General features: G+C 40.9%; 6 protein-coding genes across 6 annotated transcripts in view; 4 read left to right on the plus strand and 2 right to left on the minus strand.

Moving 5' to 3' along the window:
- Nucleotides 1–8,827: 8,827 nt before the first annotated feature.
- LOC149286559 (tensin-2-like) lies at nucleotides 8,828–55,082 on the plus strand. The gene is made up of 29 exons (XM_089493963.1): nucleotides 8,828–8,950; nucleotides 22,152–22,257; nucleotides 29,660–29,697; nucleotides 30,560–30,598; nucleotides 31,238–31,276; nucleotides 33,226–33,272; nucleotides 33,821–33,992; nucleotides 34,239–34,289; nucleotides 34,443–34,565; nucleotides 34,650–34,714; nucleotides 34,839–34,922; nucleotides 36,602–36,714; nucleotides 39,699–39,759; nucleotides 39,837–39,921; nucleotides 40,592–40,721; nucleotides 41,651–41,716; nucleotides 41,928–42,044; nucleotides 42,753–44,177; nucleotides 46,954–48,781; nucleotides 49,411–49,973; nucleotides 50,337–50,423; nucleotides 51,152–51,292; nucleotides 51,369–51,458; nucleotides 52,436–52,513; nucleotides 52,683–52,760; nucleotides 54,039–54,204; nucleotides 54,290–54,358; nucleotides 54,470–54,499; nucleotides 54,941–55,082. The coding sequence occupies exons 1-29, from the start codon at nucleotides 8,828–8,830 to the stop codon at nucleotides 55,080–55,082; spliced, it is 6,156 nt and encodes a 2,051-aa protein (XP_089350089.1).
- A 6,487-nt stretch (nucleotides 55,083–61,569) lies between these two features.
- Nucleotides 61,570–78,556, minus strand: LOC149286560 (SPRY domain-containing protein 3-like). Its single transcript, XM_089494002.1, has 10 exons — nucleotides 78,429–78,556; nucleotides 72,475–72,550; nucleotides 71,893–72,017; nucleotides 71,114–71,249; nucleotides 70,821–71,009; nucleotides 70,303–70,452; nucleotides 62,670–62,727; nucleotides 62,138–62,257; nucleotides 61,843–62,015; nucleotides 61,570–61,704 (listed from the first exon to the last, which is right to left on the minus strand). Exons 1-10 carry the CDS (start codon nucleotides 78,554–78,556, stop codon nucleotides 61,570–61,572), a joined length of 1,290 nt encoding a protein of 429 aa, XP_089350128.1.
- A 4,433-nt stretch (nucleotides 78,557–82,989) lies between these two features.
- SOAT2 (sterol O-acyltransferase 2) lies at nucleotides 82,990–93,183 on the plus strand. Its single transcript, XM_089493964.1, has 15 exons — nucleotides 82,990–83,044; nucleotides 83,806–83,858; nucleotides 84,295–84,416; nucleotides 85,303–85,362; nucleotides 86,572–86,679; nucleotides 87,127–87,409; nucleotides 87,684–87,750; nucleotides 89,851–89,935; nucleotides 90,607–90,652; nucleotides 90,908–91,037; nucleotides 91,710–91,807; nucleotides 91,930–92,028; nucleotides 92,312–92,447; nucleotides 92,607–92,752; nucleotides 93,133–93,183. Exons 1-15 carry the CDS (start codon nucleotides 82,990–82,992, stop codon nucleotides 93,181–93,183), a joined length of 1,539 nt encoding a protein of 512 aa, XP_089350090.1.
- Nucleotides 93,184–100,715: 7,532 nt separating this feature from the next.
- Nucleotides 100,716–113,617, plus strand: LOC149286562 (cysteine sulfinic acid decarboxylase-like). Its single transcript, XM_089493965.1, has 14 exons — nucleotides 100,716–100,832; nucleotides 101,669–101,795; nucleotides 101,904–101,994; nucleotides 102,625–102,731; nucleotides 102,841–102,956; nucleotides 105,215–105,294; nucleotides 105,983–106,037; nucleotides 108,539–108,655; nucleotides 108,835–108,899; nucleotides 109,180–109,261; nucleotides 109,554–109,753; nucleotides 112,196–112,247; nucleotides 113,075–113,164; nucleotides 113,444–113,617. The coding sequence occupies exons 1-14, from the start codon at nucleotides 100,716–100,718 to the stop codon at nucleotides 113,615–113,617; spliced, it is 1,473 nt and encodes a 490-aa protein (XP_089350091.1).
- Nucleotides 113,618–114,564: 947 nt separating this feature from the next.
- Nucleotides 114,565–121,102, plus strand: LOC149286563 (uncharacterized). Its single transcript, XM_089493966.1, has 7 exons — nucleotides 114,565–114,647; nucleotides 116,019–116,115; nucleotides 118,181–118,420; nucleotides 119,500–119,589; nucleotides 119,658–119,781; nucleotides 120,061–120,179; nucleotides 121,013–121,102. The coding sequence occupies exons 1-7, from the start codon at nucleotides 114,565–114,567 to the stop codon at nucleotides 121,100–121,102; spliced, it is 843 nt and encodes a 280-aa protein (XP_089350092.1).
- Nucleotides 121,103–124,173: 3,071 nt separating this feature from the next.
- LOC149286564 (integrin beta-7-like) overlaps nucleotides 124,174–144,179 on the minus strand; it is a 34,141-nt gene continuing 14,135 nt past the window's right edge. The window contains exons 8-14 of the mRNA XM_089493967.1: nucleotides 131,797–131,934; nucleotides 130,376–130,575; nucleotides 127,411–127,619; nucleotides 126,189–126,411; nucleotides 125,579–125,793; nucleotides 125,281–125,438; nucleotides 124,174–124,239 (exon numbers count right to left, since the gene is read on the minus strand). Of these exons, the coding sequence (XP_089350093.1) occupies nucleotides 124,174–124,239; nucleotides 125,281–125,438; nucleotides 125,579–125,793; nucleotides 126,189–126,411; nucleotides 127,411–127,619; nucleotides 130,376–130,575; nucleotides 131,797–131,934 (1,209 nt within the window). The remainder of the gene's footprint in view (nucleotides 124,240–125,280; nucleotides 125,439–125,578; nucleotides 125,794–126,188; nucleotides 126,412–127,410; nucleotides 127,620–130,375; nucleotides 130,576–131,796; nucleotides 131,935–144,179) is intronic.

Genomic DNA, 144,179 nt, shown 5'->3' on the forward strand with positions numbered 1-144,179 from the left:
TGAGCATAAGAACTGGACCACGGAGAAATAGAAGAAGGTGGCCTGGTCTGATGAATAGACTGGCCTACCAGGATACCAGGAGATTTCCCAGCAGGGCGCATTCTCTGGTGCCAGAACCTGACATGTGCAGTGTGCATATAATAAAACATGGGGCGGGTATTTAATTATTTCTAGGGCTGGTTTTAATTCCCAGTCTGGCCCTGCTCCCCTTGTTTGAGCCACCATATCTGTAACTGACATGAGATGATATGATTAATGATATAAATCATTCACAAACATGGATACTTCAAAGAGCTTAAACAAATGGTAGCAATTTCTAGTCCTAGAAGAATGGTGCCAGAGTAGCCAAATCAGTACCGAGCACAGAATCTTGAATGAAGATCTGAAATTCTCCAGGCACTGCTGAGGCCACCAGAATGATTTATGGCATAGGTGCAGAATAACTGGCAGATCCAAAGGCAAACGCCAACAGAAGGGCTCATAATCCTATGTCGAGAATACCTAGTAATCTAGTAATAAGCTATCCTTCCTATAGCAAATCTATGAAATTTGTCCAACCTCCAAGGGGAAAAATGTTAAACATGAAGGATTTGGAAATACTTGTAGGCAATAGACTTGGCAACAGTGTGCAATGTCAGTCAGCTCCTGCAAGGCCAGCAGATTATTATCATGTATAGAAGGGGTATTGGCACATGGGAGGAAAATATACTTTACATGGTTAGCCGCAACCTTGAAGATACGTTGCTGTTAATGGAACAGTCTCCAACTTGGCAAAAAAATTTCCTCTTCTGGACAGGACTTTGGAATTCATTTTTTCCGGCATGGACATATTCTTCATGGGGCAGAGTTCAGACTAGAGTAGCTTCATGCCCAGAAGACTGCAAAGGAGATGCCTGTGAGGATTTATGTTGCAAAAGGGCAGGGGTGACAAAGTTGGGTGGAAAGTCATGGCGACTGGGGGTAGGAAAAAGAAAAAGGAGACAGCTGAGAGGGGAAAGCAGGTTTATGGTGAAAGAGGAAAAGGATTAGTAGAGAGGAGTGAAAAATAGAAATGTGCTACAGAATCTGATAGCGCTATATAAAACAAATAATAATAATAAATGAACTTTTGGACAAGGTGAGAAAGAGAAAATAATACCAGAGTGGAAAAAAGGTAAGTGATTTCTGGGTGATGGGAGGAAAAGGTCAGGAAAAATAAAGAATACAGAGATGGATGGAGAGTGAAAAGGGTCATTAATATGGAGGATATGGAAGAAAGAGGGCAAAGAGTCTAGGAGGTTAGAGACAGGTGTGAAGGCTGGGTACCAGGGTGAAGGGTCGGTCATAGACCCCCCTTAAGATGGCATTATGTTTTACCCAGTAATTGTGTTTCTGCTTTGCCTTGTTGTTTTATGTTTAGGGATGTATCTCATTGAATAGAAGGCACTCACACCCAACACACATGTTGAGCTCTTAGAAAGAAGAGCCATCATGTGAAGTAAGAGGGGCACAGGGATTTGGGTCCCAATGGGGCGATCTGCCCCTAGTAAAGCAGCCATTCATGATGCCCCCCTATTCAAATGTTTGTAACGGTTCTGTTTGTACACACGTAACAGTATATCTATTTTACCATGCAAGTAAATATGTGCCTGTATCAGTGTATCATTGTACAGGAGTTGTATGTTCCTGTATCCATGTATCACTATGTGTGAGATTTGTATGTATCTGTATCCATGTATCGGTTATGTATGTGAGTTGTATCTTGAGTTATGTTTGTGAGTTGTATGTTGAGTTATGTGTGAGTTGTATGTTGAGTTATGTGTGTGAGTTGTATGTTGAGTTATGTGTGTGCATTGTATGTTGAGTTATGTGTGTAAGTTGTATGTTGAGTTGTGTGTGTAAGTTGAGTTATGTATGTAACTTGTATGTGTGTAAATTGTATGTTGAGTTATGTGTGTAAGCTGTATGTTGAGTTATGTGTGTGAGTTGTTTGTTGAGTTATGTGTGAGTTGTATGTTGAGTTATGTGTGTAAGTTGTATGTTGAGTTGTGTGTGTAAGTTGAGTTGTGTGTTTGAGTTGTATGTTGAGTTATGTATGTAACTTGTATGTGTGTAAGTTGTATGTTGAGTTATGTGTGTAAGTTGTATGTTGAGTTATGTGTGTAAGTTGTATGTTCCTGTGTCCGTGTTTCAGCGTGTGCCCCTGGCTCCGCCCCGTGGGCGGGGTTTGCTGTGGCTGCCGCACAGTTGCACACAGTGGTGCGGTGTAGCTGCGTGGTGCGGTGTTGTGCTGTGCGTGTCATGATATTTGTCCTGTATGGGCTGTGCAGGGAGTTGTGCGGTGGGAGGACAGACAGCCGGACACAGCAAGAGGACAATGCATCTGACCGAGGTACCGGCTGCGGCTCGCGTTTACTATTCTCCTTACAGCCAGAGGCACTCGGTTCCCCCAGTACCGAGCCGGCGTGAATGTAGCGGTTATTTGGTGTTACGGGCATCCTAGAGGTTCTGCGTGTTTCTGCCTTATTGTTGGCTTCCCGTTACGTATGATCTGTCATAGAGGAATCTAGAAACTTTCTAGAGAAACTTCTGTGCTGAACAATCGCTGCTGACGGGATGGGGGTGGAAATCCCCTAAACACTCAGTGGGTCCCCAGTGTTTCCTGCAGATCATCTCTTAAGTCTCAGTGGGTCCCCAGTGTTTCCTGCAGATCATCTCTTAAGTCTCAGTGGATCCCCAGTGTTTCCTGCAGATCATCTCTTAAGTCTAAGTGGGTCCCCAGTGTTTCCTGCAGATCATCTCTTAAATCTCAGTGGATCCCCCGTGTTTCCTGCAGATCATCTCTTAAATCTCAGTGGATCCCCAGTGTTTCCTGCAGATCATCTCTTAAATCTCAGTGGATCCCCAGTGTTTCCTGCAGATCATCTCTTAAGTCTCAGTGGATCCCCAGTGTTTCCTGCAGATCATCTCTTAAATCTAAGTGGGTCCCCAGTGTTTCCTGCAGATCATCTCTTAAATCTCAGTGGATCCCCAGTGTTTCCTGCAGATCATATGTTAAGTCTCAGTGGGTCCCCAGTGTTTCCTGCAGATCATCTCTTAAATCTCAGTGGATCCCCCGTGTTTCCTGCAGATCATCTCTTAAATCTCAGTGGATCCCCAGTGTTTCCTGCAGATCATCTCTTAAATCTCAGTGGGTCCCCAGTGTTTCCTGCAGATCATCTCTTAAATCTCAGTGGATCCCCAGTGTTTCCTGCAGATCATATGTTAAGTCTCAGTGGGTCCCCAGTGTTTCCTGCAGATCATCTCTTAAATCTCAGTGGATCCCCCGTGTTTCCTGCAGATCATCTCTTAAATCTCAGTGGATCCCCAGTGTTTCCTGCAGATCATCTCTTAAATCTCAGTGGATCCCCAGTGTTTCCTGCAGATCATCTCTTAAATCTCAGTGGATCCCCCGTGTTTCCTGCAGATCATCTCTTAAATCTCAGTGGGTCCCCAGTGTTTCCTGCAGATCATCTCTTAAATCTCAGTGGGTCCCCAGTGTTTCCTGCAGATCATCTCTTAAATCTCAGTGGGTCCCCAGTATTTCCTGCAGATCATCTCTTAAGTCTCAGTGGGTCCCCAGTGTTTCCCTTCTCAGATCTGTTAGTCGCAGTTAATTAGGGCAGCTGTGGTATTGCTGGCATTCTTTCTATAGATCTAGATTTTCGTGACACAGTTACCGGAGCCAGCGCTGCCCTTCCTAAGGAAAAATCATTATTAGACCATTAGCCTGGGTGCAGAATGTTGGCGTTTCTGTGCCGTTGGTTCTATGATCCCTGGCTTTGCGGTATTCCAATAATGTGAAACGAGCCCAGGAGATTCCGCTATTACAATAGAGAGCGTGAGAATGAACTGTAACATTAGAATTGTTCATATATAATGCGCTTTATTAACATTACTGCATATATATGCTGGTTCCAGTGTAATTGGTTTGGTTCAAGCAATGGGCTGAATGGAGCCAGGGTGGGTGCAGATGTGTGTTAACACCTTCAGTGACAGAGAGGTGTACAATGATTTCTGTAAAAGTACAGTACTGAGTACATCCCGTGCATGTAAAAGGGTTGTTGCATATTCACTGGACCAGAAAGTTGGTGTCTGGAGAAAGTCAGGAACCTATAGGATGCATGCGTAGGATTGAGTTTTAAAGTGGAGCCGTAAAGAACACTGGATTGATTCATCACTTGGAGTGAGGCGTTCAAATTGCCCGTCTGAATCCCGGAGGATCCGCAGGAGGCAGATCTCTTTCTCAATTCCTCCAAGCTTCAATCCTTGTTTAGACCCAGTGATCAAAGCCTCGATGAATGTGCCTCCAGGGGCACTTTTGAATTACAAAAAAAATCTACCCCCAACCTTCTTATAGTGCACTTATGTTGTTCCTGTGTTAAACAATCCAGCCACGCTGTGCAGATCAACTCCTATGATGTTTAGCCAGCCCTGGGCTCTGTGATCGGATTTGGAGTGGCGGAGGTTGGTTGCCCCTTCCCCTCCGTTGTGTATTTTCTTGTGTCTGGGAAATCTGCAACCCCTGTGGCATCCAGAGGAGGATTAAACTTTAAAAAAAAGAACTAAAAGTTAAGGAAAGAGGCGATCATTGTGTTAAAGAAGTGCGAAAAAGTCCATAACGAATTATGGGAGGCTGTTCATTAGACGCCGAGTTATCGGTAAAATGAAGAATTTCTTTTCCGCATTATCTATACATACTACAGGGCTACCTGGGCTCTTCTCGTAGGAGAAACTTGCTGCCTTGTCGTTATGTGCAGTTAATGCAGAGATAAGGAATTCTTCATCTTATTGCGGTTTACTGTTTAATGAGTAATTGCTCCATCAGAGTTTTTTAATGCATTTTATTCTGCTACTGTTACGCAATAGATCTGCTACTTTAACACAAACTTTTCATCAGTTGCAGATTTAATGTTGTCATTCAGGCTCACAAATAACTAATGTTGATTAGTAAAGAAAATATTTGGTAGCCGCGGTTTTGTTGAATGAATATTCCCAGTCGGTGGGGGTTAGTGACATGATGTAATAGGGCAGTGGGACCGATGTGTATACAAGGTCGCCTATCAGCCTACATAAAACATACTGCTATGTAAGCTTCCCGTCTCCTTTCTGTAAACATTCACAAGGGAAGGGTCTGGGGGATGTAGGGTGACTAAGAGGAGACAGGAGGAAAATACTTCTGAGTGAGCAAAGGGTGCAATGGAGGTCCCAACCATGTATGGACTTTGGAGGAAAGGTTGGGTGTTCGTCTATGAACTATGAACCGTTACCATAGAGTAGGACAGCATTTACTCCAACGCACTGCAGACTCCCAGCCATTGATGGGCTATGGCTGAGATCATCTTCAGGAATCTCTTGGCTGGGGTGATAGGTGTTAGCGCTTCTAGCAATAGCCATGGGACTGAATGATGCCCAACCTTTGCACACACCGTTTAGCAGGAAGCCGCTTAGACAATCATAATCTATTGATCTGCGTGTTATCAAGAAAAGTTACATCACCAGTTATCAGCAGCCCCGTTTAGATGTGCTGATTTTATCAGCTCGGTCCATACGTGACATTTTAGAGATAAATGTTCATTTCTGGCCATTGGACAGAAAAATACAACTTCCTGCCTTTCTAATGAAGTAAACAGAGTGACGTAAAATGGTAAATTTAAGACAATGCAGCTTTTGGATTACTGGGTCCGCGTTACATTTATTTATACGGCACCCGCAGATTCCGTAGCGCTGTCCCAATTCAGTCAATTTGAAAGTGTCTACAACATTAACACACATTTTGAGACATACCGGTACAGAAGAAGAGAGCCCTGCTCTTGTGAGTTTACAATCTATTTGGTGATTGAGGACAAAGGAAGACGGTAAGAGAAGAGGTGAGAATGGGTGAGGTTGAGTTGATTGAAACGAGGGCAATGTGGAGAACTCTATGTCTATCTTGCAGGTGGCCATCGCTGGTGGCTTCTTTAGGAATTGGACAGTGTGATTGGATATGATGGATGAACGAGAGATCAGAGTAGAGAGTGACATAGAGGCAGCAAACTGTTGGCTGGATTGTGCTCACTAGATTATAATCTACTTTGGCTTTCAAGAGTAGACTACTTTGGTCTCCTCTTTAGTCATATTATTTTACCCCATAAAAAAAACATGGAGCAGACTTGCAGTAGTGTTTGTACCCAAATACCATCAGAATATTATTTCAAATAATAATTCCTGTTAATTAAATAAAAATAAATTCTGCACAAGGGACCTTGAAGGGCACAGGGAGTGTGTGGCATTTAAAATACATTATACAAATCTTACAAGGAATGTATTGAAGGTAAACTTGTCTTCAGATCTCCGTAAATTGAGTTATAATAGTGAGAGTAACCAGAGGGTGTAAACAACAGCTGTAGATCATCCATCCAGCACTAGAAGGGTTAAGAAAGTCTATAATCAAAAAGGATGCATCTTCCGTTCATTAGGATGAGGAGGGTACACTATCATTTGTTTATAGCATCCTTAAATAGGGATTAAAGAGCAGCGTGTGAAATACCATGCAGCTTTTTAATTCTAACAAAAAGGAGGACGTAAAGTATCCTATGTCCCATAAAAGTCAGGGAGTCTTGTATGAGAAATGTTAGACATCTCAGACCCTTTATGTCTGGAGAGCTGCTAGCTGGGTGCTCTCATACATTGCCTAGGTCCGGGGTGGGCACCAAAATTACTTATGGTGGACATTTACTTTGGTCTGTGGTGGACAATTTTATGATGTTCTATAGACCTTCATAAACCTTGCCACATGACACGGGTGTCTTTGTAGCTTTCGTAGCTTTTGCCTCATTATATAGTTCCATATTCTGAGATTTGTTTGTACTGTATTGCAAACACAAGGAGGTGAACTTCTTAAGCCCTGAGACAGAAGGTTAGTATTGTTGCGAGTCGGTACTTGGTACATTCAGGAGAAGGTGGAGGGTTTCCGCTGCTGTCTGTATACATCAGCTGTAATCAGAACACTTTATTTATACGACCACGATGGATGATATACAGTAGTTAATCATGTATGAAAAACCGTAAGCAAGTGGCGACCCAAAAATTGTGGGACCCGTCATGTCCTTTAACAAAAAATCAGCAATGAAGGATTGTCCTGCAATGGGGTAAAATCTTGCCGTTTTTTGAATGTTGCCAATCATCTATTTGTCACTATTTATCGCTTATAAAGCATCGATGTTTCCTGCAGAGCTATATAATGTGATTCTTTGCTGTCACCTATTCCACTTTGGACTGCAGTCATTTTTGAGCCTCGCTAAACGCATCACTATTCTTATCCCCACAACTAAAACCCAAAACAGACAGAAAAGGTCACAGCTTTAAAAACACAGATGAGGTTTGAGTAGATTGTGGGGAAATAGTCTTGTGTTTCTTTCCATAATAATGTACAAAACTTTGCCCCTAGATGGGCCAGAAAGTTCCCGTTTCCAACTGGGAGAAAAAACATCCTTTAAAAAAAGTGTTGTTTTTGTTGCCGTAATGGTAAAAATAAAAGAAATAGACAGTCATTAGGTTCTTGTGCTTTTATAGCTGATGGGAATGGTTGAATGTGACAGTTCAGCTCCCCAAGCCTCAAAAATAGATGTCGTTTATAAAACACAATGCAAAAGTACGCATGCCAAGCAGGGGTGCGCCAAGGAGCACCAACACGACTCTACCTTCTGACATCGGAGCTTGTGGTTATGGTTTAAAAATGCCGTGTCAGATGAGGAAACCCAAGTTGTAATGTTTAGCTCTGCATTGGATTCTGGTGATCTGCGCACGTTCTCCCTGGGTCTGTGGATTGTTATACACTGCATCCTGTGACTGCTTATTCCATTACTCTACGGCCTGTCACAAAACCTTCTCCGTCGCTGCTCTGTATTAACTCAAAACATGGGCAGTGTGCTGCATACTGTCACAAACCCAACATCACCAAAACCTCTGCATGCTATCAGTGGCTTTACACGGACAGCGGTATTCGGGACCGATATCCTGTGATCCTGATTTCATCCTGAGAGCTCTTACACCGGAGAATGCACACGGCACATGCGCAGAATTGTGTGCATGCACAGTAGTGCTGTCAGTTGAGTGGCACTCTACCTCCTAAGCTCTGCCCTTCAGTGTCTCGATTTGCTAGGGTAGAATTTGGGAGGTATGTAATAACCATGTTCTGTGTACATCTTACTCCTATATATTACCACCACTGCCTACCTTTGTATGTACATCTTAACCTGTGGCTCTTTACTACTCTGCCATTGCCCATCTTCCATTCAAAAGGTGAGTTTACTTTCTCTTCAGGTGCTCCCCTTGTGATCATAAAGCATTTGTAGTATGTAGGAACTCTGGATACTATGTAGTATGTCCATACTAAACGAACCATTGCCCCAATAGACCGAGCTACCTGGGACAGCGGCAGAGCGCAGATTATTATGTATCTTCTCCTTCCTAGAGCCGTCTTCTTTTCCAGATAGCAAACGTTGCCCTGTAGTGTTCTAAATTCCACCAATTTGCTCCCCACCCATCTTGTAAACCTACCAAACATCCTGATGCTTCAAATAAGTACAGAGTGACACTTGCTTTAGTGAGGGACACTTATGCTTTAGGGAGTAAATGCGAGTCATGGTCAGGGGAAGGCTTTTCTGAGACCTTTTATGTGGATTTGTGATCCATTGACAGCCATGTATGTAACTAAGCTTTGGATTTGGAGAAAAGACGTTTGTAATTTATTCACAAAGTTTTCTGCTGTTTATGTACACAGTATTGTGACTTTTAGGGCTGTAGAACAATGTGATGCTTTGACGAGATGGATATTAGGAGAGAGGGGATTGAGTCACAAAGAGGGACTGTGCCACCTGAAAAGGGTCACTTAGAAGGTATGCAGAACTGCTTGCATATAGATCACAGGGGAAGTCAGAACTTCATACAAGTATTTCTTAAATGCAACAACCTGCTTATTCAGTCTCATGTTACAACTTTGCCTTTTGCCAATCTTGGTCTGCCGGGATCACTCCCTTAATAATGAGATGGATGAATTGTTTGAAAGCTGTGTTATCGTCTTCCTCAGCTGTGTTCATACAACACCATCTGCAAAAGCTCCTGTAGTTTGGATATTACAATACCGCATTTCACAGCTGCGCTGTCAACTTTATATCCCACAGCAGAAAAAAAAATACCTAGCACATTAATGTCCTATTTACTGGTCCTCCCAGAAATCCAAGTTTTACATTTTTGATAAATTTCAAAAATCCTCATTTGATCGCATTGCCTAATTTTTCATTTAGAGTAACACACGCAGCGTGTATGTTTAATTACAAACATCTTCTCACATCCTAAACCTAATTTCCTCCTTCCTTTTCTTTTTTTATTATGTTTATATTTTACTCCCATCTTATCTCATTTGCTTATACATAACTCATTTTAGTTATTAATACATATAAAACCCTCCCTGCCCTTTTCACCATCACACATGGTTTTTCTCGATCATCTGCATCAAATTTTTATGGTGATTGGGGGTATTTTCTGCTTTTTTATCATTTGTTTAATATTTTACTCTTATAGAAACATACAATTTGACGGCAGATAAGAACCAATCTGCCCAACTAATCTCTCTGTAATCTCCATTCCGCTTTCAAAAAACTCTCTCTCTATATACACTGCTTTCCTTTTTTTATTGTACCCTCTGTCTTCATCTTTCTCCTGTTCCTGCTCTCCTTAACCCAATTATCCCCTTTTTATCAGTATCTTATCTGACTTTCTCCATAGTATGTCTCTTACCTTAGCTTCCTGTTACCCTAACATTTGTTATCCGTTTCCTTTCTCCTCTCTCCCATTCTTTCCTCTTCTACCACTATATCCTTTTCTTTATCTCCCGGCACTTTTAGTCCCAGCTGCTGTGGCGTGATGGGGTATCCAGCATGTGACTCCTGGAAAAGAACCATTCTTAGCAGGGGGGTGTTTTCACTGTGTGAAAGGTTAATATGAAAATGCATAGTGGGAGCTGTAGAACGTCAGGGCAATGACCTTCTCCAAAACCTTTCATTTAGTCCTCTACTGTGATCCAGGCGTGGGGACACAGCACAGAAACTCTATTATCTAATGTTCATATAGAAGAATTACATCAGAGATGTGGGAAGGAAAATGCCAGGAACCAAGTAGAGAGAAGTGGGGTGAAATAATTGGTAATAATTTAAATAATTGGTATATCATCACAAATATGTGTTGTGGGATTCCTTGGTTTAATCATTATGTGAAATCCATACTCCTGTTGATAAGGATAACGGTGATAACACTGACCGGATTCTTGGGGGAGATTTGCTATTGTGGGAAGTAGGAGAGTTCTCTATCTTTTATCACATACTACCTGTAATCGAGCTAGGAAATGATGCAACAAAACAACAACAAGGAAAATCTCTACAGTCGACTGGTTAGTAAATGCCTCTTTGTTTAAAAAACACTCATCTGCTTAATGCAGACTGTCTGAAATTCATTCATGAGCATTCTTACCTGACCTGGCTTCTTGCCTCTGCCGTATATTTTCCCTACATCAGGTATAAAATTGAAAATGAATTAAAACATTGACCTGACTTCATGCATTAGGCCATGGTAACCTGGAAGCTTCTATGGGGACCTCAACTGGGACCTCCATGTCTCTAGGATGAAAAGCTGGAGGTCACTGTGCAGCACAGGGGTCTCTAACCACCAGCCTGGTACTGTGGACGGCCACCAGCATGGTATTGAGAACAGCCCTACTTCCCCTTCTAACTCCAATACGCGCTAATAAATCCAAGGGCTGAGGAAAACCATTGATAGCTTTGTGTCATCACAATTTACCCCACTGTTTTCATTACAAAATATTGTACCACGTTTTCTCATTCCAGAAACAGAATGGGTGAAAATATGAGATTCACCTTATCACTATGTGTGTGTCTTTAAATTGTTCTCTTCATTCCTGCACGTTCGGTCCTAGCTTCAGCATCATATCCTCCTGGATCCGTGCCAGATAACAGATGTCGTATTTGTGAGCCGTTTCGCTTAAATGCTTATGGTCTAATGGAAGGACAGACATGCCACTCTAAACCACCAGCAGATGACTACAATAATATAGAGTCACGCCTAAATTCCAATAATTAGACTGTATGAAGGATGCCAGCATTGCAATATATTCCATCACTTAAAGCTAGATTTGTTTTGCATGACCTCTATTTCTTTATGCCCCTTGCTTGCATTCCTTCTGCGCTCCCTTTCTGTATGTCCCACTTTCCCCCCCTCCGTCTGTCCAGCTGCTGGGATCTCGTAGCACATTCTTGTAATATCAGGGGAAAAGTCTTTCTCTGCTCCTCTTATCACAAGAGGGACATCCGGGGAAAAGGGAGGAGACGTTTCTGTCCTGGATTGATGGGACAGTCCTCAATCCCTCTTCAACTTGGACTTCTCGTCATTCCAACCCTCACAGGGTGACTTTCAGGAGGAGAAATCTTGTATTCTAAGTAAAGCGGAAAATCCCTTTCTCGTTTGGTCAGTCAGCTGCCAAAAATATCTTCTAGTTAATCAACAGTACAGCTAGATATTTTGGGAGTCAAAAACAAGCACGTGAATATATTTAGTGATTAACAGCGTCGGCTTGTTTATAACAGACCATTTTAACAAAACAGTTCACTCAACGAACATTCACCAACTTTCTTATAGCAAAACTCACTAATCAGTATCAAACAGATTAACTGGCTCAGAGACTTTGTTTTTTGTTATTTTTATGTTGTTTTGATTTTCAGACGGGGGAGGTTTGATAAGTTTTCTCCAAAGCCATTTGTTCTTCTTGTATCCTAACTTTAAATAACTTTTTTAGAATGTCTGCAGTATCCCCTAGCATCTGTACAATGAAAGCCAATATTGGGTAACTGCGGAGTGAGTAATCTTTCGATTTTTGTGGTTATTGTTCCACATCTAGAGCAGGGTTAAGTTGGATGCCACAGATAGCAGCTCAGTTGAATTCCCAGTTTAGTCTCTACTGCCACGACACTTTCCCTTCACCCACCACTGTCATTGTAGAGCAATATATGGTGTCACCACCGTACCCCTTAACTCCGATTCTACCTTCAGTTGTTTTTTTAGAACCCCTTTTCTTTGGCACTTACTTTCATTGCAAATCCTTATATTACTAAGACCACTCATGCCATCCCTAAACTTTTTAAATTTTCTCCCTTTTACCTATGTTTTAAACCATATTAAGGTGCTCCTAAGAGGTGCTTTCCTGCCATGATCCTCCCGCTGCTTGCATGAAGAACAGTCATCACCCACCTTAAATGTTAACCTGTTTGTTTTTTTTTGTTTGGAGCCCAGCCTGTACTCTTGTTTATAAGCCATTGTGATCGAACCTTCAAATTCTATCTCCTACTACCCCCGTCCGTCTCAAGTTTACCTTCAGCTTGAAGGATGTAAGGCGTTTGTCACTGGGACCTCCTGCCTAGTTCAGATTTAGGATTGAAGTGTAATTCCGAATGTATTGCTCCTTTGTAAACAAAACAGGCAGATAAGAACCATTGGCCCATCTAGGCTGCCCGTTTTTCCTGCTGTAAAGAATTATCAACAATTCCATGTATATAAACTTGATATAGAGGCAAAAGGTGATCATTGTTGACCTTATTTGCGTGTGCCTACCCAGAATCCCTTGTGGTTGTGGCAGCACCATGAGATTTCTGAGGGAAAAACAAGCCTACTGGCCTGTCTGGTGTCTGTAGATGAGTGTTTAATAATGCTTCTACTACCCCCTTACTTTTAAGTGGAACGGTTTTCCATCACCTTTACCCACCATAACTTATGTAATGGATACCTGCGCCACTTTCTGGATAATCCTCTAGTTATGTTCCTACATGTTATATGCAGGGCTATAATATGCTGATGGTCTTGTATATGCCTAACGACATATATTAACATGAAATTTGATGGCTGATAACAACGTGTACCATCTAGTCTTTACTCTTTTTGTTTGGTTTATTAACAAGGACAATTTGTAATTGAGAGAGCGGTGTACAGTTGGATGCGTAAGGAGATCGCGCACGCGCAGTAGAGTGCTTGCATGTGCATTGGCCCTGCTTGACAAACTTCAATATACACCCCCTGGGGAATAAAACGCCGGTCATTTTAATAAAATGTTTACTTACTCCTGCCCCTCAACCGCCACCATGTGACCCACTCTTACTTAACTCTTTCCTGCTGCAGGCCATTAACAACTTCCTATCAGAAGCTGATGCTGTGTCAATGAATAACTTCCTGTTTGGGATACTGCAGAGTATCACTCCATTTATCTCTTCCTGCTAGAATCCTGCTGAGCATCTCTCTGTCGTTACCGCTGCATTGAACTCTCAGTTGCTGCATGTATGTTCTGGACGAGCTGGATGGATGTTCTGGATATTTTCTTCTAGCTGTCATGATTCCTACAGAAATAAACATACATGGGCTTTGGTTTTGTTCACACTTAGCAAGACTGACCTTGGAAGCTTAAGGCCTTACATATTCTTGGTTCTTTGCATATCTGGAAATGTAGTTATATCTTCCGTAAACGTATTGCTGGGGTGAGAAATATCCTACCTGGTATGCAGACAAGAAGACATTCAAAAACGTTAATAGACTTAAAACACGTTAATGCAGGGTGAGCTCATCCCGGCTTTAGTGGAAATCCTGAAACAAAGTAGGCAAGTGTAAGCAGTCATGTTAGCTTCGGTTATTGTAGCCCACTCGGGAGAATCAATGGCCGCTTGGAATTAATGGACTCAGTGAAAGTCAGGGTATAAAGAAGCAAAGGGCTAGGAACTCTTGTGAATTGGGCAATATGTAATGTCAGATATTGTCATGTTTGTTCACTACCAGTTAATGGGCCACGCCATTTAAAGTTTGCCCCTAAAAAGTAGGGCGCATGTACCCCTGGACTGCTCTTCCATATGTAGCCACCGGGCTGACTAGCAGATCAATAACTTCTGATTTCAGGAACGGATTGGGGATGACAATCGCCCCTCTCACTTTAAGGCTAGCAGCTGATAAATGACATGCTTGCAGCTGTCTGCTGGCTACATGTGGCTGCACGCTACACCCTTACACCAGCCATCTAGACTCTCACAGCTTGGATCCATCGGACAGCCACACACTCGGTGAGGGTGCAGGACACCAGGTAATTGCCTTCTGTCTGGGTCTACCTGACTCAATCCTTTACTTATGGGGTTCTTTTGTAGTCCCTAAGCGTGTTGTCTACACTTCCTTTATTAATGGGCTGCTTGGTTTGACTTGCCCAATTGTCTGAATGTTGCAGACCTCCCCTAACTAGCCAGCACTGAAAAAATGGGGGGAAAAGTAGGCAGTTCTTGACCCTACCATTAAGTACTTCCCATCTGTCTCTCTAGGCCGCCCCAAAATAATGGCATTTTCAGCCAAAACCCCTGTCAGGGTGATCAGAATATCTCCCCTGACCAGACGACATGCGGGGAAATTGATTGAGATCACAGCTCCCACATGGCCCCCTCGTGACACACTGAAGCTTTGTTTACCGACATTCATTCTGCCTCCGAACATGGCACCCACGGCACATGATTAGTAGGAATATCAGGCCCTGTTTACAATTCTAATCGCTACGATAATTCTTTACTGTGCAAATCAGCCTGAGACTAGCTTGGCCTAAAACGGGCAGCCTGCATTAGCTTGCCTCGTAAGGCAGGTTATTACGCCAGTCTAGTCTCAGACTTTAAGACAAAAGAAACAGTGTGATAAACGTGAACACTTCGTGTGTTACGTAGTAATATATCGTATTCAAAATCTGGTAATATTAAAGTGGTGCAATTTCATTATATCAGTGTAACTTTGTATTTAATAAAGTAAATAAAATAATAATGAATAAATCTCTTAGATGATTTGCTTTTTTGATGACAATAAGGGCAGATTTCTGCATCTGATATAATGTACAATGTTAATGTATATTGTGTTTTAGGATAAATAGTCTTTTGGCACTTCTTTAATTCTACGTTAATATAAAATTTTTAAAATACCAGATCCTTGTTACTTGCGAGTAAAAGTAATCAAAGGATCATACTTTGTATGTTATTATTTCAAAATTATTTTCATAGTCTATTAAACAAACCTATATTACTACTTGAATCTGGCAGTGCTAAGGTTAAGCTCCATGCTTAACATTAGGTGGGGAGGAAATGTGAGCTTTGTCTTTCAGGAAAGGCTAGTTCCCCCCATGATGTCCTCCACCCCCCCCCCCAACATCCTCTGTCCGCCCTGAACAACCACCACTCCCTGCACACCCCCTACACTGACTACGCACAGCTCTCCTACTGAGTGCAGCCCGGGGAGCTGCCGGACAGGGCTGCCTCATATAAGACATGAAGCCCAGAAGGTCGTTACAGGATGTGTTGAGAGGACTTAGCAGGAGTTTCAACTGCGCCACGGTATGGCAAGGTGATACGACGAGTGTGTTTGCACCCGTGTATGTGCTAGTAGGTGATGCATCTGCGTAGCTGGAGGACAGCTCACATCTAGAGTAGGGTACTATGCCTCTAGCAGGGTCGTGGAGTGTATCGGCATTAGATAAGTGAGTGACTGGTTGTGCAAGTCAGGAGATGATGCCCTTTGGCCTGCATGCTAGTGATATACATGCTTATATATATATATATATATATATGTGCCAATCAATTTCTACGCACGTGTCGGAAGGGTACTGTGTGCATGCGATATGGTGCATGTCACTATGGATATCCAAAGATCATCCAGACTTTTGATGTTTACATCCCGTAAGCCATATAGGTGCCACAAAACCACTGCATTCATATATGTACGAATGAATCCCTGTGTATGTGCCAGGGTGGCACTGATAGATATTGCCTAGGCAATAACATACGTCTCCTAGATTGTGAGCTCGTTTGACCAGGGCCCTCCTCGCTTCTTGTTTCTGTAAGTCCATATTGTGATGCGCTGTTGATCCTGTTCACCCTTTGTACAGATGTGTGGAATATGATGGCGCTATATAAATCAAGACCTTGATGTTGGCTTTGAACACCAGACCATTTTGTGTGTTTGAAAACATTGTGTAACAGGAAACAGATAGTGACAGTACACCACGCTAGGGACATAGAATCACTGTGAGTATGTCACAATCTACCATCCTTAGGGTTATAGTGTTTGACTATTATTACTTTTGCAATTGGGTGTATGATTTGAAGTACTATCATTTTCTTTTATTACATAAATAACCATGCTATTTTATATACATTTGGGTACATTTACCTTTTCTGTTAGTATTTGAATTTACTTACCAGATAAAATCTCTTCTAAGATGACTTTTTACATTACCTGTTTGCGTGTGGAAGTACGGTACTCCTCCATGTTATTTTCCAAATTAGCTCAGCTCACCAAGGACAGCTAGGTTCCAGTTTTCCAGACAGGACGTAGAAGCTTGGAAATAAGTTCTCTATAAGCTGACTTGAGAAGCATCTATGTGCCAGCTCACCAGTCTCATGGAAACTATGGTTTGTCAGGAATCCGGAACATATTCAGATTTTTCTAAAGGCTCTTTGATGGGATGAACTTGCAGGACACAGAAGAGAGTGTTTAGAGCATCTCCTGAAAAGGTGTGCTTCAGGCACATGTTCTGTGTTATGGAAAATCCAGATCTGCAAATATGAAAGAATCCGCTACAATTTGTGTGACACAAACTCATTGTTAATTATGACAACTTGCTAAAAAGTAGCACTTGGATGTTCTTTTACTACTCTGTGTGCAAGTCCAGTCCAATGTCTTGTGTATTTGGGCCCATGAGTCAAAGACCATGCTTGATTGTATTATCCTGTGTGTTGTTTTGATATGTTGTGATGTGCTCGGCTGTCACTAGCAGAGCTGGGTGGAAAGTGATAAATACTTCCAGCACGATGTTACCCCGTTTCATGGGACCTCTCGCTGGAAAAAAGAACTAAGGACAACTCACATGCAATGTTTCCTGAAAAACTGCATGTAAGTTTTGAAGACACGTACTCCTCACTACATATATGACACAAATAGCTGCAGAAATTCAGCCACCTGATTATTTCCACGGTTGTTTCCACTGGATGAAAAGTGCTAGTGTTCTTTGGGTATGGGCGAAAGTGTTCACGCTCGCTTTGATCACCAGTATGTTGTGAAGTAAGTATATCAAAACACATCCAGGGAATTCTGCCCCAAAGATCAACCTCTCCTAATCCTAGGTGGGGTGGCTTCATTGGTTATGGGTGGTGTTTAACACTACACGCCATTTAGAAAACAAACCCTAATATTTATCCATCAGATGGCTCCTGCTAGGTGAGTGTCAGGTACTTTGGGTGCTCTTGCAGCATCCATTGAGCATTTGCAGGGACCAGTATCCCTAGTTTCATTCTTCCTGGTGAAATAGGGTCACACTCTGATACAACTACACATCAACATACACACCGGATAAGCTTTTTCGCAGAGAGAGAGGAGATTGCAAAAATAAAGTATAAATCTTAACTGCTATTGTAGCGGTACAAAATAAAACGGCACCATGTAAAGGTTTGCAAGCCAGCTTACAACCTGATGCTTTGTCAGAGAGAGGACTTCATAGTCACGCTTTGGTACAACCCTGTACTCCCGCTTGAAAGGGCTTTTACCGATACATGTTTATGGAGAGGTACTTGTCCCAGCCTAAACTTTATAGAGGCCTTTTCAATGTCTTGTTGCGTCACTGCTGGAGATCTCGGAGTAGGTTAAGGTACTGTATGCTTAAGGGGTTTGTGGATTAACACAAACCTCCTCTGTATGAGCATGAACACTGCTGTTCTGTGTGAGTTTCATAAAGTACGCTGGATTTACAGTCTGTGTGGTTCTTTGCTGATTTAATACACATGGAAGGCAAGAATCAAAGAAATATCAAAGATACCCTTGATTTAGAGCATGCAATAAAAAGAGTTTGGTCGTACTAGATATTGAAATGTCCAGCATTCGCTAGGCAACTGGGTTAGAGAAGGTTATAGACCACAGAAATATTAATTTAGATCCGTCTTCTTAGAATGTAAACTCTAGCCATCATTAGGACTAAATCAACAACTAATAGCAACTATACACTCTCTACCGTTCCTTACAACCCTGAACCCGGCCGTTACAGGAATATTGGGGTTTATTGGGAGCTCTTTGAAAGCAGATAAGAACTAGTCAGTCCATCTAGCCTGTCTGTTTCTCCTGATGTACTGACACGGACCTTAATCGGTCCTTGGTCTACTACTTCTGCTGGGAGGCCGTTCCACTGGAAAGACAGTAAAGCACATTAGAAATGTGTGTCATTTTTTAACCCCTTAAGGACAATGGGTGGTCCCTAAACCCATTGAAAACAATGCATTTTGAGCTCGTACATGTACGGGATTTGTCATTAAGGGGTTAAAAAATAAGTGTTTGTGTTGATCTACTTATTTAAAGCACTGTATATGTATTTGCCATTAGTTCAATAAACCGTAAGTACCATACCCAGATACTCGTGTAAATCCAGTGGGTCACTGCATAGTAGGTCCCAGCCATCCAGCTACTATAGGAAAAGTTATTCTTTTTCATAGGAAAAGGAGTTAAAATCAGTATTTTCTGTGGTTGGGGAGTTCTGTCCAAAAATAAAATATGCCTGGCAATTTTGTAGCTTTCCTGTGCCTGCGTTCCCCCACCCAAATTTTATAAAGTATGTTCACAGGGTTTATTAGTAACCAGATCTTAAAAAGCAAAGAACTGGAAACATTTCATGTTTTCTTACACAGAAAAAAAGGGGTATTTAAAAAATGCTGCAAGCTCTGCTCGTGTAAAAGATTAGGATGAAAGACACTTTATACTGTAAATTTCCGCTATTTATCTTGGCGCCGTTTTACAAGATATTTCCATTTGTCATGCGCACAAGATGTTTACACAATGATCTGTTTCAATATGAAATCTTTTTATTATTTATTTTACTGCATGGATTAGATGCCATTAATAAAGTCAACTGTGTTGTGGGTGGCGTGGTAACAGCAAAGCCATGCATCCGCCATTTATATGGCAATGCACATAAATAACCATTTTTGGTTTTCATCATTTGGCAGCTTTTTACATACATTTACCTTGTTAAAGGAGAAGCCACATGGAAAAAAAACCTGCCCTGTCTACATTAGTGTGGTTTAGCACCTACATACTGAGAACCAGAACCAGAATTTTGTCCCCATAAACTCCCTTTATCTGCAGACCTGGAGGCCGCCATTGTTGTCAGTCATGTGACTTTCCTGGCTCAACAACCACATTGAGCTGATTCTTTATGGCAGTCTGTTCCTCCATAGACTTTCATTAGTCAGAATAGTCAGAGAAACCTGAAAACCATATATTATGTAAAAAATTCAACATATTTTTAATCTGATAATAGTAAGAACGAAATATGGTGGGAATTCTCCTTTAAGTGCATATCAAAGTACACTTAAGTACACGTGCACTCCAGAACGTCAGCACCGCTTTCCATTCAGTTCACTAAATTGTAGTCCATGCAAAAATGGACGGCAATATGCATTTTACATGAAACTGGAGCTTGTATGTTCCTTTAACTTATGTGGCTTGTTATTTGAGTTTGCAAGCCATTGGCATGTATGATTACTCCAATCAGGATAGAATGGGTCCAACAATGGGAGTGCATGTATATGTGAATAGATAGGCGTTCTACTAAACTTCACTTTCCATGCAAAATACCAATATTCTTTTGTGTTTTCTACCAGTATTCGTTAACAATATATCCAAGCATTTCAGTGTTACAGCATTGGATCACACTGTGCAAATGTTTGTCATACCCTTATCTTCAGTTTGTACTTTATGATAAAGGATGTTTTCTCTTCAAGCAACTTATTCCTCTGTCCGGCACAGATCGGTTGCCATGACTTGTTATATTTAGCTGTGTGATGTCATCGCTTAGCTGATAAGTTGAATGTTTTCTTTAATTAAAGCCCAGACTTCTGATGATTTTTTTTTGCCTTCCTTGATTTCATTGCGTGTTTACATAGCTTTTGAAAATGTATCGAGAAATATATATTCCATGACCTAATTAAACTATATGAGATGTGCGTGTAGTGTGTATAGCAAAAGGTACTTCAAATGTTTCATGGACCAAACAGAGGTCTACGTCTTACTTTTGTGTTAAAGACTTTACAAAAAGAAACCGGATCAGTGTTAGTTTTTGTTTTTTTGTAAAGTCAGAACCAAGTTCTGACATGACCACCAGGCCATGGACTGGCCATAGGGCAAGTTGTTCATATGGTGCTTTTGCCCAATATGGCCCCCTACGTACTTTTATTGCTGCTCATGTGATCGATTTTAACCTTTTAATGTGTGGGTACCTGCTGGATACACACCCTGTATAGGCTGCTGGTCTTAAAGTGCCCTGACCGATTTTAATCACCAGTCCATTTCTAATTGCCATGGATCAAAATCCAAGTCAATCCTGTTAGCAGCTTGTTTTTGCAGTTGTAGTTTGGCAATAGAACTATTACGTGGCTCCCCCTGATCTAGGTACGGAGGAAATATTAGGATGTGTATTTTGTACAAAATGTGCAGGTTTTTTTTAATAATAGCCACAATGTTACATTGCTAGTGAGTCAGTGAAGTTACATGATTCATTAGTGGGGTAGTCAATCATATGGCTATTTAGAAGGTGGTATTTCTAATTACCGTATGTATTTGCATTATTGGAAATATATAGTTATGAAATATGATTTGGTTTGCATAGTTTCTCATGTTACTTTACAATCAAAATTATAACCTGTCATTCATTTTAAAATGTAAAACCTACTTCTTGTACAAGAAAAGTATTCTTTGTGTGAGTGACCCATCCGTATTTGGACACACACAGATCTCATACGGTGTCCCCACCTCCACCTTTTTTTTTTTATATTGAGATGATTATCACCTTAGGCCTTCCTGAAAAACGAGCTAAAAACAGAAATGTTTATTAACTTTGGTTGACTTTTAGAAACTCTGTTTCCTGATCTTACTGTGCATTTTGCTTGACCAACGCAAACCATCCTAAAGAAGACACTTCTACAGCTTGCCTTCCATAATGCACTTTGAAGTCCATAAGTTTGAAACCACGACTATTCTGCAAACTCCCAGTTTTAGTGAATAGACCCCAAAGTGTTCTCTCAAAGTGAATATAATCATAAACTCCATCCTATCTAGCAAAGCATAACTTTTGTACTACATAATCTTTGAGCTGAATCCTTCAGGAATTCCACCAGGCGCAGAAGCAGCTGAGGCTGAACTTCCATATAAAGTGGAAACGCTTACAAAGCCACATTCTTCTTCTCGTGTCTGATGGGAATTGGTCTCCAAAACAAAAACCAATGGATCATAACAAGACATTTAACAGTTCTTCCCCCTTATAGAAACATACCATGCTCTCATAATCTTAAAGATATGTCCCCCCCCGTCCTGTTTTTTTTGTGTAAAAAAAAAAAAAAAGCTCCCTGTATTAAAACTATCATTATTTATTGGTTTATATAGCTCCATCATATGGTAGAGCATGTACAGTGGGTAGCAGTACATATTATTATGGACTTTTTAAAGCTAAGGAGGGGCCTGTGCAATAGAGCTTCCGATCGAAAACCTTTAAAAACGTAAAGCAGGGTTATTATGAGTTGTAGTTCAGTTGGCTCATCCTAAAACAAGAAGTCCTGACTTGGATGTCTATTGATGACCCTGCTCCTGAGAACCTCTACATATTGTCCACCTTTTTATTTAAAACAATGAGTATACTTGCCCAAATGATTAAATCTGGGATTTCACCCTGAGAGAGTCCACTAGAGCTTTCTGTCCAATATCTCCAGACCTGGAAGCTTTCATTGTTGTCAGTTATCCTTTTTTATTATTTTTTTTGCCAAAAGAGGGCATGAAAAAGGGAGTATTATATTCTCTAATATCTAGAAGCATTTTTAAACACATTTTTGAAAACGTATTTTTAATATGATACTTGTTGGGAGTTCATTGAGACTTGTAAAACCAGTCCATTAGACTATATGTAGCCCTTATTTTATGGTTACTGTCCTGCACCATTTTCATTACATTTTTCGGCTAACTGGAAACTCTTTGGTGTTTTCTCTTTGCAGCCTGCATCAGCGGAGCGTCATGTATTCCAAGAGAAGGCACTGAAGAAAAAGAAGGCTTGTGCAGCTTGTAATGAGCCCGTTGTGTCTCAGGGAAGTGTCTGCAGAGGTAAGTGCTAAAACCACCTACAGTATATTTTAAAACAAAGTGCTTCCTGATTTAATTGTCAGAATTACTTTGTACCTCTTAATACGGATGTCTGCCATGGATGGGACACTTTCAATCCTCTCCAGCTGAGCAGGATCTAATGTCCCTTCAAGAAAGGGTCATATGACATGGTTAAACCGTCCAGAGATAATAGCTTATCTACACCATTATCTGACCCACAAAAGACTACATTTTATGCACATGGTTATATCAAAAGCACAATTGGTAGTGTACTTGTAACAATTGCTGTATATTGAACAGTCCCACGCCTAGTCTTGAGCAATTTGTGCAATTTCAGCAATGTGTTTTTCTGTGTCTTTGGTGCGATTAGCCAATGATGACCTACTGCATTGTGGCACTTTGCCAGGTTGGGTTGGATCTACACTTTACATACCTTGACATAGGTTAAAAGGTAGGCTGCAGAAGAGATCACAGCGCAGCCACAATGTACACACTCCAGCATTATACTCCTGGTTATTCATTGACTTTTTTTCTTGCACCATTTAGCCAGTAAGGTCATGGCCCCATGCTGAGAATACATTAAGAGCTGCCCAATGTTGCTGAATTTAAGGGGAAAACCCCTTTCCTTCCCATCTGTTCTGGAACTGAGAATTACGTGGCTCAGCTGAGGGTGTGTGTGGCACCAAGAAGTGCGTTCAGCACGTTTGACATGACATTATAGGTTTATTATAAAAAATAAATAATAATAATTAGTTTGGTGCGCTCAAAGCAGTTGTGACAAAATTCAACCCGGGGGCAATTCCAGCCAATTAAAAAATCCGACCCAGAATACATTTGGCAGAAAACATGGTCACTTATCTATACCTGTCCAAGTCAAAAGAATACCCAGAAATTGGGCACAAAAGTGACCCAGTAGTATAAATACCACTTAAATCCCTTATTCCTATAGATACCCTTGTGGCCATTGCCAGCCCTCTCCTGGTCCCTGTCTCATTGAAAATAAGTAACCTACAAGAAATCTACACTGAACCAATATTCATACGTGTGAACAAGATATAGTGAGAAAATCACGCTGTCGATGAGGTTTCTTTGCTGTATCGCTGTGGGTTGCGTATTTTACATACCCCAAAACTGCTCTTCGTGTTTTAAGGACATCTGCAGAGTTTATTGCACATCGCATTTCATCATATTGTGTTATCTTTTATGGCAGCCCGTGAAAATGAGCTGTAAACATTGGCAGAGAGAGTTTAGAGGGAAAGGGTCCCTGAAGGGGAGGCTTGGTGTGTTAGAAAATGGGATCACGTTCCATATTTTCTCGATGTGTTCTGTATTCATTCTTCATTAGATAACCGCCCATATGGAAATGTTCTCACATTCTGCTCCAGGTATGAGAACCTGATGGCATTTTATAGCTTTGGAATACATTGATGTGAAACGTCTCACACGGGACAGTATGTGAAATGGTTAACTGCGGGCCTAGATGAAGTAAGCGAGGGGCCACCACATATATTAAGTAACTCACTCGGATAGTGCAGCATTTATATTGTGTCAATTACTCTCTTGTGTTATCCAACACGCATCCCAGAAATGGGCAGTTAGTCCGCGAAACAAAAGATTCTGACATCTGATATGAAATGACCGCTTGTGGTCAGAATATATATTTCTAAGGACATTTTTTATGCCATCTGTTTTTATTTATCTTTATGTTCTTTTGGAGCTCAGTTTAATGAGTATTGAACACGAAACATACTATTTTGGCATCTCTGGAGTTTTACATCATTGACAATGAAGGAGGTTCTTTTAAATCGGCACCTTTACAAGAGGGCAGAGGTAGCTTAATGGGGAGGGATAATCATGTCGATCATGAGAAGAGGACATAAGATGGCTGCTCCCATGTTATACATATAATGTGGATTTTCTTTATTATACATACACTACCGTTTAGGGTCTCATAGCTGCTTTCATGAAAAACATAGTTGCAAAAGGGTTTTAAACTCAAATTTCAATTAGCAAACACAATGTGCCATCGGAACACAGGAGTGATGGCTGCTGATAAAAGGCCTCTGTACGCCTATGAAGATATTCCATTAAAAATCAGCCCTTTCCAGCAACCGTAGTCATTTACAACGTCTACATTGGATTTCTGATCCAGAAATGTACAAAATGTGCTTTTCTTTCAAAAACAAGGAAATGTCTAAGTGACCCCAAACATTTGAACCTTTGTGTGTGTATATAAATATAATCAACATTAAAAATGTTTATCTAAGGTGAGTTGCATATATTATCTTTGCCAGACCTGCTTTATTTCAGCAAAACAGGGTCTGAAACCTTGTTCTTGATAAATGACCCTGAATTTGTTGTAGTTGAGTCACAATTATGTGGCGTTTCTGTAAAGGTGAAGTGGTGTGGGCTCTGTGCCTTCCTGTGTAATGGACGGTTCTCGGGTAAAGTGGCAATTATCTAATAGTTTCAAGATGAAATTATACTTTTTCACATATTTACACTTCTATTCACAACGTCAAATGCACTCCCTTCGGCATTTTTCCAGTCTAATATACGGCGTATAAACACAGACATTTACTTTTGAGATCAATGTAACATGATACAAATACCCAGCATATATATTTCTCATCTGCAGGTTAACGTAATTTTGCAGAGCTAACGGAAACGAGCAAGAACAGGAAAAATGTAGGAAAAGAGAGAAGCGTAGTATGAGGTGTTGGATTTTAGCACACTAGGTACTGTGAAAATGCAGAATGCTCTGGCACATATAGCTTGACATTATGGATCTGTACATATCTAGGTACCCTACACTTACAACAGGAGGTAGCGAGGGAATGCCCTTTAAGGCTGCCCTGGACGTCCCCTGGTTTTTTTCATGTATGATTTTTGTATGCATTTCTTGCTAATCTCAATGCATACAGTCTATAACATTTTCCCAAAGCTACTTTATTTTTTGCCCCTACAGAAATATTTTTGCAGAATGGGGAAACAAAAAAAATCTCATGTAACAATATATTATTATTAATAATAATAATAATAATATATAATATTTTATTTATATAGAGAGAGTCCTGCTCGCAAGCTTACAATCTTATATATATATACACAATATATATATATATACACACATACATAGAGCAGAAATATACTAGGCCTAACATTCACCTTTTGGAACCATAGCGCTTGTGACTGGTTATGTTAATAAATTGTGTGCGTCTTAACTCTGGGTTTGACTGAGTGAAGAGCTGGCAACATTTCGACCAGCGGTCAAGCCAGACAAATAATCCCGCTGCCAGTTGTATAAATTCTTTAAAATCTGATCAGCCCTCTCCCTTGACAGCCATGACCCGGCCAATGTTACGCTGCTTTGATCCGTCTCTTTTTTTCAGTATGTGGTGAGAGTTGGCATTGCCAATAACCTTTGAGTCTGGTGTTCATTAGAACTGAGAGATATCAAGAACATTTACCACTAAAACAGTTTTGACCTAAATCAGCAGTTTTTTTTATTCGGGTCATGTGCTATCTGTCAGCAACTCTATTCTTAGTTTTGTTCGTGGATGGCAGGTGTAGCTACTTTGGGGGCCATTTAACATGTCCTCTGTTACTATAAATGCCCACCCTTTGACCCTCTTTGCCCTAAAAAATGCACTTGCCTTGTCTGACAAGGGGTTGGTCCACAGAAATGATATTGTACTTTTTGTATTTGTTGTATAAATGTCCTTTCGCTTCCAACTGACCACCAAGGTAGTCAACATCTTTCACTTAAATCTCTGAGCCTAGTGCATTGTCTGATTGCTGATATCCGCAATATTTTAAGACATGTTGGTACAGAAGGAAAAAGAGAGCCCTGCTCTTGCAAGCTTACTATGTAATTGCTTAATACACATCATTTTGAGAGAGAAAATTGGACATTTGACGTATGTTATTTTTGGCTTTGCAGTAGGCTTGTCTTTGTCTTAAATAGCCTGTAACATGAGTGATGAGCTCTGGTTACAGGACATTGTCCCATGGAAATATCATATAGCTGCCTCTTCCTGTAAACCATAAACGAGAGACCTTCGGGTTGACCCTGCCTGTGATTTCCTAAGCTATGTATGTAGGTAGTGTGTATCGTGCATTGTAAACCCAATACCAGTTTAACCCACCAAATAACGACACGGAGACCGAAATTGGATAAAGCAGGCCACAGCACAATTTTATTATAAAACCATAAAACACTGTGTTGGCCCAAAACACCATAAACCAATAAGAATAATATACAATACCGATAAATAATAAATACAAATATACAAATATACATAACACATTACCGTAACATATTCAAAACATAACCAACACAGGAACCGAATTAACCCCGTCCTTGCCGGCCTCTCACACTGCACAATCCAGACCACAGGTACTCACCTCCCCCCTCGTCCAAACAAAATTGACAGCTACCTTTCGCTGTCCCACCACCAATGCTAACCACCAGCCGTCCAACAAGCTCGGTGGGCACGTCCAATAAAACACCAGAGGTTAGGGGAGGATTGAGCCTTCCATTACACCAGCATCCAAACTCCATCACTTACCAAAACCAGACCGGCAAGGACACGCAAACCGCCAGCTGTGACAAAAGAAAGAAAGTTAGTACACAAGAAATAGGGAGGGAGGGTGGGAAGCAGGTAAGACTGTTGGCCGTGTCTGTAAAAAAGGACAGTGACCGGGGTCACCCAGAGGGCACCTTATATCACCTAGGGTCTCCCACCCCTCAATTAACATCCCCCAATCAAAACACGGACATGCCCTGAGCATGCACTAACCCACACACATACATGCTCCCTGTCCATTTAGCTACGCTGATTCCCAGGGGCCTTGAATGACATTTTTAGACGTGTGACTCAAAACAAAAAACCTTTAATTTGTTGGGAAAAAGGCAAGACCAGTAATTGTAAGAAGGTGTGAGTCAACATTGCTCTCAGACAGACATAACAGTCTACAACTTACTCATGAATGGTTCCCTGGGTGCTGCTCTACACAAAACATATTTTCACAAATACAGAAATGCCCACGGTGGAAATTTTTGTAACCCCCCCCCCATTCTTATATTGCTTCTACAGCTCCTTTCCTCCATATCATATCATGCCAGATGAAAACTGTGTAAGTCATTAAAGGATGCTTGGCTACACAATCTCACAAAGTGTTGCTTAATGCGTGACTGTATCTATTTTTTTGTTGTGAGCCAAACTTTTACGCAATGACAAACTTTGTCTGTGGCATAGATTCGGCGGTGTGTAACCGCACTCCATCTTTATGGTGTCAGTAAAGCAGGTGGTTACTGGAGGTCCAGTAGAAAGCAAAATAACGAGTAAGGAACTGAAGAAGTATGTAAGTAACATCCATCTCCATATAATGGCAAAGGATGCCATAAGGCTACAACCCAAACATTGGTCTCAGGTAATAAATGTTTATCATCAAAGATTTGAGGATAACAGAATTTATATGACATTAATTTTACCTGATTCCTTGATATTAACCTGTAGAAGGGCGTGAAGACTTCCCCCATAATCTTATTATGAGGTTTTGCCACCCAGAATTTCCGGGATGAGCGCCGTCACGCATGTCATGATGCGTTTTGGTAATAGTGAGCAGATGTTTCTGCATTACTTCCACAGGTGTTTGTGTTCCCATGGAAGTTATTGCAAGAACAGTTACCCTATAGGGACAGTTTAGTGTCACTGGCAGCCCCAATAAAAAAGAATGCATATAAAAGTATTCTTGAAGTACTACAGAATCCCCCCATGAATTTGCAAAAGGGACACCGCAAATATTTAAAGGGACCATGCAGATATCATACATGTTATGATGCATTTGATGGCTGGAGTGTTCCTTTAGGAGGTGTTTGTGAATATTCCCCAGAGCAGAAAATCTCACTTTTCATCCAAGTCTGTTCCGCAATCGTGTTAAAAGCAAAGTATGCACCAAATACGGGACTGTCCACTTGTCAACTAAACATCTGGAAGTACTAATATCGCCTTAGATTTAAAGCTCCCCTGTTACAGAAAGATCTACAAATATGAAGATAGAAGGCATTTGTCTCATGGGTCTATAGACCTGCCATTTCTAGAATAAGTGGAAACGTTGTCAGGGACTGCAGGCGTATTGTGGCTTCTGGGATCGGCACAGACCTGGCTCTCTGGGATTAAAAATATTTAAGAACTATGAAAGTCTATCTCCCTGCCCATGAATGCTCACATTGAAGACCATGTTGAAGCTGCTCATTGAGAGCTATGTTTAGGGAAAGTCAAAAATGTGTCCAAATTAACAAGGAAAAACTGAAACATAAGTAAACACTTTGGGGGAGATTTTCTAAACCAAATACGGTTGGAACAGACACGGCGCTTGCAAATTATCTTCAATTAGCTCTCCTGCGCTGAGACTCCCACACCGGAAATTTTAGCCTGTTCTGTTGAGGCACTTGGTGGATGACTCTAGTGAGGAGGCCTTTTGTTCATTACAGTTACGGCCTTGATGTCCCCATTTTCACATCTCCTGAACACCTCTGAAGTATGATGAAACATGACACAAACTTGATCAGACTAGTTTAATCCAAGTCAGTGAAATTCTAAGAACCCCAAGCAGCCTACCTATATAATGGAAACTACCTTAAATGATGTATCAGTGATAATCATATATAATAATTGCATATTTAAAGCGGTGCTCTATTTCTCAAATGCAGCCCCACCAATTAAGCCAGAGCTTGCATTTGCGGTGGCAAACAGGATGGAGAAAGGGGCAAATGTGTGTGTTTGGGGAGGTTAGGGGGTTTCTGCTGAATCCATACGTTTATTTACAAAAGGGATGAAGTGTTCATTTAAGGGGGACACCCAGCTAACATATGCAGTTAAGTGCATATGATGAATAGAGTGTCTCTTAAAGCTATATATCAAGCTCCGTCCGGACAAGTTTAGCTCTGTTCATTCACACTTTCCATTGGATTGATAATTGTTTCTCCATTTTTCTTAATACCTTTTAATTTCTGTTACTCTTGATAAGTTTTTTGTTTTTTTTTTAATTTTTAAAAATCTGGTACCACCCCTCACTTGGTGAGATATAATTTAGGCCGATCTGGGACTTTTCCCTTTGAATATAGAGCATTGACAGTTACATAATATTTGACTTAAAAAATAGTTTGGTTTTTGGGTCTAGGTTTTTTGTTCAAGATAGAAACATGGAATATGACCGCCATTAAGAACCATTTTGTCCTTCTAGTTTGTCCATTTTGTTCCTGCTGTAAAACCCCAAGGTTTATTAGGTTGCTGTCCTTGTCTTGGATTTCTCACTAAAATTAGAAAAGATGACCTGTCGAGTAAATGAAGTGTACAAGATAAATATTATATATGTACCAATCATTGTTTTCCAGTGTGCAAGATCGCCAGTCACAAGAAATGTGAAGGGAAGGTGAGAATCTCTTCTTTCCTTTATCCCACCCCTTTTTTTCACCTCCACTTCCATTCCAGTGAAGAATTGTCTCACACACACACACACACACACTCACACTCACACTCACACACACACAGACACACACACACACACACTAATCTTTCTTTCGCTGTCACTGCACTGTAGGCTGTTGATCTGGCCACGTCCATGTACAGACAGGTCAGTGTTCATACGAGAAGTTTTCCATACATGCAGAGCATCGCTGAGGCCGGGGCGGGGGTGCTTGGGGTTCCGTGTGTGAATGGGCCCTCTGTCCCAGCCGTGGGTGTGGAGCTCCACATTTAAATATAGAACTGCAACCTCTGCTAGATGAGCACGCCTAGGAATTAAGCCTGCTGTTAATTTCTGATTCACTCCAAAACAGGAGTACGTCATCTACAGCTTTCCAGCGGTTTACGAAAACTACCACTGCTGGGATCCTTAGTGGACTTTAAACTGGGAATCATGGGAGTCGTACTTTCGCTGCATCTAGATACCTGTGGGTTGCCCCCCTCTGCTCCCAAGCTCTGTTTCATTAAAATGATTTGGTCCGTTAGCCACAGACACCCCCCCCCCCCATCATTATCTCCATTCAGCAGTAACACCTTGCAGACGTCATCACCTCTTCTCTACTAGCTTTGAAATAGATTGTATGCTCCCAAGATCCAGGCCATTAATCCCATTTTTTAGCAGTTTTCAGTGCTTTCTCGTCCCCACTAATGTGCTACAAAATATGCTACTGTTTCATAAATAAAACAGTCATTTCAGAAGTTTTATGTTCCATATGTTGTAGGTTTTTATTCTTTTTTTTATTCTTCTTATGTCCTTTTGTTGTTTTCAGGTTCCAATTGGTTGTTCCTCCCCTCCTCCAGCTGATATGGTAAGTGAAAATATATCGGCCATCTTTACATTCATACTATTCTAGATACGGTCATTCTGAAACCATCATCTTGTTTACCTAAAGCCATATTTTTTTCCCCATACATATTGGCGGAGACCCGCATACTCTTTTACTGTTTTATTTAAGGCAAATAAAATACCATAGCTTTATTATTGAAAGAGATTTCCTTGGATTCTCGTAAGAATACTGTTGACTCTGTAGCAACGTGTATACCGGTCTGCAATTCATTTAATTTAATAATACGCGTAAAGGAGAGGTACCGGAGATCACGTGTTTGAGGCACAAGTGAGGTGAATCCAGAACTCAACAAGCTTCGTCAATCTAAACACTTTTCAAGCGTACCACGAAATGGTTTTAATTTGGCAGTGCGAGTTACATGAGAATACTTTTATTTTTTTCCAGTCTCTGAATGTGAGATTTGAGATTTTATACACTGATTGAGATAATTCTATTGGATGATTTGTAATCAAATCCCCTTTTTGAAAACGACAAGGAACAAAAATCCAACTATTTCCATGAGTTGGTGGAGCAGTTTTGGGCTTCACAGAATAACGTGGTCTTAACAGGGCGACGTTTGACAATAAACAGTCACCAAGGCCTTTTTTTTTTCTTATTCAGAGGCGAAGAACAGCCCCAGGACCTACAATCCAGCACATGGTAAGGAAGCCGTGACGTTCTTATGAACTTCATACAAGGAATAGGTTAATGGCTCTGGCTGGAGAGGGAGGGGGCAGAAGGGACGGCTATGGTGGAAATTAGGTTTTTCTTGGCTGTTAGCGAGGAGAGAGTGACAAAGCCTGTTTCAGAAGAAGGAGGGAAATAGAAGCAATAGGAATGGGGAAAAACATCAAGGGGGGGAGAGCCATGGAAATTTTGGGTGCTTTCGCAGAGTGTGATCAAACAGCCGCATCGGTCGTAATTTGCTTTCACGCCTTCGCTAAAGTGGCGTATACTGGAGCCACAAAGACTTAAATCACAAAGTTACTGCTATCTATAACTTCTATTACTTCTGGTGCTGAGTGTTCCGTGTTTTATAAGGAAAATGTGTTTAAATGCTTTGCCAGCTGTACCCATGTCTACTAAATGGCACTCATTTTAACATTGGAGATCCCACTTTTAAGAACAACATATGCCTTTGTCTTCACACAAGAAAATGCTGGCTTTCCTCTTTCTTTTACATCTTGCTAAAGTGTTACACTCTGTAACGTCATGCTGGCATTCTACTTAAATTTGGTGGAATATTTTTGACACCTAGGAAGGAATTCAAGAAATTGCCAAAATATTTGCAATGCGAAATCCGTGCAAACATCCCTCTTAACTCAGTGAATGCCAAAGGTGTGTTAAATGCAAATATGCGGAGCAGGGCTTGTTAGTGTAGAATAGAGAACTTTACATAAAAATAACTCGTTAAAGAGGCATCGGGACAAAGAATTTAACGTTGGCCCTTGAACATTCTATACTATGTAGACTTCTCAGGATCTCCTCATATGAGTAGGGGGTCAATATGTGTCTGAATTTGCCCGTGGTAAAGCCTGTATCCTTTGTTCAGATTATTGGATATGAGATTATATCATATTTTTGGATCCCTGTTAGTGAAAGCCAAGTAGGACATTTCATAAATACACTGAATATGGCCTAAAAAGTGTAGATCGTAACATCTAAAAGAGCAATATTTATTTTGGATCTGCAGAGTGTGATTATTAAGTCATTGAAATTTCTTTCCTGCTCATGGATGAGCAAACTTGGCTTCTGACCGTTAGAGTATTGGATTAGAAAGAAGGGGAACTAAAACAACCCAATGCTGTAATATATTATTTTTTAGACAATTTGATATGGTCATAGATCAAATGGTTGCAGAGACCGGTGCTGGAGCTGCTTGTGGCAGGAGATGTTTGGTCGAACACATCTCCTGCATAGCAGATAGAAGGGGCTTCGGCAAATCTATGGTATATTCCGCAGAATCCCCCCATGTGTTTCCAAAGGGGACATCGCAGAAAAATAACTCTGTTATCATATGCATTAAAGTGTATATGATGGGTGGAGTGTCCCTTTTTAATGTTTCGTTTATCTGCATGACTAATTGGTTGGATGTGTACATTTTCTTAGGGGGTTATTCACTGTTGGCTCTTCATATAACTGTTCAAAACAAGTCCCAGAATTATTTGTTTAGTTAAAGGCACAGACTTTCGCGCTTAATAAGGCCACTGTTATCCTGGTGCCCTTCTTCCTTGTAGCTTCTGGGAATCATATACATTTCAAATGGACTTTAGTTTGACCATAGCAGGGTCCTATAACACTGATCTCAGCAGGGTGTGTGCCAAGGGATCCTCAGAAGGTTAGAACCCAAGATGAACCCAAACTGATACTCCTTTGCATTAACCCAAGAATTTACAGGCTTGGCACATAAACAAAAGTATTCTCTGGAGAAGAACAATAGTTTAATGCAGGCTGTTCTCAAAATCGGAATTCCTATCAAACACATGCTCATAAACTCCTCTGAAGTAAATGTGTTTCTCTCTTACTGCTACTGATCAGCTGGAGACAATCTAATGGACTTTCTCAACTGTACATACCAAGAAGATGACTTTATTCACCCTTTCTTTCAGGGCTCCACCAAATCTCTTAAAATCAAACAGCGGAGTTCCCTGCCAAGGTGAGAAGTTCTGTTTAGTGACTGGCTGGCCTCTGAATGAAGGGTTTCATCAGTAGGTGTACTGCTTAGTTTAATGGGTATCGTGTTAATACAAGCTTAAGCAATGTGTAGACCAAGACTGAACTGGGGATGACTAAGCGGTCCTGGCACTTTAAAGGCCAGCGGCTACCAAATGCCACAAGCGTGGTTACACTTTTCCTGATCTCCTGCTGGAGTCGAGTATCGATAAGTTTGGAGCCCTATCATCCAGTCGGGGCATGGCGTAAACAGTTTAGAACTTTTTAAGATTTTAGTTCTGCTTTTCATTAATGTTGTTACGTTTGTATTTGGTCATTGCTGTAGTATGACGGAATCTATAGAATGTAGTTTAAATAAAATATAATAATAATAGTATATTCATGTGCCGGGTTATGAGAAGCAGGTGAAATGAAACAATCGTATTTGTGAATATGAAAAGGTAATTGCTTTCTCATTGAGAAAGTGTATTGTTGGCTGTGGGAGGATAAGACTACAAGCACAGTTATGAATGTGTTTTGTTTTTAATCTAGGAACTTCAGCTTGGATCAAGTGATCCAGCGGAGCTATGACTTGGACCTGACATACATAACCGAGCGGATCATAAGCGTATTCTTCCCCACTAACCTGGAGGAGCAGCGCTACCGCAGCAACCTGAGAGAGGTGGCAAGCATGCTGAGATCCAAACATGATGATAAATATCTGGTAAGACAGCAATATATCCACATAGAGCACGAGTTAGTGAAGTGCAAATGGTTCAAGGTCATATGGGGCCGTCAACCCATGTTGCTGACCACGTTGATTTTTTTATTAGAGCAAGGAAAACATCCCTAATTATAGAAATGTATGTAGCGCTTTGTATATTATAAGTAATTACTATAGTGTTGGCCTGAAGGTCTTTCTTACTGGCAGTTATCTGCAAAATGGCCTGATGTGTCCTCTCTTTTACAGCTTTTTAACTTATCTAGGAAGAGACATGATATCACCAGACTCAACCCCAAGGTATGTATGACTTGGAGAGCAGATGTCCATGATGGCTTTAAGTAAAGAACCTGGTATAATGGGCATTGGTTTCAGTTTTGTCTCCCATCAAGTAGTATCTCCTTAATAGTCTTGATAGAGTTGTACTAGAGTTGGTCTCCGTTTCCCTCGTAGGTCCAGGACTTTTACTGGCCAGATTGTCACGCTCCTCCACTGGACATAATCTGTTCTATCTGTAAGGCAATGGAGGCCTGGCTGAATTCCGACCCACAACATGTGGTTGTCCTACACTGCAAGGTACGGAGTGCAATGGGAGCGCACCGCATGGCTATAGTAATAACTGGGCTTTGTATGAATAATGTGCATTTCTTGTTGTGGCAGGGAAATCAAGGGAAGACTGGAGTGGTCATTGCTTCCTACATGCACTACAGCAAGGTGTCAGCTAGGTATGCAGCTTTTCCCTTTGGGTAAATTTCACTTGGCCTTAGAGAGGGTACTATATGCATCTCATGCCCTTGGCTTCCTTCTATTAATTCTGGATGTCATTATCTTGTTGTTCTCGTGTTGCAGTGTGGATCAGGCTCTCAGCACTCTTGCCATGAGAAAGTTTTGTGAAGATAAAGTATCGATGTCCCTGCATCCATCCCAACGCAGGTCAGTGAGAATGCTAAATAAGAAAGGTATACCTTGTGCATCATACAGGGCCAAACACGTCCGTCGCCCTGCAGACTTTAGAATCTGGACCTCTTCCTGCTGTAGGAAAGAAACTTCCCATCAGTCTTTAACCCTCTTATCTAGAACGGCAGACGGTTTTTTTAGGTGAAGCCACTTCCCTTTGTGCAGAACTTTTTACCGGAGTGACGACGATTACTAGACTAACTCAAAGGATGTGCTCCTCCGGCTTCAGAGAGGTCAAACAGCTAATGAATTCCCAGCAAACATCACAGAGGCAGTGTTTTTATATATTTCAGCAACGCAATCATTTCCTGTTCCATTACGTGAATTGGCCATGGTGGGTTTTTTTTCCCCAAGAATGTGGAAGGCGAACTATCACTTTTTAGTTTCATGCTTGATAACTCTTTCATTTGCTTCGTGAACATAATTAGGTTTTTTTATTTTATTTATTTTTGGCATATATTTTCTTCTGTCCCCACAAGCCCTTATCTTTTACCCTGCTTTCAGCGGATACTGTCTCTCTTATCCCTTCCTCAGTCTCGAGCCCTGAGGCTGACCCTGTTTACTGAAAGACTTGGGTAACATGTGACCAACATGGCACGGTCATGCCATGTTCAGCACAATAAGCGAGGCACGTGGAAGGACATGAGCACTTTGGCCTTTTTCTTTGTAAATTTCTAACTTATGCCCTGCCCAACTGGAATTGTATCTTTTAAGATCTTTTTTTGCCTGTATGCTTTCACAAACCTTGCTTTCACTTTATAAAGCTACTGGGCCTTGGGCTCAAAATACTAAACCGAGAAACCTTCTAATAAGTGCAGAAACCAGTCTTGTCCAGATGCTATTAAAGCAAAATTACTTAGAAATATGATCAGGGAACATAACCCATGAGAACGGCAGGGAAATTGATTTTCAAGTTTGTCTAAACTTGTTCCAGTTTTTTTTTTTTTTTTTTTTTTTTTTTATTGTCTGAAAACAATTAAACAATATTGAAACTTCCTGGACAAATCATTGAATTCTGAAAAGAGGGTATTACTCTCTGGTTAGCTGAGGTTTTTGATAGCAGAGGATATACGTGAAGTCTGGCTCCTTTTAATGGTTATGGAAAACATCACAAATAATATGATGTCTCACTCCAAATAATTCATGAAAATAGTATTAGTCAGACTGTAAGGTACTGGTCCAGTGAGCCCACATTCTACGTTAATGCTAAATATTCGATTTGTTTATGCATTTATGAAGTGCCAGTGGCAAAAAATGAATATGTATTGGAATAAAATATTGCATGAGAGGAAAGGTCTTACACTCCATGATCATCCATAATAATATTTGGGGTAATATCATTTGGATTTGATATCATGCTTTTTATGATTTATTATGTGTTTATTTTTTGGCTGGAAGTATTTTTTTATGATTTATTGTCTATTTTAATTTATGGCTGGAAGTATTTTTTATGATTTATTATCTGTTAATTTATTGCTGAAAGATATACGTTCCATATGTGTTAAAATCATTATTTTGTAGAGTTATAGAAATATTATTTTCATAATAAAAACAAAAAAAAAATATGTTAATGTTCTAATACATAATAACATAATTTTAGTTTTTTCCCCCATTGCCGTAAAATACATTGTCCTAAGTGTAATCTCCCTGCGCAGGTATATAAATTATTTTGGAGGTTTGCTGTCCGGGAATATAAAGATTAGCAGCGACATGTTGTCCCTGCAGTGCATTCTTCTGCCCGTCATTCCTGCCCTGCAGACTGAAGAAGGTAAGTACATCTGGGCATTAATAAAGTACACTGATATTTCTTGTGATTTTCAAACTAATAGAATTCAGGGCACAGGATGAATATTCTAAAAATTCCAAGGTTTTCCATTCCCCAATGTTTCAACTAGTAGAGTCTTTTTTTCGTGGGGCTGCCCCTTGTTTTCGTAAGTATTTTTATAATAAAGTACCGTATTTGCTCGATTATAAGACAAGGTTTTTTTTCAGAGCAAATGCTCTGAAAAATACCCCTCGTCTTGTAATCGAGGTCGTCTTCTAATCAGACCTCAAATGAGGTCTGACTATTAGACTAAGATCCAGATCCCCCGCAACGCTGCAGGGGACCTGGATCCTCCTGTATGGTAATCTCAGATGCTGCCGGCGTTTATCACCGAGCGCCGGCGAAAGTGCCGGCAGCAGCCGAGGTTACATACGCGCGTGCCTTCCTGCTCCCGGGATAGCCCCGCCCACTGCGGGGAAGCAGAGCCGGTTGGGGAGATTGCTCCAGAAGCAGGACCGGGACCCCGGCGGCACTGTGCCGTCCCAAAGCGGATCCGGTAGACCTCTTCAATTTTCTGGAGGAGGCGGGGCCTCGCGGGGTCACACAGAGTTTTGCCGTAATCCCGTGGGAGCTGGAGCAAGTGCCTGCTGAGGCATCGTGGTGAGTGAAGTGCCTGAGTGGGTATATTAGTGTCTGGGTAGGTAAGTGCCTGAGTTCGTATATTAGTGTCTGGGTATCTAAGTGTCTGGGTGGGTAGGTAAGTGTCTGGGTGGGTAGGTAAGTGTCTGGGTGGGTAGGAAAGTGTCTCGGTGGGTAGGTAAGTGTCTCAGTGGGTAGGTAAGTGTCTGGGTGGGTAGATAAGTGTCTGTGTATGTAAGTGTCCCCCTATATGCCACTCTGTCCCATGATATGCCTTTTAACCCCTTATATGCCAGAGTGGCATATAGGGGTATAAGGCATTTCTGGAGGCAGAGTGGCATAAAGGGGGCTAAAAGGCATAACATGGGGCAGGGTGGCATATAGGAGGGTAAAAGGCATGCCTGGGGGCAGATGTGCATAACTGGGGGCAGGTTGGTAAATAAAAGGAAATTAAAAAGAAAAAAATAGTTTACATGAATAAACAGTTACTAGTAAAACTTTTTTCCTATAGGGTCGTCTTATAATCATAATTTATAATAATAACTTTTTTCTTTTCTTAAATTAATATTCAGATTTTGGGGGGTCGTCTTATAATTGAGCAAATACGGTATATATTTTTTTCCACAGGATAAAAAAAATGCCACTTTAAGTTGTCCCTCAAAAAAAGGCTAACAATAGCCTGCTGAATTTTGATGAGAATAAAAATAATATTGGTGTCAGAGACCTTAAACTTGGGGTAAAATTGACACGGGTTCTAAAGCATGTTCTAGATATTAGTATGACGTAGGATTCATTGGAAGGCTTGCAACAAGGGTATATGGGACCATTGCTACTATGGTTTGAAGATTGTGGGCCACTACCAGAAGCTTTCCTTGAGTTCCACGTGTAGCTACTAGTTTGTACATAAAGTAAAAAGAAGCTTAGACAACATTTACCCAATGACTTGATCCATTTTGCAGGGTGAATGTTGTAGTGCGCTGTCCACCAAATATGTTTTGGGGTGCCGTGTTACTAAATGTTGCAAGCCTACCCCTTGTATGATCGAGGGGTCCAATGATTTCATTTGGCCCACCAATTTTAGGCTCAAACGTAGCTTAGTAAATACTTAGAGTGATAAATCTCCAGCTGCTAAAATGGTCTAGCTGCTAGAAGCCTTGGTGGTCTACTAGGGTTCTGTTTCCTGGAACAATAATAACACGTTATGTTTCAAAGGTTTAACAAAAAAATAAGATTCGAGGTTTACCGCTGGTAATACAACAGGCAGTCTTCTGTAGTTATGCTCAGGACTTTCCTCTAATGGTTTCTATGCCTAGACATCAGCTTTGGGAATACGGTCACACCGAGACGGCTTAAATCCATCTGTTCCAGGGACAAAACTCCTCAGAACATCTCAGCTTTCAGCATTTGGGAGAAAATGAATCTCTAGATAATTAACACCAGGCCAAGTATAACCAGACCCAAGCCAAGATGTGATTGTTTCCATAATGTTAGAGTATAGATTGAGTGGACGGCTTTCCAGAGTCATGTCGCTTCCTTTACGGACTCTGCATACCATGAATCTTCCCCACATATGGCAAACATCTGTTCGGAATTACTGTGCGTCTCTGTTCTGCATTGGCCGTTTCCTCCATTGCTTTTAATAAAGTAATATGGTTTGGATTTTCCTGCTTTTTGTGTAATAGACCTATCGCATTCATGCTCATATGTAAGTGCATAAACACCATTAAGGAACATGTAATATGTAAAACAATTCTTCTATCATTTAACTCCTCCTGTGCTGGCGGAATTTCCTGCACAAAATTTAACACTGGCCCTTCTCCCCTCGCAGCTTCACCCTTGGGGCTCCTTAGGTCCAAACATATGACATAACTTGGAATTACGTTTATTATACGCAATGTTTTACTGGTGCAGGTGTTATCTAGAAGGTTATTGATGATGGCCGTTTGTCTAATTATATATATATATATAAACGCCCATTGTCCATAACCACATCTGTATAACACCTGCACAAACAAAACATTGACATTAATCTTCACGCTAAACTATGGCTATTATCTTTAATTTATATCGCGCCAACAATTTACGCAGCGCATCATACAATGCTTATCTTCAAGGGGTCTGACAAAACAAGAACTGACAGACTAAGACAAACCGATACATTAGGGAAAGGGCCCTGCTGGCAACGTTCACTCTCTACAGCCCCTAAACATGCTACCATCACTGATGGAACAGACGGACTTTCCCGGTGTTCTGCTACCTTCCATATTTTTTGCTGCCATTGTTACTGTCTTTTTTAACACAAGTCCCCTCTTTCTCCACAATGTCTCTCTTTTTTTTGTCTTTCTCAGGATTTTGTCCTTTTTTGAAGATATACCAGTCCATGCAGCTTGTCTACACATCTGGGATCTAGTGAGTCGATAGAACGAATTCTGTTGCTTTATTTCTGTCCCTATTTTAATAAATTCTAAAGCTTTTCTTTTTTGTAGTTCAAGTCACAGAGATGTACCAGCCCAGAAACGCCAGCTGTGCATTAATTTGGAGCCGGCGCTTCTGCTTAAAGGAGACATCATGGTATGTATGCAAGACAGAGGCACTCCTCTTCCCCTACAGGTTTTAGGTTATGTGCCCCATCAAACGCCATCACAAACCGGTGGGAGTTATAGTATTATATATTTCCTATCCCCGATCATTTAAAGCATCATTTACTGTATCTTGGGTCAACAAAAAGTCAGTGATAGCGTCTAACTTATTGTAGGGAGGTATCAGTTATTGCTGGATATATGGTGCTGGTTGATGATGGTTGTATTTGTGTGTAGTACTGTCAACAGCCATTAGGGGTGCTGTTTGTTGTCGTTCTCTATGAAACGCTTTAGCTTCTGTCGAGCCTACAGAACTAGATCATTCCTCACCCGCAAATGTATCAACTTTAATAGGCATGTGTTTTTAGCAATAACTTAGACTTAATATTTAGCAGTTAAGTGTTTAGTTTTTCACAATAAGTAATAACGTCTGTGATGGAACAGCTGTTCTTCTCTGTCTTAAATCTCTTCCATAAACAGTCCACTGAGTCACATAGCAAATTAAGATGATCCAACACAGACCTCTCTGATGGATCTCAGATGACTATTAGGATACAATGTACTCTCAGTTTGGCCACGCAGTGACCGAGATAGGGTGAACCCCTAGTCTTTGTTGTAGGATGAAGTATGGCCGGCTCTGGATATGTATATGTTTCTTGCAGGTGAAATGCTATCATAAACACAGCCAGCCCCACGAGAGAGAGGTTATCTTCAGACTCCAGTTCCACACCTGCACCATTCACAACACACACCTGTGCTTCAGCAAAGACCAGCTGGACTGCGCATGTACAGGTGAGATCCAGCCTATGCATACAAGTAGAGGCATAATTCATGCAGAAAAGGCACTACTGGTGTTGGAATGAGCTACAAAAAAAACTCCAGCAGAAGGGGTCATGGTAAAGCTAGCTGTCTTGTATATTTTTTATTTCTATTGTGAAAATAACATACACATATCTACTGCTATGGCAACATGTTTTTGAACCTATCAGTGCACTCTTATTGTGTCATATGTGTGATGACAATAATAAATCAGGGCCAGGGGGGATATAAACAAGTCAAAATCCCATGGTATCAAAGAAATAATTCTTGTTAGGGTTTGGTACAAAGCAGTAATAGCTGTGAGGTTCTTAGCACTGTATTTAATTGTGAAAGTGCTGTATTCAGCAGCCTAGGTAGAGCACTTTTAACCAAATGCTCGTACAAATATACAGCACACTTTTACAGAGCTTTTTATCCCAAATTATCTTATTACGGAAGGCAGGATGGGAGATAATGTTTATTCAAACACAAGAAAGGCAAAGATGCTGAGGTTTTGCAAAACCAAAGTAGTCTGGGTTATTGTAACCACAGTCAGAAAGCATGGGAAAGGGACAGAGCTGGGCTAGTGTTAACGGCATTCTCAGAACACATTTCCGATGTAAGAGCCGACCTCTGACATTAGACTGTGGAAAGAGACATCCACGAAACCATTTGCCCGGTTACATACGGTCTGATACGTTATCAAGTCTTCCTGTCATTAGAAGGAAAAACAAAAACTTTCTTGCTGCTTCTATGCGTCATTTTGTAAGAATAAAAATCTCCACCCCCCCCCTTAAACATGTTATACTAAAGAAACATGAAGTGGCTTAGTGCTACAGATTTTCTAATGAATCTTTTCAATTACTTTTATTATTGCTTTATTCCCTCAGCCTGACTTTTTTTGTGTTCATCTTCCTCCGCAGATGACAGGTTCCCAGAGGGCGCCACAGTGGAGTTTATATTTTCATCTGGGAATGAAAAGGCAAAAGGTGAGTTGTTTTTTTTTAAAAAGTAGATGCCCCCAGAGAGTTTTTTCTATAGGTCTCCGCATTTAATTCATGTTTGTAAATCTGTTGGCGTCGCGTCTGATATGTACTTCTGTAGCTACCCTTTCCTCGCGTATATTCGTGTCACTCCTGCGTCTTGCCGCCATGTTTTTCTTGGTTGTTCTTGAACAACTCTATCATCTCTCGTTCTAAGGACGTGAAATATTCCTCAACGACCCAGCAGTTTCAGTGGATTATGACATCACCGACCCGCTGGTTCGTTATGACTCATATGAGAACCTCAACGTGCATCATGAAGACAGCCTGGAGGGTCAGTAATTAAATGTAATAGGGGACACACATATGTCTCTCTAATCCAGCATACTTCCCCATTGTCCTTGGGACCCCTTTTTCTTCTGTTTTGCAGAATAGCATTGCTGACCTAGACATATACAAATACACTGTAAAAGCGTTCATTTCTGCATACTCCTTTGATCTTTTGATGAGTTTGTAGATAATCCATTCAAAGAGGAAAATAAATTGCAGGGCTGGTAAAATTATATTATCTAAATACTAAATAAATAGGCATTAAGCTGGAGAAAATAATTAAATGCTTTTGTAATATGTGGTTTAGCTAAAACCAACCGTGAGGCTTTTTAAGCTATAAAAGTTTTAAAAAGTACATGTATTTAAAGGGACAGTCTATTGTCCCTGACACCCCTGCTACAGAGGAATGCACATTAGAGTACTCCATGATTACTCCAGGTGTAATGTAGGTAGAAGGTGTGCAAAATGTGCCAAATAAGCCTATCTGGGACATCAAACTGCCCCGTAATGTTGCAAATCTGATAACTGCTATTTAAAAATGCCTTCCTCAGTACCTGAAACAATGGTACTAGCTTTCTTTTATCTCAAAATTGCTGCAATTAGATAAACAGTCAACACAATGCTCAGTTTGGAGTAACTCTGTCTAAAATGTATATATTTTTGTTCCCCATTGAACCTTAAATATATGTAAGAAACGTCTTTCTGTCTGCAGATTTAAGTCACACTCGTGGTCCGTTAGATGGCAGTCTGTATGCACGTGTGAAGAAGAGAAGCACTCCGCTGCCATCCAGTAATGGGAGCCCTGAACATCATGGGCGCCTCTTATCTGTCAGTAGTGACTCTGGACACTCCTCAGCTCCGACTGAGAGACTTGAAGAAACACCTCAAAAACCATTACCCACTGCAGCTGAGCGAGAAGACCTGGAGAGGCTCTTGGGTGGATTTGGAGTGATGGTAAAGCAAGATGTGGAGCCCCAATATTCCCAGGTCATTAAGCACGAAGAAACTGGAACCCAAAACGGAAATCAGCAAAATAATCTAGATGAAAGACCTCGCGACTTACACAATTTTATTCCCAGGGAAATTGCAAACCAGAACACTCAAGCAAAAGTGAATGGAGAAGCAAGGCGTCCATACTCGCCAGGATGGTCAAGAGCAGGCGATGAAAGAACATCTCGGAATTTGCCTTTGACCTCCTCATCCTGGGAAGGGCAAAGAGAGGCTCCCTGCGAGACACAGTGGGGCACTCAAAGAGATTGTGAGATGGTTATTATGGAGGAAGAGATTGGTCAGTTAGGAGGACTTGTTGTTTACCCAGAAAGAAGACAATTGCTATCTAGACATTGCTCATGCAGGCTGGGCTACGCTCCTCCAAACATTGAGGGGCCACCAAGTAGATCTTACTTCAGGCCAGAGGGCTTACTAGATCCCAGAGGAGCTCCAGGACCTGCTGCTTCATCACAAAATGCAAACTATCCAGGAATGTATAATGAGCAAGACAGAAGGAGGCTGTATCGCTCACTATCTGAGGGACCTCAACATTATCATACTCAAAGCCCACCAAAACGAGGAAGCCTCCGAGATACAAGGCCATATATGCGCCAGGGACCTCCTCATGAACCTCTTTTGCTTCCACTATGCCCTTGCTCACATTGCCAAAGCTCAGCTTGCTATAGTGTACCCAACATGTGGCCTCTGGAAGGGACCAAGATGCCAACAATGCAACCTTATCACCATGGGGAGCATCCATTACATTTAGCGCAAACTTATGGGCAGAGTGTTCAACCTAGCCATGATATTCCAAACTTCCAAATGCCCCAGGCAAAGATGCATTATGGGTATCCTACACCACACGGGGAAGATGCATTGCATTTTGGCCAATTTGCAGAGGGTGGCTATGGACCTAATTACCCACATTTCCTGCACCCTTCTTACCTCCCAAACCACTGCACCCCCAGTTACAATACCCCCTCATTTCCAACGTGTGTGTCGCCTTACAGTCTCCCCGGTGGTCATTCTTCACCAGGCTCTGTGTCCCCTGTTGCTCCTATGAATTCTGCTTCTCGAAGAATGAGTGATGACACCATTTCTGCTGGCAGCACTGGTGAACAGACTCCTCCTCATCATCCAAACCAAGGTAAGTAATGCAGTCATGATGGTCTGCAATATATATTTCTCAAAAAACATTTTCAAATGTCTCAAATGAAAACATAAAAGACCATAAAGTCTCATTGTTGTTATCATGTGGGTTAATGTGGTTTTCCATTATTTCACAGAAAATGCGTTAGCTTTAATATCAACATAGACTGAAGAGCTATATTGCTAGGAAATAAGCAGATTTCAGCTTCACCTTCTCTGACCTTTTTAAACCCATTTTCTTAATTAACTTTGGATATGGGTGGGGTCAAGATCAGGGCTCTGTGAGGGCTACTCCAGTTCCTCTACACCACACTCGTCAGACCATGTCTTTATGGGACCGTGTTTTCTATACAGTCATGCTGTCTAAAAATGTCTTGCAGCAATTAGCATTACCTTTTACTGGAACCAAGGGGCTCAAACCCTGAAAAACAGCCCCAGACCATTATTTCCTCTCCTCCAAACTTTACCTAGTACTGTAGGTAGTGTTCACCTGACATCTGTCGAACCCAGATTCGCCAATCAGACTTCCACTGCTCCAGAGTCCAGGGGTGGTGGCTTTACACCAATCCAGCTGACACTTGTGATCTTCAGCTTGTGTGCAGCTGCTCCTCCATAGAAACCCATTTCTATGATTGTGATTGTGCTGATGTTGCTTCCAGGGGCAGCTTAGAGCTCTGTAGTGAGTGATGCAGCAGAGGACAGGTTGTTACGTGCTTCAGCACTTAGTGTGAGTGTGTGTGGTCTACTGCTTAATGGCTGAGCTGTTGGTAATCTTAGACCAGGCATGTCCAAAGTCCGGCCCGCGGGTCAATTGCGGCCCGCGTTCCGAACTGATAAGGCCCCACAGATAAGTTGCCCAAATATAGATCTGTTTTTTTGATATTAAAGGCAGAGTGATTTAACACCTGTTTAGATTTTTCATCCAAGTCACAAAATGAAAACTATGCCGTTTTCAATAAACTTTGCATAAAATAGTTAATTTGCATTTAATTTGTAATGGTTCAAAGAATGTCAGGCAAAATGGTCGGCCCTCGCACATGTTCACTTCATCAAATCTGGCACTCTTCGAAAAAAGTTTGGACATGCCTGTCTTAGACGCTTCCACTTCACAATAATAGTACTTGCAGTGGTTGTGTGTGTGTTATATATATATATATATATATATATATATATATATATATATATATATACCGTATTGGCTCGGATATAGGCCGCCCCCGTATATAGGCCGCGCCCTAAAAGTTTGGTGCTTTTTTAAAGAAAAAGTTTTTTTCTTTAAAAAAGCACCAAAAAAACATGCTGCCACTCTGTCTCCCCCCCCCCGAGATATGCTGCCACTCTGTCTCTCCCCCCCCCGAGATATGCTGGCACTGTCCCCCTCCCCCACCCCGAGATATGCTGCCACTGTCCTCCTCCCCCCTCGAGATATGCTGCCACTGTCCTCCTCCTCCCACCCCGAGATATGCTGCCACTCTGCCCCCCCCGACTTACCAGAGGAGACTCCCGGGTGTCTTGCGGGGCCGGCGGAGGACATCTACGCAATACGCGTACACAACTTCCGGTGCCGGCACTCAGCTGATGTGCCGGCACCGGAAGTTGTATACGCGTATTGCGTAGATGTCCCCCGCCGGCCCCGCAAGACACCCGGGAGTCTGCTCTGGTAAGTCTTGGGGGCAGAGGTAAAACGCATCGTGCGGACAGTCACCGGTGACCATCCGCACGATGCGCTTAGACAACCTCCCGTGCCGGCACCCCCCCGTGGAAAGTGCTGGCAGGGGAGGCTGTCTAAGCGTATCGGGGAGTAGGATGCAGGTCCCCTGCACCGCTGCGGGGGATCTGTATCCTAACCCTGCCCGGCGCCCGGGACTGCATGTCCCGGGTGTCGGGCGCTAGACCCCGAATATAGGCCGCACCCCCACTTTAAAGACTTAAAGTGGGGGAAAAAAGTGCGGCCTATATTCGAGCCAATACGGTATATATACAAGCCTTTTATTCAGTTCACTTCTGCATTGACTGAAACATGCTGCACCCAGTGAGTGATAACATGACATTTAAATAGCATTTTGCCCTCATCAGACATGTGCCTCATGCTAGTGGGTAAAAATAATTAAAAGTTTTCCTGGAATCTGACCCCATTCTGCCCCCTCCCTCGTCTCTCTTGGGAAACCACTAGGGTTTGTTTATCATCATCTCCACAACAATGACTCAGAGTCACTCCAGAACCAATTAGCTGTCACATTCTATACATTTCACAAAATGGTTTGGGTTACTTAAGTAAAAAAGGCATTTTTCAAATAAGCAAATGTAAGTCAGTGATAGCCAGCTGACGTCCCTCCAAATTTTGGGGACTGCAACTGCTATTATTTTTGGACCCCTTAGACTCATAGAAGTCAAGCTATGGTCCCCGTACTAATAGTCCTGTCTGCTATATCGATGACACCCAATGCATCCCACTCAATACTGAAAACGGTATCTGTCTTTAAAGTAGAATTGCTGTGGTGGGGCGTTTTCTTTAAGTATAAAATAGAGTGCTGTACACAAAAATGTAGAGGCCGCCATTGTTGTCAGTCTTGTGATATTTTGGTAAAGAGATGGGCCATCAAGTCCATAAATCATTATGGTGATTCCAACTACACAGCCTCAACCCACCATGACACTTATGGAAGACTTTATTAGATGGCCCTGAACTTGGTTAGCTTGGCACCTTGCTAGAAATAACTAAATCACAATATAATTGTATGGTAACATAATTGCTTTCTATTTTTTTTCTACAGAACTTGGGATCAACGACCAACAAGCAGACAATCCATCGTCTCACCCACAGGCTCACAGAGAGGCCATGCCCATCATCAGCACAGCAGCCATCATCCAAACAAATTCAGTTGCACAGGGTTCCCTTTATATAAACTCTCATAGCCCAGGACACACCAACAGTTCACCATATGCTAATGGTTTGGGGCGTGCCCGTAGTCCAGTGCAAACAGATGGCTATGTGTACCCACAAAACCCTATACACACAAGTACCCCCATAAACACTTACAGCCAGACACAGCATAACAATGTGCACACGCAGCATCCAGCTAATCAGAGAGCGTCAGTACAAGCTGACTGCCCAGCCGATAAACACACTCCATCTTCACAATATGGCCCGGTCCATACGCAGAGTTCACTTGTACAGACACATGATCCGCATGCACACGTGCACAGTCCTGTACACACAAACAGTGCACCAGCACACACAAACAGCAAGGGAAACACAAAGAGTTCTGTAAGATTTCAAACCCCTGAACTCACACAGGCAACTAGCTATGTAATGAAATGTGACCAGCCTGCACAGATGGAAAAGACTGTGCAAACACACAGCTCGAGTGCACACTCTAATTTACCTGTGCACACTCACAGTTCACCGGTTCCCCCTCATTCTCCGGTATACACACAGAGCTCATCTACAAATACTCATTCTCCTGGGCACATGCAGGGGTCATCTTTTCACCCTCATACCCCTGGGCACACACTAAACTCCACTATTCATGCTTATCCTCCTGTTCATGGGCAGAGTTCATCTGCTCATTCTTTGGAAACCCTGCAGAGCTCACCTGTGCACAATCAGGTTCAGGTGCACAAACAGAGCTTAATATCAAACTCCCACTTTTCTGGCCATATGAAACCAGCGCCAACTAACTCTTCTGGGAATACACAGAATCAGTCTCCTGGGCACATGCAGAGTTCACAAGTGAACCCTCAGTCTCCTGGGCACGTGCAGAGTTCACAAGAGAGCCCTCGGTCTCCTGGGCATGTGCAGAGTTCACAAGTGAGCCCTGCGTCTCCTGGGCACGCGCAGAGTTCACAAGTGAGCCCTGCGTCTCCTGGGCACGCGCAGAGTTCACAAGTGAGCCCTGCGTCTCCTGGGCACGCGCACAGTTCACAAGTGAGCCCTGCGTCTCCTGGGCACGCGCAGAGTTCACAAGTGAGCCCTGCGTCTCCTGGGCACGCGCAGAGTTCACAAGTGAGCCCTCAGTCTCCTGGGCATGTACAGAGTTCACAAGCGAGCCTTCAGTCTCCCGGGCACGCGAAGAGTTCACAAGTGAGCCCTCAGTCTCCCGGGCACGCGCAGAGTTCACAAGTGAGGCCTCAGTCTCCCGGGCACGCACAGAGTTCACCAGTGAATCCTCAGTTTCCCCGGAATATGCAGAGTTCACCAGCACAAACTCACTCTCCAGGACAAATACAGAGTTCACCAGTAAACCCTCACTCTCCTGTGGACATGCAAATTGCAGCTGCCCAAACACCAACACAAAGTCCTATGTGTACAGACACTTTACACGACAAACTAAGCACTGTACACACAAGTAAACTTGTGCAGAAAGACAGCACTTCACAAACAACTATCATTGTGCGCACACAGATGTCTTCTGGATCTTCACATAATTCAGGACTTAAAGTGGGCCCTAGTGGGCAAATGCATAACACCGTCCGCACACAGAGTGTTTCTATGCAAACGTTTAGAAATCCTGACAATCAGGATCCCTCTGTGCAAATCAATAAGCCTATGGATGCGAGTAACCAACATGGACAGACATCAAATGCCCCTGGAACCGACACGTGAGTTTATGAATATAATCATCTTGTTTTACTAGTTTACTGATAAATTAGGGTTAGGAAGCCACATCTGTTTTGTCATGGAAAATGTTTGCAGTGAAAGGATCCAATTATGTTCTTAGTGTAATAACATATTTATATCCGAATATAATCTGTGGCACATTATTAAGAAATAATTGGGCATACCTCACTAGTGGTGAATATATATATATATACATATATATATAGCCGCAACTTCCCTGGGTAAGCAGGACTACCACGTGATAGTTAAGTCAACAGGGAGTATAAAGTAAAAGAATGGCCAGAATGCCGTTCCCCTGCTTAGAGAAGAAGTCACCCCGAGACGCAGGGCTTCATCAGAAGACTTCCCAGGCATATATATATATATGTGTGTTTTATGTATATACAGTATGTATGTATCTGTGCGTACAAAGCATAGCATTGTCCGAAGTCCTTGTTGGTGTAATATTTACACAGATATAAATTATGTTGCAATCTTTTTAGGCTTCACAGGCATACCTCAAGTCCTACGTTATTTGAAAGCTTACACTCCGTTTTATGTACATTTGTTAATATATGTGTGTTGTATTATTCTGCTCATTAAGCGCATTTAATTTATTTTTGTTATACAGACCTGGGCTATCAGTAGCTTGCGAGGATGTTCCTACTAAACATTTGGAAGAAAAGGCAGTCATGGTGCATGCCACGATACCCTCCAATGTAATTAAAGTTGCTCCTCAATTTTCAGCCAATCCTCGGACTAAGTCATTGGAGGCCACCAGGGGTCAATTTTCGTTTGGTCCAATTATTACTTCAAATGAAGCAATTTCCTCAGACATTGGGGGGTCATACCCTTCACTCCTCAACCCTGATCCTAAAAACTCAATTACTGCACCAAAGAGAAGTCTAACTGTTTCTCTGCCCGTGAGCCATGGAACCACCTGCAGCGGTGAAGCTACAACCAGCCCGCCACTCACGCCAATGGGAAGTCGGTGTGACCTTCTGCCTCCATCCCCAACTCCTTCCTTTCCTATCAGCACGGCCTATTACACAGGAAGCCCTTGTCCTCCAAGTAGGATGGAGCAGCCACCATGTCTGCCCGAAAAAGCCCATGCTGCAACTGGAAGAGGGAAGACAGAGAATGTAGACAGCCGTAATGGGCATCCTGCAAGAAAGATATCTGCACCATCCACAGGTTCGTGTCTAAGAGGAACATGTACCAGCTTATTTGCCCATATGTTTTGTTTAATCATTATTATTCTTTATTGGTTACTAATGTGCCATCATACTTTGCAGTGTTATACATTACAATAATTTCTCATTTAATTATGTAATTTTATGAATCAACTAAATGTGTAGAGCAACAAGCAAAATACTTCTACTACTTCAGTTTTCAATACATTTTCCATTGTTTGATGGGACAATTCATGTTAAACAAAACCATGAGATGATTCTTGGTACTCCTTTATAAAGTCAGCTAGAACTTCTCTGCCGTTCTATGGCTCTCCTGAGGTGACCTCAGAGAATGACAATTTCCCCTCTAACTCTATTTTACTAGAAGTGCTGCAAGACGCTCCATTGACTGTCAGTTTTGTACAAGACACCTCCAGGTTTTGGTATAAGCCGAACATCTCGAGGGAACAAGGTAATGGATGGTTTGAGGTCTGCGAATGTTTATGGGAACAGGCAAGAAGCTGGAGAACACAGACCGGGGGAATGGTCATTCAGCAATAAGAAGTATAATTTCTAAAATAGAATGTACATTTTTGGGGTTTTATGTTTTTATTTATACAAGTTTCCCACACGTGTGGAAAAACACACAGCAAAAGAAGGAAGCATTGACCCAACATCGCATGCATAAAACCAATACATGGTTCTTTTTATATCTACCCCAAATATTCATCATTGTACAGTTTCTTTAATAGGCTGCAATGGAAAAATGTGATGTGATTGCATGTGGGGTATGAGTAGGGATATACGGAGACACGTTATGTCTTATTGCCTACCTAGTGAAAAAGTAAATTGGAACAAAATAAAAAGCAGAATAACATTACAATGAGAAGTTGAAGGGAAACATTGAATATATTGAATTACTATTGGAAAATAACTATTTTTGTGCATTTTATTCAGAGTAAAGCCAAATGACGACAGAATATGGATACTTTTACAAATAAATATTGGGTGAAATAACAATATTTTTTTGCAAGTCAAGCCATTTGTCACCACACATTTTGTCCATTCCTCATTATTATAATTTTTTTTTTTTGCGTTATTATTTTTGGCATGTTAGTTGGTTTATACAGTGCAGCAGGCAGACAGATGAGTTTTATTTTTATATCTACCAACTCTCATCTCCTTTATTTTGTGTCCCAGCCATTACCCTTTTAAGAGGGACAGAACCGGGCTGCTTCTTGATCCGAGACAGTAACTCCTTCCGCGGGGCATATGGTTTGGCTCTAAAGGTATCGAGCCCACCTCCGAACGCGGTGACGCAGCCATGCAAAGGTAAACGTGGTCACAGGCTGTTTAATGCGGCTTACCAGGTTTATTTCTAGAGGTAATACCTAACCTCATTTTTCTGTCCCGGCAGATCCTGTAGAGCAGCTGATTCGTCACTTTCTCATCGAGACGGGGCCAAAAGGAGTGAAAATCAAAGGCTCTCCCATCGAACCCTACTTTGGTTAGTCAGATTATATTCATTCTGATGACTCCATTTTCCTCTGTCCATGTTAAAGGGACAGATCTCTCCATCACGTAACTTGTAATACATGTGTCTCCTAATTAGATGTCACAAGAAATGAGAGGGAACGTGAAGGTGGCTAAAAAGTCTTTTTCTTTCTAAATTGAATGTAGTAAAGCTCTGGTCAAGGCCATGCTTTTGGACTGTCCAACATTAAGCAAACGTAGTACAGGAATCAAACCAGGGACGTAACTAATAGCTTAGCTCTGTCCAAGACTTTTTATATAGGATGTGGATAAGTCTTACGTCAATGACCCAGCTGCGGAATGTTCTCGGGGGAAGTGACTCCATAGGACAGCGGAGCAGACAGGAGGGCCCGGCCCGGTGGCTGGAGATGTTTTTTGTCTGTCAGCACTGTTAGTGGATCAGTCTGGTCCTGTAGGTGGATTATACCATGCCAGACTCATGGTTTTAATGACAGACATCATACAACTCAGTTGTTGACATTCCGACACATCAATTTGCTTATACCATTACTTTATTAAAAGTGTTGTGTGGCTGATTTAACAGATAGGACCATGTATTTTAGGTAGAAAGATAAAATATGTGGGAGATGTCATAACCTTTAAGATTCAGTGTGATAGGACAGACAGTATGATAATGTTACTACAAATCATACGTGTGATTTGAGCAGATGAGGCTTTTAGCTATGGTTTTTATCTCATGTTTTTTAATCGCTTTAATTGTAGGAAAAATGCATGATGTGATTTGTGGGCATTCATACACATCCTTCTGAACCCAAACTGTGTCATTCTCTGTAAAATAATAATAATGGAAGTGGAGAGGTTTCTATCAGTGGTGTGACGGGACCTTTTGGTTCGTCCTCCACATCCCAAGGTTGTCCCAAGGAGACTTCTTCTGTTTCAATAAAGGCAGAATATGTTTTGGTGGCTGATAAACTATTTTGTTGTACGTAGGAAGCCTGTCTGCGCTGGTGTCTCAGCACTCAGTCACTCCTCTCTCTTTGCCGTGCAGGCTGCGAGTCCCTTGTCGAGGTGAGTACAATCCATCAGTATGTCTTCTCTTAACTACTCCTAAACTGGGCCACTGCCATAGAGTTATTCCTCTGGTTCCGTATTCCTGCACTATAGTCTGCAGTTTTATCATGTTGTCCCCACAAATATATGTTTTTCATGGGAATTCATGTTTTCTCACTCCTTTCAGATCTGGCTGAGCAAAATTCAGAGGTCTTGGCCCCAACAAATATGAGCACAGCCGCTGACTTACTGAGACAGGGGGCAGGTAAGTGATAACGTGTCTTGGTCAGGTGGGGGAAGAAGTTCTTGGTCGAGCCCAGGAGATAATACCGTATTGGCTCGGATATAGGCCGCCCCCGTATATAGGCCGCACCCTAAAAGTTTGGTGCTTTTTTAAAGAAAAAGTTTTTTTCTTTAAAAAAGCACCAAAAAAACATGCTGCCACTCTGCCCCCCCCGAGATATGCTGTCACTGTCCTCCCTCCCCGAGATATGCTACCACTGTCCGTCCCCCCCCCCCCGAGATATGCTGCCACTGTCCTCCTCCCTCCCCGAGATGTGCTGCCACTGTCCTCCTCTGCCCCCCGACTTACCGGAGCTGACTCCCGGGTGTCTTGCGAGGCCGGCGGGGGACATCTACGCAATACGCGTATACAACTTCTGGTGCCGGATGTGCCGGCACCGGAAGTTGTATACGCGTATTGCGTAGATGTCCCCCGCCGGCCCCGCAAGACACCCGGGAGTCTGCTCCGGTAAGTCAGGCGGGGGGCCAGAGGTAAAACGCATCGTGCGGTTAGACAACCGCACGATGCGCTTAGACAACCTCCCGTGCCGGCACCCCCCAGTGGGAAGTGCTGGCAGGGGAGGCTGTCTGAGTGTATCGGGGAGTAGGATGCAGGTCCCCTGCACCGCTGCGGGAGATCTGTATCCTAACCCCGCTGCCTGCCCGGCGCCCGGGACTGCATGTCCCGGGCGTCGGGCGCTAGACCCCGAATATAGGCCGCACCCCCACTTTAAAGACTTAAAGTGGGGGAAAAAAGTGCGGCCTATATCCGAGCCAATACGGTATATATATAGAAATGTTTGCTATAGTGTATTCTATTGATCAAGAAGTGAATATTATCTTTGTTTCTTCAGGAGGGAGGTGTAAAGGGCAGGCGATTCATGGTCTGAAGCTAGAAGATGGGATATTTCCTTGTAGAGTGTGGTAGACGCATGGGATAGAATTAAGACGCTGGCAGTATGACCAGATGCTTGGGTTAGTCACCAAAGTCAACTATTGAGGTTGTCCAGATAAACAGGAAATGGGTAAACCACATGGGCCAACTGGTTTTTATCATTTGGCTCCATACATAGAAATACCAGATGGGAGATAAGTCTTGTCTATTCTTGTTACAGTAATTCTAGTTTTAGCGAGACATTGGGCCAAGATGGAAAATTATCTTACAGGACCTCAGATTTCACTTTTTTGATGTAATCATTGCATTATATAACTTTACATGTTTTTCTATGTTGGCCTGATTTTTAATTGTCTTCGTTTTTAGCCTGCAGTGTGCTCTTTCTTGGTTCTGTGGACACAGAGTCACTTACGGGCCCCCAGGCCATTTCAAAGGCCTCTACTGCCATCCTGACTCCCCCAAGATCCAGCGCAACAACTGTTCATTTTAAGGTTTCTGAGCAAGGCATTACTCTGACGGACAGCCAGCGCAAGTACGTTTGCACATAGACTTTTCTGATGGTGGAATGTTATTTTTTTTGTCATTTTCTGTAACCTGGCCATGTGCGTATTTTGCAGATTGTTCTTTAGACGTCATTATCCTGTTTCAAGTGTTACGTTCTGCAGTGCAGACCCACAGGATCGCAGGTAGTAGAAACTTCCTATAATAACTTCCTATAATAACTTCAATACACTCCTTGTCACCGTATGCATCTTTTCTTAATAGGCCTCTTCTAAACGTCTGTTAATATTTTGCAGGTGGACCAATCCAGACAGGACAACGTCGAAGTAAGTTTTTTTTGTATAATATATATTTATTTCAACTTTTTTTGATTATTATTATTCATTTAAGGCTGATAAGGATCTCTTGGCTGTCCAAAGCTGCATCTGGAAATTAGGACCTAATCAGATGACAGCTAAAATGTTAAAATATTCCCCTGTTTCTCTGCAGTCAATTCACAATTCTTAAAAGAGGCATTCTAGCATCCTATACATCTTCACCAACAAAGAATGCATAATTATGTACAATTAAGAAGCTGCATCTCTGGAGCTCCATGGCACTGATTTCCAACCATTGTCAGACTTTTATGTAAAACGAAGTGGGAGCACCTTCTGCACATGCGCACCCCATCCGCCCCCCTTTAACCTTGCGGAGCCGGCTCTTGGCCTGAAGGGAATAACTGCAGTACTTTTAAGGTTGTAATATATATTGAAATTTGGTCTTTACAGGGTCTTCGGCTTTGTGGCTCGGAAACCCGGCACTGCGGCAGAGAATGTGTGCCACCTGTTTGCAGAGCTTGACCCAGAACAACCTGCATCGGCCATTGTAAACTTTGTCACCAAAGTTATGTTGGGCACGCAGAAGAGATAAAATGCACATTGGTAGGGAAAATGGTCGGAGAAAGTTGGTGGAAGCCAAAAATGTGTATGTGACGGGTGTTGTGATTTTAATACTTAGTTTGAAGAGTATGTGAGTTTGAATGTTACTGCCGGATCATGAAGGTCTTATTAACGTGGAAATGAAATGTCGAACGTCTTCTAATGAATTATATACAGAGAGCATTTTTATCTCTATTGAAGTAATAAAATAATTTGTAATTACATTATCACTAAGTCATTGTAGAAACATACTTAAATTGATATCTACAGTGTGAGATAATTCCACATGTTAAGGGGTGAAGATTGTTTTCCAGAAAGCCACATGGGATGCCTCACAAAAAGACATCTTTTCCATGGGGTCCCAAATGTCACATTCAACTGGAGCAAAGAACAGATGTTTAGAAAGCCATCCCGAGAAGGTTATATCTGGAATACAAATGTTCTTATAAACAAAGACTAACAAAGTAACCGCTTCCAGGAGTGTAGAAAGTGACTCAATGCCGCTAGTAGCCTACAGTGTGCTCTGTAAAGTATGGCCAAAGATCCAGTCCTGCTTATTGCCAGCCTATATTCTCACCAACAGCAGGACGCCTGGTCATGTACCGCAGCACGTTAGATCGTAACATGGTCTGTTCCTTCATCTAAGTTCCGGTGATGCAGACGTGTAGCTTACATATTGTTTAGTTAAGCATTTCTAAGTGGCGCTGGCAGCAGGAACAAGCAACGTAGAACCCACTAGCTCCTTACCGTAATAGAATGTTCAGCCTGGTGTCATGAAACGGAGTACTATTGAAATGCATCACAATATACCGTATTTGCTCGATTATAAGACGAGGTTTTTTTCAGAGCAAATGCTCTGAAAAATACCCCTCGTCTTCTAATCGGGGTCGTCTTCTAATCAGACCTCAAATAGAGGTCTGATTATGAGACTAAGATCCAGATCCCCCGCACCGCTGCAGGGGACCTGGATCCTCCTGTCTCCCTCCCCACACACACACACTTACCGGTGCTTCCTGCCGTATTGACGGGGCAGCGGGTTGACGTCTCCTTCCGCTGCAGCCGGAAGGAGGTGTGGCTAGCAGCGGGGGTTGTCTGCGTCCGTCGTGGATACCTTCCCCGACTGTCAGAGATCAGAGTTCCCCGCACCGGGGCGGGGAACTCTCTCTGACAGCCGGGGAAGGTATGCGCAACGGACGCAGACAAACCCCTGCTGCCAACTCCACCTCCTTTCGGCTGCAGCGGCGTTAAGGGGGCATTTAATAGAGCACTCTGCCTCCTGAAATGCCTTATACCTCCCTATATGCCACTCTGCCCCATAATATGCCTTTTAACCCCCTAAATGCCAGAGTGGCATATAGGGGTATAAGGCATTTCTGGAGGCAGAGTGGCACATAGGGGGTCAAAAGGCATATCATGGGCCACAGTGCCATATTGGTGTGGCAAGCCTGGGGGCAGATGTGCGTAACTGGGGGACAGGTTGGAAAATACAAGGAAAGAAAAACAAAAAAAATATTTTTCTCAATCATAGCTTTTATTTAAAAAAATAGTTTACATGAATTAACATTTACTGGTAAAACTTTTTTCCTTTAGGGTCGTCTTATATTCAGGCTTTCTTTTTTTTTCTTAGTTAATATTCAGATTTTGGGAGGTCGTCTTATAATCGAGCAAATACGGTATATCCAAAGCTTTGTTGTTGTTTGTTGGGGGGAATAACAGCAGCCAAGACCGAACTTGCTCTTGCTGTCTATTAATTATATTAATGTACATATACTCCCCCTCCTGTTATTAGTTACGCTGTGTGATTATTACTCTTGAAGGGCTGTTTTAATTTGTGTTCATGTTTATCACCACATCCGTAACAGTAAGGAATGGAGGGGGAAACGTGAAATATTCCAATATAAGGGAACACATTCAGTGTGTCAGGCACATTTCCTCCTCATCATAAACAGGACATTTTCACATTACTAGGGAGGCTCTTGTTTTTCCATCCTGTGCCAGGAACATAGCGAACAGCAATTACATGAGGCCAAGGTATTATATACAGCTCAAGGTATATGAACATTGCGACCGTGTACATTAAAATCATGTATGCAATACTTATGTACATATATGTATACAAACACGCACCTTCTGTATAATGGAAAATCTTAAATTCAGACAATCTTTAAACTTTTTTTTTTTTTCAAACATCTATATGTAATCCCATTCTAAATGCAAACGACCCTGGAAAAGCCTATAGGGGCATCCAACGCAACGTATAGAGGGCTACAAGCCAACCAGGCGTTCTGTAAATCCCTTCATATACAGAAAAGACCGAATCAAGTCTCTCGATGGAGCCGCCTGTGCTGAAAAAAAAAAAAAATCCTGGTTCGCTTCGAGGCCTCGTGTGTGATTACATACTGCTAAGGCTGATGGGACTTATAGTCAGCTGCATATTGTTAGAGCAAGTCACTATATTCAGACATTAATAAGAAGCCTTTTATTCCTCTGCTAGCCTTTGGACATCCATGTAATCGTAACTAATGAATAGCCGCCACTGGCATGGAATATCAAAACGGCTGTAATCTCAATTTTTTTCCACTCATATTTTATGAGGTAATTTATTCGCCTGAGAGCAAGTCCTTCCTCACACTTTGTGCACCCCTTACATCCCGGTCTATTAGTCATTGAAGTGTTTGTTTAAAAGATTGTCAGCAATGAAAATTATTTTACTACAGAGGACGCTCATATCTTTTTAAATAGAGAATCAGAGCATATTTTATTTTTCTTGTGAGACTGTGTGATCTTCTTATAGAGAAATATATTATAATATATATTGTATATGTAATATATATATTTTTTATATATAAATAAAGTCTTGCCTGGAGAACTTGTGCTTTTATACAGTCATTTACAGCTTGGATGGAAACATACGTATGTTTTCTGCTTTTTCTATGCAAACTCGGTAAAAATATTTTATGGAAATATTTAATCTATGTTAAAAAATTTGAAATAAAATACTTTTTATCCCATTTTGTGGGTCAGATTATTTGATAATATTTTAGATTAAGAGGCTAAACATGTGGTCCCACCACAAAATACAAGGAACACATATGGGGTCTAAGGAATAGTTGGCAGGAGCAATGGCAAAGGAGTTTTGGTTTTAACTCCCTTAAGTATTTCTGATAAACAGCCAACTATGAAGCAAGAAGAATCGAGCTGGCCCTGTATAATGCATAATTGAATGGTTGAAGAGACTCTGCATTATACAGAACACCACTGATGATCTTTACTATGTAGCTTTGCCCTTCATAAATCGGTAGCAAAGCTATATAGTAAATAAAGTTGAAAAAACCCTAATCTCATCAAGTTTAACCCTTGTGGAAGTTGAAGCTTTGAGTGGGGAAGTTGAAAATATAACTTCTGCAAACTCTCGAATAGACCCAACTGAACGCAGGAACGTCATTTTCACCGTTGTTGGCGAACGTTTGAGAAATAGCACCTCTGTTTAAGGGACGTACAGCAATGTTTGGCAAATTCAGCAATGTAGAAAACGTCGCCAACAAAAGCACACACAAGCCGTATAAATAGAGATCTGTGTCTTTATTATATGCATATAAACATGTATATATTGAATATGTACAGACGTTGAGATATGTTCTAGTGCAATTCCGTGGAACCGTTTATATATAAATCAAAAAACAGGGCAGACACATATGGAAGAAAATGGGTGGCAGAACCAGTAGACAGAAAGAGAGGAAACAAGACTTGTCCCCCTTCTCCCAATCTGATCGTACGTCTCAGCACCGCGTTCGGCCTACTACTGAAGTTCTCAGCATCCGCTCATGGTGATCACAATAGCCAATATCAACATTAATGGACCCGCAGCCATTGGTTCCCTACAAAGCCTCATGTACGCAGCCCTAGATATCCTAGAGAATGGAACCTGTCCTAACATACGAAGCTGTTATGTCAGCAATTCTTCTCAACAGCATATGTTCTAAGAGAGCAGAGCTATCCTATATGCCATAGGGAAACCATCCTGTCCCCATTTCTTTAACTACAAGCTCTCGCTTATTGAAATATCATTCTCATGTCTTTATAAAGCTTTTTGGTTAAAGTAAAAAATAACTTCTGACGTTTAATATGTATTTGAAAGTATTTATTGTAGATAAGTGGGTTTTACAGTTAACAGGGTATACAGCAGCAGCTATTACGGTCTATGACCATTTAATAATAATTTTAAAAAAAATACTTTGGTTGTGTGTATATATAATAAATTCTGTTCTGAAAAGGAATGCAGCTTTCAATATATTTACAAAAAATGAGAAAATTGTCATTTCTTCTGCAATTCCAAAATGCAAGTGCTATGTTTTGGTCAGTACGGACATACGCCACCTTTATTTCAACAAATACACGACTGGAATGGTTTACTTAACTAATAAATCCGAAGCGGCAAGAGAAGACACGGACAAGGACCGCAGCACCATGCGAGCTAAAAAGAAAAAGGTGATCCTCTACCTTCAAAAAGGTAGTCACTTAAATACAAAATAATGATCTGGTCACTGCTGTATCGCAAAAATCATGCATACGATGCCTTAAGACTGTATATATTAGTATATATTATAGAGGTGGGCAAGCCAGACGCAGAGACCCGGCACATGTATGTACCACACGGGAAAAGGCCTACACGAGGAGTGTGAGCCGTTTTGGCTCTATCTTCCCATTTTGTTAAATTTAAAATTCTTTTAAATGTCATATCTTAGGGCTCTTATTGGTTCCCAAAACACTGCTGGTGAAAACAAACTGGAAAACCATTTGAAATTAGACCAGTGGCAAGGAAACGAATAGAACCCAATTAGAGTCAGTTCTGTGAAAGAAGATGAGGAAAGCGGATTCTACATCGTAGCCGCAGCAGAAATAGTGAGGTAGTAATGCCACCAGATTCATGGGAAGATCTAACCTACAGTACAGGGACCCACGGGAAGAACGCACAGAAAATATGCGCCACGGTACCCAAGGCTACACAAATGAAAAGAAAACCCACTGTCTATAGTCTACTAAAAACGGGGGCAGTAACAACAAAAAAATTCTTCTTGGCTGCTAGCCATGAATACTACAGGAAAAATATTTTTCCCCCAAAGAGGTATGTAGCAGGGTGGCCCTGGGCCCTTGCTATTTAGACTGGATCTTATCCAAGACAAATCATTTTTTGTTATGAACGTTTGTTGTTGGCCAAGGGAGGTAATCAATGGCTAAGAAAGTAGCCAGTCTCTGGCTACTAATGGCCATGAATAGTTTTCATTAAAAAAAAAAAAAAATTACTGAAGAACAATTCAGTATAGAAATGGTTTAGTGTGTTGCATGCGTCATTTTATCAAACTAAAACTTGAGACTGCAAAACTGCTGTTGTAATGATAATCTGGCGCTGTTAGACTTCACAGCACCGGGTAACGCGATTCCACATGAATACTTATTCGGGGAACATCAGGTAGCACCAAAGGTGCCATTGTGAGGTAGACAGCGGAGGAGGCGTAGAGAATGCATAGATAAAACACAGGGATTTCACATCGATTAAACGAGGATGTGAGGCATGACTGGTGACCATTACAATACCAGATATTAAAACAAATTACAAATCTTAATTTGCCATGATATAATCTGTTTAGAAGAAGCCTATGTATGTCAATAACAATGGCTGGCCCACTGGTAGCCTATACTTGAACATACTACAATACGGTCCGAGAAAAGTAGTCGTTGAGGCCAGAAAACGTCACAATTTGACAGAAAACAGTTCGAAGCAACAGAACCGCCGGATAACTGCTTACTGAAAACAATGTAGTATTTCCTCAAGGTCACATTAATATATCCTAAATTTTCCACACAAATACATCCCATGAACCACTAGGGCATCTTATTTTCCTATATTTTTATTCTATTTATTGTGATGGTTGTGGACACCATCATTGTGTATGCAGCTTATTTCTAATATCCACTCTTTTTTAGTTTTATATGTTTGGTGTTCTCACCTTGCTGAGTTGACTTATTCAGGAAGCAACAAATCCAGCAACAAAGTCAGACCACGGGGTCATATGACTATTTTTGTATTTTATATATATATGTGAGTAAGCTCAAGAAACCATCATCATCTACATCACCTTACTCCAGCCTTGAAAGTATTTGATGCTTACCATGCACTCCCAACAAGAACATAAAAAGGAAAACCCCCACGACTAATGCCAACAACTGCTTCACGGTGACCTGTAGAACTGCTGTCTTGTTTCCTGTCCCATCATGCCTTCTGCTTTGCCAACACTTACAAGCATGGGGTGTAATACCAAACCCACGCTCACTCACTAGTAAGGGCACAGTGAGACGTTTCCAGACACGAAGAAGCACTATCACAAGCCCACGTGCAAATCGTGCATGACCAGGGAGTTGGCGTGAAGGGAAGATGGCAAAATGATGCAGCGTATTCTTCCACCGAGATGCAAGTCTCCTCATCCACTCAAGGGATGCAGGTCCACCTTGACTTTTTCTCCACTGCTTAGCATTCCTATGGTCGGATAGAATCCTCCTTGAGGCAGCACCGTCTCCTTCTTCCCAATTATTTTCCCATTTCGTGTGAAAAAAACCTGGTTGAACAAGAACTAGGTCTTTCATATCTGCTCCAATTACAGGACATTGCTAATCAACGTATAACTTACAACCAATCATGAAAAAAATTATTTTATCCACACTAGTAGATATGTCAAAGCATTTCATTCACGTACCACTACTTTTCGGCCCTCGTGTTCTCTCTCCATTTCCTCCTCGTCTTCCTCCTCCTCCTCCTCTTCCTCACCATCATCTTCATGCTGCTGCTCCCGTCGGAGATACATTACATTCCTCACTCCACGTGGTTGCAGCCTCAGTTCCTTCATATCACAGCTGTCATCACTGTCCCCTACAAGACAAATACGTTAAGAAGAGTTATACCCCTTTGCAATCCATATCTCATATCGGCAGTGTTTTTGTTACTATGCATCTCTCATCAGCCGAAAAGAAAAAAACTTCATAAAAACATACCTTCACTGTCAAGTATATAGTCCCTTGGAAACATGATTCCACAGCCCATGATGTCTCCTTTATAGCACCTTGGTCCAAAAGGGTCGCCCACCCCACTTCCATGGAATATCTTTCCATCATCTGTCAGATAGAGGACAGTTAGTAAATTAACCTATTAGATTCAGTATCTTTAGACATTACATGTTAAAATACCTACCCCTATGTCCTACGTGCACTTATCTTGCAGTGTCCTGCTACTCAGCCATGTGCCGGGCAACATTCTTCTAACCTGTCATACACCAGGTGTACCCGGTTAACACTTACCCTCTATATATATTATTGGCTGGGCAAGAGAACCTCCATATTCTTTAACCTACTACTGCTACTCAGTGGTCCTATTCCATGTATCCAAACACAGCTAACTACATCCCATCATTGTATTATCTTAAACAATAACCGACAATTGTACTTCTTTATTATTGGAACTCTGAAAACGCTGACAGTATTTCTTAAATGGCAACGCAAAGCTGGCAGTATAGAAAATTATTCACACCTGCATGATACGCAACAGATCCACGACTCCAGCCCGGGTGTCTGTTTTTAGGGTAATCCTGAAAAGAAAAATATTCAGCGGCATTATAGAAGCAGAGGAAAATTTAGACTTCATTAGATACCATTTAGCATCTAAAGAACACACAGGTTCTAGCTACCTGTAAACTAGATAGACAAGATATCCTCTACATTGGAGGCTTGCAAGGCTCTCCTCACCTGTTTCTGTAAGTCTAATTGTTAGGATATAGATTTGTTATGTCCTGTTTACCCATTGTACAGGGTTGTGGAATAAGATGGGCCTAAATAATAAATATTATTATTATTATGTTAGCCAATATAAATCATCTTCCTTGATGGTAGTATGAAAACAAAAAGCTGAAGATTCCATTAATTGGTTAAAGTTGTGTAGTGCAACAGATTTTCTCCCCCCCCACAGTAAGTTTAGTTTATTGGATTGTTGCTTCTCATGATGCTTTATTGTGTGATGTTTCGATTTCACCCTTTGTGTACAAACCATGAAATATTCTAGTTGTTGTTAACCCCTTAAGGACCAGGCTCATTTTTTCTTTTTGTACCCTGTGGGACCGAGGCTGTTTTTAATACTTTTGTGGTGCTTGTGTTCAGCTGTAATTTTCTCCTCACCCATTTAGTGTACCCACATAAGTTATATGTCATCTTATTTACTATAAAAAAAATAAAAAATAAACTGGGTGAAAAATTGAAAAAACACATTTTATGACTTCTATTTGAAAAATCTTTTACTCACCTAAAAAAGCAAGCAAAAAACTAGCTAAATAGATTCTACTACTTGTCCTGAGTTTAGAAATACCCAATGTTTTTATGTTTTTTTTGCTGTTTTTTGTAAGTTATAGGGCAATAAGTACAAGCAGCATTTTATGATTTCCAAACCTTTTTTAACAAATCTGGTCAGTCTGCCTCCATCTCCTCTTTGGAACATCTTTGAAGCCGGTTAACTCAATTTAACCCATTCAAATCATATATTTTTGAAAACAAGACACCCCAGGGGTATTTCAAATGCTGTTATTTTAACCCTTTCCATGCACCAATTATACAACCACACTTTGTCAAACTTTGTAATAGTAATTATTTTTTATTTTTTTTTCACACAAATTGTAATTTAGTTATAAATATACAGCTCCTGGTATATGTCACTGTCAAAAAAAACCCCAATATGTGTTCAGCAACATCTCCTGAGTACAGAGATACCCCACATGCATGGGTTTGTCAGATTGTTTGGCTGATAAAGGGCTACTTTTGGGGCATGCATAATTCAGGTGGTCATTTGGTCATTCTGCCTTCATCTCCTCTTTGGAATATCTTTGAAGCCGGTTAACTCAATTTAACCCATTAAAACCAAAACTAGACACCCCAGGGTATTCCAAATGCTGCTATTTTTACCCTTTCCATGCACCAATTATACAACTACACTTTGTCAAACTTTGTAATAGTAATTTTTTTATTTTTTTTTCCACACAAATTGTACTTTAGTTATAGATATACAGGTTCTGGTATATGTGACTGTCAAACAACACCCCAATGTGTTCAGGAACATCTCCTGAGTGCAGTGATACCCCACATGCATGGGTTCGTCGTGTTTGAGATTTAAAATGCCACATTTGGGAAGTGCGCTTTTTTTCTCCTGTACCCTATCTTTGAGCTCGGCCACTCCAATTTACCCCATCAGCCATTTTTTTTTTTATATATTAGACACCCCTTGGGTATTTGAAGTGCTTTTATTTTAACTCTTTGTTGAGATTTTTGAGAAATTTTTTTTTTTTTTTTTACACATTTTGCTGGTACTGTATGGTTCCTCTAGTGACATCACTGCTAACATTTAAAAATAATTATGCACTTTTTTTTTTTAATATTTTACTAATCACATTGTGATTAGAAAGCTGGGCTCTATTGACTTGCATGGTTGAATGCAGTACCTGTATTCAACCTGCAAGTGGAGCCAGAGTTCTCTAGAGGGTCTGGAGACCATCTAGCGAACTTTTAAAACTTGATTGGTTTTTTTTTGTTTTTTTTTACAGGGCGGCTGCCATCTTGCTGATGGTGAAGATCACCGGCGGCTGTGACCGCTCTCCGGAGCGGTCACAGTCCATCCTGAGGTAAGTGTTTGGTGTCGCTGGATGCCTCCTGATCGAGGCATTTCAGCGACACCATTTAAGTTTAGGAGGTGATCGTGGATCGTCTGCTAAACACTTTTAAAAACGGGCGAGGGGAGGGGCCAGACATGGCCCCCGATGCCGATCTCGGCGTTACTGAATGCCTCCACATCGAGGCATTACAGTAACGCCGTTTAAGCGAAGAAAGTGATCGTTGATCACTTTCTAAGCTTATTTAATTTTTTGAGGGTTCAGGACCGGCAAAAGTCGTTAAGGGGTTAAAGACAAACCTTGTTGAAATGAGACTTCATAGATCCATTATATACTTGTGACAACTGGCATAAGAAACGCGCAACTACAAGAGCCACTAGAAAGACCTACTTATCCACAGGCTTGGGCAGCCAAAACCGTTCCACCAGGTCTGAGAGAAATGTGCTTGCTGCTTTCTACCGCCTATCGCAAAAATTACCATCAGGAAGGTGCCAAAGCAAGCACTTTTTGGAATCTAAATAGTCAAGCCAGGAGTAAACACATTTCTGTTGCAATGCAACAAGGAGGGCACATAGGTATGCGGTCAAAGAATCCCACAAAGGCACATGCAGGCAAGAGGAAAATTCTTTGAAGAAGTAAACACTGCCTGAAGCGTGGAAGACTGCTACCAGAATAAGGATGCCCACCTGGAATCCCCCGTCTACCCAGCACCAGAAAAGTCTAACAGTAGACGGATGCAGCCCACCCACACCTCGTCTCAGTGGGGAGCCACAGGTAGGAACTGTGCCAAAGGGACCTAATGGTCTGTCCCAGGAGGGACCAGAGCCACAATAAATCGGGTAAGGTCCTAACCAATGTCGAAAATTCACCAATAATAATTGTGTTACTTTAGTACATTATTGTTACTGCCTAACAATTCTACTTCCTTAACATTAACACTACCCCAATGACTAACCGGTTACACCCAGCTGAATCCATCACGCTTTTGTGAGTCCCATGACATGATTGGGAACAAAGTGAATCGTAAAAGAACAGAACATTTCACACTGCGAGGAGTGCCAGGTTGGTTTAACAAGGCATTTCTTGTGATTGTGTTGTACGTGCGCCGCCAACAGTAACGGCTTCCACTGTGGAGTCAGTTTTGTGCTGAAGGAATGCTTCGGGAAAACATTCAATGCTGAAGTGTTTCAGACTTCCACTCAGTACCTGCTGTAATCCTATCCTGGACAGCAGTTCCCTATTCTGAATCGGTGCTATCCAGAAGCTCTTCTTTACTTGTGTTTGTGTCAAACTTATACGGGGAAGGATCTGTGCTTTTTACATTGCTAGGGCGGACACTTCTCATACCGCATTTAGTTACAAACAAAAGCAACTAAACTAAGTAGGTGCGGAAGCGCATATTAAATTATATTCTCAGAAGTTAGCGTTCACTACTTGTAACGGTTTGTAGCAATGCAGTTTAACTTACATCAATGTAACATTCAAGATTACTCCCGTACGTACTTTTAGTTTAATCGACTGAAGTAAAATCTTAAAACAATACATTAACTGTCATGTTTGTTTCTGCACTCTTCTACATTAACCCCTTAAGGACCAGGCTGTGTTTTACCTATTGTACCATTGGGACCGAGGCTGTTTTAATACTTTTGCGGTGTTCGTATTTAGATGTAATTTTCTCTTCACTCATTTAGTGAACCCACACAAATTATATGTTTTTTTCAGGACAAGAAGGGCTTTCTTCAGATACCATTGTTTTAATCATATTATCTAATTTCCCATAAAAAAAATAATAAAATATGATGAAAAATGTAAAAAAAAACCAACACATTTTCTGACTTTTACCCCAAAAATCTTTTACTCATCCAAAAAAGCTAATGAAAAAACCTACTAAATATATTCTACTATTTGTCCTGAGTTTAGAAATACCCAATGTTTTTATGTTTTTTTGCTTTTTTCTGCACGTTATGGAGCATTAAGTACAGGTAGCGTTTTGCTATTTCAAAACCATTTTTTCCAAATCTGGTAATTCTTCCCCCCATGTGCCATTTCGGGTATCTTTGAAGCCGGCCAATGCAATTTACCCCATCAAATCATATATTTTTGAAAACTAGACACCCCAAGGTATTTCAAATGCTAGTATTTTAACCCTTTCCATGCATAAGATTCTACCACCAGCCTTTGCCACACTTTGTGTTAGTATTTTTTTGGTATTTTTTTTTACACAAATTGTACTTTGGGTATACATTTATAGCTCCAGGTATACGTCACTATCAAACAACACCCTAATATGTGTTCAACAACATCTCTCGAGTACAGTGATACCACCCATGCATGGGTTTGACTGCTGTTTGGGGTTAAAAGGCCACATTTGGGAAGTGCGCTTTTTTTCCCCTATTTTGGTCAGTCTGTGCCTATGCCCTATCTTTGAGCCTGGCCACTACAATTTACCTCATAAAACCATATATTTTTGAAAACTAGACACCCCAAGGTACTTAAAATGGTAGTATTTAACCCTTTCCATGCATCAGATTCTACCACCAGCCTTTGCCACACTTTGTGGTAGTATTTTTTTTTTTTTTTTTTTTCACACAAATTGTACTTTGGGTATAAATTTATAGCTCCAGGTATACGTCACTATCAAACAACACCCTAATATGTGTTCAGGAACATCTCCCGAGTTCATTCATACCCCACATGTATGGGTTTGTCTGGTGTTTGAGGTTAAAATGCCACATTTTGGAAGTGAGCTTTTTTTTTTCCCCATTTCGGTCAGTCTGTGCCTATGCCCTATCTTTGAGCCCGGCCACTCCAATTTACCCCATCAAACCATTCATTTTTTTAAATTAGACACCCCTTGGGTATTTGAAATGCTTTTATTTACATTTTTCCACGTCAGGATTTTTGGGAAGATACAGCGCTAATTTTAGCACTTGCTCATAATAATAAACTTTATTTTTTTATTTTACTCTTTTTGGACTTTTTTTTTACATTTTGCTGGAACTGGATAGTTACTCTAAAGCATAATAATTTTTAAATGTTACCATGTTTTTTTTAAGCTTTTTCTTTTTTTAATTTTTTTTCTTTTTTTTTTTTAAATATTTTACTAATCACATAGTGATTAGAAAGCTGGCCTCCATTGACTTGTATGGTTGAATGCAGTACCTGTATTCAACCAGCAAGTGGAGCCAGAGTTCTCTAGAAGGTCAGGAGACCGTCTAGCGAACTTTTTCAACTTTATTATTTTTTTTCCCGGACCGCCGCCATCTTGCGGATGGTGAAGACTGCGTGCAGCTGCGGCTGTGACCGCTCTCCGGAGCGGTCACAGTCCATCAAGAGGTAAGTGTTTGGTGTCGCTGGATGCCTCCTGATCGAGGCATTCCAGCGACACCATTGAAGTTTAGGAGGTGATCGTTGATCGCCTCCTAAACGCTTTTAAAACGGGCGTCCGCCGCCATACAATGTATGGCGGCTGTTGACGCCCCGGGGAGGGGCCAGACATGGCCCATCATGCCGATCTCGGTGTTGCTGAATGCCTCGACATCGAGGCATTACAGCAACACCGTTTAAGCTTAGAAAGTGATCATTGATCACTTTCTAAGCTTGTTTAAGTCTGATGACGTGTCAGGCACGTCATAGGTCGTTAAGTGACCGTTTTGCATGACGTGCCTGACCCGGCAATGGACGTTAAGGGGTTAAAGCATACCAGTCATGTTTATTTTATGTTGGGCTTTGGTCAGTTTTATTGCCTCATAGCGGCCATTGATTATGCGTTACACGTTTCTAGGGCTGAAACAACTCCATTGACTTGTATGGTTGAATGCAGTACCTGTATTCAACCAGCAAGTGGAGCCAGAGTTCTCTAGAAGGTCAGGAGACCGTCTAGCGAACTTTTTCAACTTTATTATTTTTTTTCCCGGACCGCCGCCATCTTGCGGATGGTGAAGACTGCGTGCAGCTGCGGCTGTGACCGCTCTCCGGAGCGGTCACAGTCCATCAAGAGGTAAGTGTTTGGTGTCGCTGGATGCCTCCTGATCGAGGCATTCCAGCGACACCATTGAAGTTTAGGAGGTGATCGTTGATCGCCTCCTAAACGCTTTTAAAACGGGCGTCCGCCGCCATACAATGTATGGCGGCTGTTGACGCCCCGGGGAGGGGCCAGACATGGCCCATCATGCCGATCTCGGTGTTGCTGAATGCCTCGACATCGAGGCATTACAGCAACACCGTTTAAGCTTAGAAAGTGATCATTGATCACTTTCTAAGCTTGTTTAAGTCTGATGACGTGTCAGGCACGTCATAGGTCGTTAAGTGACCGTTTTGCATGACGTGCCTGACCCGGCAATGGACGTTAAGGGGTTAAAGCATACCAGTCATGTTTATTTTATGTTGGGCTTTGGTCAGTTTTATTGCCTCATAGCGGCCATTGATTATGCGTTACACGTTTCTAGGGCTGAAACAACAAATCGATAAAATCGATTAATCGAGTGATCGATTCGTTGTTGGCTCCTTTTACTTACCTCCGCGAGCGTTCCCCGCTTCCGCTACACGCTCTGCACTCTCCGCCTTCTTTTAGTTGCGTGACGGATGTGACGCGTTCCGGAGGTAAGTATTCTTCATGTCTCTGCGAATCGCTCTGTGCGAGTGGCTCCGTTCGCACAGAGCGGTTCGCGGGGGTGGGGTAGGCCAGGGTAGGAGACTGAGTGCAGGGCAGAGTGGGGGTGGGGATGCAGGGTGTGAGTGTGGGGGCAGGGCAGGAGACTGGGTGCAGGGCAGAGTGGGAGACTGGGTGCAGGGCAGGGTGTGGGTGCAGGGCAGGGTGTGGGTGCAGGGCAGGGTGTGGGTGCAGGGCAGGGTGTGGGTGCAGGGCAGGGTGTGGATGCAGGGCAGGGTGTGGGGGCAGGGTGTGAGTGTGGGGGCAGGGTGTGAGTGTGGGGGCAGGGCAGAGTTGGAGACTGGGTGCAGGGGCACAGTGCAAAGGGCTGGGTGCAAAGTGCCGGGGGCTGGGTGCAAAGTGCCGGGGGCTGGGTGCAAAGTGCCGGGGGCTGGGGCAAAGTGCTGGGTGCAAAGTGCTGGGTGCAAAGTGCCAGGGCTGGGTGCAAAGTGCTGGGTGCAAAGTGCCAGGGGTGGGGCAAAGTGCTGGGTGCAAAGTGCTGGGTGCAAAGTGCCAGGGCTGGGTGCAAAGTGCTGGGTGCAAAGTGCTGGGGGCAAAGTGCCAGGGCTGGGGCAAAGTTTCTTGAACAGTAATAGTCCACCTCTTTTCAGAATGTTTGGGGTTATTTTGTTTCATAAATATTGTGTTTGGGTTTTTGTACTTTGAAAATATTGTTTTTTTATTACATCATAACAAAATAAGAATGTTAATGTAAATTTTAAGTTGTTTTTTTAACATCCAGTTCATTAAATTATTTTAAATAAACTAAAAATTTGCATATTGTTTTTAAAAAAAAAAAAAATAATCGGCCAACTAATCGATTATTAAAATAATCGTTAGTTGCAGCCCTACACGTTTCTCACCTTCCTTGCCAGGCCCAGGGCTATGTAACACTTCTCACCAGGGTCCACAATCTCAACTTCAAAGTAATGACTGCGTGTACTGAGAGAACGACGGGCTTGCGCGAGGCCCACATCAATGATGCTTTTGCCCTTCCCGACATATTCTAGGAGCTAAAGAGAAAGATCAAACATTTCATCAATTGAAAAAGGAAAGACAAAAAAAAAAAAAAAAAAAGGATGGCCATCATGGTTACTACAGCGGGGCAAGACCACCCTGGCAGAGACCTACGAGGCTCCATACAGTACACGTGTATAGACGCTTTAACTTAAAACTAAGGACTGGACTGATTTTACATTTTTGTACCCGTCAAGACAATGGCTGTTTGAACATTTCTTCTTTTCAGGACAAGAAGGGCTATTTAGATCATATCTCATTTACTATTAAAAAAAAAATGGTGAAAATTGAAGAAAAGGGGAAAAAAAAAAAAAAAACACAAGCAACCTCAAGAGACAATTTGACCTGAAACTGTATTTCTTACCGTGCCACAGACTCTAACATCATGCAGTCTGCCCCATTCATCTTCATAGCTGTCCACCATCATTATGCTGTCATCGTCCTCACTACTAAGTTCAGCATTTAGATGAAGGCGTACTTCTTCACCAAGCGAATGCATTCCAACTGCTGGAAAAAGACCGTCGGGGGACAAAGGCATCACAGTGCTTCCAACCTGAAGGGAAGAAAGCCACACAAACGGATGGGTTCTCTTACTATGGCATGGAACCAACGTAGACATCCCACAGAGAACAAACTACACGTGAGCGGTTTTCTTACCCTCTTCCCGTTCTTGGTAAAGAAAATCTGAGCCGTCTGTACATGGAAGGAGCTGGGTTCAATGCCGCAGCCAATACGGTCTCCTGAACTGCACTTTGTTCCAAACTGCCTTCCCTTTGCTCGCCCATTATACAACCTGAGAGACGCAAGAGTGCCAAGTGTTAAGGGCAATTCCTGCAATATTTAAAGTCATGGAACAGTTCACGATTTCAGCCCTGCTTCCGCCCGGTCTCAAGGCGGAGGATGGAAAATGGAAAAGTAAATACAAGTACTACACAGAAAGAATTGAAGCCAGGCACAGTCGAGGTCAGATGGAGGAAGGAAACAGAGTCAGCGCATTCAATTACATTTTAAAACAGATTACATCCTAAAACTTCACAAAAAAAGGATTTAAATTCCTGTCAATATTATTTTACATTCTAACTATTCTAACAGTTGTGGTGGCCAACAATATACAGGACGCTGTATACGTTACCATTCTAAGCATAGTATCTGCCTATTCTAATATCCATATGTTTGGAATGGTTGGAATATTTTGCTCTATTTTGTTTGTTAAGATCAGTGAGTGTTTAAGTAGGCTCATAAATGTAAAGGTAACCTTTCCACATTATTATTAACATCATCATTTATCAGCAGAACATCAACAACTAAGTTACACAAGTATATTTCAGCAAAGGAAGATATATACATATTTTTTTCTTTCCCCAAAAATGAGGGCAAAATCCATATTAATGATAGCCTTGAGACTCCCTTAATCACACCCAAACATGGACACTTACTTGCCATCATCTGCATGGTAAGCCACGGAATCTGGTAGCCACCCAGGCTGGTGGTCTAGACTATAATATTGAGGCACCAAACCCACAGCGATTGTCCCGCGCACGCCACGGTCCACAATAGACACCTGCAAAGAAAAAGCCCAAACCCAAAAAGTTCAAAGCATGGCCATGCAGCCAAATGCAATATTTTAGCAAGAGCTCAACAGCTTTACTAGATGGAGAGGGGATTTGGAGGTTTCCCTAAATCTGCACAAAGCTGCTTTGCTTCGATTCATAACACAGATGATATATAAATATTAACGTAGATTGTCCAGCTGAGACCAAGTCCAACAGCGCCCATCGATCAATGAAGGAATATACACAAAAGGATGAAGAAGTCAGCCAAAGAAGACAAGTTGCATTAACTGGTTTAGTAGTTGGTAGTCACTTTTAGTAGCCTAATCGACATGGCTTTAGAAGGGCTCTCCAGATAGCAGGTGCCTTTCTTCTTTTATAATATGGCAGCCCACTAGAAGACATTACAAACCTTTAAGGACTTTATCTCCTCTAGAAACAATATGGCATGAAGAAAAAAAAACTAACCTCAAAGTAGTTATTGTCTTTGCTCAATGGTCGTGGAGCAACATAGCAACCAACTTCCCCGGAGTTTCCCTGGTAACTGCAGAGACAGGAAGGAAATGGGAGATTCAGTGGGTGCATCCCACATATCGCGTCAAGATACAGATGGATTTATTCACAGATCATCGTCAACTCCACCGATCAGACTGATGTACCAACGTCATGCAATAACATACTATGGAATATGAACGCCTCTCCTCTATATGTTAAAGAATCTGAAACATATTGACTCGACAAGCACAACATTTTGGTCCGCAGACTATGAAGAGGGATTGGGGCAGTTGCCTGTTTGAGGCTTCATTCACCTTCACATCCTCGCTGGTTCCACAGAGTCGGAACTTCTCCTTGTGGGAAAAGAAGCCTTTGAAAACCACGACGAGACAGACAGTCATGCAGTCTGTGGTTACGCACACAACCTCTTTACATGAAGTCAACCTCTCTAGTAGGGCTGCAACTAACAATTATTTTCATAATCGATTAGTTGGCCGATTATTTTTTCGATTAATCGGATAAAAAAATGTACATTTTTCATTTATTTAAAATAATTTAATAAACAAATGTTAAATACAAAACAGCAGAATAAAAAAAATAAACTGATAAAATGCATTTCTTGTCTTTATTTCCCAACCAGCCCCCCCAATTTATGCACATTTGACCCCAGGCTTGCCACGCTGCCTCCCACATATGCCACTCCGCGCTGCCTCCCACATATGCCACTGTGCCTGATACACCACTCCATCTTCCCCAGACATGCCACGCTGCCCTCCCCACATATGCCACTCCACTCTACCCCCAGATATGCCTTACATACCATATATGCCTTATACCCCCAGATATGCCACTCCACTCTACCCCCAGATATGCCTTATACACCCTGATACACCACTCCATCCTCCCCAGACATGCCACGCTGCCCTCCCCACATATGCCACTCCACTCTACCCCCAGATATGCCTTACATACCATATATGCCTTATACCCCCAGATATGCCACTCCACTCTACCCCCAGATATGCCTTATAAACCCCGATACACCACTCCGTCCTCCCCACATATGCCTTACATACCATATATGCCTTATACCCCCAGATATGTCACTCCGTCCTCCCCAGATATGCCTTATACCCCCAGATATCTCATAGTGCCCTCATAGAGTCACAGACCCGTTCACAGCACACTGACACCATACTTTTATAAATAAGTACTGGGTTAATCTTCACTGCTCCCAGGATTTAGATTCCCCTTAGTTTGCCCCCTTTATCTCTAACTTCACCTTAAGTTAACTTTATTAAATTAACCCTCAGTCCTCATTAAATTAACCCTAAACACCCCATTAACCATAACTACCCCTAAATTAACCCTAAATACCCCAAACAAAACTACCCTATATGAACCCTAAACACCCCATTAACTATAACTGCCCCTAAATTAACCCTAAATACCCCATTAACCACAGCATCCCCTAAATTAACCCTAAACACCCCATTAACCATAACTGCCCCTAAATTAACCCTAAATACCCCATTAACCCTAAAGACCCCATCAACCACAGCATCCCCTAAATTAACCCTAAAGACCCCATCAACCACAGCATCCCCTAAATTAACCCTAAACACCCCATTAACCACAACTGCCCCTAAATTAACCCCCACCTCCCCTAACTTTCAGCAGCCCATATATTAATATTATACTTACACAGTTAGATGAGTGTCACAGCCATGTGGTTCTGGAGAAGGAAGGGGGCGGGGCCAGTTGTCACAGTGATTACAGGGAGGGACTGCTAAGTAGGAACTGCTGCTGTGAGTCACTGAAACGGATTATATAATGAGGGGTATTTTTCAGAGCTCTGAAAAAACCCTAATTTTATAATTGATAAAAATCGATTCAACTAATCGATTTTATCGATTAGTTGTTGCAGCCCTACTCTCTAGTCTACACGCTTACTAACCACCATCATGCGTCACCAAACCAGCGGCCAAAGAGGAACTCTGGATTAAAACGGATCCATAAAACAAAGTAAATGCTCTGTTATAATCAACAAGGTCCAATTTGACCGATCCATTTAGGAATTACTTTAGCTGGTGGTGAAGAACCTGTCCTCTACCTCCTCACCCCGCTAAGAACCACAAGGCAGATATCAAATGTATTTAGCGTTTAATAAGAGTGGAATATCCGGTAACTGCCGTTGTTACAGTATATGGAGGATGCCGGACATAAGGCAGTTACCATACATACTTAAGGAATTAAGATTTTTTCCCACTACTTTAAGACACTCAAAGCTCGAGCAGCTATTATATGCAACATCTTTTACTAAAACTTATATGTGCTGCAAACACAGGATTACATGGCGATTACAGAACTTCACCAGTAAAAATATAATTGAAATGGCTACAGTAGAGAAAAAGCGCTCTTATCTACTAATTTATTTCTGTTACTTAAACCCAAATTCAGTATCCATGCTATTCCGGGTACACAAAAGAACCATTCAGCCCATATAATCTGCCCCCCCATTATATCCCAATTTAGGATAGCTTTAGGTCTATACGCATGTTTAAATTCCTTTGGTGTATTAGCCTTAACCACTTCTGCTGGGAGGCTTTTCCCATTTATCTACCACCCTCTCAGTAAAGAAAAATGTCCTTACATTACATCTAAGCATCGGACTTAAGCATCGGACTAAAGCCTCTTGCTCTAAATGTTCTCCTCCTTCAAAATATACTTCCCTCTGGCTACAAAATTAGAATAAAGGGTAGCACAGAAAGCCTTAATCCGTAGCCCAACAAATGGCTAGCGCGTTATAATGGCTGCCGATGGCACTGATCGCTCTCCCTCTAAAGCCTGCGCCGACGGCTCTGATGAGCTGCAGTCTGTGCTCCCACAAGCCATGAAATCTTGGTTTAGTCCCTCGATCACAATCATGTTTAAGGCTCCTCTTGAGGCCGGTAACGGGGATTACCGTATCCTACGATTCTCTATCACATTATTTGAGCATTTTCTTCCAAAATAATCTCCGTTACATTAGCACAGCATGCCGTTTGTAGTATGTGCTGATAACACAGGGGTTAACCTTTGTAAAGACCATAAAACCAATGACTCCAGACTGAAACGCTCTCTTACCCCACAGACACGCTCATCTCCCATTTGTCTGTTAACGCCAGTAAACGTGTACAATACTTTACACCAATTACCCATAATAAGCAGGCGCAAGTTAACGAAACGTCAGGTTGCTAAGCGTTGCTGGTCATTATAAACCCACGGGGAACAGAATGATATCCGGCATATCCCTCCGCACCATACAGAACGGCTGGCCCTTCATAATACATTGGGATATAGGACTACTTTATTACTTTCTATTGGTGGATGTAGTGATACCTTTCAAACTTCGCACCCCAATCACGGTTTCTACATAACCCCCAGCGCACCGACACACACATTCATTTACCGTATTTACTGTGCTTGTGGACCATTATTACATTACAATTAGAGGTTAGGGGTATATTTGGATCAGAGGATAGGGGTATATTTGGATCAGAGGATAGAAGTTTGAATTTGATTCTGGAGGGTATGGGGAGTCAGTGGAGTGATTGGCACAGAGGAGCAGCAGATGAGGAACTGTGATGGCGAGCAGAGAAAGATGAATCTAACTGCAGGGTTGAGGAAAGATCGGAGCGGTGAAAAGATGAGAGGGGGAGACTAGTGAGAATGGAGTTGCAATAATGCAGATGGGATATCACAAGGGAGTGGATTAAGTACGGCAAATTATAGGTTTCAGGAGACACCGTCACCTAGCATTATACTGACCCATTCCACTAGTTAAAATACTTTGGAGACTACTACTTCTAGCTGACCGTGGCCACATGAAAAGCAGTAGCGCTCAGCAAGCACATTTGTGTTCAAAGGTAAACATTACAACACGGCACAGAGGCTCGGGGACAGGCTTGAAGACTTTGATGAATGCCATTTAAATCACATGTTAAGGTTTGGGAGCAGACATGGGAACCATCACCCCGGGTCTGTATACACGCTTCAACATCAGGTCTTCTGTCAATATATTAATGTTGGCTTTAGGTCTAACGCAATAAAGCGTAGATAAGGTCTGGCCAATAATCATTACATCTTAATTAATGTAGGGCAAAGTTAAATATTATGTAACGGCCAACAATAAAATTCTTGTAATAAGTGCAAAAATACAAGGTATTTAAGGTTGAACCAGGTCAAAAAAGTAATACCGCCCTCAAGCCATTCTCTAAGCGATTCATTAATTATAATATTTTTACCGCATTTATTTTAAAGTTTCTACAATAATAATTTACATTTCTGTGAACTACATTCTAGCTATGAAGTTAAAATGGTATTTTTGTCCCAGTATATAACACGTATTTCCCTTGAAGAGACGGTACAGATAGAAGCCAAAGTTAGATTACGCTTTCCTGCTGGAATCACCAGAAAATGAAGAGTCTCTAATGCAATAAACCTAATTTTCTGTAGCCAGGGACTGATGGGGTCTGGGCATATCTCCGCAAGTTCTCTGCACGCAGGCAGTCAGTGTCGGCTGCCCAGAGAAAACAGCTCACAACCTCTTAAGTACAAGCTGCTTTCTAAACATTTTGGGTGAATCGAAAGGAAACGGTGAAGTTATAAGGTTTTAGCAACACTGAAAGAATCGATAGAAAGAAAAAAATAGAAGGAGAAGAAAGACCGATTCATCTTACAGTTTGCATTGGTTAAAAGAAATAACAGCCGCATGCATCATTTAGTAGATATACATAAAAAATAATCCCTGGATCAGATATTTCCAACCAAGTGTCCCATTATCCCTAAGGATAGCAAAGGACATCAACAAATGAAACAAAACAAGTTTAAGATGCTTCATCGCCTGTCCTACGGTGCGTCCCCCGTTTGGAGGCATCTCAAGCTTCAGCTCTCTCGTGCCATTACAGAGAAAAAAAATCTCTATCAACATATCAGCCTGATCTTGTCCCGGGGGATAACATAACGAGCAATCAATGTGTCCCATTTATTATAATACAATCTCAGAAGGGGGGTTCTGTTACCCCAAAGCCTACATTTCAGCGCGCTAAACATGGTCATAGTTACGACTCAAAAATTGGAGCACTTGACAGATCGATCAATGACAATGTTAATTGTGACAAAACACCGACGTTTCAGCCAATATAACGTAACACTACAATACAATTGCACGTCATGTACAGCAAGTGCCACATGTGTTACGTGTACACATGTATGTTAGAAAGCCAGCCTATGTGCATACCATGAGGAAAAGGATCAGGATTTTCTGTTCTCACGTCTCGTTATTTTTCTCCCATTGTTTAATTGATGATTTTTCACAATCTATAGATTTTCATAAATACGGGGATTAAAGCTCCAAGTGTGACGGTTAACCCTTAAGCATCCCTTACGCTGTCAACCTATTTGATTCTATGTTATGATATTAAGGCTCAAATGTGATTGTTCTAGTGATCTGTCTTAAAATAAAATTAAAAAAAACATTGTAAAAAGTGTTAAATTACTTTGATGTTTAACTAATATTCTAGATGGAAGTACTGTAATAATAATAATAATAATAATAAATAAACCATTTAACCCAGCACTGATTGCACAATGCACATTGTTTCTGTCGTACTCATCACTTAATGAATGGATGTTCTCTAAACTGATAATAAAACTCACGTGTTCTTAATTATATAGAAAGGGAAACAAAAACGTACGGTTACGCTGATGCAGTATTTATTGCCATAAACAGGGATTTCTACTGCAGAAATAACGAGTAATATTCAGAAGATGACGCCTCGCGTGACACACACTTCAACTTTCATCATCCTGTGTGACGCAATTACTGACTGAGCCCCAAAATTTAGTACCAGAAGCTGACAATCTTTATTTAACCCTTCCCTTACCTGAGAGTATCACCATCCACCACAATGTGTTTGGCTCTCTCCTGATAGCGCACCGCCCGCACTTCCCGGATCTCACGGATTCGCCGTCTCCAGTTCAAGAATCTGTAATGTAGATTCAAGTCATCCATGTTTAAATCCTCCATGTCTTAACCTGTAGTGGAGAAGGGACACGTGTTATGATCAATTACACAGCAAGGCGCTATCATTCTATAACCTGACATCTTACCCCTCAGATATATGCAATTATTTAACCTTCATTCCCACATACTTATAACAAGAAATGTTATTGGCTCCTTTTCCTGTGAGGTGTCTCTACCTACATGATCATCCTATTAAATATCTGTCCCCAAGCACCCATTCCTTACCTTTACATCGTTTCCTATTATCTCACTGGTGATAAAGCATTCTGCAGTCATCCTCTTACAAAAAGGCCTATATTAAACCCAATACAAGCAATGTGATCACAACCCTCTGGCTGAAGCCTATACTATTGACGTTTATCAGGCGAAGCCACCCCGCCAATTTCCTCCATGATGTTTAATCATAAAATTTAGCCACCCTCTTCACAGTTTTATATTTTTTCCTCCCCATTTGCCCAGGTTACAAACCCTCTTACCTTCCGCCATGGATACCTTCAGTCACTTCCCCCGAATCTCCCTGCAACGAGGCCAATAGCAACTCGTCATTCTGAAGGATGGTGCGCCGCAGCCAGTCAGTGCACTCTATTCTGAAGGACAAGTAAATGCAGCCTATCGCAAAAGGAAAAAGAGTTGTAAAAGGCGGGCTCTGCGGCGTGCGCTAAATTTCCCATTAGAGTTCTAAATCAAAGAGCGCATACGACGAATATTCATGGTGCATTTCTTGAGGCGTGTTTTAGACTCATGTGGAGATAGGCATTTAAACGGAGACTACAACCCATTGGGGATAATGAAATCCAGCCAACCAAGATGGATCCTTTGTTGGAGACACATATTTCGATGACATCTTGCAACTCTAGTGTTTACGTTAATTTTATTTTTCGGGAAATAATGAGGACTACGAAGCTGATGACGTTTCACTGTGAGTGTCGGGCTTAACGTCACGGGAAGTTACTACTTTCCCAAAGACGCGCTGGTAGTTGTAGGAGACGTTAAAACTTGGTCTATTGAGTGGCTTCATAAACGCGGCATTTTGCAGGAGATTTGTAACTTTCTGACAAAGTTCCTACACCATATGTGTTTAAAGTGATTTATGAATGCAGATTCAGCCAATAAGAATGCTAGAACCTTTTGGTCCTTTAACCCCTTAAGTGTTGGTATCACAACACATTTTTAACCCATGAGAGGCTATGCTTACATTAAAGTGACAAACATACAAATAACACACACACATATTTATATATTTATTTATTTTTTACATATTTTTTGGACAAGTTAAGATATTCATGGATACCTATTTTTGAGCTAACCATTCATCATATAGCAAAAAAACTAAAAATCTCCAACATATAATTTTCCCTAACATTTTCCTCCAAAATCCACACCAAATAGGAAAAGTGATTTAAATGAAACAATGTTTATAATTTTATATATTTATAGTATTTAGACACAAGAAGGGGTTAAATTTACTAATTAAAGAAAATATAGGCAGAAATGCTGCAACATTTTTGCACCCTTGCCATCATTCTGGTTGAAGACGAGGAGAATTGTAGTCTACAAAGCTCATTGGTCTTTTTTTCTTTTTTTAAAAACAAAATGTATGAAAATAAATGCAGCTACGTTTTTTCTTTAATGGATGGGGAGGAGGGTTTAGCGTGGAGGGGGTCGCGTGTGAAATCACGATCTCTGAGTGTTAGCAGGGATCAGGGCTTTTCCAGCATGCCAGCCGGCTGATCTCACAATAAAAGTGTTATATTATCGGCTTGGAATGTGTATGTTAAAAATGTATATCCTGTAAGAGAATCAAAGAGTGAAAAAGTGAAAGAAAACCATAAAATACAACGTTCAAGGAGGAGTATTCAGAACCTGGGTGCTACCTCTGAAGCAAATCGATTTCATTATATTCTGGGTTACATCCAAAAACTCGATATTTCAGTCCCAGCCTGTAGACTTTTATCAAGAAAATCTACATGGTTATTGCACGTCTTAAATAGAAAATCCTAACCAAACACCCCCTCCACCGCGGGAACATCTGCCGTCAACCTGAAGATTACTATATGGGACCAAAATTAAACCAACCACCAATGGTGTTACGGGTATCGGTGCATGATTTGTAATGTATCAACACCTAAATCCTCACTACGTATAAACAAATGTATCACATTCAATTATCTACCCTCCTTCAAATGCTCCCTAAAAACTTCTCTTTAGGGAAGCCTACCACTGACATAAACATCAAACCTTCTCTCTCACCCCCTTACAACCCTTATCTCGCCCTACATCATTCACTACCACGCAGTCCTCACCTCCTGTTTCTAACCCCTTATCCACCTAGATTGTAAGTTCCGTCAGGAACAGGGCCCTTTATTCCTCTTGTATCTGTATGTCAATTGCTGTATTGTACGTTAGCTGTAAAATTTTCATCTTGTACAGCGCTGAGAAATCTGTTGGAGCTTTTTAAATAAAGTATAATAATAAAAATAATAATCACTAACCCAAAATCATCAAGCGGGGTTTTGTGGAGCCAGCCAAAGAATATCGATGGCAAACATACCAGAAGCTCAGTGCCAACCTGCCTGAAACAAATGAAATACCCAACAGCAATCCTTCAAACTCACTGCAGTGAAACGGGGTATCCTAAGGAACAGCTGGAAACCTAAAAAACCAAAGTAAAAATAAACAAGACGCATAATCATCCACCCAAGACCTACCTCAAACAACATAATCCCACCTAATGGTAAGCATTACAGAAAGCATCCGAGGGCGTCTATACCTATTTACCAGCCTAAGGGAGCAGCACAACTGTACAACTGATTTTGCAGTGACTTGGGACCGGTTTTTACTGTTGACGTAGCAGATACGTCGTTAGTCCGCTAGGGGCATCGTTTCATGATGTACATTAGTGGTCGTGAATGGGTTAAGGGGTTTATTCACTAAAAGGTGGAGTTGAGCGAGTTTGGAGAAAAGTTGTTTTTCATTATACAATTAGAAGGGCCAACCCCAGCGTGCTTCTGCTGCAGGAGGAGCTTGGCTGCCCTGTATAATGTGTGGCCAATGCAATGAGATTTCTCCTCAAGTTTCCTCACCAATTGAACTATACATTATGCAGGGTCAGCCCTCCCTGCTGGTCAAACATGCCATTGTTAGCCCTTCAGAACAAATAGATGATCCACCACCACCACCAGAAACCTGCACGCGCACTTTTTCCCATACGTTGTGCCGAACCAACTGAGATCTTCATGTATGAGAAGTTCTGTGGAGTTAACCCTTCATAGCACATAACGAAGCCGAAAAGTTCATCCAAATTATTCCATCAGAAAAAAAAAAAAAATCATTTTAGCCAAAGCGCAGCAGATAACCGAAACTCCCCATCGACGCCGAACACCACGTTCTTTCACACGAGATAAACGTACGAAGTGCAGCTAAAACGTCCATCCCATGGAGCGCAGAAACAAATGACGAAACCTTTACATTAAATCAGTTCCAGGGATCAATCAAGAAGGTCCACATACCTTAAATGTACTTCAAATGACAACATAGCCTCCCATCCTTGGAAACACATCCATTTCAAAAGGACGCCTTCATTCTAGCAGCAATGTCAGTTTTTTTAAGGTTTTACTATGACATTTCATGTTCATATAATGTTACTGAATTTGATTGGGTCCCGGATTAAACACAGGGAAGGCAATCAAACACATGGAGCTACTAATGAAGTAATTTGTGCAAAGAAAACAAAACTGTCCTGAAGTTCTTTCCCTTCTTCTCTCCTACCTTGCCTGAACAGATCACAACTTACAATAGGATAGTGATAAGGAATAATCATGTAGATCCAGAGAACCTCAGATAACTTTCTCATAATATATTTATATATATATATATATATCAATAATAATATATTTTATATCATATACATATATAATATATTATAAAATATTCATATGGATAAAATAATTGATTCTTTAAAAAGGTTCCGTATATTTATATAGTTGAAGTAAAATAAGAACAGACTAAGACAGCTGAGTATCCATAATGAGCAGATAAGATATAGAGTAACAATCTCCGTTGACATGCATATCATTTGGGATTTGTTTGCTATCAGATGATTTGGGTAATTGGATCAAAGTTCCTTATAATTTCAAAGGTTACATAGGCTTCAGAGGGAAGGAAGGGGGGAGAGAAAAGCGTCCTTCCCAATGAATGCGGAGACACGTACCGTAGGACAAGGGTTGAAGCCGCCGTGTAACAGACGTTGAGTATTCTTAGTGTTAGTGGGAGACAAGGTGGGAAGGAGTAGAAAAAAAAAAAATGAGGTCAATGGAAAACTGAGTTTCCAGGACTTTGGCCTCTTGTTTCTGGAGTATACCTGTGCTCAATCAGGGCGGTGAAACACTATGACACCTACCGACGATCCTGCAGGAGACACGATGAGGCAAAGAAAAGGCAAAGCCTCGAAAGACCAAAACGGCAAAGGAGAAAATGGTAATAAGACTTATTTGTAAATTACAGAGATAAAGACGCCACCTTTAACATGGAACTAGTCTGTGGCCTTTTCTGGGGTTTCTTTTGCCAGTACTGATCCTTTTATGTTTTCTTGGTTCTATGTATGCTTGATTAATGGTGTTGTGCTGCATTATTACAGTATGGTACATTCAGGTGTATCGGCGTGTTTGGAGTTTTAGGTGACTGTACCTATAATGCCTGTATATACGGATGCTGTTGATGTACTGATGGTTGTGTTCCACTTCACATTATACTTTGTATGTGATCTGTAAACCCGGTTTATTCCACAATACATTGTGAAGGTCCGACCCCAGTGAGCTTTAACTGGAGCAACCCCTTTAACCCGGGCAACGCAACGCTGTACTATAGATTTGCAATACGTGTCCCCAGTTAAGGTGGCGGATATTATTAGTGTGTTAATTATACAACTGCCTATAGAAATGATTCTGTCCACGTGTTTGTAATACAGCTAGGTGTAATTAGGCTGTAGCTGGCTGGGAGCTTTGAGATTGGCAGCCTAATGGTAACTGGAATGCCACAAACCAGATTTAGAGATCGACTAAACATGGTTCTTTTTAAATAATGGCAATTGTGTTGTCAGTTGCCCTGTCTGATTTTTTTTGAGAGGCGTATTAGACATGTAGGCAACTTGGTGCCTTTTCTTGACGTGGTCATCTTATGATCCACAGTAGGACACTTTTAAGTTGCATTTTATTTAATTCTGTTCTCTTTGCTCCTAGGTACAGCACCTGATCACCTTAACAGTGTTGTAGAATGGAACAAGCACATGGAGGTAGGGATCTACCAACTCATTTCTACTTCAATTAAGAGCCATTTTTGTTTTCACCCGTCTTGATATGGTAGTAATGGCATTCACAGGAAAATAAACTTTAATTCCCCTGTGATTAGTGACTAGTTTACTTGTAGAACGAGGCTTCTCCTGAAAACCACATTGCCTGCATTCAATCTACATTTTCTCTGAATATGCAATTCTGGAGGTACAAATAAATTATTTTTATAGAATTGATCGGCTAGCTCTGGCATTGAATCGGGGTGGGCGATGCAAGTAAATTATGCTCTAATGGAGCGGTTATACATATAAATGAATGGATAGTTACACCCAACATATCCCCGTGAGGATTGGTATCCAAGTCACTTCATTTATATAAAGAAAAAGCACGTGAGAACTGATTTTAAAATAAATGGCTCTATTATTCCTGTCGTTTAAGGTTGTGAAGGCGGAGCTGGTAGAGAACATGAGCTCTCACCTAAAAATCCTCCTTGATAAGGCTGTGGCAGAAGCTGTGCGGTCCTACAAGAAAGAGAATGCCACCTCGCTACCCCACAAAAGGTACAGCCCAGGCTGGGATGAATTAGGCAATGTATATAGTAACTGGTATGGTGAAAATACAATACAGCAGGGCTGTTCACCTCCAGGGCCACTGACAAACCAGGCTACCAGGCTGCTACATTGTACATAGACCGGCGATTCATGGTTTATATACCTAGTTACACGTTGGGTTTTCCCTGAAGGCTCCAGGTATCTCAGTAAATCACTACTGGACTAGAGAGGTAAAAGTGGCCCTGGCACTTTAATGCCAGTGGGTGATAAATCCCAGCCATGAGGCTACACATTAGGAAGGAGACATTGTTGGGCACCGACCCACCGGGTATTTGCCCAGCATGTTCAATGGCCATTCTTTGCCTGCAGATGATTGCTGCTTTTCCAGGTAATGCCTTATGATCTGAGTGGATGAAGATGTATTAGGCTTTGTCCACTCGTTGCCTCCTTTGTGATGTAAAACAAAGTAGCCACAATTCCTCCGTGACTAGCCCTGCTCAAAGATTGGCTTTGGCTTAGAAGTGCATTTGCTGTTTGTCTTAAGCATTTAGTTAATTGGGTTGTTTTTTTTCCTCCACTCCTAACGCATTTTTGAACCATATTTGTCAATAGAATAGTGAATTTCTTGCTGAAACATTGCCTCTATTACTTCTAAATTATGTGATTTTATGATTATTATTTTTTCAACCAAAAATCTTGTTTTCATTGCCATTGGTGTTTTCATCTTGAATGCTAAACTGCATTCATGGATGGCACCCAGCTCTATTTAAAGCCCTTTGTTGTTTTATTGCAGTCTGTGGAGATAAGAATTGTAATGCTAAACAAACATTTGCGTTTGAGCCAATATTGCGCGTAAGCCGTAGTTGCGTATATAAATCTGTTGTTTGTATTCTAGGGACCAGGGTTCTGGATCTGATAAAAAGAAAATATTTCTGCACCGAGCCTCCCTGCTAGAGTAAGTGGCACATTTACTATGTATCCTCATCATCCTGGTTCAAATAGGGGCAAATCTTTTTGGACTATATAACCTATGATTCTCAGGTAAAAACAAAGGAGATTAGGAGGATGATGACTATCATTTCAGCCATTAATAAAAAATAGAAAAAAATACTGTTGGTTTTCTCTTACAATGCAATGTTTTGATGTTATACTTTGCAGACAATCTGTTTGTTGGGTGTTGTAATGATTAAGTAACATATTTTACAGTGGTTTTAGATCCCCCCCCCAGTGTAGGGTCATCTTATATTTTAGATCCAAAGTTGGGGGGGGGGCAACTTATAATTAAGCAACTACGGTAGTTTGGTCAACAAACTATTCCCTTTTTTTAAAATTCACAACAAAAACATGAAAAAATTCATCAATCGCCACCCAACTTTGACCTATACAGTCATGATCCAGTTTAGAAATAACAAAGCATTAAATGGGAAAAGGATAGAAACTCCAGACCCTCTTTTAACCAAACAAGAATAAGAGTGTTCTATGCAGGGCAAAAGTTTTTTGGTTCATGTCTATTTTTACTTTTATTATTGATTTACTTGCTTTTTTTATTTTTGCTGCTAACACTGGAGCTCATCTTTTCAGTTCCTCTTCTAATCAAAGCCTGTGTAACATCTTGTGATATTGACAAGGGTGACATTTCTATAATAATAATATTTAATTTATTTTGACACAACTTAATTTTTAAACCTGGGTTCTGCTCTCAGTACCACGCACTAAAATATGCATGACAAGGTAATAGACATACAGGCGAATGTACTTATTCATCAGATCAAGTGAAATTAAATGTGCAAAAAAATTACTTTTGCATTACAGCTGCTAGTTCAATCCAAACTGCTTCTAGAATACAATTCTCCTTTACATGTATGTGAATAGTTGATGCAAATGTGCATTTATACATTTTTGACCTTGAAAATCTTGCCCTACCATAGCTTATTCAGCATTATTTCACACCCAGGCCTCATCAACATGAATCGCATATAATACTCAAGAACTCTTGCAAAATGTATGGCGAGGGATTCTATGGAATACGCTTATGCATTTTAATGCCAAAAAATTTAATTTAGGGGAGGTTGAGCTGTATATATTTGTGTATAAGAAGGCTGCAGTATACCTTTTAGCAGATATCACTTTCTGTATTACGCTCACTCTCTTGTCCTTTCTCCAGTGAACTGATGGAAGTGGAGCACTTTCGCACAATATATCATATGTTTGCGGCAGCACTGTGTGTTTTTTTCATCAGCACTGTGGCTGTCGATTTTGTTGACCAAGGAAGGTAAGAGAAACTGTTGCAGCTGATATCAGAGGTACATATATTTCATCACTATTCAATATAAGGGTTTGCATGGCCACCTTTGCCTTCTAACAGCAGATTTTCCCGTAAAAATGAACAGGGAGGCCGGTGAGTCTGAATGTGCTGCTTACCTGCAGATCCACAATTTAATGAATACCCCCAATAAATTATTTCATGGCACCTCTGGACAGGTCTTGCTTGATAGGATTGATTGTAGTTTACAAAAAATCAACATATGTGCTGGTTCAGTGTCCCATAATGGGCCATCCCTCTGCATTTGTAATGCTATAGCACACATTTAAAACCGTTTTATATTAAGACCGAGACAGAGCTGTGTGTAACTTCATATCATCTTGTACAACTACTATAATTTATGTTTATATGTCTTATGCTACTTAATCTTCTCTTTATTGCATTTCCACATTTCAGATTGGTTTTGGAATTTGATTTGTTGTTTTTCACCTTTGGACAACTTAAAACCGTGGTATTTTCATGGATTGTCCTCTTCATCTATACTCTTTGGATCCCCTACATAACACTGCATTTCTGGGGATCTTCTTATCCCAAATCAAAGCACCCATTCATTCTGTCTGCTTCAGTCGCCAGCATTTTTATTGTATGCCAGATCTGCATTTTGGGTGTTCTTCCCGTATACATTGTGGTTCATTACAAACTGCCTCCTGCATCAAGCTTCATAGTCATCCTAGAGCAGGTAGGTTAAAAGGTTTTGAGTTTTAACATGCAACATAAAAGCTGTTCTACTTGGCAGTCTCACTTCTTTATAGACTTGTATTTTATACGTTTACAAAGGGTGTCAGCTCCACGGAATATGATGGCGCTATAATAATGTTCTTTGTAAATGGATGGGGAATATTGACATATAAGAGACATCATTTTTGGGTTGTTGTAGTCCTAGATTATTTTAAAAATCAAGTATAAAGGTGGATTAGGAGATATCTAAAGTTAATTTTGCCTTCTATATTTAGGTTAGATTCCTGATGAAGACTTATTCCTTTCTAAGAGAGACTGTTCCATCCATCATTTTAAAGGAAAGTAAGTCTTGGAGAAATGTTTATGGAAGTCAGTTGGGTTTATTCACTAAAAGAAGAGTTTGCAGGAGAGATGTGGTTTCGACACGGACTTCAATATGAATATATAACTCCAGTGATCCTCTCTTTGTTGCCCCATATAATGCATATTTAAATCAATTAAATGTATTCAAAGTCTCCAATTCCCCAATTCAGGCATGAATTAAACTGGACCAGCTTTACCTTTCTTGCAGGAGAAAACTGCCCATGTTGAACAAGCTTCTAAACTGACCAGAAGCCATAACAAATTATCTAGTTTTGTCAGGCAAATTGCTACCCAGAATCCCTTTACCTAGGAAGCAATGCATCAATACCCTGTTGTAATATGGCCATGCCCTACTAAAATAAATGTGTGATTTGAATGATGTTGATGTGACCTGTAGTAAATGATGGAGCTACAGATGGTGGGAGTATACTGGCTAAACTGATCCCATCAAAAACACTAGCAAAGAAAAGTTCTGTATATTTGAGTGCTTGGGGTGATGGCCACTTCAGGCCTTAAAAACTTAAGTTGGGAATCTCAGGTTCAACTCCTGTTAACCCTCGGAGAGAACACCACTCACTCATGACTGAACCCAGGAAGTCTAGGGGAGACGTAGCTTGTTCAGTAGAATAGGTTGGCTACCACTGGGCTACAGTTAGCCAGATGTACATACTGTGAGTATATATACTGCAAAGAGAAGCAGAAACTAAACTGTGTTTTGTGTCTTGCTGTTTCTTTTACCCTGGTCTTTTCTCTTGATATTCAATATTCTTTACTGCTTTCTGAATTACTGGTTTCCTAACGCTGTTAATTGACCCCATACAAAAATAGCTGCCCTATCACTACTTAGCCTACATAAAATGCCCCGTTTCACACTTGCACCCACCATCCTACTGTTTTTAAATAATGTTTCAGACAACATATTATAATAAAAAAAAAACCCTGAATATATGTGAATAGTTGTCAAATCATTATATAACATATTTTTGGCATAGGGAGTCTATGGGCCAGGCTATTGTATGGGTTTTTTTGTTTATAATGCTATGAAGACAACCACAATAAGGGCTACATCTGGACATAAAAATAGCCAGTCTTCAGCACTCAGGAAAGGAAAAACACTCTTTGGGGTAAAACCTCTGGGGACCATTGCTTGAAGGACTACCCTCCCGCCGGGCTTTAAGCAGCACATACAGCGTCTTTAACTATACTTATCTTGACATTTAGGTCCTCTATTTCCTGTTACTACTTTATAAATAGTTTACAATATACTTAAAAGGCACACTTATGATTCAGTCTGAATTACCATATATTTAAACAGGACACAGGGCATGGAATTTATTTAATGGTAGGTAGAAATACAGACAATTCAAAGGAAACTGTTTTCCAACACTAACCCATTTAATGCGTCCAATAAGAGAATTTACCCCAGAACGACCATCCATTTGCATAAAGTGCAGCTTTTATCTAGAAGCATAACAAAACATTTTAGGCCTCCCTATCTATGCAGTTGAGGATATTAATGCCTGAATTTCTTAATGTGTCATCCCATGTGTATGAGTCATAACTCAATTATGCGATTATAAACTCATAAAATGTTTTGCACATAAATAGGCCAGTGATGTAAAGGGTAAACACCTTTCCTCTGATAATAAATAAAATTAACTCTATTTTAGATGTAATTAGTATCGGCTTGTTGTTTGTAAGATGCAGGTGCCCCAATACTCATAATGTTGAGGAACATCTTGGTCTACAGAGATACTGAGGCCCTCACTTGCTGTAGTTCAAGTTATGTATTGGCATCAAAAGGAAAAAATAAACATTTCATAAGCCATAAACTAAAATGATATACCATCTTCATCTTTAAACACCTTTTAATTGACAATCTTAAAGGTGCTTGTGCTGCTATCATAAAACACATCTTTGTTTCTATTGCTTCCCTTCATCTGTTTTCACACAACTGTAAACAAATGTGATGAACATCTGAGAGACAGTGTGAATGTGGGGCATCTGTGCCACCATTAAGGGCGGGTACAGAGCTGTAGCTTCTTTAACAAATACGCTATTTTCTATCTCATTTCACAGGGAAGGAGGACCAGCTTCCAAAGCTTTCTAGTTATCTCTATTTTCTCTTCTGCCCAACTCTGATTTACAGAGACAGCTATCCGAGGTAAAATATCTCTAAGATATTATGGCACATAACTCATGGCAAAGTAGTAGACATGCAAGAAGCTTCAGACTTCAACACAGCTGATTATATAATGGGAGATCATAGAACTCCTAATTGTTATGGTGCCCTGAATTAAAATGGCAAGAGCCAGAGTGTAATTTATTTTGCACAAACATGTTTTATTCTAGATATATATTTATATATAGATAAGTCATAAACACCCTGAAGAGGAACGCAAAAATGGCATCAAACACCAAATAGGAAGTGATGTCAGAAGAACAGTTTCCATAGTAATATGTGAATCATAAATATTCTGCAGATGTTAAAGTGACCATGTGCTCAAAAATATTACTTCATAATACTGTGACATCAACACGCACAAAATAAAAACAATCCCAAAAACAAATTGCCTGACTATATAGACAAAAAAAACCTATTTCAAACAAGTGGTCATACACATAATACATATACATTGCTTATCTGCAAACATCATAGGTTTATGTAGTGCAAGTAACTGCAAAATGCAGGAAATGGAAACAAATACAGATTCATTTTAATATTCACCATTTACTACACCTACATACATAGCACCTGCAACATATGTCTATGCAAATCCATTCTTCATATTCCATATGCTGAGAGAGTAATTGTGGTTCCTTGTTTCTATTTAGAACCCCATATATTAGATGGAAATATGTGGGTAAGAACTTTTCTCAGGTATGAAATGTTGAAATCTGTTCTTTTGTACGTAACCATATTTTGCGTGTAAAAGGTGTTTAGTGGTTAAATTTATACATCATTTTTATCACTAGTTTTTGTTTTACCTCTGAGGATATTTCACTTTTTAGGTTTAATCTATAAATTAAGTAAATCTGTTATTCCAGTCTAAAGTTGCGTTTTTAGTAAACTCTTTTCCTGTATTATGTAGTATTTGAGGACTGTTGGCTAGTTTCTTTTTTTTTATCTTGCCAGTTTCTAGGATGTCTGTTCTTTGGATACTTCATTCTGGTCACACTGTGCATTCCAGTTTTCACTAATATGAGCAAGCAGCCATTCAGGACTAGGACCTTGGTGCTGTCCATCTTCCATGCTACTCTCCCTGGTAACAAGTCATTCCAAACTGTCTGATTCTACAAGAATATAATACGTGCCAAGTAGGCAATTAATCTGCTAAATCTCCTATTGCTCACTAAAACCTACCTTGCTTATTGTTATGTTGCTACCTGTATGGGTCTGTTTGAGGATACATGGTCTAGTCCTAATCTACTGGTAACTCTACTACTGAATGTATCTTGCGCAATTAGGAGATAGTCGGTGTATTAATTCTGGCACAGCTAACCCTCAAAATAAAATGATGATAAAAGTAAAGTCTAGGCAAAGCAACAAGTGGATAAAAGTTTTAAATTTAATCACAACAATACCACTTTCCCCATTACATTTATGTTCTAGCTTTTCACTCATTAATCATATGCAGCTCTCATTAAATGTAAGTTTGAAGACCACTGGTCTAGTCAAGTATCCCAGACCTTGACTTAAAGTGTATAGATATTAGGTCAGTGGGCCCTTTAAGTGATATATATTGTGATGCCTTTAATAACCTTTTTTTTAGTGTTGCTGTGTTTTATAGTAGTTTTCGGTCCTTGTTACTATTGTTTACAGACCAACATTTTAAGTTAACTTGAGTAAGCACAAATGCTCTTCTGGCACAGTCTGGAGTGCTTCTTATTTGAAAGCTTTTTAAGATCCTGACCATGCTAATTTCTGTGTTTCTCAGGCACGTTTGTTCTCCTGATCACGTTCTTTGCCTTCTTGCATTGCTGGCTGAACGCCTTTGCAGAGATGCTTCGTTTTGCAGATCGTATGTTCTACAAGGTGATCTGACATTTGTTTTTTATTCTGGTTTTTTTTTTCCCTTCACCACATTAGTGTGTACTTGGTTTAGAGTCAAAAATACGTTTATACAATACTTACTAAAACCATTATATTTTACCTAGGACTGGTGGAACTCAACATCATTTTCAAATTATTACCGTACGTGGAACGTGGTGGTCCATGACTGGTTGTATTATTATGTCTATCGTGACCTCCTAAGGGTGAGGAGTTTGGGCTGTCAAATTCCATAACCAAAAAGTCTATGGGCATGTTTTTATTTATTTTGCTATTACAGGTTTCAGTTATCTCCTTTTCCCCAAAAGTTGTCCCTTTGTTCAAGTATATCAATAGTCCAGTGATTTTTCTATCTGCTGGTTATACAAATATATCACAAACCTCTTATTGTCTTGCCATCACTTACAGATTTAGATGAAGCTATACTAATGTTAATCAGTGTTTTCCTGCTCTGCTGTCTTTTTAAACAAGATGTTCTCTTATTTCTAGCTGTGTAACCAGCGATTCCGGGCTGGGGTGATGTTGGCTGTGTTCCTCATCTCTGCTTTAGTACATGAATATGTATTAACACTGTCATTAGGATACTTCTACCCGGTCATGTTTTGTCTGTTTGCCATCTTTGGAGGTAAGACATTTGCAGAATTAGCTATTGAGTTCTGGTTTTGTACCACTGTATAAGTATTAGAACTACAGCAGATTGTCAGTGCAAAAATCAAATTGTCACTTGAATCTGTCTTTTTTTGCAATACATTTGAAGTTTTATTGTCTTCTGTCTCTTACACAGTGCTCTTTAACTTCATGATGAACGATAAGCGAACAAGCCCAGTTTGGAATGTGATGGTTTGGACGTTCCTGTTCATAGGCCAGGGTATTCAGCTGTGCCTATACTGCCAGGAGTGGTATGCCCAGATACACTGTCCACTCACTGAGGTACTTACACAAAACTCCTGATATAATAAATTGAGAAGTATTCTAGCCTAGGGCAGCAGGTCCAGAGAGGTGGCAGCATAAGCATGAGGTGGCCACATAACAAGAGCTCCCTGTAGGGTCCCTGCTCAATGGGTCGTTTAAAATGGAAATCACTGCCTCTCCACTATGGAGGACTGTGCCTTGGGGCTGCCCGGTGTTGCATGTTCTTAAAAGACATATTGCTGGGATATGACATCACATGAGTTGAACTGTCCCATAGATTTAAAATGGTCCATTAACTTGTAGCACATATGTGAGTTGATAATTTTGATGTTGACCAATGATTATGTCAGGACTTCATGGTACATGAACTGTTTTCTCATTGATATTTCTCTTCACAGAAAACATTCTGGGGGATGATAACTCCTCGTTCATGGACCTGTCGCTTATAGCTTAGAAATTGTAGACTGCTTTAGGATCTTGTGAAGCCCTCCAATGCTACATCATCTGCTATGGAAAGAAGAGGCTACAGCAACCTACTTACAACTTAACACTTGATCCCACAGACAGGGAGATAGTGCTCTTTTTCTGCATGATGTCTGACTTCTAAAACTAATCAAAATGTTCAAGCCATGGCCTTGCATTTACTTCATTCCTGCAATGACCATTCATTTATATGCAATGAAGTATGACCACGTCAATCAGAGGGAAGTTTATAAGGTATATTCAATAAGACTCATAGAGTGGGCAAAAAGAAGATCAGCAACACTTTCTTAAATTGAGCAATCATTACGTTTATTTCACAAGTCTGAGTTGTTTTTTATGAGGTAAACCAGAGTACTCGAAGAAGGCATGAGATCCAGAGTCCTTTATGCTTTCTGTTTGATCTTGTCATTTAAGCAGTTGCATTTAAGTAGGACTTTGGTTTAAAAATGCTGCACGTTGATTTACCACGTTTCCAAAGTTTGTAAACCTGACCAGAAAACAACACCATGCACGCGTTTCATGAAGTTCTTGATGCTGAGAACCAAGGAGTTGCCAGTTTGCCATCCAAAAGGATTATAGGAGTTGTAATCCACAGCATCTGCGGTGTTGGCTCTTTCCAGTCCAAATGTTCTGTTGTTTCCAAAGAAAGTTTACATACTCTAAGCTTTTTTGCACACTTTAAGAAAAATATTACTATAGCCTACTATCTCCTTACAGATTATCATTGGCCGTTCCAGGAACACAAGGTACTTTGGCATGTTACTCTTGGTTAACGTGAGGTGGAAATGTCCCATAAAAACAGTCTGTATATTCACGTTTGTTTAACGTACCACTTGGTTCTTTAGATTAATGTCTTGTTTTTCAGGCTTCGGAGCAAATTTAACTAATTTGCTGCATATTAAATTTCATTTCTATGCTGCTACTTATCCCTATATGTTTCTCTCATCTTTTAGACTTATTTACTCCAAGCCTTATTTACTCCAGGGTAAGAACTGTAAATTGATTGGCATTAAAAAGGCTTTATAAATAAGAGGACAACACTTTTAACTCCTATTCTTCAATGTCACTCCATTCACATCCTCATTTGATAGTTTTACATTACTTTTTTTGTACATTACTTGACCAGATCAGCAACAGATATGATATTGGTATAAAAGCGATTAAAACGATTTGCATATTTATAAAGTGCCATTGCCCTTACATGATGTTTAACTTTTACAACTGTATGAATTGTATCCAAATAAATGACTATGCAATGATTCAGTGGAAATATTATTAGTCTGCTTTTGTGTAACGGGGAGGTAGATTTCTGCAAGAAATATAATAAGCCCTTCACAGCCCCCAACACTGTTGTGTTTAAAAAAAAAAAAAAAATGTTTGCTAGGTGGTGGTTCAAACCTAATTTTAACGTTCCTTATTTTGGTGCACCCACACATGATCATTTATTTCTTTTGATGAAATATAAGAAGGATGTGCACAATAATGTAAAAAGATGCAAATTTTATTTAATTACCAAAACACCCCCAACTCCCTAGATTTATCCTAGAACTCCTCAGAAATCACAGATTAAAAAATGTGAAATTATAGCAGTTATTTTTTTTTATTTTTTTTTAAATTAAGAAAACAAAGTCGGTAAAGCTGGAGTCATATCCTGAATGGTCACTGTAATATAAAAGAGATGGCAAGAGGGGTGATGCAATAGTCGAAGTAAAACATTTTCTAGTTTTGAAGAGGAAGATATTATTTCTCCCACTTCAAAAAGAATAAATATTAAAAGAAACCCCAGCAATGTCATAATGGAATCTTACCTTCTGAGTTACGTGATACATCTGGGGCTCTGCAAACACCCCAAAAAATCACTGTATTCATTGTATGTAAAGGAAGGATGAGGACTACCAAGAGTTTCTGGGGGATTGGCTACCCTGTAGGGCTGTGTGAAGGGCTGGACTAGCCCCAAACTGCACTCAGTAGGTGGAAAATGAGAGGGAAGCATATGGGAGAAAACAGGAGAGTGGGCATGTCAAACGCTGCTCTCCTGCCCAGAGAAAATAAATATACTGACCCGGAGACCCTAGGAAGTAGTGCTACACGGGAGATCCCAAGTCAAATTCCTAGACATGGTATTAAGGGATGTTGCTGAACATATCATGTGTTTCAACAGGGTTCCTTATCCTGTGGGAAAATTATATGGAAGATATGATGCCATATTCTGGCGCTTTGTGTCTTAAAGGAGCATAACGCCTTGTAAGGCTTCCTATGGAGGCTCCCTTGAAACCGCCCTGTTAAACAGTGGCAAGAGGGCTATCCCCCGGTTTTTCATCAAGGGGATTGCTGCCTTAAACCTAGTTAGTCTAAGCCAGAATATGTTGTTGTGTGTGTGTGTGTATATATACATATTTATATAAAAAAACGGAGGACAGATTGCCCTCTTGCCACTGCTTAACGGGGTGGTTACAAGGAGCCTCCATAGGAGCATAGCATTATGCTCCTTTAAGAAACAAAGCTCCAGGATATATGGCGTCATATCTTCCATATAATTTCTTCCACAGGATAGGGGACAGAGAAAACACAATTATACACACGCACAAGATTCTTCTGCACTTAATCTTTACATAGGCTTGAAAATACACAATAACAGAATAGAAAACATGAATAATTAACATCTGTCATTTAGTGAGAACTAAGAAACGGGAAGTTGGAACACAACGCCCATGAAGATTCCTTGTAAGTTTGGCAGAAAGAAGCCTGGTCTTCTCCATGTAGGGCAGGGGTGGGCAATTAATTTTCCCATGGGGCCACATGAGAAATTGGAATGGTTTTAGAGGGCCAGACCAACATACGAAGGCTCCATGCACATTGCCGTAATGGGGCCGTATTCCAGCCGCCCGATTTGCGGCCAGAATACGGCCGCCATTGAAAATGAATGGCGCTGTAATACGGCGCGGTGAGCAACCGGTGTTTCACCCCGTTTTACGGCGCGGCCCCCGTGTCTGCCAATGGAGAGGGGAGCGGTAAGGAGCACTCCCATCTCCTCTCCGCAGCAGCACGCCGTAGTTTCGCCTGGGTTACGGCCCGGGCGAAACTACAGCAGTGTGCATGAGCCCTTAACTTCATTCTACCAATACCTGTATACTGCATACATATACTATCCCTTCTTAAAAAAATGGTAAATGACGAGCGTGGAACGATTGTCCTGGCACTCCCCAAGGTCCGCAACGAGCATCCTGGCACTCAGAAGTTACAGTGGCATCACTTACTCAGCATCGGGAAGCAGTGAAACTACAAACGCCGAAGCCTTGTCCATTTTGTTAACTTATGTGCTGTTTAATAAAGTTATTCAAGCCTACGTCATTGGTAGAGGTGCTTGAATAAGTAAGGCCTGAATAACTATTAGCACAGCACAGAAGTGAACAAAATGAACAAGGCTTCGGAGTGCATAGTTTCGCTGCTTCCCGTTGCTGACACCGGACTCATTGGTGAGTCACCAGGACACTCTTTGCGGGCCGGTCCGAGCTATTCAGCGGGCCGGATGTGGCCCGCGGGCCGTGCTTTGCCCAGGTCTGAGTAGGGGCAGGAGGTATATAAGAGCAATTATAAATAAGAAAAGCGGTGTGTATACATTTTCTCACATTGTGATCTTCTGGACTCATGTAAGCAATTAATGTGCAGTGTACTTTGCTCTTGTTTGTAGGAGTGTGCCTCCTTTCCTTTGTAGCTTAAAACTGCACAATCTGCAAACGGGTAATGTCTTACCTACAATGTTGTCTGTTCTCAGTAAATTATGTGTGTCCCCTGTTTACTTTTTGTTCCTCTCTATAATTCTCTTCTACCATTTCTGACTACAATCATGATATTCCTTAAAGCAGATCTGTAAATTATGTTGAATTCTACATTTTACAGTTTGACATAAAATCAGCCTGATTTTTCAAGTCAGATAGCTTGTATTAATGTTTTGCTCCATTCTTTTCCATTGCAATATATTAGATCACTACTACTCCATGACTTAATTATTATTTCTCTCCACTTACTTATCTGTGCACTGTAATTATGTCGTTAACGATGTTGATTAGTTCTGGCAGACTTTGTAAAGGTGGGTACATTGAGTGAAATAAAGGACAAGCTAAATGTAGTTTTGCTTAGACTTGGGCGCCGGCCAACTCTTCGTGTTCGTCTTTGTGGGGGGGAAAAATCTTCGTATTCCATGAATATTCGCCCGTTCCTGTGTTCGTTTTTTGCCATTTTTTGGAGAAGGGGTTAACGCACTACACAGCAGCTTTGGCGCCAGGATTTTAAAGGTCTGTACGAGCAACTCTATTGGTCGCGGGCAGGGGCCTCCTCTGCCATCAACCAATGAAGTGCACCTGCCTGTTTAGTGCAGAATATGGTGGTGCTATGTAAATCAATAAATAATTACGAAGCTGAGAATTATTTTCTCTGTTCAGGTCTCAGGCAGTGTTCCCTCTAAGCTGTGCGCTTGTGCGCGCGCACATAGCTTCCCTCCAGAGACGGACAGTAATGTCCGCCGCTAGAGGAGCAAGTTCGGTTGGGGAGATCAAGGATCTCCCTCCAACCGGCTTAAAATCAATCAAGGGAGCGGGAGGTCTGTTAATACAGGCCTCCGATCCTGCTCCCTTGCGATGCGCGCGGCAACTGATGTGCGTCGGGATTTGATGTCAGATCCCGGCGCACAGCACTGAAGCCACGCCCACCTTCTTTACTGCACCGGAAGGAGAGGACACAGAAGAGGAAGAACGAAGAGGAGGAAAAGTGACAGAGAAAAGGTAGGAAAACACTCTGTGAGAGTGAATTAGTAAGTGTGTGAGAGTGATGGGTGTAATGTTGTAGTTTAAACTGAATGTTTGTGAATGTGTGTGTGTGATAGCATGGATGTGTAAGTGTGTGGGGGGGATAGCATGGCATAGGGAGGCTGTAATCATATTCCTATCATGCTCAGGTTCCAGCATGTACTGGCTGCCTGGGCATGATAGGAGTGAGATTGCTGGTAGCAATTATATATTTTTTTTGTTCAATTTTGGTGTGTTAACCACACCTTTATTAAAAGTAAGTAACACACCAAAATTGGACAGAAAAATTCGATAACAATATTAATTTATATATATATATATGATTGCTAACAGCAATCCCACTCCTATCATGCCCAAGCAACCAGTACATGCTAGAACCTGGGCATGATAGGAGTGTGATTGCTGTTATATATATATATATATATATATATATATATATATGATTATTTGTTGTTGATTTTTTTTGTCTAATTTTGGTTTTACTTTTAATAAAAGTGTTTTTTTAATTTTTGTTTTTAAAGGTGTGGGGGGTCATTTTCAGTTTGTCAAATGAATGCTACAGTTTCAGGTCCAGAATTTTCATTTCGGTGCATCCGTATATAGATATATATATAGTGTGTGTGTGTGTGTATATGTATATATAGATATATATATATATATTATAGATAGATAGATACTAGGCCAGACACTAAAGTGGTAGGCCTACACCACATCAATGTTTGGCTTAGTATATAGTGATTGGGGTTATGCTGCATTATTGTCAATGTCTGGCTCAATGTGTAGTGATAGGTGTTATGCTGTACCACCGTCGGTGCGTGCCTCAGTATATAGTGATAGATGTTCTGCTGTACCACTGTCAATGTTTGCCTCAGTGTATAATGATAGCAGTTATGCTGTACCACCGTCAATGTTTGCCTCGGTATATAATGATAGCAGTTATGCTGCAACACTGTCAATGTCTGCCTCAGTATATAGTGATAGGTGTTATGTTGTACCACCGTCAATGTCTGCCTTAGTAAATAATAACAGTTATGCTGTACCCCTGTCAATGTTTGCCTAACGATAGAAGCTATGCAGTTTTAAAGTGTGTGTGTGGGGGTCCCACGTACAGCATCCACCCCAGGTGCAAATACTCTAGGTACGCCCCTGCGCACAACAGTTTTTCCCAATTTTTTTTTTATCCTTTATGTGGCCTGGAGCTTCCGCTCGTGATCCGCTCATAATTTACTTATGCAGTGAGAATTTCACCTTTAACAAAACATTACAGTAAGTAATACTGTTGTGTAACTAATACTACATTATCACACTATAATGTAGTGTTATTAACCATGAACGAGCTGTTCCAAAAATATAGAATAACAATTTAAATTAAGCATTTGCAGAAGCATATTGTGCGCACAAAATTTTGTCTCTGGGAAAATTTTTGCACAAGAGAAATTTTCTGCGCACACCACCTAAGAAAAAGGGAACATTGGTCTCAGGTGGTATTTACAGGAGGACGGACAGACATTGTCAGAAAAGGCAAAAGGCCTGTCATATCCATAATTGCATCTTTGGAGGGTATACTTATTCATGGTACATTGTCCCCTCAACAGAGAAACCTACCTATCAATTACCAAGAGCTTTTTTGGAGGATAATAAGAACTGAGAACACATAATGACATTTATACGAAGACAGTCAGACTATAACCCATGGATTAGACAGCAGTGGCATTTTATTTTGTATCCCAATGACTTTCCTTTAGCATTTTATTTACTTCTTCTAGACAACTATCAAAAAATAAATGCATCTCACTAGAAATATTTGGAGGTCCTTAAGAATTTCTGGACAGGCACAGTTACCATACCTGAGGGCACAAGGTAAAGAAACCAACACTATTTGTATTACATTTACATAATCTTATTTATAGCTAATGTAGCCATTTCTATATGTGTACATGTATTTACGCTACCATTCACAAGTTTGGTCACTTAGAAGTGTTTTTGAAAGAAAAGCAAATATTGTCCATTAAAATAACAAGTGGATTAGAAATACAGTGTAGATGTTAATTTTGTAAATGACTATTGTAGCTGGAAATAGCTGATTTTTAATGGAATATCTTTATAATAGTAAAGAGGCTCGTTATGAGCAACCATCACTCCTGTGTTCCAATGGCACGTTGTGTTTGCTATCCAAGTTTAACAGACTTATTGTGTTGTATCAACAGAATTTAAAGTTTACAACAATAACTAACAAACATAAAAAACATACTGGCTTAGTGGGTTGGTTTAGGAGATCTCCCTTGTAACCACCCCATTTACATTATGAAAGTCTATGCATTGGTTAGCATAGACCTCTGTAGCTTCCCACACACTGTGGACCTTCTGCAGTGGAGCCCCAGTATGATGTCCTGTCCCTCACATTCTGCACAAATAGGATACGCAGTGCAAGGCAGAGGAGGTAGGTTCAGGGGTGAGTAGTTAGGGTGCTGCCCTGGGTTAAGGGTCTGCCAATACGCCTGCAAGCTCAATGTTTGGTGAGCAAACCCTTAAGTCAATGTTTATCTTTTCCAACCAAAATATCCCCTGTACCTGCTTACTACATATTCCCTCATATAAACTAATTTACAGATCTTTACTACTAAAAAAAAAAAAGAATACTGTAAATGAAAATCTGAGAAATGTTGCTCACAGGTTATACTACAAACACTGTAATGGCTGGAGTTGATTCTTCATTCCAAAAAGATGACAGAGGAGATACATTCCTGAAACAGGCTTTAGGTATTTTAATGCAGGATGCAGTAATGTTGGGATCTGACAGAAACCAAAAGGTAAGAGAAATTTTGTTCCAAATTATAGATGTATATGAAGTGGTCAGGCAAGCACCATGCAAAAACCTGATTAGAATGCTTCTTTTAGAGGTTAATAGTGCAATATTAACACAAAATCTCCTTCCTGACAGCTGAGGTACCTGGTACATCACGTTTCAATTTAGGATTGCAGAGAGAGGGCTGTCTGGTGATAGCTTGGTCTCTCCTCTGTCAGAGATGACAGATTCAGTGTAATTGAATGGGTTTAACAAAAGTTCGGACGTTCCCTTTGCGTGTTGTCAAAACTGACAGAGCACCAAGTCACCGATGCAGCAAAGACCTAGTAACCCCCTGTGCCTGACCACACATACTGTGATTAGAGTGATACTCGTCTTTCTCTTCAAAGAAAAGTTTAAAATGTAAAACGAAAACATATTATTTTGTTTTTTAAATGAAAAGTAAAAAAAAATTAAAATGTTTCAAATAAATATTTAAAGGTATCCATAGACATCATCAGGGCTATACTTCCAGGGAGATCGGAAATGAAGAAAGACATAGCAAAAATAGGTGTCCAATAGCCCTTGTCGTTAAGGGTATAATTATTTGAAACAGTGGTCCAGTCACTTTTTTCAAACAAGGTAACTGCCTAGTAAGCAATGCTGTATGGGTGATCTTAAATCCAGAAAACCAAATATACATCATTTTAATGAAGGGGTTATTTTAACCATAGCTCATCTGGGGCACTGGGGATCCTTGTGTCAGCCCTGTCCAGACACCCAGCTATACTTTGCAGTTTACTAGCTATATAGTGGTGGACTGTATAGGGTCTATTTTCTTACCTTATGGAAGCATTGCAGGTTTGTGAATGGATGGAGCCAGAGGAACTACGTAAAATGTTGGATTTAAGTCTTCGTAGTAATGGAGAATCTCAGGAGGTTCTGTTGGGTTACTGTAGAGACATCATCAGGTTCAGCGTCAAGACAGGTAAGAGCCAAGCCACATGATTAATGGGGTGTACAATATTTACCTATGCATTACACGTAAAATACTGAAAAATACAGTACCTTAGAAAACCTTTTTTGATATCACTAGGGCACCCACGATTCTTCAACCAACTTTTTTCAGGATTAGATCGGCATGCGCTGACCGGTAGGATCTTGACTGAAACCTTGAACACCAGCCAGTAAGTGTCTCCTGTGCATTTTTAACACACATGAGTGATGCTGATATTATGACAGCCAATCCAATATTAAACAATAGAATGTGACTATTACAGTTTCTCACTATGCCCTAAAGTGCAAAACAATGGAAAGGAATGATGGAAACTAGGTATTGATGTTTGTGTATTCAGAGGTAGCTCTGGGACATCCTTCTCTGTGATATAGAGTACGTTCCCTGCTCACAAACATCTAAACCAGAAACATCTATACGCCAACGTTTAAAAATGTATAGCAGTTTTAATAAAAAACAAGAAAAAAAATTTAGTTAGGAAGATGTTAAAGATATCCAACTGAAGGTGGTTCTCATGGCCTTAATTACTTCAATAGATACACAAGTGCCAATTTATTGACAGCAGTAGTAATTTGAACATTTCACTATACAAGAAACGGCCTGTCTGATTTTGTCATCTATAAAAAGGCTCTTGTAGTGGCTGCATTGGCTTACAGCAGACGATGGGAGAGAAAATGAGAAAACATTACAGATACAAAAACCTTTCACGTAGTGGTGGTGCTACAACACAAGTGTTTGTAGGGTTCTTGTTATGTAATACGCATTTTATGAGTTTATACCATCATTTTCTTTATCTCTATAGATATACCTACGAGGCTGCACCTGTGTTTGTGCTAATGGAAGAAGAAGTTCTTAGAACACTGAGACATTTCATTGGTTGGAGGACAGGCGATGGGATATTCTGCCCAGGTATAAAGGGCATCATGTGGATACATCCACCCACAATTATTGGCTATATTTTATTACCTCTCCAACCTCGAAGAATCTTTTTGGTTAAATACAGATTCTTTTTTGGCAGGAGGATCACTTTCAAATATGTATGCGATGAATGTGGCACGATTTCACCGTTTCCCATATTGTAAAGAGAAGGGACAGGGTGCACTCCCTAGGTTGGCACTGTTCACTTCCGAAGAGGTGAGCAAAGAAGACAGTAGTGAATATTTTTTTTTACATTAAGATGTTAACACTATATACTGTATATATATAATATATATATATATATATAATTTGTCTGACCCTATGTGCAAGATAGAATTCCTATAATGGGAGACCAAGCACTTGCACTATCTATCTATCTATCTCCATATATTTTCTGAACTCTGCCTGTACACTATACAAGGTTTGTGTTTTAAAGAAAGGAACCAGATTTGGGGGATTTAGAAAACCGGATGGCAACAGCCTTTGTATGAACGTTATAAGGTTGCATTTAGTGGTTTTGGTTAACCCACTTCAGTTGTGGGGATTTTCAGAACCAAAGGACCAAAATATTTTTTTGGGGGTAGTTTTTTTTTTTTATATATATATATATTTTTTACATATAGTGGAAGTAGAAAGGGGAACTTTTTTTAGAATTAATTTATTTTACTTTTGTTTTCCTTTTGTTTTTGCACTGTTTCCAGTGCAGTATGGTTCAATATCCCTTTGGAGATTTCGCATATGTTTTGTATGCCAGTGATGTCATGGCGACATCACTGGGCTCTCAATCATTTTATTTATTTATTTATTTCATTTCATATTAAATTTTTTTGGAAAGATAGAAACTGTTTTTCTCCCTCTCCTCCTCCTGATCCGTTTATGCTGATAATAATGTGATCAGCAAGGAGGCTTTCATAGCCCTGTATTATTATAATATTATAATAATTGTAATTCGCCAGCAAGCGGAGCAATGTGAGAGCCCAATAGGGTCTAGAAAGACTCTGCTGAGGCTCCCCTGTCCTCAAGTGAATTTCCGATGGGTGTCAGCAGTGGCACCCACCGGAAAGGAATGCCCAATAAGATTCCTTGAATGACAGTGTACCTGGTGCTTACAGTGAGCGTCGATACAAACGATCAGCAAGCAAAGCTGGCTTCTGCCCACAGGGAAGAGTCCAGTCTCCTCCACTGCAACAAAGTCAGGACGCACCTGCACATCCTAATGGGATTCTTGCCACAAGTTTTAAGGACAGGTATGTCCTTAGAGGACTCCACGGGATAAAAAAAGTGATTCTGATGCAAATGTTGGGAAAATGGGCAATGTAGCAAGCAATTGAAAATGCATGCTTAAGGTTACAAGTAGTGCCTTTTTTTTTACCTAATTTAGCATTTTTTCATACTCTGTCAGTTCTAGTTTTGTCATATGCCATAAATATATATAACGTAAGAAGCACTGCATTTTTGGCGCTATACAAATAAAAGATAATAATAATGATAATAATAATCCTTTATATTTAGACATTCTCACACTCTCTTGCAAATAGCGTATTTCATAATTTAGTTTGTGTTTGATCATTACGTTACAAAAAGATTGACTCCATTCTTGTTTTTCTTTTTCATTACTTTTCTCCTTATTATTATTTTTTTTCTCATTTTCCAAAATTTTTTCAACATTTTCCAGAACTCAACACCAAGCAAAAAAAAAGATAATTATTCAGAAAAGTACATAATGTTCAGAAGATTCTGTTTCCAACTCACAATTTTAAGATAAACAAATTAAAACGTACTGGCTGCAACATAGACAAGCTTCATATGCTCCCTTAAACTTAGGCTGGCTCCTGAGTGCCTCCTAGAGGTAGAACTGGGGTAATGGCAAGGTAGACTTGATTTATTCAACAATTTCTGTTGTCTACTACAGGAATGGATTTTTTTACTTTAGGTCTGGGATGATGTTTTTTTTTTTAAATAGGGTCTGTTAACTATCTCAATCTTGACATCACAATCTATCAGTCAGTTTCTCCTAAAAGAGTGAAAAGTTAGTATGGATATTAGACTAGTTAGCTTAGTTAAGATTGTAAGCTTGCGGGCCGGGCTCTCTCCACCTAATGTATCGGTTTGTTTTAGTCTGTCAATTCTCGTCTTGTCATACCCCTTGAATATATGTATTGTATACTTTGCTGGTCAGAAATGCTTTTAGCTTTAATAAAGGGAAGACTCATGAAAACTTGGCATAACAAAATACTGTTGGGTATTACAAGATTCTGCAACATTCTGTTATTTGCATCTACATTACTGTACTTATACGGCTACTCCTAACTACATTAAAGAGGTGAAAGACAGCATACTTAGTACTTGCCGTTAGAAGATGCCTCTCCATGCTCAGCTGTTCTTGCTCCTCACTGGCAGGAAAGCACTCCCCTGATTAATTTTATTGATACCGTCTCTGCTACTACGTTTTTTTGTGATTTGATTAATTATAGAGCCATTACTCAGTGAAGAAGGGGGCAGCATTCTTAGGGATTGGAACAGATAATGTGATCCTCGTAAAAACAGATGACGGGTAAGGTTCTTTTTTGGCTAAGGTTAGTTTTGGTGACATTACTCTAGCACATTGCAGTTATATAAACTGATAACCAAGTAGAATGTGTAAATACATTTAAAAAGAGAAGATTTCATTTGGACACAAAATGTATTTCTATTCTAGTTCTGCTATGGTTTGACACAAGCAGAAGTTAATGTGACCCACAACAGACCTAAGTGAATGAAATTAAAAACAAAATATATAGCGTAAATAGTAAGAATAGAATGAGTAAATGTATTATATGTGTTAAAGTGGTATGTTAATTTACAATACCGTTCAAAAATTTGGGGTCACTTAGCTGTTTTTATGGAAAACAAGAATTTTTCTGGCTGTGTAACATAATTGCAAAAGGTTTTTTTTTTTATTATCAATTAGCCTTTTAAACTTAAACTTGGATTAGTGAACACAACCTGCCATTGGAACACAGGAGTGATGGTTGCTGATAAATGGCCTCTGTATACCACTGAAGATATTTCATTAAAAAAATCACAATTTCCAGCTACAATAGTCATTTACAACATTAACAAGGTCTGCACTGTTTTTCTGATCGGTTTTAATGGAAAAATTAGCTTTTCTTTTAAAAATAAGGAAACGGCTATGTGACTTCAAACTTTTGAATGGTAGTGTATGCATGGATATATTTCCAGAGAGCATCTTTTGATTACAGGGGGAAGATGATACCAGAAGATTTAGAGGACAAAATAGAGAAAACAAAGTCAGAGGTAAACTTTGTGAACTTGACATATAGTTTACAGGATAGCTGAAGGATATCACTACTATGCAATATTCACATCAAACAGGCAGGGTCCTAAACACAGGAACCAAATTCTGAACAAGAGGCAGCGCAAATAAACCAGCATTGTATTCTGGCCTCGGACTGCAGGACCAAGAGGGTAGCAATGCTCCTGATGTAAAACCAAAGGGCAGATCACATTCTTGGCCCTTTAGGCCCAGCAAATGTGCCACTGCTCAATGTGCCAGTTACAAAGGGGGGGTCTCTGATCTCCCCAACTAGTGCATTTACACTATGGAAGACTGTGCTGAATCAGATCAGCTTCTAAATACTACATTAAAAAGCATTGCATGACACAGAGGGCCAGGATGTGACATTGTATGAGGATGCAATGAGGATGGCACCCAAGGCAAATAGCCCTGTGCAATTATAGCAAACTAAGTAAAATGTAGAAAAAAATAAGAGGTCATAGAAAATGAATGTTAGATGGTTTTCCAGTCCAAAGCCAAAGGCAGTATTCAATTCAGTAAGAAACACAATTCAAAAAAGATATTATCTCTTTATTTTTCCCAACAATTATGGCCAGCTAGATGGCCAAGACTGGTTGGGAGTGGATCCTCCAACATCAGCGGGTCCCCAAACTTATAAAGAAAAATACCACAAAATCAATGTTCTTGACTGTCCATAGCAATTACAGACCTCAATTACATAGACCATTTGTGGTTTGGATTCCAGAAAACAGATTTAATTCAAAGACAAAACATATAAGAACAAACTCTTCCCTCAAGCACAAAAAAAAATCACAATGAGAGGTTACCAAAACGTATTAAACATAACAAACGTGTCTTAAGTGTGTAAATAAAAAATGTGTACATAAAATGCTAAATACAGGGATGTGAATACAAGTCTGCTGTGTGCAAGTTGCTATAACTTTAGCGGAAAGTAAGTCATACACATGTACTCTATATGGATTAAAGTATTGGGACAAGATCTTGGAGTGTTTCTGTGGGAACTTGCCCAATTATCCAGTAGAGCATTTGTTTTGTTTAGAGACACTATGTGGCCAAAAGTATGTGGATGCTTGAGCATCACACATATACTGTATGAACTTGTTGGACATCCCATTCCAAAACCATGGGCATTAATATGTAGTTGGTCCCCCTCTTGTGGCTTTAAGAGCCTCTACTTTTCTGTAAAGGCTTGAGGGAATTTTTGCCCATTCTTCCAGTAGAGCACCTGTGAGGTCAGGCACTGATGTTGGAAGAGAAGGCCTGGCAAGCAATCTCCATTCCAGTTCATCCCAAAGGTGTTTGATTGGGTTGAGGTCAAGGCTCTGTGTGGGACAGTCAAGTTCCTCCACACCAAACTCATCCAACCATGTCTTTATGGACCCTGCTTTGTGCACTGGGGCTGCCATGCTGGAATAGAAAAGGGACTTCCTCAACCTGTTCCCACAAAGTTGGAAGCATAACATTGTCCAAAATGTCTTCCCTTCACTGGAAGTATGTGGCCCAACCCTTGAAAAACATCCCCATACCATTATGCCTCTTCCACCAAACATCACCCCACTCTTTGACTTTATGTGAGTTGCTGTTGTTCCTAAAAGTTTCCGCTTTCCAATAATAATACCTACAGTTGACTGTGGAATATCTAGCAGGGATGAAATTTCGCAAACGTATTTATTGGAAAGGCGGCATTCTGTCACAGTACCATGCTTGAATTCGCTGAGCTCTTTAGAAGGACCCAATTGTTTCACAAATGTTTTTAAATGCAGACTGCATGTCTATGGCTTGAGGTGGCAAGAGGTCTGATTGAAACACCTAAATTCAATAATCCCCAATACTTTTGTCCATATAGTGTATTTGTGTCTATGTATACCCAATCAATACAAACATACACTATGCATTATTTTTTAATAGCATTTTTGGGTGTTGGTTCTGCATAAACTTTTTCTTTGTAAGTCAAGCTAGATACTGAGTAAAGGATCTTGTTTTTATATGCTATCTGTCTTCAAGAACCCGGCCCCCAGACCCACTGTACCTGCAGCAGTCAATAAACTGTAGTTTTCAATCCCATCTGGTAAACTCCCAGAGGAATAGCCCTGGTACCTTCTCCTACATTTCTATGTGCCGGCTTACATTCCAATCATTCTCATTAATATCCCATGACCGCTAAGACTGGATTCCTGCTGATGAGTATGCCTGACTCCAGCTGTTTCCCTTCAATTGCTGCTATGCTTGACCTGCCCCTAAAAAGTGAACCCAGTGAAACCCTTCAGAAAATGAATGCTGCTTAAGGCACCAAGAGATGATGGGCTGATCTTGAATATCATAAATAAACACCAATTTTCTACCTGTTGGAAAATCGTAGTATCACAGTAAATACGGGATCTCATTAAAGCCTATATTGTTTATGATGAGGAAAAATCTTTTTATTTTGTATGTAAATGATCTTTTCCACCAACTCATATCTAACTATATACTTCTGTAGGGCGCTGTTCCTTTCTTACTTAGTGCAACTTGTGGAACAACAGTGCTTGGTGCCTTTGATCCCATTCAAGACTTGGCTGATGTGTGTGAACGTCATGGCTTTTGGCTCCATGTAGATGTGAGTATCACTCTAAAGTAGACATACTTCTTTCTTTTAACTGCGACACATTTACAGCCTTATATCTACATCTCTGCCCAGATCTTTATTTCTACTTACATCAAAGTATAAATTGTTTCATTTTATAGTGAAAATCCTAATTGTTTTGTTTTAACTTGTGGCCCTCACATACTCGGAAGGCTGCATGGGGAGGCAGCGCTCTTCTATCCAGGAAACACAGACATCTCCTAAATGGTATTGAGAGGTCAGTGATACTTGTATGTTGTTAAAGGCTTATACCATAAATCTTTTTTTGTGTTGTCTTTTTTTATTATTTTGTATGCATTATGATTGCTTGCCCATATGTCTCTTTATCTCATTACAATATACTTTTGTTTAGTCCAACTCCCCACATCGACTCCCATATCACGTTTTTAAAAAAAATCTAATCTTAGGTACTCACATAAAATTACCATTTGAATATTGTCCTTTATTTTTTACACTGGTTTTGATACAGATGCTGTTTCATTGTGTTCTTATTTCAGGGCAAATTCTGTTACTTGGAACCCCCATAAGATGCTGGGTGTTGGTCTTCAGTGCTCAGCCTTTCTTTTACAAGACACAACAGTAAGTATTTTCAATAACTCTACACAAATTTGTATTTCATGTTAATTAGACAGCAAATTAAGCTCTGATCAAAAATGTAGTATTGTTTTTAGGCAAACAAGAATCGCAGACACTTAGATAACTGTAAAAGGGCATACGATTCCAGTAAGGAAGAAGTCATATAATATTATAGAGCATAAAGATACACCACAATCTGGAATGTCCCATCGTGGTTCTTTGGATTAAATGTTTTGGAATAGGTGATAGTTAAATGTTGCAGGTCATTACACTAACAATGAAATCTTTCTTGCAGGGGTTATTAGAGCGATGTCATGCTGCCAATGCCACTTACCTCTTTCAAACCGACAAATTTTACAATTTGAAATATGACACAGGAGACAAATCCATTCAGTGTGGCCGTAGGGTGGACTGTCTAAAGCTTTGGCTGATGTGGAAGGCACTTGGATCAGAAGGCCTGGAAAGACGAGTGGATGGAGCACTGGAACACACAAGGTAACAGAGAATTACTCCATTTGAATAAGATACCTCTGAGGTCACAAAACTTTGCACCTTTTTCTTTGCTGGCCCAATAAAAGTGTATCAACCTTTTTCATGTATTTTAATTATATTTTTGATTATCTATTGTTTAGTTTGTAAGGCTGGGATCCAGTATTGCATTTTATTATCAAAAACAAGCACATGCACAGCTTAAATATCTTATTACCCCTTCGAGACCAATGACGTACCAGGTACGTTATGAGAAAATGTCCCTAGAGGGCCAGTGATGTGCCTGGTACATTATGGGTAAAAATGTCCCCACCTTACCACATTTAGAAACAGCAAGACAGAGCCTTGACCCTTTGATCACTCTGCTGCAGTTCAAATAGGAGTGGGCTGAAGATGATCATATCACTAATGAACAATAGGAGTAATCTGATCATTATGGCCACTTGACAACTCCTCCCCCTCTCATCAGTGACGGCTCTCATAGAGAGACAGAAAGTCCATCTGAAAACTAATGTGCAATTTTCACCCCACCCCCATAACATCCAAAAAATATGCACTAACCATGCATGTGTGGTATTCCTGAACTTGGGGGGGTAAATACAAATGTGTATTGTGTGTTTGTTAAAAATGGGGAAATAAATTACTTATATTTGCCACAGATTTTCACTAAAATGGTTAGATAATAACTGTTAAAATGCTTCTAGTAATACTTTGGGTTGTCAACTATCAAAAAACATACTTTTGTTTAGTCCAACTCCCAATATCAACTCCCCATATCACATTTTTGAAAAAAACATTATATATATAAATTAAAATACCAGGGATTTGGTATTTCAAAATCAGGAAAAATACCTAAATACATTTTTTTTTTGTCATTTGTACCAGCCATGTTTTATTTTTATAGGTGAAACCATGAAAATGTTTGTTTTGTTCTACATTCTAGATTTTTTTTCATGCTAAATTATCTAATTATTATTTCAAAAGAAGCCACTACTTGTCCTGAAAAAAAAATAAAAAAATTTGTAGGGTTAAAGTAATTTAGTACCATAAAATTAGTGGGAAATCACCATACCTAGGAACTCTCCGGGTTTGATCGGGTTAGACTTCTCCGGTTCTCTGAGGTAACACCCGAATCCTCCTGGTTGCGGGACCGGGGTCTTGAAATGCCCCCCTCCCCACCAGTGAGAGGGGGTACATATTGAGAAGTGGGGAAGGGGGGTACATAGTGAGAAAGGGGGAAGGCAGTGAGAAGGGGGAGAGGGGGGTACATAGTGATAAGTGGGTACATAGTGAGAAGGGGCAGATAATAAGAATGAGGGGGTAGATGGGGAGAGGGGGTAGTGTGAATGCATACGAGAATGAATTAATTAATGTGTGGATGAATTGTGTGAATGCGTACGAGAATGAATGAATTAATGTGTGGATGAATTGCTTGAATGATTTGTAAGACTGCATTAATGAATATGTGTAACTGATTCGTGTGAATGAGTGAGTTTGGGGAAATGCAAAAATGGCACATGAAGGATGGGCTGTTTGCCGACAAAGATGTCTTACACTGGGCTGTTAGGGGACAAAGTTGGCTCAGGCTGGGCTGTAATATGTGTGTAATCTGGGTGCTGATCAGGTTCTATGTGGGCAATGTGGACACCAGGGCTGGTTTTGGAGTGTGCAACCTGTGACATATGCCTGTAATTTAGGGGGTGATCTATACCTTTAATGCAGAGTTAATATGTGAATTCCAATTGATTTAGACCTGCAAAGCTGGGTGTGTTTTATGCTGTTGATCTGTATCTGGTACACTCTGTTTCCATACATTATTATTGTATACCTACAAATAGAGGGTTTGTATGTCTGATTCTGTTTATTTGATCTATACCTTCAACGCTGAGTTAATATGTGATTTTCAATTGATCTATACCTGCAAAGCTTGGTTTTAGTGTTAATTCTATACCTGATATGCTATGTTTCCATACATCATTTATGCATACCTGCAAAAATAGGGCTTCTATGTGATCTATACATGCAAGTGCTGTTTATATGTGTTTGATCTATAGTTCATAGGGAGGAGGGAAAGGAGAGGTATGGCTTAGTGAATGAGGGACAAAAGGGATTGGGAATGATTTCAGGGGAGAGGACCTTTCAAAGTCATGGTCAGGGTGAGAAGGGTGAGAAGGGGGGAAGACTGCACTGACTATCACAGCCTTCCCCTAATCTGCAGTCAGTGTGGCAATTTTTTTTTGGTGTGTTAGTGGAGGGAGTGATCGCATCCTAGGGAGCGGGGCCCAAGGAAATGCTTTCTGGGGTCCAATTTTTTCAATATTTAAAAAAATTTTTTTGTTACAGCAGATTAGCTGTTTTTTCCTTGTATTTAATGTATATTATTGTTTCCATTGTTTCTTTTTTTTAGCATTTAATCCATCCATTTCTTTCTTTTTTACTTTTTGATAGATATCTGGTAGATGAAATGAAGAAAAGAAAAGGATTTATTGTAATTATGGAGGTATTGTTGGCTATAGAGCCTTACCTATGCATGTTAAGCAACTTAAAATGACATTAGGGAAATAATGGAAAACATGTAGGAAATGACCTGGCTATGGATTTGGTGGAGGCTGATGCAACGTGTCACAGTAGGAAAAAAAAAATTGAATAACTTAAAATTTTAAATTTAAAATCAGATAAATTGTTTCATGGTACTGGATTACAGTTTTTCCTCTTTAATGATCTGTTTACTGTTTTACTTGCTTATTAATTAATTTTCTCATTATTATCCAGACCAATGAATTTATAACTACCATCTATGACTGATAAGAATGAAAAACTCAGATATACCCACCAATATAATAATAAGACATTTAGGAAGTTATAGGTAATCACTCGTAAAAAATTATTTCCCTGGAATGCAGTTAAGAAAAAGCTGGAATCAACAAGAACAGCAGTCATGTCTTTACCCTTTAGAATTCGGACCCCATACCGCAGATGTATTATTTCTCATCCTCTCCCCAGAAGATGCGTTTTGTATGGGCCTACACTAGGGTGACCACATTGCCCATGTTTTCCAGGACACATATAAGTTTTACATAATGATGACCAGCACAGATGAAGTATCTGGGATGTATAGAGTCACGGAAGGGAACCAATTAGTCAGATAAACACCCTCCATACTGCAGGGTCACCCTAGCCTACACCATTCCCAGTTAATTATGGACATATTCTATCACCCTGCGGTTGTACATTAACATGTAACAATTACCTCCATTACTTCATTCCACTTTACATTTAATTTCCACCATTCACACATGAATGTCATTTATATCTATGTTTTCACAGCCAGAGTTTGTGAACCTATGTTTTTGGTATGTGCCACCAAGCCTTAGAGGTCAGCAGGCTTCTCCAGATTTCTGGGAGAGACTTGGAAAGGTATGCCTCTAATTGTTTCTGAAGTTGCTCTTGGTAAAAATATTACCAAATGTTGATCTTGTAAATTATATTTTTAAAACCTTTTTTTCTTCTGAAAACTGTTATAATGTAAGTCCATGTTGTATGGACTACGTAGGGCCAAGTCAATCAAGCTCATGGTGGTAGAACCTTCATAATACATAGAAAAGTCAGTGATTTTGGTGAATAAACCTCTACATGTAATAGTTATTTAAAATGTAGCAAAAAAATTAATAAATCTAAAATTCTTTTTTTCGATAGGTAGCGCCAATACTTAAGGAGAAGATGATGAAGAAAGGCTCCATGATGCTTGGCTATCAGCCACACAAAAACCATGTGAATTTCTTCAGACAAATTGTGGTTAATCCTGAGACTACTACGGAGGATCTGGACTTCTTTTTGGATGAAATTGAAAGACTTGGGGAAAACCTGTGAATCTGCCTTCCTCTTATATCACCTTTAAAGTCATATATAACAAAACATTTATATTAATATACCAATAAGCATAACAATTATGCAAACTGGGCTGCTTGTCTGATTTATCACAGGTAAACAGCTGGCCATCTCTGGCATTGCAGAATTATGATAAGAGAAGATAATAACTTCACTCCTTTGTGATATGGTTTTAGCATTTCTGGAATAAATTGAGCTTTAATGCTTGGCTGTTTCGTAAAGATATTTCATTAGTTTTCTTACATTGGGAAATATCCAACGGGTAGTTTATATTTCCTCTAATACACGATTAATGATTTAATATTGTGGGGTTTCTCAGCAGCCAAAACTGGTATTATTTCTTAGAGCTGTACTAAATCAAAACTGCTAAAACAAACTTTAGATACACCAACAGTGGACACTAGATGAGTCCAGGTCTCAAGAACCTCCATACTGGACTGCATGCAACCATGAATCCAAGCCATGTGTACCTCATATATTCAAATAACGAGTGGTTGTGCTTATTGTTAGTCATATATTAATAATAAGGATTTTGGGTTTCCTTAAGCGATTCACCAATCTAAACGTTGTCTTTGTTTTATACGACTTCCGCTTCTGATTTTTGTTTACTAGTTAAGAGATAATAATACTCATTTATTTCAGAAATAATAATCATTTTTTTTATTCATGAAAATATTTTTTTTGTATTCTGTGAACAGAAAGTTTGCAGGTAATTGGAAACTTTTTTCAGGACGTATATATTAGTGTGTGCTTAGTGCTTACTCTATGTAAACATATACCTATAATATAGGTCAGTGACGTCCAACATAACGTTACACTCGCATGTAACTCAAACGTAATGGTTTGCCGTAAGGAATAACAATAAGGTTTGTGTTCACGGGCTGCCTCTAGTAAGATGGCGCTGCGAGGCGTCTTTTGCCACGGAGCGCATGCGCCTGAAGGGCGGAAGTGAAATGCAGAGTTTCCGGGGCAGCGGGAGAAGGGGGCTACGGAGCGAGACGCGGCTGGACAGGTATATAAAGAGAGGACAGGCCTGCGTTAAGTGCACGTTTTTTTCTTTCGTAAACCTATTCCGGCGGGAGAATATATGTTGTATTATGCATAAGGCAGGGCTGGGTTACTTTATTTGTTAGTAAAGAAGTATTTGGTGCAGTTTGCATTCAGCTCATGTTAGTTTGGTACATAGGCTCTCTCGTTGTTTCCATGTACGTCTACCCTATTTCCAGCTCCGCATTCTCCCCTTATTACCAGTGAATTTCGTCCCCAAAACCGCGTCAATAAAACGTAGTGTTTCAGTGTGTTGGGCTCCTGCCGCCCCCACAGTGCACACGAGGGCCCTCTTTCCTCTCCGGGAGTCCTGCCTGCATTGTTTACATGTTGTGCATGTGAGAGAAGGAGATCCAATGCTTTGTGGTCACTTACATTTAGACATCGCCTTCCTCCGAGGGCCATTCAGTGCTTTTACTTTATCCTTTACTGCTGATAAACGGCATGGGAGCCCAATCTGCAAATAAAACTAAAGGGACACAGCCATATATCTTTAAACTCCCCAGTGAAGACGCTTCGCGATTACCATACAAGCCTTCTTGTTGTTCAGTGCAATGTGCCTGGTGCTCAGATCTCCTTTCCCTGCAGAAAACATGGAGAGATAGTTACAATTAGCTGATGCCTGAAGATCCGGGTGGGATTGAGTAAGCGCTGCTAGATGTAGCTTTTGGCTAATCGGCAGTCTAGTTTATGTATATTGCGTGATACTAATCGCTATTATCAGTTAGTAGTGCGGTCACAAAACATTATGTTGGCCCATAAATGGACCTGAAGTAAAGATTTGTTTTAAGCCACTTTGTAATCCGTCTAACGTGCCCAATAAGTACCATCAAAGGAAGAAATGGATTCCGATTGCCAGCTGTGTTAAGGCAAATTGTGTCCCATGAGTTAAGTCGGTACTTAAGTTGATGGGGACTCAACCACGGGCAACTACAGGAAGGCCCTGCAGTTACCACGGAAACGTCACAAATTTCTGTAGTAACTCTTTCGAAAACGCCTGTTTAGAGTGATGTCAAGACTAGGCCTATGACATAAACGTCATGATGGAAACACCAAATACTGGTAACTTTCCTCTGTTTTTCAGATATTTAGAAAGCTTTCTTATTGTATTGCTTAGTGCTGCACAGCATGTGTTGTCCCAAAAAAAGTAACTCTTTCACGATTACTAAACGCTTTCTTTTATCTCAGGATTTATTATGAATTGATTTGGTGGGAGAAACGTCAGGACTGAAATTCACGAACCCCCCAACCCCTGCGCAGGACCTTAACGATTGACGAGGGATGGCTCATGTACACAGCAACACAGTTAGTCTTTCATTTCTCTCCTCTAATATAGCGAATGCGATACTCGTACAGTTATAGCATTTATTGTACCTCGTACATCCCTGCTTTCAAAAATAAAGCTAAGTAATGGGATTTGGGAAAAGTTTGTGGTATAGTTTGGGTTAATCATCCAGTCGTCTATAGAATTAATGTGGGGCATTAGTCAGGATATTGTTATTAATGATTAAGCACTCCAAACGTGGGAGAACATTTTGCTGGGACTGAAGTCTGGTAGGCATGTTATCTGTTCATGCGTTACAAAATGTAAATGTATTTTTATATATATATATTATATTTGAAGCAGATAGACATTTGTTTCCCATATCTTAACCCTCTGTTCTCCATGCTTACTTATAACACAGTGATCAGGGACAGGACACTGAGTTTTAGGGGGAAAAGTATAGATAGTATGCATTATAAAGAGCAGACCCCAGTAAACTTATGCTGCTGGAAGAACTTGATGGGTCCTGTATAATGTATAGTTAAATCAGCACGAGTTCTTCAAAGTCGTCTTACACACTGAATTATGCATTATACAGGGCCCATTTAGCCATTTGCACTGGAAAAACTTGCTAGCGTTGGACATTCATAATAAATAGTGAATGAAAGGAAGCCCTTTCTTTAGTGAAACAAACGCAACTGTGATCAGGAATGTGTAATCGGCAATATGTAGGGAGTCAGCGGATGATACAGGATCTCTCACGTTGAGGGATCTCTCCTCCCGTGTGAGCGTTTGATTGCCCTACAGTGTAATGAGACCAAGTGGCAGCTTCTCTAAAATAGTAATGTCAAATCTGAACCCTTTTAGGCTGAAATTGGTATTTGTAGACATTTCAATAGGGCTGCTTGCCACCAAGTTAACCAATGTAAAAAGAAAAACGCCAGCATGCTGCCGTCTGAGCCATTGTGAGATCAGTTGGTCTGCATAAAGATTATAATGCCACTGGCTGTGATGTCATATTTGCCCCCAGGTGCAGAAAGGTTGTCATACTTGTGGAAATGTAGTATTTTCCTTTTTCTTTTTCTCTTAGAATAATTATCGAACTTAATCACTTGTTATGTGTGCATTCTACATGCACATAAAATCATATTTCCCAGATACATTTACTAATGGTGGGGGGACTTAAAAGAAGTTTTTTTTTTTTTTTTTTACTTTTAATACTTGGTTTGGCATATATAAAGATAGGATCAGGGCTAAAAATATGTTTTTATTATACCGTTATTTTTGAAAAGTTTTCATGCATAAGTTTCCTTCATAAATCGTAAGCTGTGTAAGATTGCCACCTAAATTTAACTGTAGCAAAGTTACGGAAATTGGCCCAGCTTGGTTAAAGGAAAACGTGTCCCAACGCTCAGCGTTCAAAGGGTTAAACAGCTTAGAAAATTTTAATTTTCAGATTGTGCAGCACTTCAGCAGTTATTTATGTGCATTGTGGCGCTGTCATGTCAGTTCAGTCTACTAGAACAAGGCAAGTCCTGATCAATACTCTAACTTGGTGAACAAAGGAATGCCTTAGTCAGCCAGACAGACGAAAGTCTAAGAGGGACCGGTAACTTGGAGTTTGTGTTTGTTGCCAAAGTCATTCTTGTGCCGGCTAAGAGTTGTAGTTGGTGTATAAGCGGTTGCCAAATTCCTAGTGTGTATAGCCACAAGTCCATATTCCAGATGAAAACCTTGGGCTTCAATTTTTATTTTTCTGGAAATAGCAATTGCCAAGCTGGAAATAACTGGGTGGCCGTATGAGAGGATTTCTTTGTGATTAAAAAAAGAAAACATGATTTCTAGCCCGATAAAGACTTGGGGGTTCTCCCCCCTTTTTCTCTATTTTGGTAAGAGCCATGCAGCAAGCTTTGGCCGTCATCCTATCCCTAGAAGCTCCCAGGGACTCTGTGTCTGCTAAACCACTTTTAACATTTCTCACTGTCGAAAATAGCCAGTTCTTCATACACAAAATAATAATTGGAAAAAAAAAAGAATACATTTGACATTAAAATTCATAAAAAAAAAAAAAGAATATGACACGGCTCTTTCTTGGACCACGGTCTAATAACAGATGACAAACATGTACTAAGAACATATTTCATTAATGAAAGAACTGTCATAATGGGTACCGTCATAACAATTTTCCTCTCTTTGTCATTACCCGTTACAAGGATCTCTGGCTTTATTTTCAGCGCCGTCTCCTTGGCTGTGAGGCAATTCCTGGACTGGGGCTGCTACAGACTGCAGCTAGCAAAAAGCTGGGAATGTTAAGTGCTCGTTTGTCCCGTAATGCGCGGAATGAAGAAGGGGATGAAGAAGAGGAGGAGGAGGAAGAAGTTGATGACAGTGATGACGACGATGATGATGAGAGTGATGAAGTAGAAGAAGTAAGGGACGTGGCAGTATCACAAAGCCTGAGCAACAACACTTCGGTATGCATACAACAAATTTACCCTCCAAGCTGGTTTTTGTTTTTTTTTAGTATCATTTGCATTTTTTGGGGGGCACAGTGAGCTATATTCACTAAACCAAGTGATACATTTGTGAGATGATTTTGACCCCCCCCCCCATGTTATCTTAATATGAACTAATGACATTGATGGCAAGGGTTTTAGTTTTAATCCAGCAAAGATGCCACCGATTTGTAATCTATTGTTCTGTATCAAAAAGATATTATTTTTACCCTTTCTGTCTATCCGTGAAAAATTTATTTTATCTTTATTTTATTTGTCATTTATTTCTTGACTCCCGTAAACGACCTGCTGTAGTTATAGCCAAACCGTGCGGGAGACCAACATGCAGTTTTCTACCTTTGTTACTGGTTACGAGCCCTTACAGTTAATAATGTGTGTACCGTTCGCGACACCAAATGCTGAATACATGTGATTGCGTTCTCTGTGTATTATGTACACGTTACTTAATAGCAGGACACTCACTACCTTGCATAGATGCACCCTTTCAAATATGGGTGTAGGAAAACCTTTGTTAAAGTGCCACAAACTATCACTGCATTTTGAGAAGGATTGAAATTGTCATACTGTCACAGCGGTCCTGCCATGAATCTTGCAGTTCGCAACAGGATCAATAGGGTGTCTTTGCTAGACCACATCTGCCCTTTCAAAAGCCATTCCTAGCTGCAGGAGCTGACGGCATCTAGCCTCATCTTGTTGAGCACGATGACGCAATCAGCTGTCAGGCAGTTATGTACAGTAAACATTGTTTTCATTGCCCATTCAGCAGCTATACCTTGTTTTCTGAGAATAAGGGAAATTAAAACGTTTGCTTTTTGTTTTTCCAGAGAAAGCAATATAGGTGCGTTTTGAGCATGTACTTTAATTGTGCCTCCCAAGTAAAAAAAAAAATACTGTTTGATATAATTGGAGCTGAGACACCACATTATTTTCCGGGTTTAATGTCTGTGGAACTTTTGCTTCTTGCTGTTGACCTACGTTTAAAAAAAAATTAAAAAAAATAAATCTATGTGGGTGTTTTTTTTTTGTTTTTTTTTAAGAGTCAGCAGAAAAAGAAGGCGAAAGCTCTGATTGTTAGAGACCAGGACTCGGTTTCCCAATCCACTAAAAGCCACAAGAAGGTACGGGCAGTTTGGATGAGAGCTGTAAACCGTTCTGATCTGATTTTTTGCATGTCTAACCAGGCTCTGTTTTCTAGGAGCTCATTACAGAAGAAAATGGCTCCTTTTCTCTTGGCATACCCAAGAATTTTATCTGCAAACATTGTTATGGGGCCTTCAGGAGCAGCTACCATCTCAAGAGACATTTGTATATCCACACAGGTATGGAAGTAAAAAAAAATCAGTCCCATAACGCAGCTACCATTTAATTAGCTGTATTAGGGATGCTGTTCCAGTGAATGTTGAAGATGATTTATGAATGTTTTCCTCTTGCCGCCAACTTCAGTTGTCCTGCAGTTGGTGAATTGCACCAAATTCTGTGATGTTCTACCAACAAACCAAGGTTTTTGTGAGCTGCAGGCTATCTGATTGCCTACACCCCAAGTATGGAAAGGGATTGACGGACAGATATTATAATTATACCTACTCGTTATCTTCTAGGTGAGAGACCATACGAGTGTGACATGTGTGACATGAAGTTCATTCAGAAATATCACTTGGACAGACACAAACGAGTTCACAGTGGTGAAAAGCCTTACCAGTGTGAGAGATGTCAACAGGTAATCGGTGCTAGCTTTGTCTCCACGTGCTTCTAGGTGGTAGTATGATTCCATGCAAAGGTTAAATACAAATTATGCTGTAATATTATTGGATTGTGCCAGCCTGATCACAAATATAGTTTCTAATCCCTCATTGCTGCCAAGGATTATGTACAATTAGTGTTAATAATGCAAAGTTAGCGTTGTTTCTTTTGTAATTAGCTGTTGCCATTTGGAAGGGTTTTTTTTTTTTTTTTTTTTTTTTTTATTAGCCTGAGAATTCATGTCGTGCACTCCTGCTACATCATTGGCTACTATATTCATGGTGCTGGTTGACCTGTCTCCAAAATTTTATTCCACCTTCTTCTGGTTAAGCTTTTTGACAGCTGAAATAATATACTTCGCAGTCTCAAGATAAATCTGTCAGTGGATCCCGTAAGGCTATGACAATGGGGAGAATTAAATTTACAATAATTGTTGTTATATACTACTTGTCATGTCCTGTTTACCCATTGTACTGCGCTGCAGAATATGATGACGCTATATAAAACAATAAATAGTAATATACAAAACTGACAAGAACATCAACACACGTTGGAGTAAAATGGTAGAGGAGGCGAAAGCCCTGCTGTTGCAATCTTACTGACCATTAGGAATTTTTTTTATTATTTTCCTTTTTTGAAGTTAATTTCTTTTTATTCCAAGTATGCCAATCTCACCGACTCAGGATATTGCACATGGCATCGGCTGGGGTGCCTCACGTGCTACACGTTAGAGACCCGAATTTAAATCTCTTTTAACTTTTCTGTTGTTTTGGTTGCAAATAAAGTAATTCTATTAACTTTCTTTATTAGGCATTTTCACGCACTGACAGACTTCTGAGGCATAAAAGGATGTGCCAGGGCTGCCACTCGAAAATCACCGAGACCAACTATGCGCTGTAAATTTCACATCCCACATCTCTTCCATCACGGATTTACCTACGTCAAGGCATTTCACAGCATCTCTAGCTGTCAGAAAATACAGGACCTGTAAATACAGGGAGTAGTTATCCCCCTTTTTTATTTTTAGTTTTTAATGAACCGCTTATGTTTCACAAGGACAGCAACACATGTTAATGCAAAGACCGAGAACTACGCAGACTTTTTTTCTTGCTTTAAACAGGCGAAAAGAAGAGTAATGTGGTTCTACGAACAACCACCTATATTAATCCTGGGTTCTCTTTCCGAGATATTCTGAAATATCGGTAAATCTGAAGTGTTACTTTCGCTTTTATTTTTTCTCAGAAGGGGAGATGTATTGCACCTGACAAATGTTTCATGATATAAAAAACATTTTAAAGAGGCAGTTCATCCCTAAAGAAAATAGAAATATTTAGTATTTTGAAAATGATTTTGAGATTGTGTTTGACGGGACCAAGTCATTTGTGAAGTTACTAACTTGTTACTTCTCAGAATAGTTGTTATACGGTTTGTACCTGTTTTTGGTTGGGTACCTTCTGTCCGACCAATGTAACGATACCGTATTACTATTATTATTAGGATGTTTTAACACATGAAACCAGCCCCACGAGTTACAAGTGTACGTTTGCAAATTACCAATATTTTATCGTTTTGGGGTGTTTGACTGTGATATCTAAAAACATCGCTATTTTTTGTTACTAAGGTATAGATATTAAAGGACTTCACTAATACTGTAAAATTTACAAATATATGTCTAATTTTTTTAAATAGAATTTCTGATCTATTGTAGTGTGATATTCTAGATGTATACACCTGAAATCACCTGTCATTCCTCCTGATTCCTAAAATGAACTGCATTTTATTCCTTTAGTGATTTAAAATCTTATGTCTAACATTATTAGAGTTAAATTCAATTTTCTATGGTACAATTTCTAAAATTTTAGAATAGTTAGCAATATGTAGTGAGCCAAACCAGATGAAGATGCTTTATGGGTTGATCTAAACTCCTTTGCTTTTGATTTTTGGTAACATGCTCTTCAACATATTTGTGCATTTTTATTTTTCACGGATTGGTTCTTTTGTCGTTTTGCCGAAATTATTCAATGCTTTGCATGTGATTTTTTTATTTTTTTTTGTACTATGTCATACATGTGTATTTAGGTTTTAAATCACTGCCTCAATCTACAATATTAACAGTGTTTTTTGTAAATAAATCAAAAAGTAAAAGAAACTCCATCAGCTAAGGTATGTTTGCATTGTGCATATGAAGGTTTAACCCAGACAATATACTATTAAATTTGAATGGGGGGGGAAAAATTCTATTACATTTTCTTAAAAACAAAAATCAGTGCTCACAAGTGTCAATGTGATTGCTGTTTAGCTGGCTTAACACATTGGCATACATTTATTTTCATCGGGAAAAGAGTAAAGAAGTGTACAAACAGAAAATTGTCAACCTTCCAGTTTTTGCAAATCCATTTAAAAAATGCCATAATCCATTTATTTACTTTAATATTACTTCATGTGGCATATCCTATCAATATTTTAGGTACCTTGTTACAGAAAAGTTTTCCATCTGTATAATTTTGTCCATAACCAAAGCTTTCCATGTAATGTGGCAGCAATGCCTTTCTGTCCACATTAAACCAGTCATTATTTTTTTTAATTACAAAATGTTTTCTGGTGGAATCGGATGGTGACACTGCCAAATGAAATAAGGATGAACTGCAGCTTTAAAGATAAAGTAAGCCTTTTTGGAGAATCACATTTACAATGTAGAAGGTAATAAAGAATTGTAGCTGACAGGTGTTTTTTGTTTAGGTTACTATTTGCTTTGTAATTTTTTTTTTTTTGCTTCAGGATTATAGTTGAGGGAGTTTCTAAATGTAGTTTTTAACAATGTACAGTTGTATTTTCTTTGCCTTCCCTTCCTGCAAGTGTGTTTTAGAATATTTAAATAAACTTGTTTTTTTTTTTTTTATAATACTCAGTACTTTCATATTCTGATTTCTCTTTTCTAGCTGTTGTATGTGGATGAATAGAATAATGTCTATGTTCTATACAGTTCTTTTGTTTAAGAAGAAAATATTTTGTGGTTAATGTAATTGCAGATGAATGTGTTAACATTTTGTGTGCAAATAACACAGTCCTTTACTAAATAATGATATTCATTAGTGCAGCTAAAGTAAAGATGTGTTCTATATAACATATGTACGCCTGACCATGCTGCTTACCCTTAAATTTCATTACAATTTTACCAATACCATGGAAATCCGTATACCTAAGGATCTCTCCACATATTCCAGCACAGTTTAATGCTCTTTATGGGCTAGTATCAAATATTTAGTGACAGCTTAGTAAAGCAGACACCCTACCAGATTTGTATACTTACCTTATCCATAGAAACAGTATATATAAGGCAGGCGGACACACATATACACTTTATTGACAAAAGTATCGGGACACCTGACCATTGCACCAACAGGGACTTTCATGACATTGCATTCTAAATACATAGACAATATTTAGTCGGTCCTCCTTTGCAGCTATAACAGCTTCCACTATTCAGGTAAGACTTAATGTTTCTGTGGGAATTTTTGCCCATTCATCCAGTAGAGCATTTGTGAGTCCTGACCTCAACCCCATCAAACACCTTTTGGATAAACTGGAATGGAGTCATACTTCCTATAAAAATGCTCAATAACATGCCTTTTAGTTTCTTTGCAAACATGGACGACAACAGCTTGAAGATGCTCTCGAGTTTTTGAAACCACAAAACTGCCCGTTAGTCTTTATAATACTTTTAAAAAACATCAAACTCTAGGTCAGCCTTGGAGAGTTACAAAGGATTGTATCGTCCTCATGCGCTAGCAGCTAAGTAAAAACAGTACTTTCCCCATGGACCAGTGAAAGTCACCAGTGGTGCTTAAAAACATTGTTTATATCTATAGAATGTGAAGCAAGTTGTGAACTTGCGTTGGAAACCCAAGCACCTTTGACAATAGTTTTTTGTGTCTAAAGTTGTCTCAGTATATACACGGTGACACAGATTTTTAATCCTGGATGAAATTTGGGTTCATCACAGTGGTTGTCGCACTTTGGAACAGTGGATTATTGCTCTAAAAAGAAGAGAGAAAAGAAGATTGAGCCTCTGATCCACAGGTCTGATTCTTATACATTTGTACCAAAACTTTACATTAGTATTACTTATAATTGAAAAGTATCGTGAATATCAGTAGGATCCTAACATGAAAACAATTCCTGAGTATTAATGCACACCTGCCACTGTCATGTCATTTTACATTTTGAGGTTCTATACATTGTCTATTTGAAGTGAGAAATATATTATAATTATATATTTTATATAATAAAATAATATCCATCATAAACTCACTTAATGTGTATGCTGCGGACAAATGTATCTTAATTTCCTACTCTGATTATCGTCATTCCTCACCTATTGTTAAGTTGTTGTTGGTTCAGACAGTGTTTGTAAGGATGAGTGAGGAGAAGGGAGAAAAACTTAATAGGAAATTCATAAGCTAATGCTGGCCCAGCCACACTGAGACAGAGCTTCTGGGCACACCTTCTCCCCCGATTGGAGGAGGCTGTCCCTGTTGCTCCGCCCTTTTGCGCTTCGCTTTCTCCCCAAATCTTGTTTATATTGACCTCCGGATGAACTTCTCCAAAAGGGCGGAGCCTCCAGTCCCAATTCTTCCAATCAGGGAGATGCTGTGCCCAGAGGCTCTGCATTTTTTTGAGGAAGTTCACCAGGAGGCCAGGTTCATGGAGTGGATGAAGAAAGAAGGTAGAAGAACAAGAAGCATTAAGAGAAATGGAGTGGGAAAAACACAATTCTAATAAAAAGCTCTTTCCTTTTTTGTTTTGTTGGTGGCCCCCCTCCTTTTTGGACATTTGTATGAATTGACAAAATTGGCAAATGCCACTAAAATTTTACATTTTTGTACAAATTCCAAATGCACAAGTCTAATAAAAATAGTAATTACATAAATTAAGAAGTAGAGACAACATATACTAGAAAACCTTACACATGCCTGCAGCATATGCCAGAATATTCAGATTTTCTTGTCCAAAAAATCAATTACATTTCCAAATTGATACATCGATAAAGAGAGATTAAACAAAAATATTTTCCCAACCTCATTCCATTTCTCATTACTTCTCGCTTTCTGAAAACGCCTGTACTCCTGCCGGTCCAGCACTTCCACCGTAATGCGATAAACCATGATGATCAGGAGTCCAACTAAAGCGATGCCCAGAACTAGACCAACAATAAGAATTTTTTGATCTGCAATCCCTGTGATAAGAGTTTGGAAAGTATGGAACCATTCAGTATATCAAGGTCAATAATTCAGGGATAATTTTCCAGACATCTATCATGCACGGGTTCTCGATTTAGAGTAAAGATTATCTCTATTTTCCCGTTGCTTTGATTACCTTGTTTTTCCTTCACAAGTATATGAACAATGTCTCCGTCCTCCATGACATGAAATATAATGAGCGAGTCCTCTCTTTTTTCCTGGCACCAGCCATCTCTGTCCTTCACTCCGGAATCTGAAGCTTTGAGGATGGTGACATTGACGTGATTACAAGCTGTGCTGCAGTTGCTACTCAATGGGCCTGTTCCAAATGCCTTGCATTCTGCGCAGCCACTGTGAGAACAAGCCAAGCGGCAACGTAGAGAAAGCTTACACATAACAAACAATACCTCATGTTTTGCAGTTGTGGCTTTTCAAAACTTAGAGCAACTTCTTAATTTCCCTTTCGTTTTGCCTGTCTGCGCTCTCATATTTCCCAAAAGAAGACCCAGATTTGTAAACCGGTTACTAGCACTGTTCATAAACCCCTTATTTCTTTTTTTGGGGTTGGGGGGAATCTGTAAAGTTTTACTACCTTCTTCCCAACCAATGTTTTTCGGACTGGTGTATTTGAATATGTGCATTTTTAAAGATGCTTTACGCTTAAAATATAAAAAAATGTTAGCCAATTTTTCTTTCTTTTTAAAAGGAAAAAAAATGGACTCTATACACTCACTTCATCCACTCACCTGTGCCTCTGACATGGTTTCTGACATCCAGGACACTCTTTACACACCCTATTAATGTATCCATCATCACAGATACACTTGTTACATTGGCATCGTCCATGTCCGCTGCATATGCCTTCCTCAGTCATGCATGCGCTTGTATTCAGGCTGCAGCTGCATGCACTGCCAGTGTAATTGGATGTGCACTTGCAGATCCCACACTCGCAATCCCCCCTGGAAATGCCTAAATGAGAAAGGAATACAAATCTGTCGAGTAGGTTCATTTTACAATCTCTTTACCTTTTAGTTAATTTTTATAAACCTCTTCTATCGAGTAGTAACAGGCAGTGCTGACATGACCTTTTTCTGTTGAGTTAAGTGGCAAAACTCAATACTACTAATACAGCAATACTGGCACTATAACTTTTTTAAACAGATGCAAGTAAACGTTACTGGATCCCACAGATACTTTGCCTCACCCCACACCATCAGACAGCTTGGGACACCCCTGAAAGCAGGGGTTGGTTTCCAACCATTGATGGATATTCTGTCTGAGCTCAGTAGAGCAGAAGAGAAATCTACTCAAGGTGATAGACATTGGTGCCTTGACACCCGGGGTGGAAGATCCACCAGCCCTCCCTAGTGCGCTTCAGCTCTCAATGGACAGATCAAAGGTCTTCTGTGAAGTTAGACAATTTATACTAGAGATATCTTCAGACCTCTGTAGCATCTTTTCCACACTAAAATATGTGATATCTCATATTACTCCAAATGGTAAGACTGGCGCAGCGTCCCTCAAAACCTGGTGCCAATAGAGAGCATTGATGCCTAGGTTATTCGTATAATTCAAGTTAATTATAACAATTAGAAGCTTTTGGACTTTTGTATAAAGAGCACTTTTGGAGCAAAATGGAACAAATTAGCAATCAGCTGGAATATACCACTAGTTGCTTTGGTGATTGTGCCACTATTACCAAGTGGCACCAGAATTGCTCTTTTGTTATACATAATTAAAACATGAATCAAATTTGGTAGAATGTGCTGACGCCTGGTTATATATAATATATTTTCAATGTAACCATTAGAATTCCTTAAAATCTACCACTAATCGCCCATGTATGTAATGTTATTGTGCATTCCTTAAAATCTACCACTAATCGCCCATGTATGTAATGTTATTCTGCATTCCTTAAAATCTACCACTAATCATCCATGTATGTAATGTTATTCTGCATGCCCTTACCTCCACACAGCAAACCTTCATGCCTTTCACAGCTGGCATCATCACACTCACAAAATTCTCCCCGAACATGCATGTTACATGCGCAGCGTCCGCACTCACACCTCCCACGCCCGCTACACGGCAGAGAACCCCCCGCCATGCAGTTTGATTCGGAGTCATAGTTGTCTCGCGGACATTCACATTGCTTTCCACGGTGACCCTCAGAGCATCTACAAGAGGGAACGTACATAGCAAGAGGAAATTAGTTGCCCGTAATAGCATGCTCTGTAACAATAAAACAAGTCCATTACATTTAGCGTGGCTGTTGAGTCAGAAGAAAACAAAACCGCCATTTTGAGGTGCTTCAGACTGTGCTTAAAAGAGGGGAAAAATTATTTCTTTACTCCCAAACAGCAATCTGATTTTTCACTGGATAAACAAACTATAACAAAGCAGTAAACAAAGCAATAGGTCAAGGGCAGGCGGCGATCAGAATAAACAGTAGTCCAGGCAAGGGTCAGGTAACAGGCAAAAGGGGTAGTCCAACAGGGAAGCCAAATGTCAGGTAACGAAGAATCCAATAGAGGGTCTGTAGCACGGCGAGCAGAGGAGAACAGGAATCTGAAGCCCACGGACATACAGGAACCAAAGTTCTGGAACACTGGAGTAAAGTGTTCATAGTTGGAGGGGTTTTTACAGTGCTGCAGGTATCTATTCCTCCCCTGTGCTGAACAAGCTCCTTACTGGATTGGTTACCAGGCAGGGGTAAATCCATTAGTTTTGTATGTGGCCTTCATTGGTGGATGCTTAATGGGGATTACAGGTGTAACCTCCCCTCAACAGATGTACTGCATTGTGTTGATGCTTGGGCAACACCTGGAAGTCCTCCCTGGGGCTTGATGAAACTTTAGGTGAAACTCCAACTCCGCAGAGCTTTTAGATGGCATGCAGTAACGGAGGACAGCTGGGGAGAGCAGGTAATGGTGAGAGGCGCATGACATACATAGGCAAAATTACCGTATTTGCTCGATTATAAGACAAGGTTTTTTTCAGAGCAAATGCTCTGAAAAATACCCCTCGTCTTATAATCGGGGTCGCCTTATAATCAGACCTCTAATAGGTCTGACTATGAGATTACTAAGAGCCAGATCCCCCGCAGCTGCAGGGGACCTGGATCCTCCTGTCTCCCCGCCCCACTTACCGGTGCTTCTGAGTCCCCGGTGTGTAGCCGGGGCAGTGTGTAGTGTGCGATTTGCGTAGACAACTTACGCTGCAGCCGGAAGGAGGTGTGACTAGCAGCAGGGGTTGTCTGCGTCCATCGCACAGACCTTCCCCGACTGTCAGAGATCAGAGTTCCCCGCACCGGTGCGGGGAATTCTCTCTGACAGGGGAGTGTTAAATTGGGGCATAAGGCATTTCTGGAGGCAGAGTGCTCTATGAAATGCCTTTTAACCCCCTTAATGCCACTCTGCCTCCAGAAATGCCTTTTTAACTCTCTATACGCCACTCTGCTTCCTGAAATGCCTTAAACCTCCCTATATGCCACTCTGCCCCATAATATGCCTTTAAACCCCCTTAATGCCAGAGTGGCATATAGGGGTATAAGGCATTTCTGGAGGCAGAGTGGCACATAGGGGGTCAAAAGGCATATCATGGGGCACAGTGGCATATAGGGTTAAAAGGCATATCATTGGGCACAGTGGCATATAGGGGGTATAAGGCATTTCTGGGGCAGATGTGCATAACTGGGGGGGCAGGTTGGAAAATAGAAGGAAATAAAACTAAATTTTTTTTCTCAATCATAGCTTTTATTTAAAAAAAATAGTTTACATGAATTTTTTGGTAAATTTACTGGTAAAACTTTTTTCCTATAGGGTCGTCTTATATTCAGGCTTTTTCTTTTTTTTTCTAAATTAATATTCAGATTTGGGGGGTCGTCTTATAATCAGGGTCGTCTTATAATCGAGCAAATACGGTATGTTTTTCTCCCATTGATCATCGCCCCTTTTTATACATGCCAATATTTTAACAGCTATTATTCTCCCCACTTTACAGCACACAGGGTGAGGGGAAGCAGTAGAGGATTTAAAGGCCCCACACTCAAAAAGTAACACCCACCAAACCAAGGAAAAGTAGCTCCTCGCAGGTTAACAGGGGGGTTAGGTGATTTATTTTATATACATAATGTAGCAAGTAGTATATTGGTTTTCATTTTGGTTTGTTTTCCAGCCATTGATGAATGTTCTGTCTGAGCTAGGACTCCTTTGGAATGGAGTGATCCTCATGTTAGGCAGCACTCAAATTCTTGGTCCCCAAGCAGGACTCCACCAGATCCAAAACAACAAAATTAAAAGTAAAATAATATAATGCAGCACTCAGTGAATGTTTTCTCTACTGAAATACATAGTGCATGCCTACTGCAGAGTTTGGAGGAGGGGCAATTATCTGTGACAGTTTTTCAGGGTTTGGCCCTCTTACGGCCAGTCAAGGGTAATGTAAATGCTACAGCATATGAAGACATTGTATGCTTCCAACTTTATGGCAATAGTTTGGGGAAGGCCCTTTCCTTTTCCAGAAAAGTCCATAAAGGTCCATAAAGACATAGTATGACGAGTTTGGTGTGGAGGAACTCAAGTGACCTGCACAGAGCCCTGACCTCAACCCCACTGAACACCTTTCAGATAAGTTGGAACGCCAATATTGAGCCAGGACGTCTCATCCAACATCAGTGCCTGACCTCACAGATGCTCTTTTAGCTGAATGAGTACAAATTCCCATAGATGCACTCCAAAATCTTGTGGAAAGTCTTCCCAGGAGAATGGAGACTGTCCTAGCCACAAGGAGGCAATACCACATTAATTCCCATAGTTCTGGAATGGGATTTTCAGCATGTTCATAAAGGGGTTTTGGTCAGATGTCCACATACTTTTTGTCATATAGTGTAATTCTAACCCATAGATTGGTTATTTTTACTCAAACATTTTACCTGCAGACACCACAGCTGTAGTTACCAAGACCTTCACTGCAGTAATTGGAGAAGACCTCCTCATCTGCACAGTCACAGTCACATAATGGCTCAATGTCCACATTCAGTTCCTCAGTGAAGCCGAGCACCCTAAGCTGGAAGCTTTGCGCACCGTCTCGGCAAAATTTCCTGTCTAGCCAGACGGTGACATCAAACCCTACCTGAGGGAAACAATGATGGGAAGGACAGGTTCATTAAAAATATGGCAATGTTTTTCTGACGAGGACCACACATATAAACATTGCTTTCCAAATTTAGAGGCTGCTGTGTAATGTTATAAGCCAGGAAGCAAGCTTTTTAGCACAGTAGTAAAGCACACAAAGTCACACAAAACATTGTAACAATGATACCCAATGATAAAAAAACAAAACACAAATAATAAAGACTTTGAACAGTGTGGGTTGTTTATATAGATCAGTTCTGGAGCAAAATTGTAAAAATTGAGAAATCAGATGAAATATACCACTAGTTGCTATGGTGATTGTGCCATGTACCAAGTAACACCAGAATCGCTCTTTTTTTTTTTGATTTGGTAGAGCGTTTTGACTTCTGGTGATTTGTGTTCTGTCTTATTTCTCAACTCACCAGTAAAATCTTAATATATTCCTAAAATGTATTAGGTTACACATTTATATTATGTTAGGTATTTTATTGTGTGTTTTGTAATTGTTCCCTGTATGTGCTACGCCGGCACAGTCAGGTCTTAGCACCTGTAAAAATCACAGCTGTTTCAAACTTACAGTAGGGTATCTTAACTTCCTTTTGTCGGAACTTATAGATAGGGATAGAAATATAAAAAAACATAGAATTTTATGTCAGATAAGAATCATCTAGTCTGCCCGATATAAAGATTCCGAGCTTAATCAGTCCTTGGTCTTGTTATAGATTCAGGATAGTTTTATGCCAATCCCATATATATTTAAATTTCCCCATTGTATTAAATGGAATTCTTTCCCATTCATTCATCTCTGTCCCTTGGTTAAGTTGCTGGTTGTTGTTGATTGGCTAAGACAACAACCTGAGGATGGGCGAGATTAAGGGTGTTAAATTTAGGGCAGAAAATACATTGTAAAATGTTGGCCCTGACTATCTCTCTTTTAAACTAAATAGCTCCCCAAAAAAATGCAAGCTGTAGCTAGTTTGAGTAAATTAATTGTATTATGCTAAAAACTCTGCCAGTATCATTTCTTTAACAAATGAGAACAAACATCTTAATGGGAAGTCAAATTCATTCACATAGCAAGGCTGCTTCCATGGCAAACACAAAGTGGGCTACTAATACATGACATCGCTCTTTTAGAATGATGCTGTACTCCTTACAAAACAGTGTTCCTCACATATTGGTGGCTAAGTGATATCCCTGGAAAGCTTTTATCACATACCGTCTGACTAATTTTGACACCAGAGCACTGCCCTCTTGGCTGTCCCTCTGTGGATGAGTCAAGACAGTGCGAATCATACAAGATGTTCACTCCTTTTGGGAGATTCAGATGTTCCAAATTCACTGTAGAAGATAAGTTCTGATAGACAGAGAGAAACATGAGTGTTAGGCTGATTTATAGAAAAACCCAGTTAACAGTGGTAGTCGTGGCTGGTGTTGGAGTCTTTGACATATCACCAGCATGGGGCACATTCATGGGCGTAGGAACCCCTAAAAATCTGGGGGGGACAGCATTTTCCCCCATCAGATCCCCACTTTATCCCCATCTCTCACACTAGGAGTCACACTCCTATCATACCCAGGCAGCCAGTACATGCTGGTACAGGGTGGCTGTAAGTGATGTGCAGACCCCATATTGCTGGCAGCATCAATACACAAGGGGGGCAGCTAGCTAGGTTTCAGCATGTACTGGCTGACTTGGCATGATAGGAGTGTGATTGCTTACAGCAATCACAGTCCCATAATGCCTAGGTTCCAGCACTTACACATCCATGCTATCACACACACACATTCATTCATATACTCATTCATTCACAGATTCATTCCCTCAATCACACATACTCATTTAAACACCCTCCCCACCCCCTTACCTGCACTGCAGCTCCTCGATGCCGCTCACAGACTTCAGCAGGGGGCTCGGCCTCCCTCTGCGTTCTCTGGTACTGCACAGAGGAAGCAGTATGTGATGGGATGTCACGTGAACTCTGCTGGGTTCCGCTTCCTCTGTGCAGTACAGAAGACCCTCCCACAGGTAAGTAGCAGGGCTCGAGGTGCGGACCGAGTAAGATCGGTTGCCCTGGCTGCCGATCTTACGCAGGCCGCACCTCAAGGTCTCGCGGGCCGCATTTGTGGCGTTTTTATTGGGGGGGTTCCTACGGCCCTTGGGGGGATTTCTTCATTATCGCCCCCCCCCACATGAGTTACTGGGGGGGAATCTGTCCCATGCCCATGTTTGCAATACATGTTGCAAAACGTGTCTGTTTCTTATTTCAGTCTAGGGTTAGCTACAAGCTCCTTTTATTTGCTTAAAAACAATGGGTGCCTCTGATCAATTAACAGCTTTTCCAGTACCATGTTAGATTGTTTATATGTTTTATGTGATGCAGTGGTATACTTAGGGGTGGTGTCATAACAAGTATTGTTGTCAATGTTTTTGCCAGTTGCCTATATCACATGTGTCTTTTAAAATGTTAATGAGGGCACCATCTCCAGTGATTTCACAAGCAATTCAAAATGCCTGTTGAATGCACAATCTCAATTCAGTCATTCCTGGGGCAATCTGTGTTGTGCTGGGTCATGTTGGGCCTTCTGGCTGCAGGTTAGCCTTGGAAAGTTTTGCATTGGTTGTTGGGCTGTCACTCATTTATTGTATGTTACTGGCTCTCATTAAAAATCTGTTAAAGTAGATGAACCTTTGTGATATATTTTTATATTTGGTTTAACACCACATTTGGCAACCACAAATATCAGACTTCTACAACAGATATTTGTGAGACCAGTGGCTAAATTGCATTTATAGTGCACATCGCAACTGCAGTGCAGCATTATCACAAGACAGGGGTGGAATTACTGACTTGAATATATATTGTGCATTATTTTGTTGTTTAAAGAAATTTTGTAAAAGAGGACACAGCATAGTTTGCTTTAGTACCAATAATACCTGTGTTAATAATTAAGTCAACACAGGTGGAGGTCCACCCCCAAAATTGATCACAAATAGCTGGTCTGACCCTTAACAACTCCACACGCGTGTGTGGAGTGTGTGAGCATTGGATGTGCATGTATAAGTGTGTGAGCATTGGATGTGCATGGGTTTATTTTGTATGTTTTCACATGCATAAACTACTTGTTCTGTAGGCATCAATTTAATTATTCTGTCATTCTTTGCTTTAGAATGTAAGAAAAGCTTAAAGGGTTGAGCATAAGCTTCCATGTACTCCTTTATTGGTTTATTATTTGTGGTTCCTTTAACAGTTTGACATGCAAGCCTTAGTTAAAGATATTGAACCACAAGTGATATTATTAAATTCTTTCTACCATAGTTAATTGTTTTTGTAAGTAGATGCTTGGAGTGCTTGTTTCCAAGAGACCTAATTCTTGTAGGCTACTATAATTCACCAAATAAAGATTATTTGTTGAGTGTGTCTTTGTTGTTAGGCTTTTTTTCCAGCCGTGAATGTGATCAATGATCATAGAAGCATTTTAAAAGTAAGTGGTATTAAAACTAGGGCCGGCCCAAGGGAAAATGCCGCCCCCCCCATTATCTACCCTTCCTTTCCCTCCCTCCCTATTATCTACCCTTACCACCCCCCTTGTACTTACCTTTCAGCAGTCCTGCGGCGAGTCTCCCTGTTCGGTCTCGGTGCTGGCTTGTAATGCTGAGCCGGAAATGAGGTAATCTTCCGGCACTCAGCATTACATGCCGGCACCGATACCGAACAGAGAGACTCGCCGCAGAGGAGAGAGAGAGGGGAGCCGATCGGGTACTGACAGCTTGGTAAGCGAAAACCACTCGGCGCCCCTTTCTCTCTCTTTCGCTTAAAAAAAACCCAAAAAACCTTGAGCGGTTGCCCCACTCGGCTCCATTGTCGGGCCGGCCCTGATTAAAACAATTTTTCACCTTAGATTTAAGGCACTACAAATGTACATGTTTACTTTATGATCTGCTGTGACAATAAACAATACATAAGAGTAAAAGCTTTCAATTTTTTTTTTTTCGGGGGAGGTTGATAAAAATGTCTGGCTTTGTTTTTATTAATAAGCTATACGTTCAACGTTGCTAATGCCTTGTGCTAGTTGTGTCTCAGGAGTAATTGGGTGCATTTAGTCCCACTTTGTCATGCCATGCAGAGGCATTCCTTGCTGAAATTAATTTTTCTCTGTATGAAGCTATTACAGTATATATTACTTGGGGGGCTGTTATACTACATTGAAGTAAGGTGATCAGGTTTTTAAATTGAAATCCGGGACATTTTTTTACATTGGCCAATGGTAAAAAAAACAAAAAAAACATTTTATAAGCATATTCTCTTCTAACTATGTAGTGTATTTGGTATGCGTTTATGAAGTGATTGTATAATATATACACTATTTCTCACATTTTGTCCAGAACTGCTTCTTAGAATCTTTTGGGCAGGGCCAGACTAAAAGCATCATAGGCCTGGTGCTGAGCATTTTGGTGGCCTTTTTATGAATATAAATAAAATAGAATCTTAGCTCTTCGGCATCCATGTGTACTGGATAAAGATGACATCAGTGCTCGGAAGATAATATAGGATAGAATGTGATGGAATTGGGAGGACATCCGTACAATAAAAAAAATAAAAAAAGTAATCCTACATGGGATACCTGAAGTCACAATTTAGTGCCACTAATCCTTTATAACAAGATATGGATATTGAAAAAGTGTAAATAACATAAAACCTTTACTTTTACTCACTGATTTCTAGGCCAAGAAAATGTTGTCCTCTGAAGTGACTACAAATTCAAGAGGGTGTTTTATCTCTGGATAAGTAAAAATTACATAGTTACATTTATTCCTACAATAAGCAAAGTGCCAGGAAACAGATGACCAAACACACACACCAGGACAGGCTCTGCAACACCGACACCCAAACACACACACCAGGACAGACTCTGCCACACCGACACCCAAACACACACACACCAAAATGAAAATTCTGGACAGAAACTGAAAAATTCAGGATTCACTTGGCCGAAACCGTAAATGACCCACACAAAAAAAAATAATAATAAAAATAAATAACCACACTTTTATTAAAAGTAACAATATTAATATATATATATAATAAACAGCAATCACACTCCTGTCATGCACAAGCAGCCAATACATGCTGAAATCTCTCTAGCTGCATCACTTACAGTCTCCCTGTGCCACCCCCCCCACTTACAAATCCATGCTATCACACACATATTCATTCATTTACTCATTCAGTCACAGATATTCATTCCCTCAATCATGCTTTGCTGTAGAATTATTTTTTAATTGAGCAATTCAGTACAGAAACTATTAAGGAATAGAAAGGCTGGCTGCACTGCCTATAAGAAAAACTGGTAATAAATAAATACAAGCCTGTATTTTGCATTTTTCACCCGTTCAGTTTTAACTAGACTTGCGCATTCGTCTTCGGGCGAACATGAAAACGAGCACGAAGAGGCCGTTTTTTTGTTCGTTCCGAAGACACGCCGAAGAGAATACAGTGCCGGCAAAACGTAGGAGAAGACGAAGACTCCCAACCACGAAGAATCGAAGATTCTTCGTGATCATCTTCGTTTTTGCCGCGCAGCCGCCAAAATTTCAAACAGGAGTGAGCTGATCTCGTCTGTCCAATCAGCTCACTCTTGTGACGTCACGCTAAGGGTCTCGTCCAATGCCTGTGCTGCTGTTTTTTGAATTCTGAAGGCGCCTTTATAAGACCAGAGCTTGCCTGAGAGATCCATTCATTTTTCGCTGTGACTGCTTTGGCAACACTCCTGTGCTGCATCCGAGCGTTACAGAGAGATTGTTCTGTTCTGTGTGAGACTGGTAAGCCTTAGCCTGCCATTTCTCACAGTGTACTTCATCCTCACTTCAGTGCTACTTAATATAATTAATAATAATAATTTGATTAATTTAATTTTTTTTTATTTAATTTGTCATCAACTGTAGTGTAAGTGCTGTTGAGTTGACAGTGCATCCAGTGTCTCAGTGGCACTGGGGTGCCCTTGCCCTGGGCTGGCACTAGTGCCTACTGCCTGTCCTGCTTAAATAAATTAAATAGAATTTATAAATAATAATTTAATAGAGTCTATAATTTAATAGTTCATTATAATATTATATATATATATATTTGTCAGTCATATATATATATATACTATAGTATACTAGTGTAGAGTGTACTGTAGACATTCATCTACTAGTGTCTAATTTAAAATCAGTAATATTAATTAATATAATTAATAATTGAATTCATTATAAAATTATATATATATTTGTCAGTTATAGTTAGTAATAGTATACTAGTGTAGAGTGTACTGTAGACATTCAAGACATCTACTAGTGTCTAATCTAAAATCAGTAATATCAATAATTCTATAATTCTTTCTTATCTTAATAGTTAATTAAATTAGCTATAAATAAAAGTAATAATATTAATTAATTACTACTAGTGTATAGTTCAGCTAATCTTATTAGTACTGGTGCTGCAGCTCTATAGTTTGTGCTTTGTTTTAGCAACAGCAAGAGACCAAGTCAATTTTTCTTAATTAATAATCTTTCATTTTATTTCATTTGTTTTGCTCACCTCAGTCCATCAGTGAAGTGAACTTGTTGGGCTAGTGAGTGCAGCCGCATAAGTGCTGTGTTTTTTTTTGATCAGCAAGCAGTGACGTTAACTGTTTTGCAAAGATTTTCTCATTTATTTTACATTTTATTTCAATTTTATTAAAAGTACCCTTAGTGTTTTGCTCACCTCAGTCCATCAGTGAAGTGAACTTGTTGGGCTAGTGAGTGCAGCCGCATAAGTGCTGTGTGTTTTTGTTCAGCAAGCAGTGAAGCTAACTGTTTTGCTGTGACATTTTATTTTATTTCTAATTCTTTTCAAGAAAAATTGACTGTGACGAGCTGTACTAAGCAAAGCTTCAAGCTACTAGCTGTAGTACTAAAATAATTCTAATCTTCTTTAATCTTAATCTATAATATATTATAAATAATATATAACAATATAAATTCTAATTCATAATCTATAATATAAGTAATTCTAATTCTAAATTCTAATTCATAATCTATATTCTTCTATCTATAATACATAATATATAAGTAAATTATTTCTAATCTATTAATATTATATAATTTAATATTAATTAATAAATCATACCGAATCTGATTTAACCTCACTTTAGCTTAGTGGGTTTGAGAGCGTCTGCCTAGAGGTAGACTTATAGTAAGGAAATATAGCTTTAGGCTAGCATAGTAGTAGGCTAAGCTCTTAGGCCCGTGTAAATTCAAATTAAAAATAAAATACTGCTAGTTATTAAATAGTTAATAATTTAAATAACTTTAGCACTTTGCCAGATTGCACACAACAGCACAGTGCAGTAGTGCATAGTTTTACTTTTTAAGCAGTAGCACTGAAGAGAACTTCCTCTAATTTTTTTGTCTTTAATTCATTTTTCCTTTTTTTTTATTTTTTTTTTATTTTTTATTTTTTTATAGTTTTTTAAACACTACACTACACTACACACACAACACAAAATTTGAAATGGATCCTCCTTTTGGGACTAAGGAGGGACAAGCTCCATCTACCACCACCACCACCACCAGCACCACCACCACCAGTTCTAAGATGCAGCCTTTGCGTCAGTCTAGTCGGCCAAGTAGGCCAAGCTCTCGCTTATCATTTGGGGAAGCATTGCTTGAAGGATCATCAAGTAAAGGAAAGGCACCAAAAGCAGGCAGTAGTAGTGCGGCTAGGCCCACAAGCTCTATGGTTTTTTACGGAAAGCCTAAAGCACCAGAAGCACGTTCAAAGTTAAAGGGTAGCACAAGTAGTACCAGCCCAGTGACTAAAAAGAAGTGCCTTTTGCCCCAAGTAGCATCTTCCCCATCCACAAGCAGCATGCAAGGTACCAAGCAGAGCCAAATTAGCAGCAAGACTCAGAGGGGTCCCAAACAAAAGCGATCTCATTCCTTTGTAGGGAAAACCACCACCACCACCCCCACCGCCTCTACCACCACTAGTGCTGCACCTACTGTTCCCACTGGTACCGCCACGCCATGTCCTCCTAGTACCTCTAGCAAGCCACCAAGTCCTTACAACATTTTTGTAAAGACAGTTAGAGAGAGGGCTACACATAGTGGGACTCCACCTAGCGAGGTAGCAGAGGAGCCTGAGACTGAGAGGCCAAGTGCAGAGTCTATTCTTCCTGCTCGCACTACTACTAGTCACGAGTCTCACGACGATATCAGTCTTAGCTCCAGCCTAGCAGGAATTCCATTCGATCTGGCTAATGAAGAGCTAGACTATGAGCCAGAGGAAGTAGAGGAGATGAGTGGTCAGGAATCAGATTCCTCAGGGAGCAGTGTCCAAATGACTAGTGCACAATTTTCCCCTGAGCCTCCACCTTCTCCGCTACGATCATCACCATCACCACCACCACCAGCAGCAGCAGCAGCAGCAAAACCTAGCAAATCTAAAGCATTTAGCAGTCCCACTATGGCCAGTACTGTTACCACCAGTCCCACCACCACTAGTTCTGCCTCTGTTCATCCACCCCGAGCAGTAGGAGCAGCACCCAAGGCACACTCCAAGGCTATGCGCGCCCCAATTTGGGAGCACTTTGAAAATGTTGAAGAAGGGCGCTATGGAAAGTGCAAACATTGTGGGAAGCTAATAAGCAGAGGGAAAGTGTCTGGCCATTTTACCAGTGCTAGCATGAAGCATCACCTCAGCACTCAACACAACGCTGTGCTATTGGGGAAAGATGCAGAAGTAAAACTTAGTGCAGGCAGCATAGCTGGTGGCCGTGGAAAAACCCCAACAGCTTCTTCTTCTGAGCCAATAGCAGCAGCAGCAGCAGCAGCAGCAGCAGCAGCTAGTGCTGGCAGCCAGAGACCAAGGCAGGTTGGAGCACTGCATGTCCAGCCCACCCTGGAACAATTTGTGGCATTCCAATCCAAAAGGTCAATGCCCAAACAGCAGGCCAATAAAGTAACGCGACTGATTGGTCAGTTCATTGCTGTTGGAGGGGCATCCTTCTCTATGATCGAAGGGGAGCCTTTCAAACAATTGATGGCGGCTGTGGCTCCACAATATACAGTTCCGTCACGTTCCACTTTCAGCAGGAACATTGTCCCCTCATTGTATCTGTCCTGTGTTGCAGCAGTGAAAGAGGAGCTTTCCAAGGCTGCTGGTCAGTGTGTTCATTTCACTACAGATTTGTGGAGTGCACCTAGCGGCCAGCATGCCTTTCTTTCTTTGACAGCACACTGGTGGCAGCCCGGTGTGTCTAAGGAAGCTGCTGCAGCAGGCTACCGATCTTTCCTTCTCCATGCAGAAGTGATGGATGAAAAGCACACTTCTGCATGCAATGAGGAAAATGTTTAGCCTTTGGGTGGGAGCAGAGGCAGGCACCAATGTTGAAGTTGGTTTTGTGGTAACTGACGGAGGTGCCAATATGGTGAAAGCGCTGCGAGATGGTCATATTGTTGGTGTGCGCTGTGCAGCCCACATCATCCATCTTGTAGTGAAGGCAGCAATGTCAGAAGGAACTAATGTGGCAGCAGTAGTTCTGTCCCGCTGCAGAAAGATCGCTGGGCACTTTCACCATAGTGTTAAGGCTAGCCAACTTTTGAGGGAAGAGCAAGAGAGGTCAGGTCTTCCCGTACACTGCCTACGCCAGGATGTTAGACATGCTGGAGAGGATTTTGGAGCAGCAGAGGGCAATCCATAATCTTGCCTCAGAGCACAATATTGGGATTACCTCTCCATTGAATAGGGAGGATTGGACAGTGATCGCCCAGCTAGTGGCAGTCCTTAAACCATTCAGGGATGCCACAGAAAATTTAAGCTCAAACACTGCCAGTCTGGCCCAGGTAATCCCAGTGTTCTCCCATCTAGGCAGCAAGATGGATGTGTTCCTTGGAAACCGTGAGGCTGTTCAAGGTGGCACTCTACATCCTGACGTAGCAGCCATAGCCAGGAAGCTGAAGGATCTGCTAAAAGTACACCTTCGCAAACGAATGGAAGAGAGTCCCGAAATGATGCTAGCGTGCCTTTGCGATCCAAGAATTAAGGGAAAGCTAGCTTTGAAATGTAATGTTCTCAGTAGCTACCGGGAGCAATTGGTCAACAACTACTATCATGTCCGCCAACCACTGTTCAAAGTGAGCGCGTGTTTTCTATGACTGGAAACATACTGAGTCCACAGCGCTCACGCATGGCACCTCATCTGATGGAGCAGATTGCCTTTCTTAAATTCAATCTGCCCAAGTTGGGTTACCCAGCTCTTAGCTTGGAAAGTTAATTTTTTTTCTCTGTAATGTTTAAGGTAGTTTCTCCCCCTGGTTGCACGTGTTTGTGGTGTGGCAATGTCTGCTACCTCCGCCGGTGTAGCCAATTTACGCTAGGGCCTAGTGTCTGAGTTCTGGAAGTCCGCTCCCAAACGCCAAGGACTGACAGTCTTTGGATGCTTTGCCCTGGGGTGAAACAGGTGAGCGGGTCGTCAATTGCCCACTCATTCGCCTTTTCCAATGCTGCTGCTGCTGCTGCTGGTGCCAGCGTCTCTTCTCTGCCAGTTCGCTTCCTGGCTAGTGTCATGCCTTAAATGTCCCTAACGGAGAGGGTAGTTTCTCCCCCCTGGCTGCGTCTGTTTGCGGTGTGGCAACACCTGCTACCTCCGCCGGTGTAGCCAGCTTACGCTAGGGCCTTGTGTCTGAGTTCTGGAAGTCCGCTCCCAAACGCCAAGGACTGACAGTGTTTGGATGCTTTGCCCTGGGGTTAAACAGGTGAGTGGGTCGCCAATTGCCCACTCATTCGCCTTTCCCAATTCTGCTGCTGCTGCTGGTGGTGCCAGCGTCTCTTCTCTGCCAGTTCGCTTCCTGGCTAGTGTCATGCCTCAAATGTCCCTAATGGTAAGGGCAGTTTCTCCCCCCTGGTTGCACTTGCTGCGGAGTGGCAACGCCTGCTACCTCCGCCAGTGTAGCCAGCTTACGCTAGGGCCTTGTGTCTGAGTTCTGGAAGTCAGCTCCCAAACGCCAAGGACTGACAGTGTTTGGATGCTTTGCCCTGGGGTGAAACAGGTGAGTGGGTTGCCAATTGCCCACTCATTCGCCTTTCCCAATTCTGCTGCTGCTGCTGGTGGTGCCAGCGTCTCTTCAATGCCAGTTCGCTTCCTGGCTGGTGTCATGCCCAAAATGTCCCTAATGGTGAGGGCAGTTTCTCCCCCCTGGCTGCGTCTGTTTGCGGTGTGGCAACGCCTGCTACCTCCGCCGGAGTGGCCAGCTTACGCTATGGCCTAGTGTCTGAGCTCTGGAAGTCTGCTGCCAAACGTCTAAGACTGACAGTGTTTGGGTGCTTTGCCCTGGGGTGAAACAGGTGAGTGGGTCGCCAATTGCCCACTCATTCACCTTTCCCATTTTTCACTGCTGCTGCTGGTGGTGGTGGTGCCAGCATCTCTTCCGTGCCAGTTTGCTTCCTGGCTAGAGTCATGCCCAAAATGTCCCTAACGGTAAGGGCAGTTTCTCCCCCCTGGCTGCCTCTGTCTGCTTACGCTATGGCCTAGTGCCTGAGCTCTGGAAGTCTGCTGCCAAACGTCTAAGACTGACAGTGTTTGGGTGCTTTGCCCTGGGGTGAAACAGGTGAGTGGGTCGCCAATTGCCCACTCATTCGCCTTTCCCATTTTTCACTGCTGCTGCTGGTGGTGGTGGTGCCAGCATCTCTTCCGTGCCAGTTTGCTTCCTGGCTAGAGTCATGCCCAAAATGTCCCTAACGGTAAGGGCAGTTTCTCCCCCCTGGCTGCCTCTGTCTGCGGTGTGGCAACGCCTGCTACCTCCGCCGGAGTGGCCAGCTTACGCTAGGGCCTAGTGTCTGAGCTCTGGAAGTCTGCTGCCAAACGTCTAAGACTGACAGTGTTTGGGTGCTTTGCCCTGGGGTGAAACAGGTGAGTGGGTCGCCAATTGCCCACTCATTCGCCTTTCCTGCTGCTGCTGGTGGTGCCAGCGTCTCTTCAATGCCAGTTCGCTTCCTGGCTGGTGTCATGCCCAAAATGTCCCTAATGGTGAGGGCAGTTTCTCCCCCCTGGCTGCGTCTGTTTGCGATGTGGCAACGCCTGCTACCTCCGCCGGAGTGGCCAGCTTACGCTAGGGCCTAGTGTCTGAGCTCTGGAAGTCTGCTGCCAAACGTCTAAGACTGACAGTGTTTGGGTGCTTTGCCCTGGGGTGAAACAGGTGAGTGGGTCGCCAATTGCCCACTCATTCGCCTTTCCCAATTCTGCTGCTGCTGCTGGTGGTGCCAGCGTCTCTTCAATGCCAGTTCGCTTCCTGGCTGGTGTCATGCCCAAAATGTCCCTAATGGTGAGGGCAGTTTCTCCCCCCTGGCTGCGTCTGTTTGCGGTGTGGCAACGCCTGCTACCTCCGCCGGAGTGGCCAGCTTACGCTAGGGCCTAGTGTCTGAGCTCTGGAAGTCTGCTGCCAAACGTCTAAGACTGACAGTGTTTGGGTGCTTTGCCCTGGGGTGAAACAGGTGAGTGGGTCGCCAATTGCCCACTCATTCGCCTTTCCCATTTTTCACTGCTGCTGCTGGTGGTGGTGGTGCCAGCATCTCTTCCGTGCCAGTTTGCTTCCTGGCTAGAGTCATGCCCAAAATGTCCCTAACGGTAAGGGCAGTTTCTCCCCCCTGGCTGCCTCTGTCTGCGGTGTGGCAACGCCTGCTACCTCCGCCGGAGTGGCCAGCTTACGCTAGGGCCTAGTGTCTGAGTTCTGGAAGTCCGCTCCCAAACGCCAAGGACTGACAGTCTTTGGATGCTTTGCCCTGGGGTGAAACAGGTGAGCGGGTCGTCAATTGCCCACTCATTCGCCTTTTCCAATGCTGCTGCTGCTGCTGCTGGTGCCAGCGTCTCTTCTCTGCCAGTTCGCTTCCTGGCTAGTGTCATGCCTTAAATGTCCCTAACGGAGAGGGTAGTTTCTCCCCCCTGGCTGTGTCTGTTTGCGGTGTGGCAACACCTGCTACCTCCGCCGGTGTAGCCAGCTTACGCTAGGGCCTTGTGTCTGAGTTCTGGAAGTCCGCTCCCAAACGCCAAGGACTGACAGTGTTTGGATGCTTTGCCCTGGGGTTAAACAGGTGAGTGGGTCGCCAATTGCCCACTCATTCGCCTTTCCCAATTCTGCTGCTGCTGCTGGTGGTGCCAGCGTCTCTTCTCTGCCAGTTCGCTTCCTGGCTAGTGTCATGCCTCAAATGTCCCTAATGGTAAGGGCAGTTTCTCCCCCCTGGTTGCACTTGCTGCGGAGTGGCAACGCCTGCTACCTCCGCCAGTGTAGCCAGCTTACGCTAGGGCCTTGTGTCTGAGTTCTGGAAGTCAGCTCCCAAACGCCAAGGACTGACAGTGTTTGGATGCTTTGCCCTGGGGTGAAACAGGTGAGTGGGTTGCCAATTGCCCACTCATTCGCCTTTCCCAATTCTGCTGCTGCTGCTGGTGGTGCCAGCGTCTCTTCAATGCCAGTTCGCTTCCTGGCTGGTGTCATGCCCAAAATGTCCCTAATGGTGAGGGCAGTTTCTCCCCCCTGGCTGCGTCTGTTTGCGGTGTGGCAACGCCTGCTACCTCCGCCGG

This window comes from Sceloporus occidentalis, unplaced genomic scaffold (genome assembly GCF_023333645.1).
Source record: "Sceloporus occidentalis isolate IW3139 unplaced genomic scaffold, rSceOcc1.0.p SCAF_68, whole genome shotgun sequence".
In the NCBI taxonomy this organism is placed as follows: domain Eukaryota; kingdom Metazoa; phylum Chordata; class Lepidosauria; order Squamata; family Phrynosomatidae; genus Sceloporus; species Sceloporus occidentalis.

Excerpts from the sequence above, each read along its gene's own strand:
- LOC149286559 (XM_089493963.1), top strand. The coding sequence starts at position 8,828 with ATGGATATTAGGAGAGAGGGGATTGAGTCACAAAGAGGGACTGTGCCA. Across the intron at positions 42,045-42,752 it reads TCATGAAGACAGCCTGGAGG|ATTTAAGTCACACTCGTGGT; the intron begins GTCAGTAATTAA and ends TTCTGTCTGCAG. Across the intron at positions 54,359-54,469 it reads GCAGACCCACAGGATCGCAG|GTGGACCAATCCAGACAGGA; the intron begins GTAGTAGAAACT and ends AATATTTTGCAG.
- LOC149286560 (XM_089494002.1), bottom strand. The coding sequence starts at position 78,556 with ATGGATGACTTGAATCTACATTACAGATTCTTGAACTGGAGACGGCGA. Across the intron at positions 72,551-78,428 it reads GTGGATGGTGATACTCTCAG|TTACCAGGGAAACTCCGGGG; the intron begins GTAAGGGAAGGG and ends CTGTCTCTGCAG. Across the intron at positions 62,728-70,302 it reads CCCTGGGCCTGGCAAGGAAG|GATTACCCTAAAAACAGACA; the intron begins GTGAGAAACGTG and ends TTTTCTTTTCAG.
- SOAT2 (XM_089493964.1), top strand. The coding sequence starts at position 82,990 with ATGAGGCAAAGAAAAGGCAAAGCCTCGAAAGACCAAAACGGCAAAGGA. Across the intron at positions 92,448-92,606 it reads TCTGTTTGCCATCTTTGGAG|TGCTCTTTAACTTCATGATG; the intron begins GTAAGACATTTG and ends TCTCTTACACAG. Across the intron at positions 92,753-93,132 it reads TACACTGTCCACTCACTGAG|AAAACATTCTGGGGGATGAT; the intron begins GTACTTACACAA and ends TTCTCTTCACAG.
- LOC149286562 (XM_089493965.1), top strand. The coding sequence starts at position 100,716 with ATGGCTGGAGTTGATTCTTCATTCCAAAAAGATGACAGAGGAGATACA. Across the intron at positions 106,038-108,538 it reads TAGAGAAAACAAAGTCAGAG|GGCGCTGTTCCTTTCTTACT; the intron begins GTAAACTTTGTG and ends ATACTTCTGTAG. Across the intron at positions 109,754-112,195 it reads GGAGCACTGGAACACACAAG|ATATCTGGTAGATGAAATGA; the intron begins GTAACAGAGAAT and ends ACTTTTTGATAG.
- LOC149286563 (XM_089493966.1), top strand. The coding sequence starts at position 114,565 with ATGCGCCTGAAGGGCGGAAGTGAAATGCAGAGTTTCCGGGGCAGCGGG. Across the intron at positions 116,116-118,180 it reads GGATTTGGGAAAAGTTTGTG|CGCCGTCTCCTTGGCTGTGA; the intron begins GTATAGTTTGGG and ends CTTTATTTTCAG. Across the intron at positions 119,590-119,657 it reads GCCACAAGAAGGTACGGGCA|GAGCTCATTACAGAAGAAAA; the intron begins GTTTGGATGAGA and ends TCTGTTTTCTAG.